At 34.0% G+C, this 119,947-nt stretch overlaps 8 protein-coding genes, 1 long non-coding RNA gene and 1 other non-coding gene across 15 annotated transcripts; 5 read left to right on the plus strand and 5 right to left on the minus strand.

Annotated features, from left to right (window-relative positions):
- Positions 1–3,607: 3,607 nt before the first annotated feature.
- Positions 3,608–6,147, plus strand: DCTN4-p62 (dynactin subunit 4). 2 transcript variants are annotated; one of them, XM_029319372.2, is made up of 9 exons: positions 3,608–3,867; positions 4,004–4,074; positions 4,149–4,348; positions 4,466–4,608; positions 4,678–4,846; positions 4,926–5,109; positions 5,211–5,397; positions 5,479–5,669; positions 5,757–6,147. In XM_029319372.2, exons 1-9 carry the CDS (start codon positions 3,739–3,741, stop codon positions 5,971–5,973), a joined length of 1,491 nt encoding a protein of 496 aa, XP_029175205.2. In that variant the 5' UTR covers positions 3,608–3,738; the 3' UTR covers positions 5,974–6,147. The 2 variants fall into 2 exon arrangements, with proteins under 2 accessions (XP_029175205.2, XP_029175206.2); XM_029319373.2 differs by having other exon boundaries at positions 4,681–4,846.
- A 197-nt stretch (positions 6,148–6,344) lies between these two features.
- Positions 6,345–7,715, minus strand: Rps14 (ribosomal protein S14). The gene is made up of 4 exons (XM_029319374.2): positions 7,631–7,715; positions 7,188–7,339; positions 6,917–7,004; positions 6,345–6,623 (listed from the first exon to the last, which is right to left on the minus strand). The coding sequence occupies exons 2-4, from the start codon at positions 7,334–7,336 to the stop codon at positions 6,405–6,407; spliced, it is 456 nt and encodes a 151-aa protein (XP_029175207.2). The 5' UTR covers positions 7,337–7,339; positions 7,631–7,715; the 3' UTR covers positions 6,345–6,404.
- A 146-nt stretch (positions 7,716–7,861) lies between these two features.
- Positions 7,862–11,070, minus strand: mre11 (double strand break repair nuclease mre11). The gene is made up of 12 exons (XM_029319350.2): positions 10,842–11,070; positions 10,557–10,728; positions 10,332–10,468; positions 10,050–10,240; positions 9,774–9,975; positions 9,410–9,667; positions 9,259–9,340; positions 9,030–9,171; positions 8,790–8,953; positions 8,577–8,703; positions 8,274–8,501; positions 7,862–8,202 (listed from the first exon to the last, which is right to left on the minus strand). The coding sequence occupies exons 1-12, from the start codon at positions 10,939–10,941 to the stop codon at positions 8,140–8,142; spliced, it is 1,866 nt and encodes a 621-aa protein (XP_029175183.1). The 5' UTR covers positions 10,942–11,070; the 3' UTR covers positions 7,862–8,139.
- A 164-nt stretch (positions 11,071–11,234) lies between these two features.
- On the plus strand, positions 11,235–68,003 carry Dora (zinc finger SWIM domain-containing dorado). 2 transcript variants are annotated; one of them, XM_085487772.1, is made up of 23 exons: positions 11,235–11,360; positions 11,591–12,224; positions 13,565–14,067; positions 53,993–54,247; positions 54,652–54,821; positions 55,072–55,382; positions 55,452–55,878; positions 55,967–56,215; positions 56,302–56,592; positions 56,690–57,304; positions 57,385–57,561; positions 57,654–57,840; positions 57,936–58,062; positions 58,157–58,313; positions 58,393–58,592; positions 58,680–59,172; positions 59,254–59,382; positions 59,455–59,665; positions 59,742–60,025; positions 60,100–60,204; positions 60,281–60,648; positions 60,770–60,919; positions 60,995–68,003. In XM_085487772.1, exons 4-23 carry the CDS (start codon positions 54,004–54,006, stop codon positions 61,059–61,061), a joined length of 4,962 nt encoding a protein of 1,653 aa, XP_085343898.1. In that variant the 5' UTR covers positions 11,235–11,360; positions 11,591–12,224; positions 13,565–14,067; positions 53,993–54,003; the 3' UTR covers positions 61,062–68,003. The 2 variants fall into 2 exon arrangements, with proteins under 2 accessions (XP_085343898.1, XP_029175182.2); XM_029319349.2 differs by lacking the exons at positions 11,235–11,360; positions 11,591–12,224 and adding an exon at positions 12,926–13,132.
- Positions 15,055–78,265, minus strand: LOC114943679 (uncharacterized). 4 transcript variants are annotated; one of them, XR_014925901.1, is made up of 4 exons: positions 78,051–78,265; positions 74,235–74,394; positions 39,920–40,078; positions 38,791–39,188 (listed from the first exon to the last, which is right to left on the minus strand). It is a non-coding gene; the product is annotated as an uncharacterized LOC114943679 (long non-coding RNA). The 4 variants fall into 4 exon arrangements; XR_014925902.1 differs by lacking the exons at positions 38,791–39,188; positions 39,920–40,078 and adding an exon at positions 15,055–15,199; XR_014925898.1 differs by lacking the exons at positions 38,791–39,188; positions 39,920–40,078 and adding an exon at positions 35,838–36,935.
- On the plus strand, positions 74,271–74,352 carry TRNAS-AGA (transfer RNA serine (anticodon AGA)). The gene has a single exon. It is a non-coding gene; the product is annotated as a tRNA-Ser (tRNA).
- A 2,491-nt stretch (positions 78,266–80,756) lies between the features above and the next one.
- LOC114943690 (alanine--glyoxylate aminotransferase 2-like) lies at positions 80,757–88,076 on the plus strand. Its single transcript, XM_029319362.2, has 9 exons — positions 80,757–80,841; positions 83,165–83,258; positions 83,353–83,471; positions 83,593–83,827; positions 85,051–85,144; positions 85,430–85,638; positions 85,766–85,991; positions 86,100–86,498; positions 86,684–88,076. Exons 2-9 carry the CDS (start codon positions 83,197–83,199, stop codon positions 86,792–86,794), a joined length of 1,455 nt encoding a protein of 484 aa, XP_029175195.2. The 5' UTR covers positions 80,757–80,841; positions 83,165–83,196; the 3' UTR covers positions 86,795–88,076.
- A 1,846-nt stretch (positions 88,077–89,922) lies between these two features.
- Positions 89,923–97,260, plus strand: Vgn (vitellogenin). Its single transcript, XM_029319397.2, has 7 exons — positions 89,923–89,965; positions 90,266–91,023; positions 91,222–92,328; positions 92,471–93,494; positions 93,571–95,361; positions 95,990–96,408; positions 96,506–97,260. The coding sequence occupies exons 1-7, from the start codon at positions 89,938–89,940 to the stop codon at positions 97,112–97,114; spliced, it is 5,736 nt and encodes a 1,911-aa protein (XP_029175230.2). The 5' UTR covers positions 89,923–89,937; the 3' UTR covers positions 97,115–97,260.
- Positions 97,261–98,523: 1,263 nt separating this feature from the next.
- On the minus strand, positions 98,524–99,825 carry LOC146724975 (spermatogenesis-associated protein 17). The gene is given in 4 exon segments (XM_085487789.1): positions 98,524–98,899; positions 99,004–99,111; positions 99,113–99,430; positions 99,520–99,825. Coding segments are annotated over 4 exon segments (819 nt in total). The 5' UTR covers positions 99,640–99,825; the 3' UTR covers positions 98,524–98,626.
- A 1,010-nt stretch (positions 99,826–100,835) lies between these two features.
- On the minus strand, positions 100,836–103,673 carry LOC114943709 (uncharacterized). Its single transcript, XM_029319398.2, is given in 5 exon segments — positions 100,836–101,078; positions 102,308–102,472; positions 102,821–103,037; positions 103,441–103,526; positions 103,528–103,673. Coding segments are annotated over 5 exon segments (687 nt in total). The 5' UTR covers positions 103,612–103,673; the 3' UTR covers positions 100,836–100,943.
- Between the last annotated feature and the right edge of the window lie 16,274 nt (positions 103,674–119,947).

Genomic DNA, 119,947 nt, shown 5'->3' on the forward strand with positions numbered 1-119,947 from the left:
ATATGCTGTTAATAAATTTCAGTCGTCGATGCGCAGCAGCAAATATATTCAATACATTTTTATACTTTATAATCAGATTTAATATCTTTCATCGAGTCCTACAAACTCAATTTTTTTTTTTAGAATAATATTGGCGTTATAATTAAGCGATTAAAAATATAATTCTTTTATCATTTCTTGTATTAGTAAATTCCTTTTTATAGAATTCTAGTTTGTGAAGCTTACAAAGATACATGTCCAACTTTGAAAAGTTAATAATAATTTTCTTCGAGATATTTTTCGTCATACATACTGTCCCCGATTTTTTAAATCAATTTTTCTTTTAGAAAAATATTATAATTAAACAATTAAAAATATAATTTTTTTCATTTAAATAAAATCTTTAAATTATTTTCTTACATTAGTATAAATCCCTTTTTATAGAATTATAATTTGTGAAGCTTACAAAGATATGTGTCCAACTTTGAAAAGTTAATAATAATTTTCTTCGAGATATTTTTTGTTACAGAAAAAAGAATCGATATCAAAGCAAGAGAAAAAAGAAAAAGTGCGTTCAGCGCGCACTAAGTAAAATCTTATCGTTCAGCGAAATACCGACTTCATTCAGAATAATGCATCGCCAATTATCGAATACCTTGATGTTACCTTGGTGTTCCAAATAACATCAAGTTCCAAGGATGCCGAGGAGAATCGGATCGCAATTACGGGGCGTTATGATGGTTCCACCGTTAGGCTTGGCTATGCACTATCGCGGCGACGTCGACTAATATTATGTTTACTGGCGTAAAACATCTGCCATTACTGTCCACCGGCTATCGACTAGCCTTGCATAATCTCAATACGGTTATGTATACTGTTAGTTCGCGCAGATGTTCGTTCGCAAGATTATCCTTGCAATGAAGATCAGATTGCAGTTTGCAGAGATAGCTAAAGGCAATTTAAGGAATCTCAGGGAAAGCATTTTGATCGCGCGAAAATTCTTTCAACAATTGTCCAAAAACGTTCAGAAATGTGTTACTGAAGAGACGGAAAGTTTAGTAGCGAAATAAATAATTTAGAGATTGTTTTTAATAAATAAGTTTAAGATTTAAATAATACAGATTTGAGAATAAAATCTATGATTTTTTTTAAGATTTTATATGAAAGAAATGGAGAAAAGTTAAACCTTTTTCTCGATTACCACTTCGTGTACAGTTAGACCGATCTTAGGGAAACGAAGATGGATTTGTGTGTTCTCCAGTTATTAACCTTACGGTCAAGCGTGATTAGAAGATATGATGAGATTGCATAGTATGCGATTAGCAATTTTAATTTATGCACTCCCCCACGTGATCATCATATTATATCGAAATATTCGACATAGACGAAAATTGTTTTTCAAATACAACACATAACATTTTGAAATAAATTTTATAAAGATTGAAACACTACACAGAGAGAATTTTTTCTTAAAATTTATCCTGAAAATCATGTAAATCGTGGAATAATATAGTATTGGAAGAATTTTAGTGAGTTGAGTTTCTCTGATTAATATTTAGATTAATATTAATAGAAAATATTAATATTTGCAACAATAAGATATAAAATATGTACATAGTAAAATTAATCAAACGTAGGTATTTTATATCTTATTGTGATAGATACTAATATTTTTTATTGTAGTAAATATTAATTAGAGAAACTTATAAAATTCTTTTATTGTAATACCATATTGTTTTTCGATCACCATGATTTTCAGGATAAATTCTAATAGAAAATTCTCCCTCTGAGTATATATACCTATATATTTGATAATTATTTATTTGACGATGGATTCGACTGATTAGCAAGATGAATGAATAAGCTCTATTTTTATTGGAACATATACGTGTTAATTAAGAATCGATCGTCTTCTATACGAAGAGTATACGGGACACAAGTTTCAACTTTCACTCTTCACTCACGTGATCGCCGCCCTTCTCTCTTTACGCCAGAATGATCCGCGGTTGTCCAGAGAAATTTTTTGCGACTGCAACTGCCGTAGCTGCGTAACGCACAGGAAGTCGTCGTCAGTTGGATTCCTTTGATTTCTCGATTGGAGCATCTGCAAAGATAACAGGAAAATATTTTGCAATCAATGTTGTTTGCCTTCGACAGATTTTCTATTCTCTTATTAATACATCTTCGTGCTCTTCCTAGAAGTATACACATTGTAATTATCAGCTGTTCTATACGCTTGGTTGGGTTTATATACGTACTCGACATACCATCGCGTGATGGTACTCCATGATTGTACACTCACGAATCCTTCTACTTTCATCCGCATGAGTACTTCCGAAGTAATAAGATTAAAATAGACAGAAATACGGGAGCGAGAAAGTAATAATATGTACAAAATCTATGCGCAGTGGAAAATTATAATTATATAATTTTAAGAGAAAATTATAATTAATTTATAGGTTTTATTAGAAATAATATTCGAGAAATAATCTTTCTCTCCGTCATGATAAGATGTGAGCATATGAGCATATGTATACGTAATTTGTAAAAATATTTTGACACTTTACACGTGATAGTATTTATATATATATATATATATATATATATATATATATATATATATATATAATAACTGTCCCTATTATGATTAAAGAAATTATGAAAAATCAAATTCGCACTACGCTATATGAATAATACATATTTTATATATGTTACATATAATTGAAATTAAATTTAAATAATTTTATTCTTTTAAATAATTGGACTCAAAAATATTTGATATATATATTATATATTACCTTTATAGAAATTTATCACTAGTAATGACGCCAATTTATCACTTATTTCGAGTACTTATATGGTAATGACTTATTTCGAGTACTTAAATTACTGTATATCAATATTTCAAGTGCTCGAAATAAGTGATTAATTGGCGTTACTAGTGATAAATTTCTACAAGGGTAATAGGTGAAATAAATATGATTAATATATGTATATATATACAATGATAAAAATATATATATATATATTTATCCTATGTTTATTGTATTTAATATATGACTATATATGTGTAATTCTTCGCATTACGCTATAAATATTACATATAATTAATTGAGATTACATTTAATTAGTTTTATTCTTTTTCATCGTTGATCTCAAAAATATTTAATAGATATATTAATAGGCGCGAAGTAATGTGATCAATATAATTATAAAAATATATATAATTTATATTCTATGTCATTGTATTTAATACATGTATATGAATGGCTTATTCTAACACATTGAGCGTTACTTATATATATATATGTTTCAAGCTATGATAAAATTACTTGATAAAAGAAATATATGTACTCTCATCTTTCCGCCATCACCAACTTTTCGTAAAAGGCTTCGACTGACGTTTCATAAACGTCATCGTTACGTCACGTAACACGTGACTAAGCACATTCATATATAGATGGGATTACATTGATACGACAAAATGATGTCGGACGCATTGATTGGCTATTGGCTAGAGAATTTCTCGAGTTTCCATCAGGTGCTAAAAATTCCCTATTCGATAACCAATCGTATATTCAGATACTTGTCAAATATTTTGTCGTATTAAATGTAAATTCACCCCAAATATCTGCCATCGGATTGACGTTTTGGAAAGAAAATGGTTGAGAATTGTGAGGTTATCAAAGTATAGATTAAAAGAGAAACGTTCACGTTTCTGTTTTTTACCCTGTAAATTTTTAAATTAATTATTCCAGTATGACTTATTTAAACCAACCCGATTATGTACGCTACGTATGCAATTGTGGTTCATTAAAGTCCATATCAAAGATATATTTTTGTCGACATTGCTTGATGATACGATGCGGCTATTGTGTCTGTCAAGAGGTGTGTTTTTTAAAATTTATAAGCAAATTCAAAATAAAATATAAATATATATATATTTTATAAAATGGATATTTATTATAAACATTTCCTGCACAAAGCTCGTGCTCCATAAAAACAAAGTGTTTATTATTCATAGGTTGACTCTCATTACTGTCCAAACTGTATGGAAAATTTACCTTCATCAGAAGTACGTCTTAAAAAGAACAAGTACGTTTGTATATTTTAGATTTCATACATTAGAGAGAAAGAGTATTATGATAATAATTATAATATGTTGATAGATGTTCCAATTGCTTCGATTGCCCTTGTTGCTTTCAAACATTGTCTACAAGAGCAGGATTAGCTACAACTGCAAAACCAGCAGTAGCAGAAGGAGAAGAAAATAAGGATGTCAAAGCTACTCCTAAAAAAGTATATTATTTATTTTGTTCATTATGTCGATGGAGTTCTCGAGATGCAGGGATACCTGACCAATTTGTAGGTAAGAAAAATTTAATATAAAAAAAATATGTAGACAATTTTATAATTATATAATTTAAGAGCTTTGTAATATATATATCTTGAACAAGTTATTTCAATATTTTAAATTTCTATTTAGCAACTGGAGGATGGCCTGAGCAGGAAAATCCACACACAACACGCATTAATGCTCTCATTGATTATCACAAGATATTAGCTTCTATAGAGAAACAACAATGCGAAAGGAAGAAATTTCATCCAAAACGTTCTTATATGCCAGCTGTGAGTTTAACAAAAGCTCTAGTTATACATTTGTTTAAAGATATTTTTCTAAACATCTCTTATCCATAGCAGACAATGTTCAGTTTTACATCTGCATTGCTTCGTAAACGTATTGGGCGTCCTTTGAAACCACCAATGCAATCTCAATCTACTGCTCAACCAGCACCATCTGTTGCAACTGAGGAAATAGAAGACTTACTAGATGAAATATTTACAGAACCTGTAGATATAACTAAAGGTAGAAAAATTTGCAATTTCTATAAAATAATAGTCTAAGTACATAAAGATATTGCTCTAATTATAAATTTATGAAATAGTTACAACATTGGAACAAAGATTACAATATCCAGAAGTGCAAGCTGAAAAGATAAACGAATTGCGTCCTCAACACAGACAATTTTTAGTCAAAAGATCACAACGTTGCAGAGTGTGCGAACATAATGTCAGCAAATCAGATCTCTGTCCTCAATCTACAAAATTCAAAATTTTACTAGCTGCATTGTAAGAATTATGTTAAAAAAATAAGTTATTAATGTTATAAAATAATTTTGATTTATATGATACATTCATATACATATAATCAAAATATTGCATTTTTTTAGTTATCATATTCCAGAAGTGAAGATTGTTACTTGTGAACCACTTCGGCCAGGAAAATCAAGTGAATTGCTTTTAAAATTCTGCAATCCAACACAGCATCAGACTCAAATAACTATATTGTCATTAGATACTTCGTTATCTACTTCGTTTATTAAAGAAAAAGATGTTAAACAGGAAGATGCACAACAAGTAATATCAGACTAACATAAGATTTTATCACGTGAGATATACATATAAGTGCATTTTATTAAATTGAGATTACGTTAATAGGGAAGTGAATCTCCAAATTTATTGCCGTCTACTGTACGGCAGGCACCTGTAATAGAGGATCCTAAGCCAATAAACGTTATACCAAATGCAGATTTAATACTGCCTCAGAGTGCATTGATTCTTCCGCCAAGGGATGATGCTGCTGAATATGATGACACAAGTGATAATCATAATTTTCAAGATGATCCAAAGTATGTAAAGTATAAAAATATTGTAGAAATATTCTATAAAAGAATAATTTTAGTTTTATATATAATTTATATGACTTTTCTTTTTAGACTTGTAGTATGGCGAAAAGGAAACAAAGCTGTGATTCGGTTACATGTAATTCCACACGATACTGATGAAAATAATGAAGAACCAGTTATAGTCGGATTTGTCATGCAACATGGATATGTAAATACTATTGCAGCACTGGAACATAAATCTCCACAAAAAGTAGATGTAAAAGTTAAATTGTATCTTAATATTGGTCAGTTAGTTGACAAAGCATAATTTTTTTTCATTATATGACACCATACATATAAATGCTTTATACATATATACTTTTGTCAGTAGTCAAACTATTGTAATATTAAAGGTGCCTAAATATTTATATTTTATTGTATTGTTTTATTGTATTTAAACTTAATATATATTCACAGTAATAAAAGTTCAATGTCAATTTTATATATTACTGTTTTATAATTTCTGTTACAACATCCTAAGAGAATGATTTTCTTATATTTATCTGCACAATTGCATCTACGATTTTATTGTAATGCAATGATAAAGAATATATATGTAATTTTTCAACTTTTTAAAGACTGTGTGCATGTGTGTATATTAAGTGTATAGGAATTAGAAAAAGACTGTTTCATAAAATGTATTATATATTTTTTTTATATTTATTGAAAGATAAAAGAAATATATAAAGCCATAATGACCTAAAGTCTGCGTCCGCGGCGACCACCTTTCCTACGGGTAGAATCTGAAGGAATAGGAGTGACATCTTCGATACGTCCAATTTTCATGCTTGAACGGGCTAAAGCACGCAAAGCAGATTGTGCACCAGGACCTGGAGTCTTAGTCTTATTACCTCCTGTAGCTCTTAGTTTGATGTGCAGCGCTGTGATACCTAGTGATTTACACTTCTCTGCAACATCCTGCAAATTATATGTATTGTGATTAAATCATACTTTTTAATATCATGCTACATATATTTGAATCTCCTCATATATAATATTTAATGTTTATGAATGTTTTCTTTTCTTTTTTTAGAGAAAAATGTAATATATACACATGTTCTCAATTATCAAAAAGAATTTATTTTTCCACAGACATGAACGCAACTTAGATAACATTTATTATCTAAATGCTGCCTGAATGTGGATAATATAATATGATATACTAATTTTTTGCCTTAATTTAAATACAATAATCAAATCAAGTAACATACCTGAGCTGCAAGCATAGCAGCATAAGGGGAAGCTTCATCACGATCTGCTTTCACCTTCATACCACCAGTAACTCTGGCGATTGTTTCCCTGAATAAATCAAAGATCTAATTATATGTTATACAATTGTTACATTAATATTAAAAATAAATTAAATTTAGTAATTAAATAGTAAACTTAATATAGTAATAGAGAGTAATTAAACAGAGTAAATTTAATAAATTAAATTTAGACTTATAGTTATACTTGAATATAATTTTACACAATACAAACCTGCCCGATAAATCAGTTACATGTACAAATGTATCTTTGAAGCTAGCAAAGATATGAGCCACTCCAAAAACTACCTCTCCTTCACGAAGTTGCGGTCCAAGAGAAACTTGAACCTCTTCCTTCTGTACCTTACCTCGTTTTGGCGGCATTTTCTAAAGAAATGACATATATTCAATTATTAATCATTTGCTTTGCTATTCTGTTTACTACAAAAACATTTGTATAAATATCTGAGACATATTTAAGCTTGTCGTCATGTGCATAAAATTAAGTATACTTTTGATCACAAAAATTCATCCAGCTACATCCAAGCGTTGTGTCAAATGCAAAGCAATTTTAAAGTTGTAATTTATTTATAAATATTTTTTTAACAAATTCAACTTAATATTTTTGCTAAATGAATGCTTATTATTAAATATTTACAAATAATTACGTGATCTTACAATTTCCCGTTAGGTAGGGTTAACACAGGAACGATAAAAGAACACGTTTCCAGCATTAACTGTAGCATATAGAGAAGCGCAATTCGCCTGATTTGTTCGAGCAGAGTGCGCATGCGCGAAACAATGGAGCATTTAGGAAATGGATGAGAAAAATATTCGATAATAAAAGATATTTCATAGAAAGATAATATTCATTATACCTCAATTATAATGAACTATTTTATTGAACATTGAATCCCGCATTAAAGTTTAAATTCCTTATAGAAGACATTTTTTTTTCTTAACAATGCTATAGTTTTAAAATTTATATATCAAGAGAACATTTTTTTTTAAATATATCCAATACACATATGCAACTTTCAAACTTTATAAATATAAAAAAAAACTATTATAAAAATATAGAAAAACGCAAGCGCGTGATACGCATTTAAATGAAAATATTCATTTTTTGTTTAAAAAAATACCTGTTCTTATATATATCTTCTCTTATATGCATATATATTTAATAATTAATTGGAATCGGAATCTATAATAATGCAGCCACGAGTTTGTTTTGATGCACTTTTGGAACCCTTAAAAAAAATTCATTATATTACATAAATAAATATAATAGTTAATAATATATTTCTATAATATTTATTACCAGCATTTTCGCAATGGAAGTATTTTTTTCATTAGTTTTTCCTCCACCACGACCTCCTCTGGATCCTCTACCACCTCTAGAACCTCTACCTCTTCCTCTAGTTTTAGTCAATGGTATTGCATTTAAATCTTGATCACTATCATCACTATCATTTATAACATTGACATTATGAGACGATCTAACATTTTTGAGACTCGTTTGCGTTGGATTGTTTAATGCTTTAAAAATCTATTAAAAAACTTAGTAAATAAAACTCTGACATATACGTTACATTGTAAATGAAGAACATATAAATGTTATTACATTACTCTTCTCCTGTTGTTCTTCTGAAAGTCTCTTATCGCGAAAATTTTTAATTTCTTCACGAATGTCTTCTGGTTTCTCATTGTTATGTATTTTTACATATTCAATGGTTCTTTTCATTTGATCTCTAGCAAGTAAAATTATAAAACAATTTAGCTATAGGTAAGATATATAGTTCATTCTACGAACACAAAAATTATTAAATATTATTACCTTACAATATTTTTAAAGGCATCTATGTCGCTTCGATCAACATATCGATTCAATGCTTCGTTTAATCCTGTTACAGTCAATACTGTTAATTTATCCTTGTTTTCTTCAAGATCAAAATATTTCTGAATTCCTCCTCGTACTGTGCTAGTCCAATCTTGCCCTATCTATAAAAATAAAAATCTAAACATGTTAAAATATGAACCAAAATCCGTTCAATATTAAACTAAAATATTTTTTTACATCAGCTTGGAATAATTCTGTAATATCATCCATATCATCATCATCATTAAAAGCACGTTTTGCTTTTTCTGCAGCTTTTATTTTACGAAATATAATCATCTCCATTGGATTAGCAACTTCATCACAATATTTTTGTGCCAAACTGAAAGTATATTTTTTTTCTTTGAAAATGCAAGTAAAAGAAAAATTGAATCCCAATATACATAATATTATTATAATATTCTCAAACCTTAATGTATCAAATTGTTCATTGTCATCATTATAAAATATTCTTAACCGAATTAAAGGTTGATTTGGTTGATTAGGATATCCTAAAAGAACACATTTTTAATATTAAATAGTAAAAATATATACGACATTCAACAAAGTGATTAACATACCTGTGAGTTGTTCAGCAACTTTAGGCATGAGCTCATTTTCGATATATCGATCTACATATTGACGTATAGAGTCAGATAATGAAATACAATCTTGTATTTTAATATCGTGATCGCTAAGAATCATATTATCAAAGACGTATGGTCGAACGCTGTTCAATTTTAAACTTTTCATTTTGAAATTACTCTTATTTACTTTTAAAAGGCCCACGTGCTTAGGTTTTGATTCGCCTTCACACAAAGAAGTGGCAATAGAGCTTCCTAGAATTTTAGAAATTAACTTAAATAATTTTATATAATTTTTAAATTATATTTCAAATACATAAATATATAAGTTAAAAGAAAAATGTATATATAATTTTACTACCTGGTTGGGAAATGTAGTATCCGCCTTCTGTGTTAAATTCAGGAGTGATGCGACATTCATGTTCATGACCCCAAATAACTAAATTAAGAAAGTTATGCAATTTACTCTCTGGTACATATGCATAATCACTATGTTTGGCACGATTTTGATGTAAAACAAATATGTTAAAAGTGTCTATGTCTTTTGCACGTAACAATTCCACCTGTTTTCACAAAATTGTCATCAATATTAGACATTAATTGGACAAAAAATATAATATATATGAAGTAAACATACCTTCTCATCTCTATATAATCTAGATAATCTCTGATCATTAATATAACTCAAACCATAAAGTGCAACATGCGTATTACGTTTCTTTAGAATTATAGGGGGTATAACTACACGAGTAAGATCAGTCCATTTCCCAAAGTAATTGACAAATCCAGTAGCTGAGAGTATATCTATTGAGCCAACAGTACCAAAACCTAACAGATTGCAAAACATATCATGTATAAATATTTATCCTGAAGAAATTTACATGTATAAATAGAAATTAAACACAAGCTGTATATATACTTGGATCATCGTGATTTCCATGAATGGTAAATATTGGCATTGAGACATTTAAATTGGGATCCTCATAGTTCACATGTTTTTGTGCACAGTGTCGAAATACCAATTCTGAATCACTCAAAAATTCCAAGTTGCATTCTCTGTAACATGATACATGTATATGTAACATCATCTTGTAATATATTTTTCATTCTTTATTATTAAAGCTATTTTAAATATGCTACTAACCTAGTACCTAAGCAATATTTCCTCAGCAATTCTACACACTTGAGTAATGTAGTTTGCGTTGGTTTAGTATCATGAAAGAGATCTCCACCCAACAAAATAAAATCGACTTCGTTATCTTTGCCATACTTCAATATTTCTTCAAATGTAATAAAACTGTCTTCGCAGTGTCCTCCTTTTCAAAGAAAAATAATGAATATTAATTTCAAACGCACTTCTTATCAGTTTTCTTTATTTGATATAAAGTTTTGTTTATCGATGTTGAAATTTTGCGTAGTAAAAACAAACCTCTCTTTTTACTGTGCTCGAAACCAAGGTGAATATCGGTAGCTACTAAAATGTTAATAGTATCTTCCGGATCCACGTGTACGCTGGAAGATTCTGACATCTTTTAAACTCGTTAGACGAAATGACACTTAATAATTACTCAATATTCAACGATATTCTTATCAATGTTTATCTCTTCGCCGGCTGGAATTCATAATGGCGCGAAACGAGCGACTTGGCCAGCAAGAAACACGTAAAACGATGTCACGCTATTGGCTGTCGATTGGACAAATTTTCGGAACTAAAAAATTCCCTAGTTGACAGCCAATCGCGTGACACTATGTATCCACCTAATTTTTTTCTCGTTGGAGTCTTCTCTTGACATCGCAGTTAGTTCGTGGCGCTTCTCTGATGTGCATCCATTTTGACGAAGATCTCTACTGGTTTATATAAGAGAGAGCGTAATAATTTATATTCCCGAAAGAAATATTGCAGTCTTCAGTCGCAAATTGTTCCTACGCGCGTCATATTGGAATTAAGGTAATTGCAATCGCACTAACGTTAATTAATCAATGCTGATTAGCGACACGAACGGAGCCAATTCATGAAATAGAAAATAAAAAATTTTACATTATTATTAACATTATTATTATTATTATTATTATTATTGTTACAGTATTCTCCTTGTTTGGCTATATAAAGGGAAAGAAAAGATGCATCTTTTATCAAGAGTTTCGAAACGGGCAATAACGATTTATAATTTGTTTCAGGTGAAGAAAACTTGAAAGGAGCAAACGCGGCAGTTTCGGAGGCCGCGAAAACGCGGGAGAAGGAGACTTCGTGGAGACTCGCGAAGATGGCCGAAGACGGCCGAGTCGTGGAATGGGGGGAGAAAGTCGCGGACCCGCCGTCACTGGACCCGCAGCGCCATCTGCCGCTCAGTCGGCAGTCGCAGCAGCGAACGTGCGGGAGGTGGTGTACGCTCTCGCCATATTTGTTGTTGTCGTCGATGGGGTAGGCTAGCTCAGGAGTTTTCGTGCTCTCTGGCTTGACGACTATCGCGGATGCGGATGCGGGAGACTCGGGCGCGAGAGAGAATCCCTGGTTCCTTGCCGAACCGGAGTGCGGCGAGTGCGCGCGCGGCGATGCCTCGAAAGTAGTAAGCACGGAGTTAGGAGAAACATCGATGGGGCACTTGACGGCTCCTCAGCTGTCTTACCTACCTACTCGAACGCGCCGTCGCCGTGTGTGTGTATGTTTGTGTCGCGCTGCCCAGCAGTTCACGGCGATTACCACGTACAGTCTTCTCGACGATGCTCCGAATAGTGCCGATAACAAACGGGGTGTGAGGTGGTGCACCGCCTGCTGACGGACATTTGGACGCGTTCGCACCCGGGGGTGGAGGTAAGCAAATAGGGTTGGAGGTCCCGCGCGCGCGCGACCGCGCTCGCGTCATACACATATGTGCGTTTACGTACATACATATGTGTACAAAGAGCGCGCGCGTGCGTCCGCGCGTTCCTATAAATATATTTGTGTATATGGAGAGAGTCGCGCGAGCTCCTCGCGGGATGATAGACTGTAAGAAAGAGAGAGTCGGACGAGAGGGGGGATGAAGGACGGAGGGGTTGCACGGGGTCGGGGTCGTTGCACGTTCTTGGCGCGGGTCTGTCGACCTGCCAAGGTCCTTGCGGTTCATCGCTTCGTCGCGACATCGATAAATCGCGATCTCTCTCGCATCTGTCAATCTCCCCCCCTTTTTCTCTCTCCCTCTTTTTCTCTTTCTCGTCCGAATTTATTATACATGTCAGTGCTGTATCGCCTTAACCTAGTCTAACGATTCGTCTCTTGACGTATATACGTTCCTCTCGCGAGTTTGACGTTTGACGTTTGACGTTTCGAGATTCGCGACGTCGTTCCAAGTTCGCGTTCCTTGCTCGTTCCCAGGACTCGTCGGAATTGCGGCGACGAGTATTCGCGCGTAACGAGGGGCTCGCGTTCGTGGGTGAAAAATCAATACGTATCTATGAGGTAACGTGAATCAGCTGTTCCCGCTTTGCTTTCGCGAGATGCGCTCCGCGACGCGTTTCACGGCGTGCGTAAGTCCTGTGCGCGCGCACGCTCCGAACGATTAGCGATCGCGAGCGCCGAAGGTTTCGCGAAAAACTTGTTGATTTCCGTGACCTTATTTTGAAATTATACACCTCGTATATCGTAACACATATAAAACGGATGATCGGTATCGCGCTGCTCACCTTTCGTGTTTTGATCACATCGCGAAGACATCGCTTCGGGAAAACAACCAGCGTTTCGTAAGTGCTCCGGTTTTCAAAATTATTTTCAACTTCGAATTTTTCCTTAGGAAATTATATCATTATATCTGTGTGTCGGGGATATTAGAATTCATTTCTATTTTATTTTGATTTATACATTGAGTAATTAAAGTTGATTAGTTATTTGATTTTATGTCGTATATTGGAAATATCCTGTACGTACTTAATAACCGACTCCGATTTTGTTCGCAATTATGAGAAATAATTAATTGGAATAGAATTGAGCAATATTCGCGAATCTCTTTTTAATTATATCGGAGCAATGGTTTTCGAAATTAATTTATATTTCTCTCTTTCTCGAAAAATGTTTGGAAAAATATTCGAAAGAAATGTTTTCTCGCGGACGTGATAGGAGAACCGTTCTGGAAGCACATTCGAACATTGAAATTAATTGTTTTGGATTTTTTGTAGCCTTCCCCGGAACACGGTGGTGGAGTCTACGCCGCTAGGTGATCTTGCAGGCGAGACTCGTCGTGGCGGTGGCGGAAGGTGACCGTCGAAGACGCGCTCGTGGTGTCGCGTGTGCTGATTCGCACGGCAATTAAAACTGGCGGGCAACCTGGCTCGGTCTTCCGGCAGCGGCGGCGGCGGCGGAGGCGGCAGAACTGGCGGCGGTAGAACCGGCGGCAGCGGAAGTGGCGGCGGAGCCGCTGGCGGAAGCAGCGGCGCGGCTTCTAGGAACGCGACCGGGGCCGCCGCCGAATCCGGAACCGTCGCGGATGAGGCTGCCGGACCAGCCGGCGGACATCTGATCGAGTGGGAAGAGAACGATCGCTTTTCCTTCGACGACTCGGACCGCTTCGAGGAGGACTCCTTGTGCAGTTTCAGCAGCGAGCCGGAATCTCTTTGCAACAATTGGCGAGGATGGAGACGACCAACGGCGACCTTCGGGATCTCCAGGAGGTTCGGCGAGGGTGAGTGAGAGACTTTTCTTTTTCTCGTGATTTTTCTCTTCACCGTTTGACTCTCGAATTTTATATATTTCTCATCTTCGAGATACCAATTTTTTATTCGTATATCGATTTAACCTAAATTAATTTTATATAATAATTACAAGAATGAAAGTTTATATTTAATGGAAATATATATGTCTGTGGTAAAATTAATATAATTATTTTGGTCGTCGCATATTTTAAATAGATTTATTAAATTTTTGTTAACAAATGTAGCAATAAAGCGATAAGAATATCAAATTGAGATATGTTAAATCCTAAAAAAAAATGTTTTCAAATATGGAACAAGTGACGCTTAGTTAGACGGTCAATAGAAAAAACACTGTATATTCTTTCGTCTGAGTATGTCTCTTTGTATTCTCTGGTATATGTTCAATATTTATGATTATTTTCACACAATGTGAATGTCACATAAACATATATAAACGACGTTCGCAACATTCGCAAAGGAAATGTAATATTTAGAGCAGTTACTTTGACCGACAATATTTAAGTCTCCCTGATAGATAAGCATACATAATTATTTCAAATATGAAAAGGTGACACTTAGATAGTCAATAAAAAAACCAAAATATATTTGTTTCGTCCGTATATCTCGATGAAGGTCTTTCTTATTTATATTTTCGATATTCAAAATTATTTTCACAATCTGAATATCACATAAACGTACATATATAAAACGATGTTTGCAAGTTTTGAAAATTTAACGTATAGAGTAGTTTTACCTTGACCGACAATGTATAATAAATTCTAGTGAAGGTCATCCGTCATACACAGAGTCGGATGAGTAATACGAAAGAGTTTTCGAAATAATTTTCTTTTACAAAACACACTTTCGAATTAAGTTTTATTAGGCAAGATAGTCATATACATAGTTGCAACATATATTTCCGCTTGAACAAGCAAGTGAAAAATATCTAAATTATATAGTTATGATATAGTTGCTTTTTATTCTCGATATCTTCGCAATATATTCATGACACAAACATTTTATTTCGTTTTCTATCCTCGTAGCCACGATTGGCTCCTGTATTATTTTTCCTCTCGGTCCTTGCTCCATGCTGGAACGATCAAGGTCGAAAATAAGACCAAACTGAAACCAGAAGGAGAGAGACAGAGAGAAAGTAAACGAAAGTTATTACTCGCTCTCGATCAAGTGGTACAGTCACTCGGTTTCTGCTTCGAGATTTCGTGCACGTTGCGTTCTGCATTAACTGAGACATAATCTTGACGAATGCGAGTACTTTCGGAGGATGTCATCGTGAGTTTAAAATCGGATTTAAGTATTGAGTTTTTGTCTCGACGGTATATATGCTGGAAGATATTTTTGGTCTCTCAATACAAACAACTTTGCAAATTTACATATATATTTTTTGCGTCATCATTATCGCACTTTTTCGTGTTGATCAAGTTTATTTACAGATGAATTAATAACAAGATTGATGCATCCGCAATGAAAGTATTCGAATCCACTTTCTCGTTTGAAGACATCGCACGTAATATAGAAAGCGGTAGTGCATACTTGAAGTGCTTGAGAAAAGCACACATTTATATCTTTCTTCGCGTGATTTATTATTTCTGATTAGATGTAGACATTTATATATGAAAATATATATTTAATAATATTTAATAATTTTTTAAATATTTATATATGTATAATATAAATATAAAAATATATATACATAAAAAATATATCAAATATATAAAAAATATATATATTTTTTTGTGTTGGGTATTTTTAAATATATAAAGCCATAAGTATATTTTTTATATATTTTTTATATGTGAAGTAAATATATATTTTTTATATAATATTATTTTTATATGAATCTATATTTATATGCAAACAATTATTGATACAGGTTAAAAGATTTAAAATACGATGTTGTAGTGATCGTATTATCAGTCAAATGTATACTTTAGTAGCATCGACTAATACACCGTTCATGTAAATCGCAGTTTGAAATATCGGTCACGCGTGTAATATCGTCGTTTGAATTTCAATTAGACTAATGTAGGATAAAGCTTAAGCCTGAATTTACAGTCCGCTTGCGGTAATTATCATGATTGAATCATGATGATAAAAAAATTAAAAAGAGCGCGTTGTATTTTCTACTTTTTCTCTTTTTTCTCTTTTATTCTTGACCCGAAAGCTTTTGGTTTTTCTCATTTTGAGAAATAGCGTAATATTGAAATTTAAATGGAACAGCATAGAATTGGGAATATTATTAATTTTGTACGATCAAGTATATTATATTGCACGCTGGGAGGAGTTAATTAACGTGAATCCAACTTGCATGGCAAGTAGGCAAGGCTCGACCGCGATAAAATAGACAAGATTAGATTCGCTGAACTAGTATGAGTGATTGATTAGCAGATTTGTTGTACTATATCGGTGCGTCATTGTCGTGGTTTGATAAAGTCTTCTCTGTCAAACTGACAAATACACATACGATATTTTACATATGTTGCGGTAGCTCTTGAAATCGTCATTCGTCACTGTGGCTGATGCTTTTCATACAATTACATTGTTCCTCGCAGAAAAATGATGATAGATGTGATAAATGATTTTGATAAATTTTATAATTATATATTATATAAATGACATTGACTGTCATTTTGAATAAGTTAGTTTTATATAATTATTTTAAAATTATCTAAAAATAATATATAATTTTAAAATAATTATATAAAATGAATAATGATATAATAATTATATAAAATGAATAATAATATATAATTTTAAAATAATTACATAAAATTAATAATGATTTTATTCAAAACATCAATCAATCACTTTTATCGTAATTTTTAAATTTAAAATGTTTGCACCTAAGATAAGTGTATTGTTAAAAATACTTTCTTTGCGCAAAAGAAATGAAACGCTCGATAGGTAGCTGCAGATAAAAATATTATTTTGACTCGATAAAAGTCTTTTTTCTTTCTTTTTTCAACGGTGATGAATACGTCGATTTTTTTTGTAAAAAGAATTATTTGCGGATATACAATCATGCAAATTACTCGCACAGTTCGCAAACAGTTTTCACAGTTTGTTTGCGCGCCGAATGCATTAATGCAATTTTAACTTTCTCACACGAGCGTCCCGCGTTCGTTGTTCGTTCCCTTCGAGGATAAATGCAAATCTCCATTGCTCTTTTCTACATTTCTCCGGGCTGTAAAATTGTCGAATGGTGGAAGGCACGAGCAATTTCAACAGACTGCTTCGCGTGTTTATTTCTTTTTTTTTCGATATAAAACTTCTTTCATAAAAGTGGTATGGCCAGAGCCAGAGCGCGTATTTTGCAAAAACGCTTCAACGTTGACGACTAAAACTTTTTCTACAACGGGTGTTGTTATTCCTGTCGGTATTCAGTGGGAAATTATGGTCGTAGCTTCATTAAGAATTAAACAGGATTTCTGGAAAGTTTAATAAAGACAGAACGCGCGATATTGAGAACTTTTATGAAACTTCTGTTGTTCGCCTTTAAAAACGGAGACACAGAAGGAGAACGCGACGTTTGTTCGTATAGATAAGAAACTTTTCGCAAAAACTTGAAAAACTAAATTAATGATATTTTCGCGCACACATAATACATATGTACATTTATACATATATGTGTTGTTTACGTTCGTTTTTGTGTGTTATTTAATCATTCTTTCTCTAATGAACTCACTGCAAACTATGCAATTATTTGTGTTTACGCTGATATTTTTGCTGATATTTGTGAAAATAAATGCAAAACTCGATACGCGTGCGCTGAATTTATTTTTTTTGCTCGTGTCAAGGATAAATATCTTGCAAACGAGGTATTTGTTAGTTCAGTATATTAATCTCACTACGTCGACAACTTAATGAATTAACGTGAATAATCCTTAGGCGTTCCTTTCGGAATTTCGCGTAGGGCATAAATTTCCGTTAGGTTCCATGGTTGGAGGCGCATTTCCAGAGGGTTGCGAGAGATGTACGTCCACACACGTCTACGTAGATATATAGGCACATAAGTTTCGCCTCTGTATAGGACGGTTTTCACATGCGGGCGGTTATATTCTATCCGTCATCCTGTTCAACGCTCTTGCTCTCTTATTTTTCCTTTTTCGCTGACAATATTTCGCGCTTGAATCGCGTCAATCGACAAGACATATTTTGCGAGGGGCGTTTTTACGCTGCGTTACATGACGTTATGTTCAAGCGTGCGTTCACGTACATAATTATATTTTTGGAGCTTCTACGAAATATTGACAATTAATCTGATAGATTTTATTTCTGTAAAAAATTTAATCGCGCATACAATTTAAAATAGATAATATAAATAAAGAAACATGTTTTTTGCTTCGTAAATTGCACGAACTATTAATATTTGAGAAAACGCGCTACTACTAATTCTAGAATCTTATTAACAGACTAGAACAAGCGTTGTGTAGCAGCAAGTATCTTGTAGCAGCTTCGTCAAACTTGGCGAAGCTGCACGGAATTCGATAGCTGATGATTGAAACATTGTCATCAAAATAGCAAACTTATCCTATTATAAGATTGCAAATCTAATGGTATTACATCGCATAACCGTACAATATTACATGTTACACGGGTATAGCAGATTCGGGTGGATCAACCGTATATATGGTATACATATACATATATATATTCTTTGCATTCGAACGCATGTTGACGTCGAGTGATGCTCGAGATTGATCCCGCGCAATGAATTGCCGGTGCTTATCGAGTGCTTTTTAACGCTAAAGAGCGACGTGTACGCGCGCAGTTATGTATAATATAAATCACGCGCGTACGTGCGTATCCCGTTTCGAAGGACCCAGCCTGACAGTGATCGATGAGCCAGGCGCGAATCAACGTTGGTTGTGTGCGCAAGCATTAGCATTGAAGTCATCGGGCGATTCGCATAACGAGATTGCAGGCGTGTATGAGGAACTTCAACGCACATATTATAGATATACTTTTCCTTCTTATTTGGAGAACCGATTCGTGCGTATGGATTATAACATTTTAACTCACGTTGTTTCGGTCCTACAGCTCGGAATCTGTACACAGAATTCTCTTAGAATTTATTACTTTATTCCCAAAAATTATGATAATCGTGAGACAATGTGGTATTGGAAGAATTTTATAAGAGTTTCTCTTATTAAATATTTACCACAATAAAAAAAAAGATTAATATCTATCACAATAAGATATAAAATATGTACATAATAAAATTATAATGGAACATATTTTATATCTTATACGGTAGATATTTAATATTTTTTATCGTGGTAAATATTCATCAGAGAAACTCATAAAATTTTTCCCATGCCATATTGTCTCACGATTACCATGATTTTCAGAATAAATTCTAAGAGAAAATCCTCTCTGTGTATATGCATCATACATAAAAACAAAGATCGTAGCTAAATTTTAGGCTAAATATTTTCAACTATATAATTTGACTGAGATAGTTAATAATTTTTTACGACTGTGTTTATTAGCACTGCCTCTTCGAGGGCGCGATTTTATTCTTTCTGACACGTTTGTTGCACCCGAATCTGTATATATAGGACTAAGGAGGAGAATGAAGTCGCGAGATATACGTATACCGAATTATCTTATCTCTCCTCTCCGGTAACGCGGAGTAATCGATATAACGTCGTATCTCGCGGGAGATATATCGCCGAAGAGAGTATTACCGCTGATATATCGGCGCCTGACAGGATTGCCGTGCAATAATATCGATCGGAACGTATGTAGAGCTCGCCTAGAGAATTCTCCCGCAACGACGTAAAGTCCGTGCGCGCTACCTCGCGAAAGCTGCCGGCATATAAGTACCCATTACCTGCTACAGAACTAACGTAGAACAATGGAGCGCGTCTCCCCTACGTAATTACTGCCGTGGCTCGAGGGTGAGGGTCTTTCTCCGTGTAACGTTCACTTAGACCAGGGGTGCGTAACTCCCGATATTAACCCATGTAAATTGCAACGGTACCCCTTGAGTCGGATCCGAATCTACAAAGAAACGAACAGGGTAATATCTTTAATATATACATTGTCTCGGTTTTATTAAGATTGATCTTGCTCATCGTACACATGTACAGTAATAAATTGATTAATTAAAAAAAAATTGTGCTTTCGAATGTGCATAAAAAAAGAGGAAGAGGACAAAATATATATCTAATATTGTTAATTGTGGAAGCACGCGTGAGATTGATCTTTTGTAGTTGAATTTATATCAAGAGAAAATAATTGGGTTTTTTTCCACGCACACGTATTTTAATATAATTAAAGTAGAATTCAAGGAATAATTATCCGTGACATATAATTTGACAGTTTGAGAATTATTCCGATCCTTTTATATCGTATGTCGTGCATCGTTCTGGCGTATTATTACTACTTAGGGACTATGCACACGTGGAGATGAGAGTGTGCAGTTTGCCGCACACGTGCGTGCATCGTCGTACTTATCCAGCTTGCGACCACAATTACTGTTCCGGTAACAGATGCGCGCATTCTCGTCCGTGTGTTACATGTTCTTGAACTGCGTTAAGTGCGTTCTTGAGATATTGCGTCTTCTAGATGATCGTTCTTTTTGCGCGAAGATTTGTCGTTCGATTCATCATTCTTTGACGTGAGATAGGAAAGGTTTATTTCGATAATATAAAAAATCGTGTGCCAATTTTTCAATCCTCAAGCATTAATAAATTCCGCGCACCAATTTACAAAGTTACTGCACGATTCGATTTTTTCATTCCCTCGAAATATAATGCGATGCGCTGCCTTTTCACTCGAACGCAGCAAATACTTGTAAATGGGAATTCGCGCGCGAAAAAAGAGTGATAATGTTAAAATTAATAAATTTCGGCGATGTCTCCCTCGCGCGCGTGTCGGACGTTCAATTTCCTGAAAATTACGTTTTTGTTATTATCGCAATCCTGCCATTTCCCCCAGCGGCGCGTATCGATTTTTACTTTTCCCGGGTCAGCGGCTTCGTTAGCACATTGCGAATGCGTTCGGCGTGTACGTATCGAGAGATATTGACGTGTAGGAAATTGAAATAAATTATTCCTCGTTATGCGGCAGAACGCGCGTTGCAGATAGCCGTGCTAATGGATCAATCGATCATTCTCGCATAGGCTAATAACGGTTGGACGATTCGCAAGAAGATCGGAATTGAGTTCGCAATCTCGAATCTGTATCTCGAATGTATATTGCAAGTACCTAACCATATCTGTTGTAAATGCAGGTCACGATTATTTATATACGAAGTGCCAAAAAAAGTGTCCTATAACGCGTTTGTCAGACGCGTTTTTTTTTGTACTACGTAGAGACATTTAATTATATGAAAGATACGGATTGTATATATGGATCTATAGCGGTTTTCGGTTCTTTTATATTTCCTCGTTTGACTAAAACTCCTGCGAAACGGAGCGAGATAATCACTTGGAGAAAATGAGAAATTGGAGTATCTCCCTACACAGAAATGTAAATGCCAGAGGAGCAAAACTACCGCCTGCCACGCGAAGATCGTCTTCCTTCGAAATCCTTAAGGGCTCGTCAGGTCGGATGAGAATGAAGCGCTCGACGTGAATTTCTCGATGCAAACAAACTACTTAATAGCTATTGTTACACAGAGCTTACCGGCGAGCTCTGTCGTCGTTCGCGAGAAAATTTCAGTCGCGATAAGAGAGAGAGAGAGAGAGAGAGAGAGAGAGACAGAGATTCTCTCGCGTATTCGCCTCGCGGCACAATTTCCTTGTGTCGTCCGAAAGTCTCGGGAAAGTCGGATAAAATGGCTGTGTAGAGAGAAGGATCCAAGAGTACTTTTGTCGTACTTTCGTTAAAATGCACGATTCGAATAGCAGATGACGCGTTTCCCAACCAAAAACTTTTTTCTTGTGTATTATCCAAGTTTTATGTATAATAGACGAACACGTATACATAACATGAATGTATACAAGTTTGATTAAATAATAATTAGTGTATGGTTTTTCAACGAGATTTTTTTAAACAAAAATTCGCTCTTCCCTTTCGCTACTTTATAATTTTTATTCTTATATATTCTAATTAAGCCTGAAGTTAAAAGAAGACGTCTACTTGAAATTGAACGAAAAAGATTTTATGATCCATTTGCATCGTTGAGCTCAATTAAAAGAGCTAGTAGCTTTCGGTGGTTTGTAATTGAAAAAGAAATTTCCTCCGGTACTTTTCTTCAAGACAAAATTAATCTGCACGAGAAATTTGAGACGAGCGGGAGAGTAATACAGCCTTCAAGCTCAAACGATCGGGACGAAACGGGCGCTAATGACGGCCGCAAATTCGATTCGCCGGCAAACTTCGTCTTCGAATTCTCACCTCAGCTCGCCGATGAAACATCGCCCGCACTCCGCATGCTATACGTGTTACGTCCTACCGCGAACAAATAGCCCCTGTCGCCTTGAAAGGGCAGAACCGAGAGGGTCCGCACACAGTGCGGCACTCCCGGGCGTTTGGCATCGCTCGCATTTAATTACCGGAGTCGCATGACGATACAGCCGTCGGTGAAAAGGTACGATATCGGACTTGGTCTTTGTGTTCGTTATTATATGAGCGCGGGTCAACTTTGAGGTTCGTAAGGGCCTCTCTTTCCTTCTCTCTCGTTGCACTCTTATATTCTTTCGCAGAGACGAGAGAATGAAATCCGCCGCAGCTGCGCATTTCTTTTCGATTTTTTCGATATCGGTGTTATAATTGCGCACCTGCACAACATACTCGAGTTAATGATCTAATTTCTTGTAATAAAGTCACGCCTGCTCTCTTTCTCTCTCTTGCAATTGCGCGCGTGCTATAACGTTGGCTATTATAGCTCGTACATATGTAACTACAAGATTCAGCAAACACGATGTTATCATGTCGTCACGATGGTTATTTGGCTCGTTGTGCTTGCTTTTACGAGGAGAAGAAACGAGACGAGTCTTGTGTGTTTGATTGTATTGTCACTCATTTCTGGTTTTCTCGAAGGGTAGATACTGATCGATGTAAATCGGGTGGGAATAACGATTACTTTTTTTTACATATATACAATACATGTCATAATTTAAAGTGACGTTACTTTACATGTTGTTTTCTCATGGAAAGAATTCTTTTAATAACAATCGCAATAACGTCTCAAGAGATTCCTTTTATCGCTTCATCCTTCTTGTTTTTTATCTTTCTTCTGTTCAAAGTTGATGTTTCTTCTTTTTAGTAGATTCGAGTTATAACTTAGATATTATTCTTTTTTTTGTGAATATCTCAGATCACCGGTCGGTCTCATCGGAAAAAAATTAAGATTTTAGACTGTATTTATGAACTTTATGTTTACGGATTTTATTAAATAAAATAAAACATATAAACCAACTAAACAAGCTGCTTATGATTGGATGTTAAATGGTTAAAAACTTTAATATAGTCTTGAAAAATTCATATATTCATTAAAAAGTAAAGAAACGTTTCGACTACTCAGTCTTTTTCAATGTAATAATTTACAAAAAATATATAATTGTGAATATTTCTAAATAAAAAATTTTAAAATTAATAATTCTTTCGAAAATATATATATATTGTAGTTTGTTTAGTTGGCTTATTTATTCTTAGTTTAATTGTTTTAAATTTATACAAGCCTAACATTGAATATTTTAAAACGTATAAGTCTAAATTACATGATGCAATGATTATTAATATTTGCACAAATTAAAGATATATGAAAGATTATTTGTATGAAAAGTTTGATTAAAGAATTTTAGGACAGAATTATTTTAGAAATTTGAAAGTGTTTCACTTTACAATAAAATGACAGGAGTGATCTTCCAAGTGTCAGACCAAAATTATGCAGACTCAATCTTCGGGCTTCCAGACTTTTAAACCCTCTGAATCATCCTGAAGAAAGACATTTTCTTCGTACGCGTCGTTCGCAGCGTACTTTAAACGAGGTGCACTAGGGTTAAGCTGAGAACGAGACAATAACGAATCGCTTGCCTGTTTTGTCGATGACTCTGGTTCAGGGTCGGTCGTTGCACTTCGTGGTCCGAGTATAACAAAGAGAGTCCCGCGAGCCGCGGGACACAACACACACACACACACACACACACACACACATATATATAAAGCGCGTTATTCGTTAGGCTCACGACTTTCGGTATTAGTATTTATGCCCGTCTCGGGGCTCGTGCGATAAGTATCTTTATACTGCACATGAAGGGCGGCCACAGAGCGAGCACCGTCGTTCGATAAGCGAAGCTGTGTCGCGTATTTTTCTCGCAAACACGTTTACCGCGATTGGAGCAACTTTGCGATGGAGTGGTTTGAGGAGAAAAAATTATGCCGGATAAAAAAATGTCTGGCTTTACTTGTATATCGTGTAATCCGACATGTTTATTCTCGAGACAAATAAGTATTTTATCTGAAAATCTGTACTCTATTTCAAAATGCTTCATATTTTTCATACGATCAATTTTATATTATAAATTATGTAAAAAAAAAAAAATAAAATAAAATTTACATATATAACAAGCTGTCGGAAAATATTCGTGACGATCGTGTCGATATATTTTATACTCGTGTTAGATGCGAGAGCACGAATGCAATAAGCGGTACTGCTTTGTGTACCGAGAAACAAATAACCACAACAAAGCGCCCACCAATGCGTCTGTAATCCGAAGAAAAGCGCAGCGAGATAGGGCAGGTAGTCGACTCAGACATCCGGTTTGCCGCGGAACGGAGTCAATGCACCTGGCTCGCAGCATCGGGCCGATCCCCGAGAGCTGTCTCCTTCTTACGCAAGTGCCGTGCGAGCACTCCTTTTCGTTCCCTTTCTTTCTCTCTGTCTCTCGCTTTTTTTTTCTCTCTCTCTACTGGAACCGAGAAAAACACTCTTCAACGGAACGGTTAAATCGCCCGAAAGTGACATTATGTGCAAGTATAATTTCGAAAATAAATTTCTCTAAAATATCGAGTCCTATAGATACGTCACAATTATCATTGCTCTCGATTAGCTCGATCGATGGAATTTACGGATAAATTCCGGCATTTCTTGCGAGCGATTTAACGCGGTTCACTTGCATCGACTCGAAAGTAAACACCTTTTCACACGTGGTATATCGGTGGTTCGGTAAAAACGATGCAGGACGAGCGCTTTGGATGTATGTACATGTCTATCTTGAAGACTCGCGGGGAGGCCACAGCTTCCAAGCTCGAAATCGTCGATCACGATCGGTAGGACGGGAAAAAGAGACAGAATTGAGAGGATAAAAAGACATTACGAGTCGAAGAAGGCGGCAGAATGATGCACCGAAGTGAGGAGGAGCAGGCGACTTTGTGTCTCTTTGTGAGGTTCATGGCCGTCTCCTTTCAGGGACCGCAGGATCAATGCTGCGACGAGATTCCGGTGGGAAGAGGGAGACACGGCCCTTTCGTTCCCTCGTGTGTGTGTGTGTTCCTCCCATTCTTTTTTCGCTCAGGTCAGGAGCGGTGAGCCACAATAACAAGCTGAAGAAAGGGAAGAGCGGGAGACAAGACGGATAACGATGACAGAAAGAACGATGACTGTACGGGAAAGTTCTAATTGTGCGAGTCCTATATCTACTTTTCGTCCTATAAACGCCGGTGTCCTCGTCGAGTCATTGCACCAGTATTTCAACCGAGACTCTCGTCAACAACTCTCCGTTGACTCTCTCTCTTCTTGCGCGTTTACGATTAATGCGATTCTTCTCCTTCACGTCGTCTTCTCGGCAAGGCGTGTGCACTCGCGTTACATTTTGTGCACCGCCGCGATAGAAGGACCGGGTTTGTTCGCCTCTTAATCGCGCGAGAAACCAATTGTGGAACTGCTTAAAATTTAATTGACTTTGTTCGATCCAAGTATAGCTGTCAAGTTTCGCGAAATAAACATTTAACACGTATGAGATAAAATTTTCTGCCGCGACAAGATTCTGTCATACATTTGTCGACGGCTTCGAATTAATCCTCCGTATGACATCGCGAGATTAATAACGACTTGTCTGTTTTCGTCTCGCTTGGTTTGAGAAACTCCGAAAATAGCGCGAGACGAAAGGAAAGAAGGTTGGGGACCAGTGAGTAAAATAGATTAAAATGTATCTCGATGCAGATACAGATACACAAATTAAAATGTATATAGATGTAGATATTCAGATATTTTCAAAGTATCTCACAATCAGATATATATCAGATTTTTTAATTATATTTTATCATAATGTAATATACATAAAATATACTGAATAATTCTTTATTAATATTTTTGTTTATATCACAACTTTATTAGTCTTAACACGTGAAAAATGCCTCAAAGATATCGTCACTCAAACTATTTGATCATGCTTAATAATCAACTGGTGTTGATGACGATATGTTGATAACTTGCAGTCTTGATCTTTTACAAATTTAAAGAATTGGGCTGTTCAAAAAAATATGTGAAAATATATATGCAAATGTATCTGAAAAAAACAATTCAGATGCGTTTTGTATCTAGATACAGATATAGATACTTCAATTCGAATATATCTTAGATACAGAGACTCAGATACACAAAATGTATCTCACGGAGAGAATTTTCTCTTAGAATTTACCCTGAAAATTATGGTAATCGTAGGATAATATGGCGTTAGAAGAATTTTATAATAGTTTCTCTGATTAATATTTACCACAGTAAAAAATATTAATAGGTACATAGTAAATTTTATTACGTGCGTAGTAAAATTAATCTAGTATATTTTATATCTTATTGTGGTATATATTAGTATTTTTATTGTGGTAAATATTAATCAGAAAAACTCTTATAAAATTCTTCCAATACCACATTGTCCCACGGTTACCATGATTTTCAGTGTAAATTAGAGAACATTTTCTCTGTGTAGATACTATTCAATGTTGATGGGGACCTATGGAAATTTAAAAGCACACACACGCGAGACTATACACACTCTTCTCGAATTTGTTTTGTCATTTGCTCCATTTTTTTCCTTTTCTTTCGTCATAGACGTAGATTGCGGAAGACGAATGTCGGCACCGACTGTACGCACGAGCCCCGTTTTGATTCATCGCCGACGCGAATTGATTTACCGGCTAAAATATTGAAAAATGTTTCTGCCTCATCCTTCCTCTCCTTCTGTCTCTCTCTCTCTCTCTCTCTCGCCGCACACGCCCTCTCGCAAATGATTAAATGCCGCAATTCTTACGATGTTTTGCGCGCACGCGAGGGTTGTATCGATCGGACACCCGCGGTGTCGCGCGTTTTCAAGCTAGTCCCACAGGCTTACAAAACGCGTTCGTATATCCCCCCAGCATTGAAGTCCATGTTAAATCGCACAATTTTATTCAATGGAATTTAATTTCATCGCACATTCGTGCGTGAAAAATTATCGAATTTTTTTATATGAAAAATATATAGGTATCTATTTAATATAAAAATGTTACGTATAATAATGTGAATTTGCGAATTATGCGAATTGCATACCTACTGCTTTCGGAATATTTTATTTTGCGAGATACCGAAGGTAATAGTATTTTCTCTTGCAATTATGCTAATTCCACATAATTTCTACTCGCTCGCTCGCTTGTAACATGCTAATAGCAGTGGCAGTTTGCACAAATGCATTAGTTTCCTTAAAATAATTCTACAACCTCGCCATAGAGGGAGGGTGAATTTTACGTGTCTGCAAATTGCGATTAGCATGAAACCGCTAATCGCAAACGAGAAATTGCCGAGGTGTTAATTCATGACATATGTCACGACGATCGAAACTCACTTCGCAAGTTATCGCTGTTACCGTTATTGTAATTGTGCTCTCTCTTGGTTGAACTCTTTCTCTCTCTCTCTCTCTCTCTCTTCGTTTTTAATAAATAAAAAATTTATATAGATATAAAAAAATTTTCACACGTGCAGACACATACATATATAAAAATGGATATATCATAAAAATTCATAAAAAAATGATTGAGATAAATTCAACTGAATATATCCTTTGTCATATATATATATATATATATATATATATATATATATATATATATATATGCTAGTAAATATTCCCCTTTTCTCCTTCCATTTTCTCGAGAACAAATCGATATCGACCGGTTATCGTCGCGTCGGCGGCAGAAATTTGCTCGCGTGCTCACGCTATGAATAAGTGATTGCTCCTTCGAACTTAAACGCGAAAAGTCTTGGCTGTCTGAGTCGCGCACGTGTAGCGTTTCTCACGACGAGCAGAAAATTCGCCGTTGTTGCTTTGTTCAACGCGCGTGAAGATTTGTGAAGGCATATCGCGTGCAATTTTACTCAAGATACATATATACGTATATATGTACAATATGTGTGTCTATATATATATATATATATATATATATATATATACGTACATATATGCGTATAGAAAAATAATTTTCAAATAATTTCTAGTAATGTTACGAGGAAGGAACATGTTTTACTTTCTGAATGAGCAAGAGCTCTCTCTTTGTCTCCTCGAATAATGCAATTGCATCGTTCGTGTTCTTGCGAGCGTCTCCACAGTGGCTGTCCATATTGTGGCCGTTTTCACTGGCTTCCATACCGTGCTTACGTCGTTATGTAAATTCGTGCGCTTAGGCACGCGTGAAAACGGCATCGCTTATTCACGAAGTCTCGCCGAATGCGAGGAATAAAAGGCACCAGCTTACGATAATAAATAACGGGGTCGAGGTCCGACGTGTTGAATTTACTTCTCTCTTCTTGGATTCCTTGCTTGCGCGCTGACATGCGAGAGGACAATAGATCGTTTCCTATTTTCCTTTGATATCGATACCGGATATTCACGTGTGAATAATATTATATGGTTTGTACGTATTGATTGCAAAATATTAATTTTGATAGAGGACGTCGATGCTTTCATATTTATTAAAGAAAAATTATTTGTTCGGTCGTTTGACATATCGATCATGTTTTGCGATATGCGTGAAATTATTCTCTTCATTCTTTTCAAAGTAATATATATACATATATTAGGACAATATATATATATATATATATATATATATATATGTATATATGATGATACACGAGTTAGATATTTCACGAGTAACTGCAGTTATATCGAATTTTCATCAGTGTATAAAGATATTATGACCTCCCTAATATAATAACTTTTCATTGTATCGGATATCCATCACGCGAATAATATGGCATTGTTTCTCGGATAAATTCCACGCCCAGGGGAATACGAAAAAACAGAGTATTTACAGTAAGTGGCATTACGCGATCTTAGCCCTTTCAGGGTCGGCTAATTGCGCGGGCGATTTAGTCCAATGAAGGACTGAATTGCAGTTTACTTCTCAGAAAACATCAGGCACTAAAGGATATATACGAGCGGCTGATGGCGCTCGCAAGAAAACATTTAATCTATCTAGATAGTCCTGTTTGGTGCAGCTCTTTGCACTCATACACACACATATATGTATATACGGACGTACACGCACATACATGCTACTATCAACTGACAAGTTGGTTAATCATTAACTTATTTTATGCATAATGACATACGTATGAGATGCAATGTAATTATTATTAATTTAACTTGATGATAATAATTACAAAATATCAATTACATATATCTTTTGATCTGCGAATTCTTTAGCCAACTTCTTTGACGAAAATGTCGATTATTAAATTTTGAATTGCTTAAGTAATTATTCCAAATGAGGATTTTCTTTCAAATTTTTGCTGATAAAAAAAAGACTTGAAATTGGTCAAGTAATCCAAAAATGCGAGGAGATATTCTATTTGAAACCTTGCCTATCAACTAGCGGACGAATAACGTAATTAAAGGAGTATATAAATTGTTAATAGAATAAGAATATAAAAATACAGAGTTGAATTTCAAATAAAACGCGTGTCTCGTTAAGAGCAGTTTTGCTTCATTTCGTATGTCTAGTCCTCTCCGACTCGATGCACTAAAAATACACTAACGTTTAACGCGGCGATGCGTTAATGCGAACGGAATCAGTTGCAACGACGACACAACGATCCCTTTTTACACGCGGTTGCTATCAGTGTTTTAGTATCGTTTTCTCATGTTTACAAAGAGGAAGAAATTTCAGCTTCCTCATCAAATTAAAGAATTTATTAATCAATCAAACAAATAAATTAGACTCGTGTAAATTTAAAATCTACCAATCAACTTAACGAGCTAGATTGTTTAGGATGTTAAATAATTTTTTATTAAAACGCAACATAACTTACCTACTGCGGATTTATCTATTTTACTTAAAACACTCTATGGTTTTTTAATACAAAATTATTTAACATGCTAAACAATCTAGCTCGTTAAGTTGCCTTATTATTGATTAGTTGATTTTAAGAATTTATCACCAAGAATTATTTTTGATTGCCAGATTTCTCGCCAAATTCAATTGAATTAAGTCTTCCCCGAATTAGATTCGAAGTTAATGAATGAAGAAAAAGGGAACAGAGAGACAAAATATCGAGATTCTGAATGATTTCGAAATACGTATGTGAAACATCGATCTGACGATGTTGCACACCGCGTAAAATACACGCTAAAATGTGCGTAGGGCGAAAATCCATTCCGACCTACTACAATAACGGTGGCAACGACCGGCTGGGGCGGATCAACGTCGTTCGATAAGATTATAGTGCGGCCGACAGCGGCAGGTGCAGGTCGTCGAGTACGGCGCGACGCAGGCTCTGGCATAAATTTTAATCTCGCGAGAACGAGGTCACTGGCCGTCCAGGTGTTTCGTCGACGCTGAAAATAAAATGCGTTAACGAGCGGGAAAATGTCGCGCCGCGTCTCGCGATCGCGCGTATCCAATTTGCAGGGTTCAACGAATCCCGAAACCATGACTCGTTTATTATTTCGTCGCTATTATATTTTTCACATTTTTTTCATCGAGCATCTTCAACGAGATTCACGTCACTCTTTGAAATAATTTATTCGGCTTTATTCTCCATGCAAATTGTAATATCTTTCGACATATGCGAGACTCGTTTTCGATAAAAAAGGTTAGTTACAATTGTAAATCGATATCCCGTATTTTTTTCCCTTGCATGATGACTATTAACATCTGCCATGACCACGGACAAAATCAATTTCTATACCGTATTTCTATATGAATTTATTTTATCTGTAAAGTTAGCGTTTGTGTAAGTTTCAGAATTTTTATATGATAAAGTTAGTTTAGTTTTTCTAAAAAATATTTTTATATAGGATTATATAGAAATATATTTTATATAGGAATTGTGATTACGGTAAGTGATTGCGATAAGTGATTACGCCTTTTGTATAGCGAACAAATATCTATAATAGGTTCGATGGGGAAAAGAAAAGCATAGCCCGGCGCGAACATGCGGGTCGATCGAGGGTATATTTTCACGATGTGCTAGCGACGATGTGGATATAGGATTGTGCGAACGTTGCAACGAGAAAATTGGTATTGACACAGACTGGTGGGATCTCGTAAATTTGGCTGGAGAGACGAGTGTATAGTCTTTCTTGACACTTTGATACTTTTTCGAAAAAGCATGTGCACAGAGTCCGTATATTGTATTACTTTATTGCATTTTATTATATCATTCAACAGTCATAAAACGTGTCGCTATTTGTGATATTAGAAATTATATATGAAGAAAAACGTAAATCGATAAAATATTCTACATTCTCTTTCCGTGTCTCGCTATACATATTCTATTAATTTATTATATGGAAATAAAAAGATTCAAGATGTAATGACATTTACACGCACATGTATACACATACACGCTCCCTTTTTTCTCTTGTAAATTAACTACTTTGACCGAGAATATATCTACTACGGTAAACTGAACGGAGTCGAGGTCGTTATAACTAAAACTATGACGCTCGGAATTTCCATTTGTACGAGATGCAACTACGTTGATTCATAAGTAATTCTTTGCCAGAGGATAGAATAGATTTTCAAGGAGTTTTCTGAATCACCACGTCTTCCTAAAGATTGTTTTGTGTAAGTCTCACGCATGAGTCACGTAATAGATTCTTGTTGTAGTATTAGTCATATATGATTCTCTCTATAATAAAGATAATTGAAGATAATTAAGGAAGACAATTATGAGAAATGAAACAAAATATATGAAGAATATATACATGAAAACAAGCAATTCAATTAAATTCGCATTTAAATTATAATTTTCGAAATAATAGCGTGTATTTTTAGACAAATTATTGTGAAATTTCAACAATCAACAGACACATACACGCTCCTTTTCCTATTAAATTTCTCCATTTTATCTTAGGATCATTTCGTATTAGGGCGTTTTAACGCCCTATTATTTTCATCCCGGACACCCGCTGTTTTCTCTTTTAAGACGAGTCTTTTAATTTCCAAATGTTTCCTTCCCACCGCTCACAGTCAGGGCGATTCGGATTTCTCGTGAGTCATTGCCTCCTACATTTTCGAGCAGCTGCGCGCCTCAACTTCCTACTCGCTGCATTTAAATTTTATGGTCCTAGCCAGGCCTGGCTGCGATATAAAGACTCTCTATGCGCGATGGGAGAGTTCAATTTGAAAGAATTAATTTACGGCTTAATAAAAGGACGGCGAGCATGTGGGCTACGGTGCGAGATAAGTTATTAGAGAAACGTTGTGGTCGGGGACAACAACGAATCGTATACGCTTATAAGGCGTCGCCTTGCTCGCGTTATATGGTGAAAGCGGGAATAGTTCCTTAAATCTTTCCGGTACACACGTGGGAAATTTACATTTTACTTCCGTCGTTTGCACTCTTGGGCTCGTATTATACGTCACATTTTTTCTCGAAAGCAACATAGCAAAAGTCGTCTACATAATGACACGATATACATTTTAATATAAAGACGTTATTATAAATAATATCGTATAACTTCTTTTTGGATTACGAAACTGTTTTTACTCCGATACTCATGCTTTATTTGAATTGTCAAAATGAAAAATTTATAAGATCTCTTATACAAGCATCTATATTTCATTCAACACTAAAGTTATCATATCTTGAGACAATATTGAATTTTATTAGAATCATGTGGTTATCGATAAAACCGATGACATTCTCTAAATTATTTTCATATCTTTTCTGACAGCGTACTTTTTTTTTTATTTATCGTCTACTCGAATCATCGATAATAGGACGCGAGCAATTGCAAGAGTGTCGTCGAGATCGGGAGGAAACGGCCCATTCGGTCGAGCTGAAAAGAATTCGATCGTGTCGGAACAATGCGGTTCCTACTCGTGAAACGATCGTTATCTGTATGAGCGCAGAAGCATTGTCTCGTCGTTCCTCACTAGTTCGCAACATACCGGATGTATGATGCGAGAGGACCGCGTATTTTTTCTACCTCATTATACCAACGAACGCAAACGTTCTTTGATACGTTCTAAATTGGCAGACCGGAGGAAAGTCTTGCGGAGAATTGACGAAAAAGAGATGCACTCGCTCGGGAAAATTTAATCAGTTACGAAATATTAACCGTGTTCCCCTTTTTAGCTAAAGTAAGAGCCTTTTTGTGGGAGTTGTAGGACGAGTGAAAGTTTCCTTTGAACGGGATTGACAAACTACATTTCTTCAGTTTACCGACTTACTTAATTGGGATAAATTTAATTAAAAAATATATATTTAATTAATGTTTTCTTATACAATTTTCTTCACTAATGATTAATATGATTAATCGGTTCCTTAATAAATTCACACGCACACTCGCCGGTGGAGAATTCTCATTATCATCAAATCTCGCCGGAATAAATTCGCGATAAATTGGCTAGGTTTGACGGAAGATGGAGGAAACGAACTGGATCTCATTTGGAGCAAAGCTCGTTGAGCGATGCCTGGTCTCATCGTTTTCCTTCTTCCTCCCGTTCACCCCGAGTTTCCATCACCGTTACTGCGCGATCGTTCAAGTACAAATTGCTGAGATGAGCTTTTCTTCGATTATCGACACGCGATCAGATTTCGAATTCGTAATACAGAAAATAATATTCTCGTAATGAGAAAATAATTCTCAACAATAAGAATTTAATTTCTGCGTCACATTACACAATTATAGCTCGCGCAACCGACGTCAATTATTTTCAAATATCGCGATATAATTAATAATTCTCGCATGTATTTTCGCACAAAGTAGCCGGAACGTCGGAGGTAGACGCTTGTTAACGATCGAGCGTCGCGCATGCTTCGCCGGCCCGTGAATTTAATTTAATATGAAAACTGTTAATTAAGTCGGGACAATATGAAAGAGAGCGGACAACCTCTCATATCTGAATATATATTATGCGCGTGTATACGACATGCACACATATATGCATATCGCCAGTCGCCTGCGGGTTTTATGGCTCACGAAGTTAATAAGATTGTGCAATACGAGTATCGGCAAACTGGAGAACTTTATATATAGAGATAACACCCTCCTACGTTCATCTATACAATGCTTAGATTATATATTCCGAATTGATGGACTATTCCCGGCGGGTTTCGTACGAGACCATTTGCACAAAAAATCGATGCGTCAGCTGATCTCTCGAATACCTTGAACAAGCAATCGTTTGCGCAACGCACGATTCGTATATTTCCGTCCCGGAAAACATTCTTCAAATTCATCATAATCCCCCTTTTTGCAATCTCAATAATTACAACTCGCGAGAAGAGGAAAAAATACAATCGCGCAAACTGAGTCAGGTAAAAAGTTAGCGAGGGGACCAAGATGCAGAGCCGAAAAAGGAACGAAGTAGCGGTTGCAGCTAGGGCTTTTCGAGGGAGAAAGAAAGAGAATATACACTCGTATTGAGATGTATTCCTGTATCTGTATCCCTACTGAGGGAAACAGAAAGAGAGAGAGAGAGAGGAGTCCGCGTTGTCATGGCGACCGTATCGATCCCTACGGACCGCGGAGATATGTACGAAACGATTCGCAGTTAGCGAATTCTATCCTGGCGCGTTAATACGAGTAGGCTTTGCCGGAGTTGCGAGTTGTGCCACATTGAACCTCGCGCGTGTAGCCACACGCGATAGTTGGCCGAGAGTTAGGCGAGCGAGTGCTCGGGCTTGGCCGCAAATTAATTCTCACGTCCCCATCCCTCTCCCTCCCCCTTCTTCATCCCCCTTCTACCCCCGGCAGAGTCGTCGCTCGGTCTCGCGAGGATTCATTCTCGGAAATTCGATGCGAATATCCTAGTTCGGACTTGGAACGTCATATCATATGGAAATTCGACACATTGTTACGTTTGTCGATATAGTAGAAGTTTTCTCATGAGATATTAAAGGAAACAAAATGGAGTGCTTTACATGCATTGTAACGCTACCTCTTTTCCTATATTTGGCACGGAAAGTGCCCGTCAAATTTTCCATTTTACGCCGACATGGAGAATGATTCTCTCTCGTGCTATATAAATAAATCAACGTTATACATATATATGCGCTTTCGCGGCTGGGAATTTTGCTGTTATGGCGAAAACAATCGTCGCACGGTGAAACTGGAACGGTGGAATTAAATTACAAATTTTGACAGGTGCAACAGCTGATTCTTCACCTCGGCCGGCTGGTAAGCTAAGGTCGTCATTAATGCACCAGGTGCAAAATGCTTCTCTTTCATGCTAAACAATGGTCGCGTTTCTTTCTTTCGGGATCAATTTTAGCCTGTCAATTCCACGAGGTCATTAAAGAAATTGCACTCAGCGTCCGAGTTTTTTCTCCGTCAAGGTTCTTTTTTATCCACTCTTTTATTCATTCTCAATAGTGTTCTCCACAAAAAAATATAATTGTAACCATCATAATAATTACTACACGCAATAATACGCTTTTTTATTTATTTATTTATTATCATAGCAATCGGGATTGTTAAGCTTTTATTAGTACCTTAATATTCACGTGAATAGTGTCGTTTCGTTGAAGGATCGTTATCTCTCCTGTCGCGGAACTCGCAAAATTTCATATCTAAATTGCTGACAGAAAAGATAATATCCATGACTCGCAAAAAGAGCCGCTAGCTCAAAGGACTAAACTTCCCGTGAGATATGCGAGTCGTGCTTTGCTATCGCGACCAAAAGAGTCGAAAGAAAGCAAAGATATGCTTGCCAGTGAAAAGTCCGCTGGTCTCCCATTGATATTTTTCCCGGAAAAACTTTTTCGGCGTTACACCGTGAACCATAATCGCGCATAATCAGATTTATGTAAAACGATCGTTGCGCGCTGCCAGACTTTTTCCGATTCAAAAACTCCGTTCGAGTTCATAGAGTAGTAATAATGGACCAGATATAGCGAGAGAGAAAAGTCCCCCGTCGTGAGAAAACCTGAATAACCCGCCGTGCATAATTAATACGGTCGATTTATTATCGACATAACAATTGGACACGTAACCGAACGTGTGAAGGCATAGACAGAATTTTATTTTCCACGATTACACGCAATGTCATTTAAATGCCGTCTACTCGGTCCCTTCCATTTCTTTCTTTCATTCATCGTCGGTTGTTCGCACAAGGTGCAATTATTCCCCGAAGAATGTTCCCCGGTCTGGCGAATGTCTTTTTCCAGTTTGACTAGTCATAGTCGTCACAACAAAGGAGTTCCAGCGACAGACGGTGGATGACCTGCTGGCGGAGACCTGCCCGGTATTTCCACAAACGTCAGCACGCACAGACGGTTCCTGCTCGCCGGTCCTTTTAAAGGTTCTCGGTGGTAGGGAAAAGAAAGACAGTCGTGTACCAAACAGCGACTCTTTCTTGCGTATACGATGCATCTCAGACTTTTGCAGGCCAGACTTTTAAAGTTTTCGTTCCTCCGACATTGATATTGTCCACTGCCAGATGCAATCAGTTGGACCTGACATTTGAAAAAGAAAAGAAATTACAAAAAAAGAAAAATATATATATATTTATATACGATTTATGCAATTTGCCTCTTGCTCGAGATAATTTGCAAGTGCATTTATTCGTCGACAGTAACGAGAACTTTAACAAGATTGCAAAGGTAGCTAAGGTAGACGCGTCTCTCGGTTCGTCGCCGCATTAAAGGTTCTTTGACCTCTTCGCCAGCTTTTGGACCTGTGAAAGCTTAAGAGTGTAAATGCAACGCGTTTTCTCCGGTTTGACTACACCGGGCTTTCGCTGAAAAAGCTCGGCTTTACATAAAATGCATAGGCGTAGGAGAGAGAGAGAGATCGTTATGTAGCGACGGATGTAAAAAAAAAAAAAAATCGGCGAGTTAATCCCGTAGTTTTTCTCCAAGTTTTCAACGAGAGCGACAGCTGCTCGTTTAAAAGCAGCTTTGCGAAGCTTTTCACTAATGCTATATATTTGTTCGTATTCTACTTATTTCAGACGAATATTCCAATTATCCACTTTATTTGCAATTATAATAACGTAAAACTGCTAGGTATAAACTTATGCAATTTGTTTCGCGATATGCTTTTTGCTTGAAACAATCATTATTTCGGTTTGAGCAATTATAGATCCTTGTCGATCGGTGAGAATGTGAAGTCATCTCTCGATTAATTGCATCAAGTATCCCGTTGCGAATGCAGATTACACCGATGTTTCCGAAAATGTTTTCATTAGATCGATAATGAACGTGACTCGGCTCTTTTGCCGTTACTTCGTAATCCAATTTCAGCCAGTTTATATCTTGATCCGCGACTTCTTTGCGTTTAACGGAGGCGATTCTTCGGCGAGCCGATAGAACTCGCAAGATTTTCTCTTCAGATTACCCGGACAGGTAATCCCGCCGGAAATAGCAGCTACTTTTCGCGCAAACGAGCCCTTATTCAGGCTTGCGTGTAAGCTCTTCATATTTAAGTCGCTCGTTTTCCTATTCAAAATGGCCCGGAATCGGTCCTGCGCATCGCGTTCGCTTCTTCGTGCGCGAAGAATATATACGGAAAACTTTTGTTGTTTTGGAAATTTTCTTATTAAGCTGTTATATCATTTTACGCGTATAAGGTAATATATCTTTCGAACACCTACATATTAATTTTGCAACATTCATCCCCATTGTAAAAGTGATGAAAATTTTTCTTTTACGTTCTACGTATGCATATATAGATTCGAGCTGTATTCTCGATTTATCTTGTGGCAATATCGGCGGTTTGTATGAAAGTTACCTCTTCCGGGTCTTCGTTTCGCCGCGGCATCAGCGACGAGAAGTTTTGTTCCCGCTGCGGAAACACGGTCGAGTTTCTCGTGTGGCTGACTGTTTGTTGAGAGACGACACTTCCTGTTGACACACGACTGCATCGTATCTCCGGCAATACGATCGCCGAGCGGCGTATTGCATCGGGTATCGAATAGGAAATATCGATTCGCGTCCGCCAGGCTCGGACTCGCACCTTTTTATTCGACAGAAAGGGCTTGTAAAAGGGATACGACGGTCGGACGAAATCTTCGATATTTTTGTTTTCTGTTTCTTTGGAATACCTATATCGGCGCACGATTTGCGCAAAATAACACAGAGACACGCGAGTCAACGTGATGTCGCTTGCGGTCGTGAAGTTCGCAGCTTGCTGCCGGAAACTGCACGCGATGTGTAATTAAAGTCGGGAATTTCGCGCTTAAACTGCACCGCGTTTCGCTCAAACGGTTCTCCGCGCTAGCAAAACGCGACCGTGTCTCTAATTACGCGCTTAGCTGCGTAAATTCGCGCGAATCACAACAGGGTTTGGATTAAAAGGCAATATATAGAGGCGTGATACTGCAAAAAAAAAGATATTTAATGTGACGATTGTTCACAATGTGCAAAAATTCAATTTCAAGTTTCTATTTGTGGAAGAGATACTTTGGAATGTAATTCCATACTTTTGGATTATGTTTTTGTCAATGAGGAAGTCCTTCGCTTCATTATTCGACGAAGGATTCGAAAAGATAATGATGAGAAAAAATCGAGCTTGACGTGGGTCGGCCAAAGGAGATCAAATGAAGAAAGTGTAGATGAGAGAAAAAGAATCCGTCAGCACTCCAAGTATTCTATCTTCTTTTTTTCTTCCCTTTTCTATTACGTAGACTGAAATGAAGCATCCAGTATTTCCGTTATCCAGTAATCTTGAATTTAGTTCTTTTAAACCATATGTGCCAGGGAAGTAGTCTGCGTTCAAAAAAAGCAAACTCAACATTTATAAGATTTACGAAAGAATTTTGTGTTTTGAAATAATATCGAGTTAGGTTTTATATATTTTCACATTTATTATAAAATTTATCCAATTACATTGAAAGGATTGTGCTGAATGTTTAAATAATAATATATTTCAATTTTTGATAATAAAGCAATTATTAGCATCATTATATTTTAATGCTGAAAGTTTTTTGGAATTTGCTATAAAATTTCCACGGAATAAATTTGGTTCGACTTCCGGGAGCATTTCCGGTTCACTCAAGCGCGCGGTGAAAGTGCATACTTATTCGTGACATTATTATTATTTTTATAAACTTCTTTTAACATGAAAAGAACAATTTGGTGGTCATATCTGTGAGAGCAGATATCATACAATTTATCAGAATTTTAATAAAACTTTCGTGATTTTGACATTTTTGCACAAGGCCTTCTTCGGTTTTAAAAATTAACTTTGCAAAAGTGCACAGTTTTACATACATATAAATATAATATTAAAATTTTATATATTTAAATTTAAAAATAGAGATTTATCTTTATCTGAATAGATTTGTTTGTGTGCAATAAATATATATCTAAATTTAAATACTGTATTTTAATATAGTATCTGCATAATGCAAGCCGTACATCAAGATTGAAGAATCTTTCTCTGTTTTCCGATATCCTTCTGCTTCTTCAACGGCTCCCAACCACGCGTAACTACTTACGTATTATCGGCTCCCAAAGTCGATCGAAAGCACCCTTAAGCTCCTTCCAGGAAGAGTCAGATGGATGCGTTCGGGTCTTCGATCGTGTAGCTATCCTCGTCCTCCGAGGAGCGTCCTCGCGGTACAATATAATAGGACGTGCTCGTCGGGATTAATGGCCTGTGAACACATACACTAACCCACAATGTCTTGGAGTGAATCCTCCAACTGATCAGCTCATTCTTTGTAAAGGGCATAACGTATATGTAGAGAGAAAATCCATACCGATAATTTTGTGCAAAGTTATCGTTTGAAATAAACACGTAAACATTTTTGAAGACTGAATTTGTTGCGAGATTACATCTTGGAAACAGCTAAAGAAATATTATACGAAACAAAAAATTATAAGTAAAAAATTTATTATTCTATTATTGCATATTTATGCGGATGCATGTATCTGCAAAGTGCATATTTTTCCATGATACATTTCTATAGTTTTTCATGCTTGTTTTTCAACGTTAAATTGTATAAAAAATGTCTCAAGATGTTTCTAAAAATAATTCTTTTATTTTTTATTGTTTCTCTTATATTAAAATTACCACTATAATTTTTATTCTTTTATTTAAAAAAAAATCTAACTTAAAAACCGGGACCTTAATTTTCTTTCTTTAATACGGTAATTAGCCGGTGGGGAAAAGAATGGCGTTCTCGCAATTAAATGAGAAACCCTCTTCGATCCATGCGAGATACTCGTTTCGTTCGTTTCGCTGGTAATAGCCAGACTGAAAAACCGTCTCTGACGAAGACAAATGTCAAGCAATGGTAATAATGCATCGTGCTCCGTCCACCCCAGAGTATCTCTGGTACGTGTATCTCGGACGTATACATTACTGCGAACCATATTTCATATCCGTGGCTCCACCGTCGGCCAGAGAATCGTCCATTCCGTCGCAGGGTGTGGACGTGAATTTCACTTCCGTAGCACGATGTTCCTCGGGTCTTTTAACGTCTATCGGTCGACGAAGATGTCGGAATATTTTCAAACTGACCTAATCCCGATAGAGAGAGAGATTTAATACTGCGTTTACGATAATACGCGCTCTCTCGGACAAAATTGATTAGATCGTCATTGAGAGATTTGCGTACGTTAAAGAGGCTTTTGTACGGTATGTAACGACCTAAATGTAGAAGTCGACGTGGTAATGTTCACGGCAACGGATATGAAAGGAGTCGCATTGGCGTAAGAAGATTAATGAAATCGGTTATTCGAGCGCAAGCGAGTCCGGTCCGACGAGGTATGATTTTACGGGAGCTTCTCCATACGCGAATACCGACATTGTACGGTTTGATTAATGCGACAGATATGATCGATAAATCTCGCGATCACACGATCGGTAGATGGCTTCTGAAAGCATTCGCGGAAAATATTCTTTCTTTCTTTTTTTTTTTAAATAATGATGCTACGTTGCAGTGTACGTTCATCACAACTTTGATCGACTCTTGCTGCCTGCTTGGAAATTAAATGTTGAAAATATTGGGATGTTTCGGGACGTTTTGAGAAATCGAAAAAAAATTATACGAAAAATTTTTCGGGAATCTTTGAGTCTCTTTAGAATCGATTTCCTTTCGTACGAGCCTTCATGGGCGCGGGTTTTCGACGAGAAATTCATCTCGCCGTTTTTACGCGTCGCTCATCAAGGCGAACGACGCTGAGGAATCTTCACGCGAGATTAAATCAGCTACACAGAACGGCCTTCGTACGGCAACGTGACATATCGCATTACGGCAAAATGGCTCTTTGTCCTCGTTTTCGCGCCGCGAGGGTGGGCGACCTCTTTCAGGGTGCAACGGCAGAAAGGGATTCTGAAATATGAGCGGGAGCTGCTCGAGAAAGGTCCTGTGTACATACACATACACACACGTTTCGATCCTTCGTCGCTGCACAATCGCCGCCCGATTATACGTCATTCTTCTTTTTTATCCCGAACGACGACTATAGGCACGAAGCTTGACTTTGACATTTTAATAGACGAGTCGAAATATTTTGCGTGAAATCTTGCGTGAAATTAATAGCAGTTACGGAGCGCGGTGACATTGTCAGATTTCATCTATTAGTTTGTCGATTATTTAAATGAACGCTTGATATATAAATTTCTCTCTTCAAATTAGGGATTTTAAATCACGGTCTTATATAAAAAATGTAACCAATATGGCGGCCAACTCAGGCCTGTTATATAATAATATATTTATTATAATATATTTCACTGTTGTGAAGAGTTTTTAACCGCGTTTATTTTTAACATTTTTCAATTGTGCACAAGATCTAACACAAAACTGTCAAAATAAAAAAAATCTGCGCTGGCGCATTGAATTTAATGAATCGGCCTAAATTGGCAGCCATATTAGTTAAATTTTGTTACGTTTAACAGCATATAGTCGATATAGAAGTGTCTTGACCTGTATATAAGACCGTGTTTTAAATCATTAACATCCGATTTCTCGGAATGGAAATTTTGAAAATTAATTTCGCCGACAACTGTTCGTCTTACTTTCGAAAACGCTCCCTTTCTCTCTCTCTCTCTCTCATGTTTTATTTCCATAATGCTTGGTGAATCTACCTCCGACCCGGAAGAGCCATCTCGCTCGACCGCAAATTCAATACCGTCGTCACCGAAGCCTCGATAAAAATCGACGAGAATGTTCCGGCCGATAGAAAGGACAGGGTTTGTCGCCGATGGTATTAGAGTCGAAGGAACGTCGTTTCCTTGCCGGAAAGATCCATCGAGACAAACCGCGAAAGATCCGAGGAATATGAAACGTCCTGTTAAGGAAGAATTTATTTCAATTGTACGTCAAAGTCTATAATAGGATGTATTGAAAAGATATACCTATTCTCATCACAATCGCGCATTAATGATTTCTCAATTATTTATGAGACGATTGATGAAGTATTATTCTGATATCTATAGATACTCATGAAATACCAACATTTTATGTATACGCACGTTTAATATCGCAGAATTTCGATGCTTCGATAAACTTATATAGATTTCACGGACAACGATAAATTCGGTCGATTTCTCTTCTTCTTCTCGAATTTAAAGCATCATGATAGTCCTCGTTGATCTCTCCGATTGCCATCAGAAAAGAAAGATGTGAAAATAAAGATGTAAAAAAATTGATGTCTACTATAACGTCGCTCTATTGTGCGCAAAATTTCATTATCGGACAATGAAAACTTTCGCATCGATCAACACGATCCGCTCGACAATATTCACGTATATATGATATATGTATTTTCGAAAATATGCTTGATAAAAATCAGCCAGAGCCGCAAGGGAAGGTCCGAAAAAATTCGCTCGCCGGCGACAAACGGTCCATGCGGGACGTACAGAAGACGAATAAACAATTTTTATGGGATGAAGATAAAAATTGAAATCTCACGGGTGCCTCTTCTCATCTCTCTCTCTCTCTCTTTCTCTCGCTCTCTCCCCGCTTTTCGAGCTGCCGGCAGATATCGATCGTCGGAGGTCGATGCACTACCGACGTTGCGCTACGTGAAATTCATTTTTAGGGGCCCCGGGGGAGGTGTTCTGAAATTCACGGCTGGAAGTAAAATGGAATAGAACAAAAATGTCAATCGCGATTGCGGAAAGAAAAATGTAAAAAAGTGGAATAAAAAAAATCCCTTTCGATGCTTTGAAAAGCGCACCGATGTCTCGCGAATCTCCGTCCAAAACCCACATGCCATTGCTGCGCTGCGTTTCGTCTCATATAGGTGTGTGTGTGTGTGTGTGTGTGTGTGTGTGTGTGTGTGTGTGTGTGTGTGCACTCGATTTCCCTTTCTATCGTATTTTATTCTAGGCTGCTATGTCGCAGAGAATTCCGGACAACTGTTAAATTTGCATCCTACGTCTATTTTAGCAGATCGCTGCATTATACATATATTCCCTTGTTATGTTCCCGCAGGTGTAGTTTAAAATACATTTTATCGTAATGTTTTTCGCGAGAGACACAATTCCTTGTCCGGTCTTAATCGTTAGTTGCGCGATTACAATCGTTTACAATTGCGAGGGGGCAACGCGATATTTTATTTGCGCTAAATGCCGCTTTTAATTAAGCCACTCTTGATGCTTCCTGAAATTTCTGGCATTCGTAAGGTATTTCATTAGCGTCGCTCGAGGGTTGCGAAGACTCGAGCAGTTTAGCAGAGAGCTTGTTTCCTATAAGGATCCTTTGTAATAATAGCTCGTGCATGGTATCGTCATCCACGAATAGCGTAAAGGCTGTTTCTCTTACAGGGAGGTATTCCTTATTGTAATACCTGGTTTCTCTAACAATATACAACAATCGCGTTACGAAACGATTCAACTTTGCGCATATTTTCGCCAAGTTCCTTCAATTTGTCTCTCCCTTCCAATATATTATTTTACTTTATCTAAAGTATCATTTGAATCATTAAGGGGATTCGAACCGTTCTTGAGAAGTCTGTTGTTTCTTTCCTGTTACGTTTACATAAAATCAGAGAGAATTTATATTCTGGAACAGAGTGTAAAAGGGAATATAAATTACTCCAAAGTGCGATAGAGCAGATTACGCATTTCGTTCCATATATGTACCTTTTGTATTAATAGTATATTGTGTATCAAGTGCGGAAAGTTGACAATTGTCAATCCGCACGTGATACACATACTATTTTGTATTACAAGTGCAGGCAAAGTGGCTTTGTGCGCGTTTTCTGCGCGCGAGGTGGCCGATCGCACGCCGCCATCTTGCGGCGTGGGAAATCGGCCGCTTTCCGCACAGAAAACACGTACACAAAGTGCCACTTTGCCTGCACATGTAATACAAAATAATTTAATGTTTCTTGATATAACTTCTTAATAAATAAGCTCTTAATATAACTTCTGCGGTAGCTACGCGCGTGTCGGAGTTTTTGACTTTTATGGCAACTATACTAACTTTCATGATACATCTCGCGGGAGAGTTCTTCTAAAAGAAGGACGTACGTGGTTGCCACGCGTTGGGAAAACGTTGACGCGAGTCTACTGCGAAGAGGCATTGTAAACTACGAAACAAAGCGTGAGAGCGCCGTTATTTTAGGTGGAAATTAACGGGACGGTTCCCTCGGGAAGTAGCGCATATAAACGCGGTGTGTATTGTATATATGTAATATTTGACGATATTTCAAACCTTTCTAAACTACTCGCTCTGTTGTACTTTAAATCTGTATATAGATATATATTCTGAATATCGATCTCGCGATTTTTTTTATCCTTTTTATTTAAAAAAATGGAATTGTTACATTTCCCGACAACTGCTTCCAAAATGAAACGCCTGAAATTTCGGCGAAATTGCATACTCGGATCAAGTGTACAAATTGAATAATTAAATGTCGCAACGTGGAATCTCTCGCGCTCTCTCTCTCTCTCTTCGCGTTTAGAAAGCAAATATTAGTGGAGGTGTTTCTCCAAGTCCTCTCGACCCGTCTTGTAGCTTGTCGTGGTTTGCATTATGCCGCGCAGCTCTCTGATTTTGTAAACGCGATGGTTCGCGAGAGCAGCTCGCGAAAAGCGACCCTCTGGGCGTAAAATGCGACGCGTCCACGACGGATCGGGCCCATGCAGAGTTTAACATGTCCCCGCTAAATGCACGTCCGTTGAATAATGCACGGTTCTTTTATCCCCGACGAGACGTAACGTTCTCCGACGAGAGAGCGAGGACTCGCTGGATTTTATCGTTTCTCATATACGTGAAAAGGGCCGCTGTTCCCGCCCGACAAATCCCGGTCACACGTGGATAGATAAATCCCTTTTTCCATGTCGGCGCAAAATACGGCATTCACCGAATAAACTGCGAGTTAATCCGCTGATAAATTGCCTTTGAAAAAGACTCGGTCCTTTATTAGGAAAAGACGAATATCTCTATCTTATTATTGTTACTAAACGTAAGAAACGCGAAATTGATAAATAACACTTTTTATTATATCGTACACAAATAATTAAATATGTGCTGGACTTTTGTGAGTTTCTATACTTTCTATTTCGTTCGTAATTTTTGTCGAGTATTTTTCGGCGAGAATTAATTCCGGCAAAGAAAGGTAAAAGTAGCTAGCGCCATAAAAAGCAGCAAGAAATGGGCCTCATTGCCGAAAGAGCGGAAATGCGAGGGATGAAAACGCTCGCGCGATTCGCGAAAATGAGCGAGAACAAGGGGCATTATGCAAATGAAGGGGAGCTCGATGGAAGGGAGAGGCCGAGGCTCACGTTGGGAACGGAAAACAATGGTTAATGCCCGCGGTTGTAATCGGAAAAATGTCTCCTCTCTGCCGTGGAATTCGAAAAAAGGATTAAAGTCGGAATCTAAAAATAGGACGAGGCTGAGGAATAATGTTTGTTAACCCTCGGGGTACTTAGATTCTTTCCGGATAATAAATGCAATCTTTTACATTCATCTTATTATTAAATTATATTATTTGAAAACATACAGAAGATCAATATTTTTACAATAATATTATACTTTGCTTAACCGCGAAAATAAATTAATTGCGCAAAGTATTTGTTAATAAAGTTTGTCGAACCATGTGTCGTGAATATTTTGTAATTTATTTCCCAGGTCGAAATATCTAATAAAGTATGCACGTCGAGAATAAGAGAAAGATAAACGTTTAGTCTGTCGCAGATAAAATTTATTTTTTTTCTTATTTTTGAATAGTAAATTTTTTAGCAGATTTCTTCGAGATTTTAATAAACTGCAATACAAACGAAATATAATATATTTGACGATATGTTAATAATTATGAGACATTGAACGATAAAATATTAAATTCAGTATGTTTAAACTTAGTGATCCAAGCGAAAAAATTTGTCTATGACCTCCGAGGGTGAACTTCAACTTTTAGTGATTTAGGGTAGTTTGCGGAAAGACTTTTCCATCCGATCTCTGTCTCATCCGAGTAAAGAAGAAAGTTTGTAATACGTTGACTGTGCCCCATGAATCATATTTAATTCATGATACAGTCCCGTGAAAGTTCGCGTTAAGGGAAACTTTTAATTCGGAGAAATTCGGCTGCACTTCGGAGCAAACAGTTTCTGGAATTCAGCAATTTGTTATTTCGATCGACGGCAAAATTAACGCGAGGAACGCGACGATTCAATTCCGATTCAAACGCAAAGAGTTGATTAATGATCGAAATTGACGAGTCGCAGTTTGACGATGAAAAAAAAAAAAAAAAGTCGCAACACATACGGACGTAACGAGAGAGATTACGAAATAGGACTTTCGTTAGTCGTAGCGTCACTTTCCTCTCATTCCACTTCGTCCGAAAGCGTGACGAGAGACGCGAACTTAAGCAGTTGTTTGTATCAAGACGGAAAGTTGAGTAATCCACTTACACGATGCATCCGAACGAGTTCTGACGAGGAAACGCGTATCGCCGAGCGAATGAAAAGTTCCTTCCCAATCTGTACGTCGAAATCCACGACCGGGTTCGATTTTCTCGGAAAAATCCGCGCGGTCCACTTTTCTCGGATTACTTCTTTGCGCAAACAAGCTGATCTAAATATATTTTACGAACCACTCTGTGATCATGCACTTTTATGAAAAATTCGATAAAATTCAATCAGAAAATTTATTTCAGCCTCTTTACACGTTTAAAAAAGTCACTTCTACAGGGAAAAAATATTTAGCTACCACAACTAAATTTTTCAAGTCCCTATATTATACACCTGAAATTTAATTACCATGTCTAAATTTGGTAATTGATATTTTCTAATTTAATAAAATGGAGAATTCTTTATTAATATTTTTTCCGTACAAATCATCTGGAGGTAGAGATATTCGTTTATGAGATAAATTTTAATTCCGTAGGGTTCTTCAATATTGCAGAATTGGAATAATTTCTTTGTCTCTTTCTGTATTCAATATATCCAGAATGACTTTTGAAGAAAGCCGTGTGCGTAAAAGCTAAGTAATAGAGTCACGTTGTAAACTATCATATTAAAACAAAGTTCAAGCATTCGCACTGAGTTACAGACTCCTTATATTCTCGCCATTTGGCAAGAATGCAATTTCATTTCGCGAAGAAGCGAGACAAGACGAACGTCCCTTTATTACGTTAAAAGTTCTTACGATTTCTTTGGCCCTGAGACGTGCTCTCCCGGTGTGGGCGTATTTAAAGCTTCTGTTGGTTCCTCATCTGGATTAAGCCCGTCTCTGTGAAACGAAATTCCTCTGAGCTCAAAAGCTTCAATTCATTATCGATTGATTTTGAATAATGCACGCTTTTAATCACGGATGGACCGATTCTCCTTTATATTCAAGTATAAATAGTATGCCTAGAGATTCCCGTATTTTTTTTTAATTAATAATTCTTTCTCTCTCTTTGACAGGACATTTTTTGACGTTTTCTGCTAAATAACGAGAACGTCCCTGTTTTCTGACAAAACCAACCGCTTACAAGTCAATTTAATCACCCGTTCTTTTTATACTATGTGTTTTATCGCGAGGTTCGCGGTGCATAACGACGACATCGATCCTTTATCGAGGGTCGACCGCGAAGAGCTCAGCGGAGAACGAGCTGAAAATTTGCAGTAAACGTGCAATAGTTAACGAACCGTTACTCGGTTCCTATCGGTCAACACATCGACGGAGGCGCTTTGATGTTCCATGATTGCACAACGATTGTCGGCAACAATCACTCTTTCGCTTACTGCTCGCTGTAAGAAACAGAAATAACGGCGGAGATCTCTTTCGGAGATCGCTCTTTTTCCCGAATGAAACGCGAAAAGCGTACAGAATTACGGAAAATACAAATCGTTTCCTCTCTCGCGGCGAAAAAATCCTTTTTAATCTTTTGAAACGTGATACACAAGCGTGATTTTTTTTTTTTTCGACGCAACCTGCTCACATTCACTGTTCATCGTCGGAGATTCAACGCTTCGCCAAAAGTCGCGTCTATATATACGCATGGAGAAATTTATTTCGGCGGTACAATTGGAACGTATCACTACTCCGACAACGTGACGACCATTCGCGATTTCGGGGTGAACGGTTAGATTTTATTCTTCGTAAGTTTTGACATAATACGAAATTTAGCGGCGAAACGTGTGGAATCTCCGTCGCAACTTCTCTCTCTCTTTCGGCGAGATAAGGGAACGTGCTACGTAAAGAAAATCATATACTTGGTAGTCCACCGGTGAACTTTGTCAGAATTTACCTTCGAGATTACGGTACGATTCTAATTTAGAGACGAAGCAAAAAAAAGTTCTCTCGTCGATTTAATAAAAAAATATATTATTTAGCGCAGTCCTGAAATTGGGGCGATTCAATTTTAATTCTTTACATGAATATTTGAAGAAATCGTTATTTCTGTCCCGATTTCGACGGTGAGGGCGTGGATATGTGCGTTAAGAGATGCGGAATCACGGCGCGATTCTTTTATATAAATTTGCGCAACATGATTTTGCGTTCAACTAAAACGAACACGAATACCGTCATTGGAGATAAAATGAAAGTTATACCTCGCTCTCTCAGAACGTTGCGAATCTGTATAAACACTGTGCCGTGTAATAAGCGAGCCGGATAAGACGAATTAGATGCAAATTTTATTCTTTCCTCGTCGAGATTGTATTTCAAGGAATTTAGAAAAGATAATCCTGGTTAGGTATACTTTACGTTCTATATTTACGCGAAAATGAGTTTCGGCCGGTGCTCGTTTATGAAAATTCTCAAATCTTCAATTATAATCCTCTCGTATTATTGTTGCGAAGACAAATATATCACATGTCATAATTGTGTGTTTTAAAAATAATATAATATATATTATTATGTTATATTATTTTATATTTAATATATATGAGAAATTTCTTCCGTTCATTTTTATTCATGATTTTTTTCGACAGATTATCGTAAGTGCTTTATGATAATCTGATAAAAAAATCTATGAATAAAAATTTATCGGAAGTCATCAACCGAATACTTGCATTTTACAGTACACGATGTCTCAGAAAAATAAAATAAAATAATATAATCTAATAATATGTATATATATATTACGTTGTTTAATTTATATTACGCGATATCGTCACATCGCAGAGCTATTCTCGAACTATTGGTATCCGCTAATGAGCAGAATACGCGCGACGTGATTAAATCCAGCGATTCGCCGCAATTGTAAGTATATGGCAGCGATTGTTCACAGCAGGCGGCTTAATGCGACTGCTAAGCTCGACAGTTCGATTATCCTATCGCCGCCGATCGTATTTGCCGTATCCGTGAAATGCAGCCGAGAGTACCAAGAGAGTTTCTCGCGGGCTTTCGAGAGCCCGAGCGGAAATAACGTTACCGTGCTGCGGCCTATTATTAATGGAAATTCAATTTCTATTGATTCAATTTCAGTTTGATTGCCGAGTATCCGGATCGCGGAAACTGAACATCGCGCTATACGCGGACTCGTAGAAATATTTGCTCCGCCGCTCTTCTCGTAAATACGATTTAATAGCGCATAGATATTTCGATCAGACAGATCCTAGAGCTATTGTTTCAGTCTGCGCGTGTGCGATTCCCCTGCGGGATATTTGCAATTCCACTCTTTAATTAATCGCGAGGATGAGCTTCTGAAAAATAATAAAAGATCTGACAAAATATATCGAACGCTTTTCGATGGGATCCAAGTATATTTTCAACACATTAATTTTTTGTCCTATTCCGCGAAGAGCGAAATATCTTTTCCCCTATTTTTTTTCGCCCTTTTTTCGATTTTAACGGAAGAGGGATTTTAATACCCGTAGCGAGCAATAACATTTCGCGAAATTAAATCATGATCCAAATCGAGAGGCGCCAATTCGATAGCGCCGCGTTCTTTCTCGTTCGATCGAGCAAATTCTGCGTATATATAACGCGGCCACGACGAAGTAATGGAAATTTTTGCAAATTGTCGGTACTCGGCAAGCTAGATTGGACGCACGATCGCCCGAGAGAATTTTCCGCGACCGCAGCTTTCGCTGAAACTGAAGGAAATTGCATCGCGCGGCAAAACCGCGACCGCGGAGCTCGTTACGGTTCCTATATACGTGAAAGACCCGAGAGAAGTAGAAGGCGAGAGGAGAAATAACGTGAGCTTTTTATTCATTTAACGGTGCTCCACTCTCTCTCTTTCTTACTCGCTCAATGCATGTGTCATAACTGCATTGTCGCGATAATTTGATAGAAATTCCGCGTCAATGTCGTTGAATACGCGTGCAAACGCGTGCATATAAATATATAGTATTTCAAGATAGTCACCGTGTGTAAATTCGCGAACGAGGACTCATTCATTAATCCGACTGACTATTTTCAGAACGGCGCGAGCTATTTTCTTCTCGCTCGTTTCGTCGTTGTTTAAGGTTTAATATGCAGAGAGTGTATATATACAGAGTATCCTAGACTTGCTGTACCACACGTTAACGGGAGATTCTTCAGGCGATTTGGAGACGATTTTTCCTCAGCGAAAGTGTCCAGGCACCAGTAATTTTTGAGTTATAAACGATTGAAAATAAAAGCTTTTTTGTAAACTAAGCTCTGTGAAAATAAATTATTAATAAAACTACTATTTTTTAGTTAATTTCAGGTAAAGTTTACTTTGATAGAATTTTAATTTAAGGTTTAGCTACAAAGATATATGATTTCAAAAATTGAGAACATCTTAATCTTTCCGCACAAGTATAATCTTTATTTTATGTTTTTTTCTTTTTTCTATTAATCCTTATATATTTGTATATGTATATGTATTTTTTCTTTTTTTTTTTACTTTTCTTTATAAGCTATTGTTTGTACTAGAGGGACTTTTTCCGTTTACATGAATAAATAAATAAATAAATAAATAAATAAATAAATAAATAAATAAATAAATAATTAAATAAATAAATAAATAAATAAATTTAAAAAAAATGATGACCCTTTCTCGACATTTTCGCTGAGAAAAAATTGTCTCCAAATAACCTCAGGAGTCTCCCATAAACAGATGGTGCGGTGAGGAACACCATGTATACTTTTGAGAGAAATACGCTTTTCCGATTCACGGCGGGGTCTTACTTCTCGAGAAAATATTCGCGATGTCACATTCCTTTGTTTGAAACTCAAAGTTGCGTCTCTGCCGGCCGTCCTAGAAGATCGATAAAGTGCTGAGTAACATTCTGTGGAAACCCTCGCATATGTCGCTTGCGTTGGAAAAATAAAATTACCCCTGCAGTTTAATTTAATCACGAACAGGGAAAATTTTTCGACGATAACTGATCGTCGATGCAATGGGGTGAACGGAACGAGTAAATTTTTTTCTACAGAAAAATTATACACATCTTATAATTTTTCTTCAGTGCATATTATCTATATTTATTTATTTTTTTGTAATGCATCATGAAAGTCATGTAAATAAAAAGATCATAAAATATAATTTATATAATTTAATTTTTGTGAAATTTTACATTTTTTTAATTTCGAGCAACATCCTATTGAACTATTTTACTTTCTCTATTCTAAATAATTTTCGGAATAAATCATACAATAATACATATATGCGCAGTCATACACGGAAAAAAAATTAGCTACCATAACTAAATTTTAGCTGTCCATATATTACACATGAAATTTAGTTATCATGCTTAAATTTTAGCTATGACAACTAATATTTTTTAGCTATAACATTCTCCGTTAAACTATGGCTAAAAAATATTAGTTACCATAGCTCAAATTTAGGCACGATAACTAAATTTCCGTTTGTAATATATGGACAGCTAAAATAAAATAAAATTTTGATTAAATTCTTTCGTGTGGATTAATTGATATTGATGGTAATTTGATGAACAGTTGCGAGCGTGGTTAGTCATCGAATTATTTTTTGTATTATTCGAATTATTCTTAATGATTTTCTCTATACTCAATTAAGTGTAGACTTATAGATGAAACTCCCTCTTGAGCCCGCATTGTGAGAGACGAATTCACTTATTTCCATCGATTGTTCTAGTTGTAAGCTCCCCTTTGTAGATAATATAGGGGAAGAAGTATATGGACGGATATTGTATATACGTCATGCTGTGCGATATAATTTTTATGTATGTTTAACAACTTGATATGTTCGATAATTCTATATAATACATAAAACATCTCCATAACTATTGCAATATTTTTAATATCTCGATATCTGATAGATAAAAAATATATCAATATATAAATAATTAAATATAGGAAAAATATGAAATAATTTGACATATGAAAGTGTATGATATGCCTACATGTATTTTTAACATAATTTTTCATCGAAAAGTGTCTTCGTCTTAAAAAAAACCATTTCACACACATATATATTCTTTACTTTTTAGAATAATTGGTATACTTTTTTACATTATGTGTGCATTAACGGTATTTGCAACAATTATAGATAAAACTACAATTAAAAATACCTAAAAGTACTTAAAAATAATTGGACACATTTATTCAAGTAACATTGCTCGAGTAAAGAGACTGCGTGAAAAGTTTCACGGATGACGTATACTTTAATAATGTCCCCGGATGATTTTTATTCTTTCTCGAGTACTGGTTATCAAGTTTATCTTTCGAAAAAATCGAGCACGCTAGACACGCTAACTTGCGAGCGGTGAACTCGCTCGGTTGTTATTGCATACATTAAAAAAAAATTCCCGGTGGTTGCTAAGTCACAAGACTTAAAATACCGCTGTCGCATTTGACTCGCGACAAACTATTTTTCTGCACGAGTCTGTACGTAATTATAGAAGGAGGAGAGGAACGGAGAGCAATTATATATTGCTTAGCTGTGCAATAAATATGCGAATGTATATGCGCGCATATACAAAAAAAAATTGCACATGTGTCACAATGTATTGTGAAGTTAAAGAATTTTAATTTCCGAATTTTTATTATGTACGTAATTTGAATTCCTGAATTTCTTCATGTGCAAAATTTTGATTCCCGGATTTTTTATGCACATAATAAAAATTAAGGAATTAAATTCCAAAAAGTTCTGATAATTATAGATAAGTTTTCTAATATTTAATCGCTCATATTTTTATCATCATCGGTATTATTGTAATTCTATTACAGATGGGCAACAAATGGTGCCGACTCTCTGCGAACTTTCGGCGCGATGTGTCGCGTCCCATATTCCCTTCGAGTTGGTGGAGCACTTCTATCCTCCTGTTCCGGAACAGCTCCAGCTGAGAATAGCCTTCTGGAGCTTTCCCGACAACGAAGAGGACATACGGCTGTACTCGTGTCTCGCGAATGGCAGCGCCGACGAATTTCTTCGTGGCGAACATCTCTATCGTGCCAAAACCGTCAAGGAGCCATTGCAAATCGGTAAGACACTCTGCACTTCATTCATTCTCACTTTGCGATTTTTTTATCGAAGAAAAAGGAGTATTGTTACATATGAAGAAGAGTCCTGCTTTGCTTTTAATATTCCATGAGCTTTCAATATCGATAAATATAATGGTACATTAATCAGTAGAGTGTATTATAAATTTAATAGCTTACAACGTTTATTAATTTACGAATATAATCTAGCGTGAAGAGAAAATATAGACACAGAAGTGAAGAGTTGAAAAATGTTATATTTATCAGAAAATACTGCATGCAAAATATGTTAAAAATATGTTAAAAATAATATATTAAGATAACATTAAATTTCGGTAGGATTTCCGCATTTTCTCTTGTAATCTTTCCATCTTAAATAATTTTCTCACCCGCGTTATATCAAACAGGATTTCATCTGAGCGCTAGCGTGAACCCGCAAACGAATGGGGTCAGATCGCAGTTCAACGTCGCTGTTACCTTTGACCGACGCAGGATTACATCATGTAACTGTACCTGCTCCTCAACGGCCTATTGGTGCGCGCACGTGGTAGCCGTTTGCCTGCACAGAATACACATGGTACGTGCATCTTAAATTTAGAAGGATGCGCGATGAGCTAGAAGAATGGAGCAGAAGATCGGGGATGACTTTCAGTAAATTTTTTTATTTTATTTTTTCAAGCATTTTTTTTATATATTTTCCGTGTATATTATCGCACCGTGTATATTACGTGCGTGTATGTGTATGCAGTCGGAAATAAAATTGATTTATCATTGAATCCTTTGACGTAGAAGACCGATTCCTTCAATATTACGCAACGTTCTTTCAGCCGACACAGGTATGCCTGAGGGCGCCAGTTAGCGAATCCTTATCTCGCCTGCATCGGGAACAACTACAAAAATTCGCTCAATACCTCATTAGCGAGTTGCCGCAGCAGATTTTACCTACCGCTCAACGGCTTCTAGATGAGTTGCTCTCGACCCAACCGAGCGCCATTAATAGTTACTGCGGAGCACCGGATCCGACCGCCGGTGCTTCCGCTCATGATCAGACTTCCTGGTACTTAGATGAGAAGACCCTGCACGATAACATCAAGAAGATCCTCATCAAGTTCTGCGTTCCAGCTCCCATAGTCTTCAGGTGAATAGCGGCTTCGGAAGCAAGAAACCTATTTACCTATATAATGACTTGTTCCGTCATCCCTTTCAGTGATGTTAATTATCTGAGCACTACCGCGCCGCCGGCCGCTTCAGAATGGGCGTCGTTGCTGCGACCGCTGAGGGGTCGCGAACCGGAGGGCATGTGGAACCTACTTTCCATTGTGCGTGAGATGTTCAAGAGAAATGATCGCAACGCTATTCCTTTACTGGAGATCATCACGGAGGAATGCATGGCATGCGAGCAGATTCTCGTTTGGTGGTTCAACACCAAGGTTGCGTTACTGAACGGTACTGGATACGGCAGCAAGCATAACATGAACAGCAACGTTCACGCCTCTCAACACGCCTGCTCGTCTCTGTGCGACGAGATCGTCGTTCTCTGGCGACTGGCCGCTCTCAATCCCGGTCTCTCGCCGGCGGAGCGTGAGATGTTACATGCTCAATTTATGGCTTGGCACTTGAAGATTATAGATAAAGTGAGTATCGCGTGTCTCAAATCTTATTTGCTTGCTCCCTTTCTTCGAGTAATCCGGCAAATTTAACGAATTAATTATGTGTTTACAGGTCGCCAAGTGCCGTGGCAGTTCTGTCTCGCATAACTCGCATAATAGAAGCAACAGTTCACAAAAGGATTCCCTGAAACATGATCTCGCAGTCTTTACTGGTTTCAAGTCGGCACTTGAGGCTTGCTACTTAGATTGGGATGAATACGTCTTGCCGGGAATAACATATACCGCTGAGAACAATCCAATGTATCACTGTCCCTTTACCTGTTTTCGGCACGCCGGCGACACAAGGACGGAAGTTAATCAGGTGGGCAGCCGTTTGAACAATAAATTATTGCTGTATTAACAAGTAATTATAATTAATAATGGAAATTATAAACGCGCCTATTTCAGATAAATTCCAGTTCGGCGGTATTGAATTATCAACCACCGATTTCGCATCATCATGGTCGACGGCCGTTGAATGTCGGTCTTGTCGAATATGGCTACTTGGACAGACGGCGATTGAATCCGCGCGAATTCCCAATGTGTTCGAGAAGCGGCGGCGGTGACGGAAATCGCAGCAGCGTTAGCTCCGAAGGTTTCTGCGAAAATGATACCGACATTCCCGATATATCTGAGTCTCAGGTTGTTCTCAGACAAGGTTGTGCTCAATTAAATAATTGTGGCGACACTGATTCACAGGTTATTATTATTCTCTCATTTTCTATTCAAATCTATTTTATGTCATTAATGTTATTTATATTTTTTCTAATAATTATTTTACGATGCATCGTTTTAGGAAGGGGCTGGTAGCGAGTCATCTTCCAACAGTAACGTTAGTATGAAGAACGCTCAAGGCTCGGACAAGCATCGCTCAAACGCCTCGTCCGAGACACATAGTGATAGTAGTGATAGTAGTAATAACAAACCTGCTTGCGAGAACGGAAAGTGTAGTAGGACGAATCTCGCGGAGTGTCGTGACAAGTCGCGCGCGGCTGTGTCCAAAGGGGTTGGGGTTAAAACCGAACAAGAATCTGATCAGGAAAAAGAAACCAGTAGACCATTTAAGGATGAGAGTTCTTCGTCCAGTAGTGACAGTCCTTCTGGCGATGAGTATAACGTTTATTATTACGATCCGAAAGCTGTGACTAACAATAGCGGTCTGCCGAGTAAATATGTTAAAAGCAATATGCATGCCGCCACCACTCCGGATGCTAGTATAGTTCTGAATAATTTGAAGAAGACGGAAGATCCATGGGATATTCTGTTCGCGCGGGCAGAAGGACTTTATGCTCATGGTCATACGAGGGAAGCCTGTATTATTGGAGTACAGCTGGCTGAGGAACTTTTGGCGAATCCTCCTGATCTTATGATCGAAGGACCGCCAGTGCCGGTAAAAAATAAGCGAAAAAGGGTAAGAAAATATTTTGAAAATAAAAATATTTGTAGATTTGAACCATGCAATATTAAACTAACGAAACGAATATGTCACAGCAACACGTAAATCCGGCATCTCATCAAGTAACGTGTCTCGCATCGGCAACTTTAGCAAAATGTGGATTTCTGTGCACGGTACTTGCCGAAAATCCAGAATATCACAATTTAGCGTTTCGTGTAGGCCTTTTCGGCTTGGAGATGGCTAGACCACCGGCTAACACGAAACCTTTGGAGGTAAAACCATACTTCAAATGACTAAAAAAGCAAATGTCATTTCTTATTATTTATTATATTAAGATTAATGGTCTTACTTTCGATTTAACTAGGTCAAACTTGCTCATCAAGAAAGCGAGTTGGTAGGTTTGCTGAAAAGAATTCCCTTGGGCCCGACAGAATTAGCCATGATAAAGCAAAGAGCTGAACAACTGAGAGATGGTGTTATGAGATCAAGAGGACACGCACTTTTGCCCATAATGTTAGCTAGCTTCATCTATGACGCGCTTGACGTACCAAGTACGAATTATTTTGTATTTAATAATATACATACATATTTTGATATAATTTTATAAATAGAGAATAGAGAAAAATAAATTGAATGTTTTATATAGGAGTAAAACTACCTGCAGAAATTGAGTCAAATCTTGGATTTGACGCCGCTGTGGCTGATTTGGGATTGAAGGCGAATGTGAGTGAAGCAGATCATCCACTTCTTTGCGAAGGAACTCGCAGACAGAGGTAATTTTCGCGCTATTAATACATTACATATGTATGTATATTGTGTATGTTAATGCAAATAACACGTGTACAATTTTTTATCTTTTTGTTTCAGAGGAGATTTGGCTATTACTTTGCTCGTTCATTACAAAGATGATCCCGTAAAATTGGCCAGAATCATGGACAAATTATTGGATCGAGACGTTCATCAACTCATTAAATCACCTATCCTCAGTAGTTATTACACTTCGAATCCACCTACTAAAAGCGAAGTAAAATCCTGAAATATTTCATGTGACATTACAATTTAAAATTAGCGTGTATATTTAATAATGTTTTGTCAAATTTTAGATGGCACGATTTGTTCATGACGAAGAACGCTCGTCGCCACTTAACGGAACAGACAATGGCGGAAATGGTGATAACATCATCGGCACTAGTAGTAGACCTCATAGCAGTACGAGTGCGGAATTGGAGAGTGGTATCAGTGCACTAACCATACAACCGCAGATTGTTCAGCCACCTGTGCCTATTAGAACTAAAGAAACGCGGTATGTTTTTTGTAGAAATATGTACAATATAATATATATCGTACATCATGTTATATACCTGTGTGATATATCTTCTGTTTTTTACAGATATAAAAGTAAAAGGCTTTATCCATCTATTCCCAATCAACCGTCGGAAGCGAGTGCGCACTTTATGTGCGAATTAGCAAAGACCGTGTTATCAAAGGCCGGTGGTACCAGCTCAACTTCTTTATTCACTCAACCATCTACCAGTCAAAATCATCATGGTCCGCATAGAGCGCTTCACATGTGCGCCTTTCAACTTGGCTTGTACGCCCTTGGACTGCATAACTGCGTCAGTCCGAATTGGCTCAGTCGTACATATTCAAGTCACGTTTCGTGGATAACGGGCCAAGCGATGGAAATCGGTGCGCCAGCTATTTGGTTCCTCATCGATAGCTGGGAAGGACACCTAACACCACCGGAAGCTGTCAGTATAGCCGACAAGTCTTCGAGAGGTAGCGATCCAAATATGGTCAGAGCGGCAGCGGAGCTTGCTTTATCTTGCTTACCGCACGCACATGCGCTCAATCCCAATGAGATTCAAAGAGCCATATCTCAAGTATGTATAATGCGATCAAATATATGTTATGCACAATCAGAAATTATTTATGTTATTGGATTATCTATTTTGCTGCCACAGTGTAAGGAACAAAGCGAGGCCATGCTGGAGAAAGCTTGTATCACAGTGGAAAATACCGCAAAAGGTGGTGGTGTCTATCCAGAGGTACTTTTCCAAGTGGCAAAGTATTGGTACGAATTATATATTCAGGTAAGTTCAAGTAAGGTAAATAAATTAATTTATGACATAGACTCTCTTTATAATTTTTTTTTACTTGCTTAGCAAACTCCTGGTGGAGATCAACAGGACGAGATTTCTCATGATCCTCTGCAATTGGATCTCAACGGGGTATTATTAGTTGAACCAGGACCGTCCGTAGATCTATCAAGTACTCAGATGATGCAGGGACCGGCGCAGACAGTTGTCGTTACCAGCACGCAACCACCTCCTCAACCTTATACTCACCCCACAATTACAACTTTGGCGCCTTTAGGTAGAATAGTAATTCTCTTTGTTTCTTCAAAGTATCATTCTGAAAACATTCTCAATTTCATTATATTCTATTCTAGGAGTCGGTATGCCGTATGCTGTAGGCCCGTACAGCTTTGTACATCCTCATCATTCTATCGCGACATTCAGCAGTCCGATGCCTTCGCATCGAGTTACCCTACCGCCTGCACCGCACATGCAAATGTATCATCCGTTTCCGCATCATCCCGGACATCCTCAACATCCACCGCATCCACATCATCCATCTCCGGTCGCCCCACCTCCACCTGGACCGTATTACACGCCGCAACCTCCACCGACACCGGGAACGCGTCATTTATATACGATGCAACAACCTTTGCCGGTAAGCATTATTCTATTACGTGGTTTTTAGTCTCAATATGTAGTCAGATTTATAATTCTATGTATTTTATTCAGGTCCAAGCAGGAGTAGCAGGTCCTCTTCCCGGGCAAAATAGCTTGCCTGGCCCTGCGCTAGTCCAGACACAGCCCATAATATCGACTGTGAGAGCTCAACCTCAGGTAATTCCCAACATTGCAATATACACATGATAATATAATACGACATGTAAATAAAAAAAATATCATTTTGCTTTAGGTTCATAGACAAAGTCAGACGTTTAGTCAACAACAATTACGGACTCTTGTTTCTGCATACCGTGTAGGTATGTTAGCGTTGGAAACTTTGGCTCGCAGAGTGCATGATGATCGGCCTCAAGCCAAATACGCACGTAATCCGCCTTATGGAGAGGATGTTAAGTTTTTACTCAGAGTTGCGAAACGACTTGGCACGCAATACATGCATCAACTCTGCATTTGTGCTGTAAACAGCATTGTTAGTCCTTTTGTTCTTCATCATGTCGCTGTGGAAGCGGCCCATTATCTCGCTAGAAACAATACGGCACTCTCCCTACAGCATCTGAGATCTGCCTTGTTGGCACCTCTAGTGCACAAATGCCAACAGATGTTAGTATTGATATTTATTTATATAACAATTAAAAAGAAATTAAAAACCGTAGTTTGAAGAATTAAGTTTATATTCGACCAATGATTTTTAAATTAATAATTTCACATCTCAATTTTTCAGGTATATTCAGTGTATGCATCAAAAGCTGTATCATTTGACAGCTGGTGATTACGAAGAGTTTGCGAGTATTGTTTGCGCAGCAAGATCTGCTTTCCAAATTAATCCCGAAGGAAATACTCAATTCAAGGAGTGGCTACAATCGATCAAAAGGTGAGTGCTCCAAGCGCAAACATTTCACAGGAAATAATTATGAAGAATGTGAGAAGCTAACAACGATCTTTTCAGATCTCAGTCGTGTAATAAGGATCTATGGGCGCAGATCAATGCAGCGTTACAACAGACCGGCAAATGACACAGAGCGGAGCCAGGCGTGACGTGGCTCACTTCCCTTCCTCACCATCCTCAACCTCCGCCGCCACCACCACCACCACCACCACCACCGACAACGACAACTCTCGTTCTACAGCATCAACATCCCTGTCACCCCCATCCACAGAGCGTCGTATGCGTTCACGGGCTGGCTGCAGTCAACAAGCTCGCTTGGGATAAGATCTCTATACCGTGTATCATTGAGGAACCGACCACCCATCAACTACCGCCACCTCATCAACATCAGATGATCGCCGGTTTACCGGGACCATCCGCGTGGCAAGAATCAGCCGATGGCCGTGGTTCTCAGAGGATCAATATCAGAGACGAGCGAGATTTATCTTAAATTTAGTTAACGTATTTAGAAACGCATAAGTACTCTAGAGTTGATGAAGATCAAGATGTTGGTGAGAACGGATATGAGTTAGATTTATTTAAATAAAATAACATATATAAAGTCTTTATAACAAAAAAATCAAATATATTTAAATATATATATAAACTTAAATTAGTTATTTTTTTATATTGATTTAATAGCTATTAAAAATTGTGTTCTTTTTAACACATAATATCACGATAATAAAATGAGATAAAAACAATAGATTTGACTTCAAATAATATATTAAATATATAAATCTGAAAAAGTTAGTGTTACAATATATACTACATTTTCTAAGAGATAAAAAAAAAGGAATAAGACAAATTATAAAAAAAAAATATAAAATTCTATGTAGATAGATTATAATTTATTTATTTATTTTCTAAGTAAGTAACTTTTAATTTTTAAATTTAAAGAAATTTGGAGAAATTAAAATTTAAAGAAATATATTGCCTATAATATCTCATAACTTACTCTCGCATTTTATAGCTCAAAGTCAGAACATAATAAAATTGGATTCTATAATACATACATATCACTTTACGCAGAAGATACTTCCATGTGATTAAATTTACCTAATTGATTCATCTTTTCTTATACATATAAATCTCATTATGAGAACAGCATATATGTAAAACTTATTGTTAGCATACATACTTATACTAAACTTTTTCACTTACTCATATTTAAATGTGAAATAATGAACAAGGTATTGTATTGTACAAGATGTGTGAATTAGGTTAATTTAATAGAATATGAGCAACACATTTCTTTAGATTAAGTTATGTTACTTATAAATAATTAAATAAACTTTAGTAAATCTACTTTGAGTTTTTTATATGATTTTTTTGAGAGGTGCAGTATGTGATTCTCACATTAATTTTTTAAACTCAGATATTTGAAGAAATTATAGCCAAATTTATATTAGAAAAAACATTTTATTTCATTCTGTTACTCTTTTTTATTATTATATTTTATATCTATTTATCATTTTGACATACACATAAAATCAAAATGGATATATAGAGTGATGATTACGGAAATATCTTACGACTTTAATATGACTCTACAAAAGTATCTTTTGCATAAAGTAATGTATTTTATATTAAATGATGATTTGATACTTATTAAATCAATATAATATATAGATATAATAATTTTATATATAACATATACCTGATTTTTTTGTTACAAAAACTTTATAATATGATATATTATGTGCTGTGCTAATTAACATTTGTATAAATTATATAACATTCTGCAGTAATATAATATCTATGAAATTACAAATATCATAATGCTGCAATTGTTGCAGGATAGTGCGGTATTACACATTATTACTCGAACAATAAGATACATAACGACGTAAAGATAACGAAGCATTGAATGCATTAATTTATTTCAAACGAAAAAATAATCGCATAAAATAATATATATAAAATTGTATATTAATATATATATTTAATAATTGTATATTTATAAAAACATATAATTATATATGTAGAAAATATATAATTATATATACATAATATATACAATTATAAATATAAATATTTATTGATATATAATTAATATATATTAAAAATTTGCACTCTCTTTGGTCTAGTTTTAACCGCGATTAAAATATTCTACCTAATTGGAATTAAAATTATTAAGTTGCCTGAAGGAATGATTCTATACATTCTACATATATTCGATGATCCCATTGCATATAATTTTTTTTCTTCTCTTCTTCCCTTTTACTGTTTTTTCTTTCTCTTTCTTTTCTTCTTTTAAACAAATTACAATCATATAAAATTATATAAAGCATAAAATATCCATTAATGATTCTTTTATCTGATATGAATTAGCTTATTCATTTATTATAATTAGGAAATTTGACAAATTCATGATATAAATCAACAGTCTATAAGTATTTTATTAGTCTATATTTTGATATATAAAAAAAGGTGTATATGAAGAATGATGAGTAGTTTGACTTATATATAATAATTTATATATTGTAATGAAAAAAAATAATGCTGACTTCTAATGACACCTTTTGCATAAAGTAAATACATTAATATATTTTAACTCTACATTTTGATATACGAAAATATGTACGTAGAATGATGACTAAATTATTCCATTTGATTTAATGATATAAAATGATTAGCTGATCTCTACGAAAGCATCTTTTGCATAAAGTCAATACATTAATATATTTTATTATTTCTCCATTTTGGCAATAAAAAAAGATAATTAATTTTTTTATAATTTAATTAAATCAAATTTATTCTATGATTCTAAATGATTAAGTTGTTCTACGAAATATAAACCAACAGTCTACAAGTATTTTGTTATTTCTATATTTTGATACATAAAAAGATGTATATGAAGAATGATGCTATTTGAGAAGTTTTAACTTATCTAAATAATAATTTATATAATGTAATGACAAAAAAAATATGCTGACTTCTAATGACACCTTTTGCATAAAGTAAATACATTAATATATTTTAACTCTACATTTTGATATACGAAAATATGTACGTAGAATGATGACTACATTATTCCATTTGATTTAATGATATAAAATGATTAGCTGATCTCTACGAAAGCATCTTTTGCATAAAGTCAATACATTAATATATTTTATTATTTCTCCATTTTGGCAATAAAAAAAGATGATTAATTTTTTTATAATTTAATTAAATCAAATTTATTCTATGATTCTAAATGATTAAGCTGTTCTACGAAATATAAACCAACAGTCTACAAGTATTTTGTTATTTCTATATTTTGATACATAAAAAGATGTATATGAAGAATGATGATACAGCGTCACATTTCTATGTTATATAAATAATAATTTATATAATGTAATGAAAAAAAAAATAATGCTGATTTCTAATGACACCTTTTGCATAAAGTAAATACATTAATATATTTTAACTCTACATTTTGATATACGAAAATATGTACGTAGAATGATGACTACATTATTCCATTTTGATTTAATGATATAAAATGATTAGCTGATCTCTACGAAAGCATCTTTTGCATAAAGTCAATACATTAATATATTTTATTATTTCTCCATTTTGGCAATAAAAAAAGATGATTAATTTTTTTATAATTTAATTAAATCAAATTTATTCTATGATTCTAAATGATTAAGCTGTTCTACGAAATATAAACCAACAGTCTACAAGTATTTTGTTATTTCTATATTTTGATACATAAAAAGATGTATATGAAGAATGATGATACAGCGTCACATTTCTATGTTATATAAATAATAATTTATATAATGTAATGAAAAAAAAAATAATGCTGACTTCTAATGACACCTTTTGCATAAAGTAAATACATTAATATATTTTAACTCTACATTTTGATATACGAAAATATGTACGTAGAATGATGACTACATTATTCCATTTTGATTTAATGATATAAAATGATTAGCTGATCTCTACGAAAGCATCTTTTGCATAAAGTCAATACATTAATATATTTTATTATTTCTCCATTTTGGCAATAAAAAAAGATGATTAATTTTTTTATAATTTAATTAAATCAAATTTATTCTATGATTCTAAATGATTAAGCTGTTCTACGAAATATAAACCAACAGTCTACAAGTATTTTGTTATTTCTATATTTTGATACATAAAAAGATGTATATGAAGAATGATGATACAGCGTCACATTTCTATGTTATATAAATAATAATTTATATAATGTAATGAAAAAAAAAATAATGCTGATTTCTAATGACACCTTTTGCATAAAGTAAATACATTAATATATTTTAACTCTACATTTTGATATACGAAAATATGTACGTAGAATGATGACTACATTATTCCATTTGATTTAATGATATAAAATGATTAGCTGATCTCTACGAAAGCATCTTTTGCATAAAGTCAATACATTAATATATTTTATTATTTCTCCATTTTGGCAATAAAAAAGATGATTAATTTTTTTATAATTTAATTAAATCAAATTTATTCTATGATTCTAAATGATTAAGCTGTTCTACGAAATATAAACCAACAGTCTACAAGTATTTTGTTATTTCTATATTTTGATACATAAAAAGATGTATATGAAGAATGATAATATTTGACAAATTTTAACTTATCTAAATAATAATTTATATAATGTAATGACAAAAAAAATAATGCTGATTTCTAATGACACCTTTTGCATAAAGTAAATACATTAATATATTTTAACTCTACATTTTGATATACGAAAATATGTACGTAGAATGATGACTACATTATTCCATTTTGATTTAATGATATAAAATGATTAGCTGATCTCTACGAAAGCATCTTTTGCATAAAGTCAATACATTAATATATTTTATTATTTCTCCATTTTGGCAATAAAAAAAGATGATTAATTTTTTTATAATTTAATTAAATCAAATTTATTCTATGATTCTAAATGATTAAGCTGTTATACGAAATATAAACCAACAGTCTACAAGTATTTTGTTATTTCTATATTTTGATACATAAAAAGATGTATATGAAGAATGATAATATTTGACAAATTTTAACTTATCTAAATAATAATTTATATATTGTAATGAAAAAAAATAATGCTGACTTCTAATGACACCTTTTGCATAAAGTAAATACATTAATATATTTTAACTCTACATTTTGATATACGAAAATATGTACGTAGAATGATGACTAAATTATTCCATTTGATTTAATGATATAAAATGATTAGCTGATCTCTACGAAAGCATCTTTTGCATAAAGTCAATACATTAATATATTTTAACTCTACATTTTGATATACGAAAATATGTACGTAGAATGATGACTAAGTTGTTCGGATCTAATTTGATTTAATGATATAAAATGATTAGCTGATCTCTACAAAAGCATATTTTGCATAAAGGAATACATATATACATATATTACATTAATCTAATTCATTATAGATAAAAGAAGCTAATTTATGTCTACAAGTAAGTCATTTAACATGCAGAATTATTTTAGGCTGTGTAACTATTTCACAATTAAGTAGATCACAATTCATTGCAATTATTAAAAATAGAATAAAAAAGATATTATTTTTGGATTTAGTTCATATATGCTTTTAAGTATAAAAAATTATATGAATTTTAAAAAATTAATATTATATTTTTATATAATTATAATTTTTTTCCAAAAATAGAAAAAAACAAAGAAGGAAAGAAAAAATCAAGCAGAAAGATAAAAGGGAATAAGAGAAGAATAATTATATAACTAAAGAATCAATAAATTAATAAATAATATAAATGAAAAACTATATATATATAATTTATTAAATTTATAATATAACCATTTTTTAAATACATATAATTCGAAAAAAGTATTATACTGCTAAGTTTTTTACCGAAAAAAACATAAGATTTATAAATTAAGTAAAATTAGATTGGATATATGAATAAGTTTAATGCTCTAGCAAATAAAAATTTGTATGAGAACTCTGTTGTATGCATTAGTACGTATTAACGCATATCGAAATGTACTATGATTTAGACACAATTTATGTAAAGACATTGTAGTATATAACTGATTGTATCAGAAATGTCCAAATTATATTTACTTAAAACTTTTTCATTATATCGCTTCATATGAGTGATTAAAGAATAAGCAGGATAAGATTAAGATCCGATTTGTCTGTCACTGCTTGTCATTCGTTATTAGTTGGCTTGATATATACTCATTTTTATGCATTATTTTTTTGCATTGCAGCAAATTAAATATAACAAAGCTTTAGAGCGGACTAGTGCACTCTAAAGTGGATTTACATTATTATTTTAAGTTTTACACATATATATATATATATATATATATATATATATAATTTACTTTGTGATTCCGCATGATCAATCATAAATTATGGACAATGCGTGCAAATGTTTTAATCAAATGATAACCAAGATATATTGATCATCGAGGATTCTTATATACATGTCTTATATATATGTCTTTATGTAAATTTATATACGTCTAAGTATACGATCCAGTTGTCGTACATTTCCACGTATGCGAATTAATATTATATAAAATTCGTATAAAAATTTATTTGCTAAAAGCAAATAAATTAATTCATATGTTAAATTTAATTTTGTTTACTCGTGCGAGTCACAAAGTAAATTCTATATATATACAATATAATTTAAAATACTGTGAATTCGTTTAGATGTATTAATACGCAGCTTTAAAGCTTGTTACATTTATGTGCTTAAAAATGAACATATTAAGCTATATTATTGGACTATCCGATTGTTTTAAATAAGAATATGCGATGTATTATATTAACAGTCAAAAATCAAAATTTATGTTTGGACTTTATAATTCATATTGAACGAGTAAAATATCGTCGAATTATACCGTGGAATCGATTTCCTTAGTTAATTTCATGTTTCTGGCTGCGCCATTAGATAGGAAATTTTATTTTCGTCGATAGATAGAATTAATTCTTCTCTTGTTTTATTTTTGTAAACAAAAATGACAGTAAAGTAAAAGTTGATAAAGCTTTCTTTCCTATTTTTTTTGTTTTTATCCTATTATGCACTATATCAATATGTACTTCATTTTCTATTGTATCGTAGATTTACATTATTCTATATCTAATCGTAACATATATTTTTGTTTATCATTATATTGACAATCCGAAAAATGATCTCTGTAATTTTTAAATTAAAATAATTTGAAATATCAATAAAGCACAAAAACTTACAGCCGACATATACACATATTATATATAACACTTTCAGATTTGAGCCATCTATCCATGCAACATGTACCAGTCTTGTGTCCCTAAAAATATTAATTAAGATTTGTTTTTTTTTTTTGCACGTGTTACATTTCTTGGTCCTTTTTTTTAAAGAAAAGTATAGACGAGAATGTTATCATACTAATATTGTTCTCTTTTTATTAAAATATTGGTGGCTCAATGATAATTGTAAATTCATCGATATATATATCGTACATTCATTATAAATTATTCTTAAAACACTCGTTAAGCTATAGGAAAAATGAAAGAAGAATTTTTCATTGTGCTTACATTAAATCTGCGTGATAGCCTAAGTGAATTATAAAGATTAAATTATCTAAGTACCGCGACATAAACGATAAGAAGGAGAAAGATTTATTTTCACTATGTAATTAAAAGCTCTAGCACACGAGTGACACGCCGCGCGAAGTGTATTACGTATAAAGATAAATAATTGTTATTGTTTCTAGTATGTGAACTCTCTGAACAGTGCCTCGTCAAAATCTATGTGAAGCCCTTTCCGCAAGTCGAGAGATGTTCTGCATAAGGTCTAGTGTCTATATAATTCGTCTCTACGATATTGTTTACTGTCTGTTATTCTGTATTATTCGTCAACGCTGCATGTAGCATTGTATTATTCGAGATAGAGCAAAAAAGAAGCTAACCGAAGTTTCATTCTAGAAGTAACATCGATGTGAGTAATTATCGAACGATTATAATTAGTGCATAAATCCGTGGTTAAGGTATATCAATTAATATAAATTTATAATCACTCTTCTCTCTTGTCACAGTAAGATAGATTTAACGAAACGTGTATCCCACTCTAGTTTGTACTAAAACAAGTGACTAATCTGACTTTATTTAATCTTAATTAATCGATATGCTCGAAAAGAAACAGGAACAGCAGTTCGTTTTCATTTCAACACGATATAACACACATCGATGATGCAGCTTTTGTATTTTTTCATGTTTTTTCCTCTAACATCACAACATATCTGAAATACGTCCAGAGAATATGGAACATCCTGGATGTTCTCTGAACATTTTTCGGATACCTGTGCTGTTAGGCACGTAATGTCATTTGAAATAATGTTAAACGAGATTTAGTGTGATTAAATTTTAATAGAGATACGTCGTCGTGTAGGCTCAACGTACACGTGAAAAACAAATCTTTTAAATGGCATTGCCACTAATTAACAATACACCTTGACAGCGATTGCAATTAGCAATACTAAGCGTTAATGACATTGCGACGTTGAGACTGCAGACGGCAGACAGATGTATCTTCTTGATGATGTTTGCGTTTATGAAATCGAGGCTCCGCTTCAGCACTTTCAAGCAGGATAAAATTATAATCCTTCCTCATCTCTCTCTTTATTTTTAACTTTCCTTTAACATTAAAAAAATCACGCTTTAAAAGATTGATGCTAGTTGCCCATAGAATATATCGATAGCATAAAAAGTTAATTCTGAGACTATAATTTTAACTTGAACGATTTGTGCTAACGATTTGTGTGATTTCTGAAAATGTTTTTTAATCGATTGATCGAATATTTTATAAATGAAAACAAAAACATGTTTTCAAACGCTATCGGTTTCATTCATTGTTATTAAGCTGTTATCGATTCGATTAATCGAAAGATAAAACAAATATATAGAAGAAGATTGATGACGCCAATTTTGTGACGCAAAACGGCAATTAAGCTTCAATATCGGATTAGCGAAAAATAAATTCATCAATTTTAGCTATCGATGATGATAGTTTATTGGATACCACCGATATTATTTTTACAAACACGTCACATCTTAATTGCCGTGATTTTAATTCGTTACGCAGACAGTCGACAATGTTGTACAAATACTTCGCGTCGTGATCAATAAGCGGGGATTTTACTTGGATACAAAAAAAAAACATACGTTTTGTTCTCTCATAGATTTCTTACGTATTGAACAATGAATAAATCTCCAGTAAATGATCCACGAAAAAAGAGAGGAAACGCGTCATTGTAGTATTTGCATCTGTATTAGATATGACATTTGCGTGTTGCACATATAATCAATAATGATATCGTAGTCGTAGACTAGTGTCATTAGCCTATTTATGATTAGATAATTCTTAGCAGTAGAAATAATAGTCCACATTATCTCGTGGAGAGAGGACATGTAGAATGAGGGAAATGTCGTTCTTCAGCGCGATGATTATATATATACTAGATATATTTATAGATGCGATTATATATAGGCTGCTAGAATCTATTGTTTACGTATCGCAAGCTAAGACGATATTGCACCGGTGTATTTTATTTCGATAAGTCCCATATATAATAAAAGGAGAAATAGCTAGAGAAAAATAGTAACAATTTCTCTTTTGGAATTAAATGTACGTAATACAATATAGATAAAAAGAAAAAGAGAGATTGTATTTCTCGTATATAAAATTTTTTTGTCTGTGATGTCCATTGACATTGAAGCAATTTTACTTCAATTTACAACACGTGCTTATAAAATATTTATTTGTGTACATGCTTGTACATGAAAAAAATTGCGCTAACATAAATGGGGTAAACTTTGGTGTAAAACACGTTTCTACTGAGAGAAGGAAAAATAATCGCTATAATGATTCTATACGATTATTGTGAATTAATCATTTAGATGACTTTTTGAATAAAAAGAGTAGAAATTTAAATCAATATTATTATGTTAAATTGAAAATATCGAAACTAATTATTTAGGAAATAGAAGGAGGATCATAAATGAAAACGCGAGTTTCTCGAATAAAGAGTTTCGATAATAATTTAATATCGAAACGTAACATTTTATCATATGTGATATTTTAATTTTGTCACTTTATTTTTATTGTATATTTAGATACGTCGCGGATGTTATTATAAAAAAATATACTCTTGAGAAGTCTCTGATGACGATTTGTAATAAGAAAAGTAACTTGCAACACAAATGCATGATAATTTTTCTATTGCATGCACCGATAGAAATATATGCAATAGTACTTAAATTGCAGCGGCTTTTGGCAACTATATTTTTTCTCGAATATTTTTCTTATCAGTTCTGTCATCATTTTTCCAATTACTTGCTCAATTTTTCTTCATCAATTTGATAGACGTGCCGATAAATAACGTATATCTTTGGAATCAATATATTGACGTACTTTTATGTAGCTTAGATCATATGACAAGAAAAATGCGAAATGATATGTGTGATATTAAAAAGAGAATATTTGACATGAAATAAGAATGATCGATATTCTATATCTGATATTAGCGTATGGATTGCAAATGAACGAAAAGCGTATCCTTTTTTTTTTTAGTAGCATTAGAAGCGAAACTAGATATGTGGACATTTCTAATGATATAAATGATAATTAAGGACATGCAAGTGCGCTAAGATGTTGCAGTGTGCGTGAATAACACCTGTTTAGTAAATTGATATACGTATCCTTTTATATTTCTACACTATTTTAAAAATATTCACGACACGTTCCAATAGTGACATATAAAATATGATATAATATTATTTTCCATAATTTTGAAATAATTAATTGTAATAATTTCTACTTTTATTATTAATAATTTATTTGCTTAAATTGCGCGCAATCTTCTTTCTCGAAAGAATCTAAAATTAATTTTTAACGTTAAAATACACATATGTATGCGATAATGAAAAGTTGTAAACAGGCTTAATTCACATTCATCGCTTGAAACAATGATTTTGATTCCCCAAACACACAGTTGATTTTCAAATTGGCCCTACTATTTTAATCTGCGTCTTTATTACGTAACCCAGAGACATTTATCGTTCAGAGATATTTCTATATTGTAAATAGAAACAGACACAGGCCGTATTGCCGCTCGATCGCAATTACGAGGGACACGACATTTCTCTCTAATTGTAAGCGGTATAGAAAATAACGAAGATTGAGCGAAATCGCGAAATTCGATTGCGCCAAGTATATTTTTCGAGAATGACGAGTTTTCAGAGATTTAACGAAATTCCCCCCTGTTTGAAAAGTCGAGTCCTTGTCGTGGTACGATCCTGCGACATCGTAGTATCGATCGATTACTTATTGAGGTACGCGATTTCTCAGATATATCAAAAGAACAGAGCAGTTTTGCGGAGCACAAACGATTTTACGTCAAATGATATACGTGTATTATTTATTAAAGCATCAGCCGAAGAAATATATCGATTAGCCAAATTACTAACACGAGACAACTAGAATTCATCTAAAGATCGATCGAGTCTGAAAATTTTGAGAGAAAAGCGATTTCTTTGCTCTCCGCATCGCTGCGCTGATCTATAATATAAATATACACATATACGCGTTGATTGTGTAAAAATTGATCACGTCGTTGATTGACAAATGGAAGGAAATTTTGCGATTATTTTTGTATCTCGAAGAAAACTTCCTCGAGGTTTTCAATCTGAAATATCTTATTCGTTCGCAGGAAAAATGTTGACGAAACAATATTTTCAAGAATATTAATTTTGTGCATATATATACATCAAGGCTTCTAACTTTATTACATTTAGACACCGATAGTTTATAGAATTTTCAACTTGTTCCGATTATATGTGCGATGTGGGATAGGTCTAACATTTCTCCCTTCTTCATTCCCCGATAATAATAATAAATATACGATGGCGAGAAGGAAAAGGAATAATTTGTCTATTTATCTCGGCAAGTTTCGGATTTGTTATAATCCGCTATTGGCATTAATTTAAGATCGTTAAATGATGATGTACGCTTTTCATGTTACATCTCGCACGTATAAGTTGTTAGGCCTATCTTGCTCTCGATCAACGACACTGTTATCTGACATATATACATATATATAATTCGTCATGACTATCGTATAATATATCAGGTTTCTTCAGGTCATTGAGTAGAGTGTAGCATTTTTCATCTTCTAAGTGTTAAATGACGAGAACAATATTTTATAAGTATACATATATGATATAAATATATATCTATAGATACGTATATATTATATCACATAAGGGCACATTATACATATATACGCGTGTGTGTGTGTGTGTGTGTGTGTAATATATACTATAAATATATATCCAAATGTACAATTTCACATCGTCGTGGATATATTGTTATAGATTAATTGCGTAAAGAGAGGTAGCCTCCTTCGTCGTGCTCTCTATATAATTGGAAAAAAAACGGGGCTATTCTCGCTTATTCCTTTATGGAACACGCGCATAAGAGTATATATATAAATATATATATATATATATAAATATATATAAATCTGTCATTATATTCCCGCTAAGATACTTACTATTATGGCTATTATACGGCATGATAATCGTGAATGTTGTGGAGTGGATCTATTTATGAATCCGTCGATCGTTAATGTAATCAAACGTGTTCTGTGCGTGACTTTTAATAGAACACTTTAAAATTGATTATTGCATTTATTCCTCCTCTTCTTCTGACTCTCAACATTATTTAGAAAATACAATGGAAAATATCGGCTTTTGAATCTATCGCAAGCATAATTATTGAGAATAAAATAATTAAGAATTATTTTCTTCTTTATATAATCATTTAAATTTAATATATTAATGATTTAATAATTTAAATAAAATTTCTTAATGTTATATAATAAATAATGTATAAGTTTTACTGAAATTTTTTATTTCAAGATAAAATTATTATAATAAGTTTTACTTATTCATATATTTTTTAATATTGTGAACCAAATATAAGTTTTGCTCTTAAAAATTATATAATTAAAACAAGTCATGTATGCATGTATTTCTCGAAATTCATTTAATTTGTTATTTCAAGATATAAGTTTTATTGATTTTTTTTTTTAAATATCGTGAACGAAATATAAGTTGAGTTCGTAAAAATAATGTGTATAAAACAAGACAAGATACGAGTCAGGAAATGAGCATATTATTTATAAAAATAAAAAAATGCATAAATTATATAGCTTATTAAAAAATATGTTTATGGCTTACCATGAAATGACGAAAATGGCGGGAATCGATCATCTAGCAGTCGTGGCCGAGTGGTTAAGGCGTCTGACTAGAAATCAGATTCCCTCTGGGAGCGTAGGTTCGAGTCCTACCGACTGCGAAGGTGCGTTTGCCTCTTTATTTTTTATGCTTTTGCCGATATCTATAAGCAATTGTCAATACTGTAAATAATCACGATTGATATACTTTATTTTTGCATTACAATAACATATGTGTGTAATGCGACGATACAATTTATTTCGTAATAATGATATCTGGTGTCAATGCATGACATTAAAAAAATGTTTGCGTTACGAAAGATTAGTCGTTGCGTCAATATGCCTTGTTTATCATATTGTCGTGTTTTATCTATGTTTTTTTATATCGAAATTCTATGTTCAAATCGATTAATCGATGGAAATGCGGGATTTGCAACGATACGGTTGATCAATCATTAAACGAGCAGAAAATGATAATGAATGAATTATAAAGGAGAGTAAAATATACATGTAAATCTCTATAAATCGAGGGGTAATGGAACGATTTCGTATAAATTTTGCCCCAATTTGTTTGCAATTATAGATAAAATCGGGATATATTATTCGCCATAGTATTCTATATTAAAACGTTACAGAAAGCTATTACGCAACTATATTTCTATTACAGCAGAGTCAATTGAATGATGTAGATTGCATAATAATATCTCAGAGTACACGTGTACTTTGAAGTGATAGCCCGTTCTATCTTTCGTTCCAACTTCATATATCTAATCGAAACATGAAGCTTGCGAGAGCTATTTTATATTTTTTCGCCGCAAATAATGTCGTTGGCTTCAACTTTTATCAAGAAAATTATGTAGAGGATCAGTCGATCGAAAAGTTTTTAAAGTCGATCGGGAATCATCAGAGTGACGTAATCATCAAATTTCAGAAGGGCGATACTTATTCGCAACGTATGCTCGATCTCGTCGTCCAGAGTGTCGTCCCCATCTGGCCGTCGCAAATTTTCGATTTCGGATCTAAAATTCAACCGTGGGACCTGGCTTCTTCCCGCACTCTATTGATTTATATTTATCCATGGAACGACGACGTCACTTATGGAAAATTGGACGCCACGATGCAGGATGTCTATTCGATATCCTATTCGAGGTACATGCCGAAACTCTTGCTTGTAATAAATTCGAACGAGAACATGTCGAACGCGCAAGCACAACTCGAGTACTTGTGGGAATTGAAGTTCCTCGACGTGATCATCTTGGAAGTGTCCTCTCGCTCAATGAACTCGAAGCCGGTCTTCGTGGCTGCGCATCGTTACAATGGATTCGGGAAAAATTATGCGAGACTGACCACGTACGAGGACGGGATCAATTGGTATTCGAAGACCCGGAATATCTACGGGAATACGTTCAAAGTAAAATTCGAGGAGATATGGACTCCTTACGGTAGCTTAGAGCCAGGTAACAATACGGTCGGCGGTCTGGCTAAAGCGTTTTCAGACGCATTGTCTGTTACTTTAAATGGTTCAGTGGTACACACGAATTTTCAGAACGAAAGCAACATGATATACAAAGCTAAAGGACTCGTGTACACGGAAAAACTGCACACGGATGACGATCACAGCGTCGCTGTGGGTGGCGAAAAATATTGCCTCTTAATCCCGATTCTGCCGACAGAAACTCTTTTTGACTTTTTGGCCGATTATCCTCACGATACTAATAGGGATCTTCCTAGCAGGAGTCATGTGGTGTGTCTCAATGGTTCTAAGAGTCAGCAAAAAAGCTCGTGATCCCTTGAATACTATTAGCCTAATCCTCGGATTTTCGGCTTTTTATGGTCCCCGTACCTTTCTGGAGAAGATGTTGTTCGCGATCACGGTGATGACAGCGGCGGAATATGCGACCATGTTTCAAGCGGAGCTGTTTAAATTCGTGATAGAATTCTCAGCCGAGATTCGCGTGTCCAATTTCGAGGATTTGTTCGCCACCGGTCTTGGGGTGGTGGTCCCGAAGAAGATGTACGACGAACTCGCGGCGAGCGAGAATATACCTTCGGAATTAATGAGAAGATTCACGTCCGTCGAGGAGAAGGATAGGATCTCCTTCAACGTGTCCACGGCGTATTTCACGACGGAAATGGACGGTAAACAGATAGCGAAATCGATTGTGGACCATAGGAAAAACCACCTCTTCAAAGTCTCCGATCTGTGCATTGTGTCGTACTATCGCGTGCATGAGATCCCGTTGAAGTCGGCCTTCAAGAATGAAATTAATTTTGCGCTACTGATGCTAGTGGAAAACGGTTTCGTGAAGAAGCATTTCGAGGATTTCTGGAATAGTGCGACGAGAAACAACAACGAAAGAATTCTTAGCGATCATTCTATGTACGTCGCTTACCTCGTTATTCTCGTGGGTTACGCGATATCACTCGTCGCATTTGTAGGGGAATTAATCTCCAACCGAGAGAACTCGAAACGTCCAACGTTTCGCATTAAATGTCTACGAATCATTGCTCGTTAATAATAATGTTGATGCAGCTAAAAATTAGCTGTATAAATAGAATAGCACATTAATTTTATACGCTTTCAGCAAATAAATATGCTAGTAAGTCGCGAAGGAGTTTGAAACATTAATCATTTTTTTGTTTTTTAATATTTTTATTTGTTCTTATAGAATAAAATTTATAAAATAAAATTGTATTTTTAATGTGAAATATTATGCCAGGTGACAATCATTTTCAGTTTAACAAAGTTAGATTCTTTCAAGTGCATTTTCTATATAATAACTTTTGACATTTCAATAGTCGGATCCTTTTCGAAATCATTTTTTTTACTTAAATGGACATATGTTAAACATTTATAAATCCGTTCTTTTAAATAGCCCTTTTAAAGCGGAAAATTGGAGACACCTACATTTAGGGCACATGTCATGTTTGAAATGCATCACGAAAATTCTTTAATTTTTTGCTCTAAAATTCAAAAGAAATCATTCAAAAACTCTTGACTTTAATGACTTGGGTTGTATGAATTACGGTTTTTCTTCTTGACACATCTATATAAACAGTCTTTAACAGCTAACTTTTGTAGTATAAATTATACGGTATGGTATATTTTTTGCAGGATTTATTTATAGTATGTCTTTATTTTCAAAGAAATGGCCTATGACCTTTTCGGAGGTATAATGCCGCACTAAACTGTACACTTAAGTAAATGCAATTGTTACCGATGAATCGTCCTCGAATTCAATTGCTCATATTCTGTAAACTCTGCTTATTTATAAACTCATTGAACTGAAAACAAGTTTTATTACTGGTAATAGAATTATAAATAAATTTATTATTTTCTTCTGTCAGTTGACAGAAAGAGATTATAATTTTCATAATTAATTTTCCAAGTATTTTTTATGAAGTATTAAAAAAAAAATCTAAAAAAGAATGATTAATGTTTCAAATTGCTTCACTTATATGCATTATCTGTATTTAAAAAATCTTAGAAAAGTATTTCAGAAATAATAATGCACACCATCATATAAAGAAATATTTACTAAACATTTTCGAAAGATATATATATATCTAAGTTCTTAGATACCCTACTTACAATAGATATATAATCTTATCGTTTATCTTATGTCACATTATTTATTATATTCCACAAAGTCGATAAGTAGCTTAAAATAATACATTAGTGGCTTCGAGAAAAGCATAAATTCAAAAAAAAAAACTTACTTTTAAAAATATTTCCTAATAAAAAATCTAATTTCTTAAACAAATTTTTGTGGAGAAAAAAATTGATCTAAATTTGATGAAAGTATCGGAAGGTTTTTACCTTCTTTTCTGTAGAAAACTAGATATAGCTTGTTAGATATCTAATATATATAAACTTGTGCGTGTCACGCAATGGAAGTTCTTTACTTCGATGATGATAATACTTTGATAAGAGTTTTTTCAACGGACACACAGAGTAGATCATCGGCTGTAAGCTCAGTGGTTAACTAAAAGAGGCAAGTCCCGCTTCAAGAATATTATCTCATGAAGAATATATATAGTACGACTTGTGACGCAAGCATAACAAATAAGAGCACGTCGGATCGACGTTGCGCTTCATTCGCGCCAATAAAATCTTGCAAAACAATTTGCAATTTGCATTTCGCTTAAGATTTGACATCAATAAGACAGTAGAAATATACCGGGCAACTGGCACGGCGCCAGTCTGCGATATCATATGATAAACATTTGGCCTTTTTGTCTTTTTGTTTTTTTTTTTTTCGAAACGTTGCTACAATCTTGCGATTATTTTATTTTCACTACTTATAATTAATGATCGATTTACGCACCGACGTAAACAATCGATAGAGTACAATTGTGCAATAAATATCTAATTTAAATATTACAGAGATGAATTGAAAAAAAGGAAGAGAAAGAGAAAGAAATAAAAAATCAAATATACAAATCTAACAATAAGTTAACAGAAACTGTCTCAGAAAAATATGATATCGCAAGTAAATTCTCAAAAGTTATTTTAATTATTGAAATAATAATTATACAGTTTTTTAAAGCGACTCATTATATACGCATTAATTGATTCGAACCATTTGAATATTATCAGGCTATTAACAGAATGACGTATCTTCGATTTCTTTTTGTTGACATTTCCCTTAAAATAAATAGCAACTTTCTAAATTTCTTGGAGTGAAAACCGAACAATCTCATTCCAAAAGAATGGAATTTTACTTCGAAAGAGTGAGATTCCACTCTTTTGGAGTAAAATTCTACTCTTTTGGAATGAGATTGTTCAGTTTTCGCGCTCCCAGAAATTTAGAGAGAAGGATTGTTGGCTCTATGGTCACAGTGGAAGTGGGTTTTTAATTAAACGTGACTCATGTTCATCACGCTCGCTATAATAGTCGTATCGCGAGATCGCGGTGTCATCTAAATAGCCCGATAGCGCGTATCACGTGTCGTATATTGCTATCATCGTCGAAACTTACATACTGCACGTGAACGCCTTCATCATGGCCACGATACTTGACGATGGCTATGCCAATAGCTTTTATGATATTAATACACTCCTACTTATACAGATCATCTCAAATAACTGGGAGCTCCGCTTATAATGATCTGTCAAATATCAAAGTTAAAAGTTTCGAAAGAGAGAAAGCGAGACAAATCAGAAATTTATCCAAAATTTGTAACGCAAAAAAATACTGTAACAAAAAATATGGCAGTCATTTAGGCGTGACAAGTGACAATTTTCAAACCTAAAGATCGTTTGTGTTTATTTGAAAAATCTTTTCTTAGAAGATTTATAACGGTTCAAAGTTTGCTGACGTGCGGAACATCTTTTAAGAAAAGGTCCTTCAAATATATCAAATGTTACTTGCTACCTTTAGCAAGCTGAAATTTATATCTTTATTGTATCTTGTAGAATTTATATCTTTCTTTTATCTTGTAGTATTCTTTATCTGGTAATTTCTGTTTCGTTTGCGAGTTTTGAATTGCGAACAAAACACATTCAAAGATCTATTCTGTCAAATCTTGTTTTCAATAGCGTCAGTGTGTTAGCAAAGTCGTTCTCCTTAAAATAGCATTTAGACATGACAATTTTCAAGCCATACTTAGAGATTATTTATTTAAAAAATGTTTGTGATATTAAAAAAAAATGTTTTTAAAGTTTCCTGAATTACGGAAAACATCTTTTAAGAAAAGATTCTTCAAATATACAAGGCTATCTATAGGTGTGGGTGAAAAATTGTAATTTATTACTACACAACTACAATTGTAATTTTTTATTACACTTAATTTATATTTTTATTGCATCTTGTAATAATCTTTATCTGATAATTTATGTTTCGTTTGCGAGTTTTGAATTGCAAACACATTCAAAGATCTATTCTGTCAAATCTTGTTTTCAATAGCGTCAGTGTGTTAGCAAGGTCGTCCTCCTTAAAATAGCACACGGAAGCTTGCCATGAAACCGACTCTCTGTCAAGTTTTATTTTTATATTTATAAGACAATCTATATAATATAAATATAACATAATAATGATATAATAAATTTAGGCAAAATTAACTGATATCTTCAATAAGTTATTCAATCTCAATTTAATTTCCCACTGTTAAAATATACGTGTATATGTGTAGTATGTAAGTATAGGATACACTGTAAAAAAATTTTGTAAAATTACATTAAAAATATGTAAAATTACATAAATAATAAATGTAAAATTACATGATAAATAATGAAAAGGTAATCATTTCTATTATTTAACGTGTAATTTTACACTTATTTATGTAATTTTACATATTTTTGTGTAATATATTACATATTTTTTTACAGTGTATTTATTGATGTTGAATTATGTAATTACTATACATATAATAAATTCTATTGAAATATATGAACAATCGGCGATCAAATGACGCATTTTGCGTGGGAAGTGGAATGTCGATTCTGGAGGGAGTGTCATTGCTCTGACACGCGTGCGCATCCCCAGTTTTTTTACCCCCGCCGATTCATTTTCTCTCTATATATGACGTCACTACTATAGGGTCGCGGCACTGCTTTCGGCTGCACTCGCAGTAATCACAGCGACTGTGACGTCGGACCACGAATTCAGGTATGAAATGCACAGACATATAATTTCTTTTATATTATTAATTAATATCTTCATTTTTCATTGAAATAATATACGTTTTTAATTGATAGAACAATTATTTTGCGTATGCGCAATACTTGATTTACAAATTTATTTAAATTATTGTTTTTTTTTCTTTCGTGAAAGAAAAAATGCAGTAAAATCACTTTCTTAATTTTTATATTAATATTTTGCCTTAAAAGAATACTGTATACACGGAATGTCTCACTTTTTGAAATTTATTTATTTGTCTTTCTAATCGATCAATTGTTAAAAAATTTCAAGCTACTTTCACTACAGATAAAAATATTATCTACTTATTACATAATTGTCGTAGTATTAATTATATAAGTAAAACATAGTAAAAATAATTTTCCAATGAAAGATTAAGATAAAGCTTTCTTATTTGCAGAGAGCAATAATTCAAATTTTGAAAATTAATAAAATTTTACATTACATTACATTTTACAATATTACTTTACACAGATCCCGACACATACATGTATACACCCTTACGAAAAAAAACTACAAGAATATGAAAGAATTACTGAGATAACAATAATATATTATTAAAAAACTCTATTATTATATTAGTAATTTTTTCTTATTCTTATAAGTTTTTTCGTTTTTTCGGGAATGGTTCTTTAAAATATCATTAATAATTATTAAAAATATTTCTTTTCTTTCTACATTTTTATATACATATATGTTCATATGTTATATATATATATACACAACATATATATATATATATCATTTTCATGTATACAATATTATATTGTGCTTATGTATCATTAAATCTGCTTTATCATTAAATTTATAAAATACTTAGGAGATTTTCTAATGTCGAGGAGTTTGCGTTATCAAGACATTTGATTAATTTATGATATTTTATTTAAACAGTGATAAAGGATATTATAAATAACTAACATTCTAATTTCCTCAACCAAATTTGTTAAAAAATGAAGTTTTGGTTTAATTTATCATTAAATTTATCATTAGATTATCATTAAATTATTATTAAATTATTATCATTAAATTTATGAAATACTTCGGAGATTTTGTAATGCCAAGGAGTTTGATATATATGTAAATATATATATATATATCAAATTTATATATATATATATATATATATTTTGTATTGCAAAATAAACTTCGAGAGAGAAGAGAGAAATACTTTATATATATATATAAAGTATTTCTCTCTTCTCTCTTGAAGTTTATTTTGCAATACGAAATACGAGGTCACGCGCGAGACCGCGTACGGAAGCACTACATGTAATAATCACGTGCACTTATCAGCGATCGGAAAATTACTCTTTGAATCTCCTATCTTATTTATATGCACTTACTTATTGTTTTAGATCTTCAGTTTTGTTATCGCATATAGGTATATATTTCATCATAACAAAACTTGTTATATCTGTATATAGAGTCAATTATTTCTCAGCGGAAATATCTAAATATTACAATAATAACTTTCAATTGCAAATAATTGAGAAAGAAGAGTTTTTTTTATGAACATTATGGAAAGTCTAAAAATTAAACCGAAACTTCATTTTTTAACTAATTTGATTGAAGAAATTAAAAAGTTAATAATTTATAATATCCTTTATCATCGTTTAAAAAAATATCATAAATTAATCAAATGTCTTGATAACACAAACTCCTCGGCATTACAAAATCTCCGAAGTATTTTATAAATTTAATGATAATAATTTAATGATAATCTAATGATAAATTTAATAATAAATTAAACCAAAACTTCATTTTTTAATTATATAATTTGGTTGAGGAAATTAGAAAGTTAGTAATTTATAATATCCTTTATCACCGTTTAAAAAAAACATCATAAATTAATCAAATGTCTTTATAACACAAACTCCTCGGCATTACAAAAAATCTCCAAAGTATTTCATAAATTTAATGATACATAAGCACATTTAATGATACATAAGCACAATATAATATTGTATACGTGAAAATGATACCACTTGAGATATCAGGGAAGCCAAAAGATGTTTTATGTAAATATCGATAAAAGTTTTTATTATCCCCGGTCTTTATCATTAAACTTTGTTTAAGTATCGGAAAAATGTGATAATCTGTGTATCGCTCTTTTAATATACTTAATCTGATAATATCATAATTGACTCAGAAAAGAGTAGACGAGATTACACATTAGAGAGCACATTAAATATTGTACAATCATCAATTACTGATATGATAGGCTAAATTACTAATTCCTTCAAAAGGCTCGTGAAAATCGCAATGCTTATTATATTTTGATAAATATTGACAGCATCTGAGGAATTTGGGGCGTAAAATTCTACTATGGAGTCATTAGAACAAATGCCAAAATCCGATACTATAAGGCTTCGCGATCGTCATATCGGGTAAGTAACATTAAGATTTATAACAAAATATTTCACGGCTGATTGAAAATAAAAAACAATATTTTAACCATTTATTTATTTATCTTAATTTCAGACAATCGTGTAAGCTGTTCTACAACTCGAATCCATTAAAAATCGTAAAGGCCGAAGGACAATACATGTACGATGAAAGGGGCAATCGATACTTGGACTGCATAAATAACGTCGCGCATGGTATATTTCAAATTAATATACTAAAGTAATGTTGCATAGTGCATTAATCTTGATTGTGCGAATATTTACGAATTTGGAATATACCCCTAATAACTCTTTGAATGAATTGACCTGCTTACAGTTGGCCACTGCCATCCGGACGTCGTACGAGCCGGGCAGGAACAAATGGCCCTGCTGTACACAAACAATCGTTTCCTTCACGACAACCTGGTGATATGCGCGAGCCGATTGGCTTCACTCTTACCGGAACCTTTGTCCGTTTGCTTCCTGGTGAATTCCGGGAGCGAGGCTAACGATCTCGCTCTCCGTCTCGCTCGGACGCACACGAAGTGCAAGGATGTCATTACGTTGGACCAGTAAGTTCATCCTTCGCTGTCAGGGCTGCTCTACATGCGATATATTTCTGTAACATTATTCTACATTGGAGCTCTACGCGCTCCACGTTCCACGTCTGAAATGAAAGTTCGTCGAAAGTTAACGAGACAAATATGAAAGAACTTTCATTGTTCGTGCCTACTTCGGATCGGACTTCGGTCTTCTTGGCGCAAGCAATTCCGCATTGTTGGCTCGAATATATGTTGGATATTTCAGGCTGTGAACAAACTCGAGCGAGAAAATTCACTGCTGAACTAATGAAATCGATCTGTCTTTTTTGCAGCGTCTTTCCACTCTAAATCGACAGGGATGTCGAAATCGATCATCGATGAGCATTGATGAGATTGAACTCTAATCCGGCAGATTCGGACAAATCGGATGGGGCCATTCGATTCTTTTCGCCGCGGAAATAGAGTTCACCGCCATAAAGATCTTGTCGCTGTTTTAGGTGGCGTAAGTCTCACGATGACGTATACGTGCCATTGTATGATACAATCTATATTTATTTTCTCCTTCTATCGGTGAAGACGATGTCGCTGAATATTGGACTGGACTTATCTGAGAGAGTGAGAGAGAGAGAAAGAAAGAAGGAAAGAATATGATCTAATCGTTAATTAGACAAAGCGAAGTCACATCGCACAAAGCGAAATCGACCGGAAGGTTTTCATTAGATAAATTCGCATTAGAAACATAAAATCATGAAATGAATAATGACAAACCCATTGTCGTGAATATATTATACGAAACTAGAAAACTGATAATACTCCGTTTGCATTTCTATTATCGCAACAGTTGTGTTGTGAACAGTTGCGCTTTGTCTTATTATCGATATTAATGGGTCATCCAGAATCCGCACGAATTAATAAAATTATTTCATCTCGTTGATCGAGTTTATCAAGTTTATGAGTAGTCTCATAACTTTTAGATATCGTAACCATGGTGGGGTCGTTGGCCATCTTCGGCAACAATGGGAAAAATTTTTTTAAAGTTATATTTTCAGGAACTGTGCTCTTTTACTAAACAAAATAATATTTATCAAAAATATATATTATATATTATATATATGAGAAAATTATATATATATAATTAATAATCTTTAGAAAGAAAGTTGTGTTGTAGCTTTGGAAGGCTTCGAAGAATATTTATAGTTACGGTAAAATGGAAAAAAGAGGAAATTTGTTTACGTTTGTCTTTCTGCTTTTAGTGCTTATCATGGACATCTCACCACAATAATCGATATTTCACTGTACAAATTCAACAAGCCTAGCGGCACCGGCAAAAAAGATTGGGTGCACGTGGTAAAGTATCTACAATGCATTCTCATAAATATTTATAAGATAATGAAATTGCGTATAAAAAAGTTAAATCATTAGCGATAGACGGATTAAAATACCTTACAATTAAAAATAAAATTGCAACGCTAATTCAATAATTTGACTTTTAAATATCGAAATTTGAAAAACAATCTTTAAGCAAGAAGAAATTTTTATTGTTCGAAAATTAATATTTTCGCAAAAATTATTTTAATATTAATATCATTTTATATAAAAAAAGTGATTTTATACTGTTTCTCTTTCTCTCAGGCTCCCTGTCCGGATGTGTACCGCGGAAAATATCGTTCCATTGATTACGTCGACGAAGATCTCGGCGTTAAATACGCCGAGGATGTAAAGCAAATTTGCGATGACGTCAAAGCCAAAGGACGCGGAGTTTGCGCTTACATCGCGGAAAGTCTCATGTCAGTCGGTGGACAGATTTTACCGCCACATAATTATTTCCGGAATGTATATAAGTAAGGGACTATTTAATATTTTGTTATATAAACACACACATATACACATACGCAATTTTGAAGCAACAAAGATAGTAAAAAAGGCCGAAAAGGCAAGGAATAAAAAAGACATTACTGATTTTTATAGGCACGTACGTGAAGCAGGAGGTGTCTGCATCGCGGATGAGGTTCAAGTCGGTTTCGGAAGAGTCGGCACTCACATGTGGGCATTTCAATTATATGGCGAGGACGTTGTTCCAGATATAGTGACGTTGGGCAAGCCCATGGGTAATGGTCATCCTGTCGCGGCTGTCATTACTACGCCTGAAATCGCGCGCAGCTTCCGCGACACAGGAATCGAATACTTTAACACGGTGAGTCTGTAAAAAAAAAAAAAAATATTGATTAGTTGATAGAAATTTGGAAATCGAGAAAAGAAAAATGTTTTTTTATATAATAACAGTATATCTCGCTAATTTCAGTACGGCGGTAATCCCGTATCCTGCGCGATGGCGAACGCTGTGATGGAGGTGATGGAACGCGAGAATCTTCAGGAAAACGCTTTGAAAGTAGGCAATCATCTGATTGCGGAGTTGGAGAAAGTAGCAAAGCGACGGAAGATCATCGGCGATGTGCGCGGGGTTGGACTATTTGTAGGAATTGAGTTAGTTCGCGACAGAATTAAGAGGATACCGGCGACGGCTGAGGCGAAGCACGTTGTATCCAGGATGAAGGAGAAGAAGATCCTCATCAGTAGCGACGGACCTGATAACAATGTTCTGAAACTGAAGCCACCGATGGTCTTCTCTATTGAAAATGTTAACCATTTCGTATCCGTTTTCGACGAAGTACTCGAAGAAGTCGACATCGATTTCAACGAGGTGATTTACATCTTACATTTACTTCAAAATATATATCAATGATTATCATTATCATCATTAAGACACAACGTGTGTTTTTTATCATAACAAAAAAATTATTTAAACTAAAATTAATTTTTCAAACTGAATGTGCGCGGTTTAAAAATAACATATTGGTAATAATTGTTTAATAATAATTGTTCCAGGAGCCGGAAATCACTACAACTATTATCAAAGCAACGATCTCCTCTATAGAAGTCAATAGAAACACTTCCGCAGTGAACAACGGAAATTCACTATTCGTTCGCGCTAATTAATAATATAATTTGTAAATATTACAAATACTAAATTTTTAGTAATTTTATATATATAAAGTATTATTATTTTTAAGATAATTAAGATAAATGTCGTAATTATCGCTTATCACACATATGCACATATATTTTTACAGCTTCATCGAAAACATGTAGGATAAATAAAAATTACAATTAGTTTATTGAAATAAGACAATATTGTATACCCTTCTCTTTCTGTTAAAATCTTATAATAGATACCTATATTTAGATATATATATGTATATATATATATATATTTTTTTTTTTTTTAATAAATAATTTTAAATAGAGTTCTTTAAATTAGTCTCATCCTTCTCTAAAATAAGGTTTATTTTTGTCATCAATATAATAAATATGAATGTATATACACAATTTTTTAAAATATTTAATTGCACTTTAGAATATTTATTAATTGTATTGATAAAAGAAATTGTATAAAAATAGTAAATTCTTTCTTGTCAAATTATATAGTTCTTCAATTTTTAAATGCAGATATAAACTTTTAATAAAAGTTTACATTAAACTTTGCCAAACTATTAAGAATTGTTTGTTAAAATTAAAACAAATATAGAGATAAAAATAACAAAAAGGGACAAGATCCGCTTTTAATAAAGAAAACTATAGAAGCATGATGCACAATATGAGAGATATAAAAGTGAATGTTACATTTTATCATTATTCAATAAAATTAGTAAAGAAATAAAGTACGATTGTTTTAATTTATTAATAACATTTTGTCACAGTGATATGTTATCCGTAATTTATTCAATAATTTAATAATAGATACTTGAGAGTCAATGTTAAATATATAATATCTCTATTGTAGATACATATATCTAGATCTTCAAATTGGAATATATGTATCTGTATTCAGATTCAAAACATACTACCTGAATTTCTGATACATTTTCACATATTTCTTTAAATTGACCAATTCTTAAAATTTTTAAAAGATTAAGATCTCGTAAAAATAACTAACTGACACTGCTATGAAAGTTCTCTTTTATTTGTCAGACAAGCAAAAAATATCGCATCAATAGCACGGTTTCTTTATATGAAACATTTATTTTTAATATTCAACACAATTATATTGTCAGCATTGGTAGAGTGATTATTTAGCATTGGTAACCAAATTTTAATATCATGGCGACATAGAGATTATTATTGAGTAACGATATCTTAAAGATATTTTTGATGTGTAAAGCTAACTAATAAAATCCTAATGTAAATAAAAAAACATTAATAAATAAAAGATTTATTCATTATATTTTGTGCACATTATTACTATTATTATGATAAATTATTTAAAAATATTCGAGATATTTTTAAAATATCTGAGTATCCTGTATCTGTATATATTTTAATTTGTGTATTTGTATCTGTATTTTAGATACATTTTAAATGTTTTACTCATCACATTGTTCACTTGTAAATATTAATTTTTTTTATTAATTTACAATTCTCTCAAATGTCTATACACAAAAAAATACATTTATAGATCTATGTTTGTTAATAAAATTTCTTCACCAATATTATGCATATGTATATGCATACACACATCTACATAATTTATAAAACACATTTATATAACATTTGATTATAAGCATTTCAAAGATATTTAAGCGCACCAACTATCCGCGTATAGCTAATTTATTTCCAAAATATATGTATATTTAATATAGAGAGCTTTTAAAATTCTTGATCAAAGATATTTTATATTTTACATATCTAATATTTTTTGAATATATTCAATATTTTCTCCTAGATTACGTAATATTTTCCATTTAATAAAAAAATTGATTCCATGTTCCTTTCAATCTTGGACTTTGTTAATAATTTGACATTGTGATAATTTGACTTTGTGATAATTTGACTTTGTGATAATCAAATATAAGAAACACATATGTTTAAATACTACATTGTATATTAAGAAACTGAAAACGCATAAAATATTGAAGACCTGTATATGCTTCTTACACGTGTAGAAGTTTATCAATAGTTTGGAAAAAGACAGTCACAAAAATGCATTAACGGAAATGTTATTCACATACAGATTTTTTCTGATCACGTAATCACGTTAGAAAACATCTCTTGACACCGATATCTCGCGACCTGGATCAAAGTTTAATATTTTTAATTTTTGCTTTCCGTTGTAAATATACTACTTTTACATTACATCCGCAAATATATCTCCTGCTGCACGTCATTCACTGTCGTTTTAATCTATGTTAAAAATATAATATAAAAAGGAATAAAATTAAACAACATCTGATGACATAGCAGTGTCTGTGATCGTTATATGAATGGTCCCCTCTCAGATATAGAAAATTCAACACTTACAGAAAATTATCAGTGACGTGTCGCAAATTTCTAAGTTGCTTTTCTGTTTATTCGACTAAATTGGGTATAAAGCGATTATAAAAAATTGCTATTTCTATCGAACGTTACGATTAGAATTAGATAAAAACTAGCAAAATATACATGCGCGCGTAAACATAATCTTTTAAATTTTCATATTTAAAATATAAAATATTGATTAATTCATTTTTACATTAAATTTAAGATATGAATTAATAACTTTTCATATTAAAGATATTAATTATTTTGTCTCGTCTTTAATCAAAAATATATGATATATAAAAGTATATTTGTTATATATAAGTATATTATTTTGTATAAGATTTAGATTTTTATATTATTATGTTATATATATATAGCTCACGATAAAGAGAATTTTTCGAATACAATTTCCAATTACATTAAACGCGCATTCTGATAAATTTTAACATAATAAAAACAACTATCAAGTAGCAGTTATCAATATATTTTAATCGGCTAGCAAAGTAAATAATATTTACAGACGAAGTCAAAGTTCTCTCCGGAAGTCCGATGTCACGACTGCATCTCTACTTTCTTAACTATGTTGCGGATGTCATAAGTAATCTATTCGCGGGCGAGGTTAAAAAAAGTTTGTCACGCGTTTGTGAATGATATAGTTTCAAGTTCGTGCAGACACGGAATCTGTAATCATCGGAAGGTCAAGCTGAGTTGGCACACTCCTGGATATAAATTCAATCAATGAGACGAAGCTTTCATTTCGCATTGGGTATTGGCCACACAACACCATGTGGTCTCCTCTGATATTCTTATTCGGTAAGTAGACATTAACTTTATACATAAGAATGATATAGCTTGATGAAAATTGTGAATAATGTCACTTTCAATATTTTAATGAAAGTATGCAAAAAGAACAGTAAAACATTTTTTAGAATTGTAAAATTATTATTATAAAGTCTCCGACTCTCATGAATATTTCATGCATCATAGGATATGCACACATATAAAAGCAAATCAAATATTTTACGATATAATGCAAGAAAATGTTATATTATTTTACAACAAAATATACGAGTGTTCCAAATATTGAAACATGACTCTTTTTTCTTTCAACAGTTAGCGTGTCCCTAGGCTATTGTTCCGAACATGAACATGCCTGGGACTCGGGAAATGAGTATAAATACCTTGTACAAACTCAAACGGTGACGACCATGGACAAGATAAACCGACAACAGGCTTCCGGAATTAAAATGGATGGTGTTCTCATCGTTCAGGCGCAAACACCAAATAAATTGCAAGCGATGGTTCCCTCGCTGCAGTATGCTCACATGAACGATCTAACATTGCTTGAAGACGATTACAATAATAGATATGAACAAAAAAGAAATGTTCGTAATGTTCCGCTATCCGGAAAACCGTTCGAAATTACGATGAAGCACGGAGTGATTCGGGATATGTCATTCGAAAAGGATGTACCTATTTGGGAAGTAAACATCCTGAAGGGTATCGTGGGCCAACTGCAGGTCGACACGCAGGGCGAAAATAGTAAGTCAAGCAGGCGAGATCAAATACCCGACAATGAGGAACAGCCATTTGCTTCATATAAAGTCGTGGAGGACTCCGTCGGTGGCAACTGCGAGGTTTATTACGATATTGCGCCAATGTCCGAAGAAACTGTCGACGAGAGGCCAGAATTAGTACCTATGCCGCAGCTTGACCAGAGACAGAATAAACCAAATTATATTGAAATTAGGAAAACAAAGGATTATGAAAAATGTAAGCAGCGACGGTCCTATCGTTATAATCAAGCTAATTGGCCAAGTTCGCCGAATTATTCGCCAAAATTGAACCGGCAACATGATCAACTTGTTTCGGTAAGTTAGATATCAATTTATGTCTAAGTTTTAAATATTATAATATTTCTGATTGCTAAAGTCACAGCTTGGGAATATTTTTAAAAAATTTTTTGCGCGATATTTTAAATATCTCTATTTTTCTATGCTTTAAAATACAAATCCTGTAAACAATAAAAAATAAAATAATAAGACTTTGTCATAATATGATTATTACAGCAATTATCTACAAATCGCATGATTATCACGGGTGATCTGAAACGTTTCACTATTCAATCATCGGTGATGCACAGCGACATATCTGTCAAACCTAAAGACCAAGAATCTACGATCGGCACTGTTTCTACTAAAATGAATGTAACGTTAATTCAAAAACGAAAGATCTCGCAAAAGATGCAACCGAACGAACATCAACTCGTATCGACCGGAAACCTAGTTTACATGTACAACAACCCGTCCACTGATGGACTCAAAACACATCGACCGAGCGTCAGTGAAATGTCTCAAGAATCATCCGAAAGTTCAAGCTCCAGTTCAGACTCTAGTTCAGACTCTAGTTCAAGCTCTAGCTCAAGCTCCAGTTCCAGCGAAGAGACTCATGGTAATCATGGTAAATCAAAAAAGTTAAAGGCACACAATAATCATCAAGACAATACCAGGAGCAGCAGCAGTAGCAGTAGCAGCAGCAGCAGCCCGAGCAGCAGTAGCAGCAGCAGTAGCAGCAGCCCGAGCAGCAGTAGTAGCAGCAGCAGCAGCGATAGCAGCAGCAGCAGCAGCAGCAGCAGCGATAGCAGCAGCAGCAGCGAGAGCAGTTCCTCAAGTAGCTCAAGTTCCAGCGAAGAAGATTATGAATACTGGGACTACTATAAGTCGGAAATGAACCAGGGTCCGCACTATCCATTCTTGCCTTTCTTTGTCGGCATAAATGGCAATAACATCCAAATGGCTGACAAGTTTGATGCAATGCAAGTAGCCGCAGATATGGCCGTCCAAATAGCCAAAGACGTACAGGATCCTGATGTCAAAGAACCCGGTGTAACGCTAGAGAATATTACGATCTTACAAAATCTGCTTCGTACCATGAATACCGAACAACTACAGCAAGTACAGCAACATGCACGCCAAATGGCCAAAGGGGATGTTTTAGAATCTTTAAAGAGTGTCCTTTACAAGATTATAACAGAGATCGGAACAAAACCTACTCTCGAAGTCGTCAAAAAATGGATCGAGAATAAAGTACTCGAGGGCTTAGATGCGGCATTGGCTGTTAGGAGACTTCCCAGAACCATTCGCGCACCTACATCGGATTATGTCAGAACATTTTACGTAAGTATTATGCACGATAAAGACGTAACCAATGAATTCCAATATTTTCAATTTGCAAAAAGTAACATCAATAATTAATAAATCGCATCTTTGTAAAATGTTAATTTTAATATCTATACAATCTTTTTCTCTTTCTATACAGAAAATGATTTCCTCACCAGAAGTGCAAAATCAAGATTACGTGAAAGTATCTGGGCCCTTAGCATTAGCCGAATTGATGCGTAAAGTGCAACACAACAAAAAATACAATCCAGTACAGACCGACCGTAAGCCTATTCATGAGATTGAAAAGGAAGTTTTCTCTTATTTCTCTAAAAAATTGGAACAAGCCACCGACGAACGTGATAGCCAGCAAATACAGACGTTCATAGTATCATTGGGAAAAACCGCTCATCCAGCGATTCTCGAAATTTTTGAGCCATATTTGGAAGGGAAACGTCCGTTGACTACATATCAACGTGCGCTACTGGTCACCATGTTGGCTCCATTAGCTAAAACCAATCCGGATGCCGCTAAATCTGTTCTCTACAAAATCTACGCGAACGTAGAGGAAGATGATGAGCTTCGTGTCGCTGCATTTTACAATATTATTAAGACCAATCCATCTCTGCCAACGTTGCTGCGCATAGCACAATATACTAAATACGATCAGAGCAATCAGGTAAACTCTGCTGTTGTGAGCACCATAAGGAGTCTTGCTCGTTTACAACAATGGCAGTCGCAGGGTATCGCTGTCAAGGCTCGTCTCGCTAAAAAATTGTTAACTAATCAGCGTTTCAATGTCGCGGATTCTCAAGGCTTTTACGGGGACACAATTGACAGTACCAATCCCATTCAAAAGTATCTAGTCGAAACAATTCAAAACCCGGCCACCTCATCGAAGTTTGTACGTGTTGAAGCAGATGTTGTACACAATTTCTTACAAAGGATAGCTGCACAATTCGGATTTGGAGTATCAGATTTTAATGAGCTTGTAGAGCACGTTTTCCAAGATCCTTCACAGAACAAACAAAAGCCGAACAAACCGATCGCTGAAAAGATCGCACGCGCAATTGGTGTTGAGTCTGAAGTTCCAGAAGAATTAGAAGGATATATTTTGTTTGGCCAAACCAACAATGTGCAATTCTATCCCTTCGACAAGCCTACTCTTCAAAAATATATCGAGGGTGAGTATAAATTTCGTTTTAGAGAGTTTTACTTTTAAACATAAAATAAATCTAATTATCTCATATTGTTTTACAGATGCAAAGAAGTACGTTAAAAAACATCAACAACTAAATATTAATCATGTACACACTTACGATGCCGTAATCGGATTGGCAACAGAAAGCGGCCTGCCTTTTACTTATACTGTACAAGCACCAGTTTTACAGCGAGTTAACATGAAAAATTCAGAGATGGAAAGTGATAAACGTTCCAACGCCATGCAAGGCACGATCAATATGTTATTGGCCACTAGAGTACAAAATAGATACGGTTTCACGACACCTTTCGAGCATCAACAATACGTCGCCGGTGTCGATAGAAATTATCATGTACATCTACCAACAGAATTTAAGATTGAACAAGAATCCCAAAAGAACAAAGACAAGGTCAGCTTGGAGATGAAAATGACTCAAAAATCGCAAAATTCGCAAGGCCAGCGCATAGTACACACAAGCACTACTCCCTTCGTTACGCAACACAACATTGTTGATTGTCAACCAATACGTCACGACACAAAGATGCAATTAGTTGTCTCTAACGCGCGACCAGATGTCTCGAAGAACACCTTCTCGGTCGGACCAATCAATGTTGTTGCGGAATTTGATAAAGCAAAGCGCACACAGGTGAATGCAAATATGATGATGGACATACTAAAATGTACGAATGAGCAAGATATCCGTCACATGAAGGCTGATCTATATTTGAATAACGATGCGGCAAAAACTGGAATAAGTATGAACGTAGTACATGTTCAAACCTCTAACAATAAAGGAAATGTGAAATCCAACTCACAGACGTTGCCAGATATGACGGTTGCTGACAGACAACCGAACAGCGAAGCGAGAAGAAAGCAATTCATGTCATATCTTAACGACGTTTTAACACATTCCACCAATCATGTATGGGATATAGATATAAAATATCCGACAGCAAATAAACAGAACCATCAAGTTTGCACCATCGCCGTTGGACAAAGCAACGTAGACCAGAAATATAAATCTATTTTCTACTGGAATACCCAATCAGCGAAGAATGGAAATGTTGAGCAAGAAATGTTAGCTACTGGAAACTTGAGATTATCGCTCAACACTCCTCTAAGTTTAGAAAATATGTTGAATCGTGAACAACAAAATAATTTCGAGTTAAATTTGCAATATGGCCAGCCTAACGCTGACACAAAAACCTTGAGTATCCAAGGAAATGCAATGCAAAGTAACGATATCAAAAATCTAATAAAGTCTTCTAAGGCAGTACAGCAATGTCAAGAAGATCATAAGCACGATCAGAAAGGAACACGAGCCTGTCAGAAGGCCGTTGAGCTTGCCGGTATGAAGGATCGACTCAAAATCTCAATGCGTGTTAACACTAAGTATCACCACGAAATTGTGGATAAAATTGTTGAACTTATTAATAAAATCTTTGGCGGAAAAGTGGAATCTATGGAAGAAAAATCCTCTGGAAAGAACAACATCGACATAGAAATAAAATTATCCCCCGATCGTGATGGAACGAACATCTTTATATCTAGTTCTAAAATGGAGCTTTCCTATTCCATACCCTTCGATTCTTTCCTTGATCAACAATCGTCACCGCAGCAGTTGGCACCACAAATATTATTTAGAGCACAGCAATTAGAAGAGGAATTGTCATCGCAATTGTTATTGGGATCTTCATGGCAATCAGCATTGAATTTGTTATCGCAATTCTCATGGCAATTGCCATCGCAGTGGTCAAGTGGATCACTATTGCAATTAGCATCGGAATTGATCTCGCAATTGTCACCGGAATCGCTTCACCAGCAACTCCAATCAACGCAACCAACGCCGAGTGAGTAGATGTAGATTTTTTAAAAAGACAGAAACATTTGTTAGTATTATATATAAGAGAAATAAATAGAGTTAATATAAGCGCGTGATAATAAGCGCAAATAAAAATCAATTAAAAAAATTCATATAATATTCATTATATACATATGTTTCGATCTACTTCGGGTTATATTTAGTTAAAATTGTCGAATATATAAAAATACAAATAAAAAAGTGCAATATAATAGATACGCGCATAAAGTGTGGAAGTTACGTAATAAAAAGAAGATATATACATTTTAATATATATTAATAGCATGTATTTCATAATTTGAAAATAACATAACGCTCGAATGATAACATAGAAATTGATGATTTCGTATTTTCTATTAGTAAGTTCACATTTGATCTCTTAATGTTTTCTTAATTATTCCACAAGTGTATATTTTTATGATAATTATAATATTATATTAGTAAAAGAAATTATTGCGCTGTTATTTGTCTTGTCACGCTGTTGTATCATAATTAATTGAATATAAAAGTATATTATGCCACGTGTATATGTAAACATGTATTCTTCATATGTACAAGTATATTATTTATAAAATTTCATAATACAATATTACTTAATGTATCTTAATCTTTTGCAGACTCGTGTTTCGCCGATCAAGAACAGATTCGTACTTTTGACGATAAAAATTATCTCTTGAAACAAGGAAAGAATTTGTGGCAAGTGCTCCTTATTGCTAATCCGCATAAAAACCAAGAAGAACCATCGAAATTCGCAGAAGTGGCTGTTTTGCAACGAGATAAGGGCAACGTGAAACAAATCCGCTTGTTCTTTGGTGACAAAGAAGTTCAGCTGGATCAACAGAATGGTGAACCCTACATCACAATTAACGGAATGGAAGCCTACAAAAATGGATATCCAAGTTTGGTTGACACAAACAACAATCCGGAAGCTGACGATTACATCCAAATGTACGTACTACCGGACAAATCGGTCCACGTTGAGTCTAACCTGTATGGAATTAGTGCCACATATAACGGACAACGCCTTCGACTTCAGGTGAGTAAAATGGAAAAGAAAAAAAGAAAAATTAATCGCATTAGAGATTAGTTATGATAATACAAGAAATATAAATCGATGTAATTTTTGTTAACAGGTTGCCCCCGGTTATCGCGATATCGTACGCGGTCTTTGCGGCAACTTCAACGGTTCTCCCGATGACGATTTCGTGTCTCCTAATAACTGTCTCATACAACAATTGGCACAATTTTCTGATTTGTATACTTTGATGGAGAATGGCCAGCAAGAATTTACTGCGAAGAACGCTGATTTACAGCAACCATGCACTCGAAACGAGCATCGTCTGAGCAATGTTATTAACGACTTCGAAGCGGGAAGAAAACACTTGGCTGCTAAAAGTAATTGGGGCTACCATGATAACAAAAATGGAGGAAATAGAAAGCAGGCTAAGAACAAGAACCAAAATAAGACTAACCAAAATGTGAAAACATTGAATTATCGCACACAAGTCTGGGAAAAAGATGATGAGGTCTGTTTCTCTGTCAGACCTATACCTGAATGTCCCAAGCATAGCAAGCCTGTCGATACGAAGGAGAAAAATTATGCATATCACTGCAGGCAGAAGGACGAAAACACTAAACAATTGCAGAATAGAATCAAGAACGGAGCTAATCCGGATCTGTCCCAAAAGCATGTCTCTCAATATCGCTCAGAATTAGTTCCTCTTGCTTGCCAAGCTGCGTAATCATACTCAGATATACCGAACGTGCATATTTAATCGAAAGAAATGACCCTTTTATGTTTTCTTTCTTTTTTTAGAAACTTATAAATATATTATTTTAGTAATTGAAGAAATGTAAGCAATAATAAAGTTGAATCTTTTCAACGTGATTATCAGTGGTCTTTTTCATTTTCACACTATACTCTATTAAATAAATTACAAGCACATTAATAATACACGCGATATGCATTTATGTCGACTGTGACAGTAATAATGAAGACAAAAGTACATATAAAAACGCAAATATAATTATTTGTATTTTTAGATTTTTCCATTTAAATTGCAATAGAACATTTAAATATTTAACATAACAAAATGTGTGAATTAAGCATAAATAGTTTGATCTAGGTGAAAAATCATTTTATCGATAGAAAAAGTTTATACATATACATATACATATGTATATAAGCTTATACGAATATGAATATAAGTTTGATATTTTTATACATATATAAAAAACTGTTACATTTCTTATTACACGTAGATTTTGGTTCAAACATTTACAAGAACATTCATGTAATTGTGAAAATAGAACGCTTTAATTATAGTAATAATTGCAATAGTAGCAAGTAATATTTGCAATAATGAATAATATTATTTTTTTAAGAAAAAATTTGATTTATTAAAAAAAAGACAAATTTTTACAATAATTTTAAAAAATAGGATATAATTTATTTATAAAGTCAAAAAAATAAAATCCTTAGAACATTCTTATATTCTTCAAATGCAAATAAAGAGAAAAAGAGAAAAAATAAACAAAATTATCTAATCAATCTTTATGCAAACAGTCTTTAATACAATATAGAAGTTTAATATTGGAATTATCAATGCAAAGAATTACCGATGACCCGTTACCAACCTATGCTCTCTATCTTTTTATTTATCGATAAAACAACAAATGCATTAAATAACATTGTGAAAACACAGCTGTGGAAGATTGCAAAATTTATCAAAAGTTGCAACTATATAGAATTATATAAAAGAAAGATGAGATGTAAATAACTGTAATTAAATAGATTACATAAATTTATTTTAAAATATAAGAGATTATATACATAATAAATTTATACTAAAATATAAATCAAAAATATAAATCTTTTAAACGAATTAGAGTACTTTCTTGATGGAAGTTTCTGTTTTTGTCTCAATGCAGATTTTTAAAAGATAAGATTATGGATTGGACAGTTTAAACAAAGTCGATGCATATGACAATCCATTTTATTAATAGCTTCATACAATTTACTTGGTTGAATCTGTGTGAAATTTTGCAAGCACCTTCTGGAATATTTCCGTTTTTGCCGACCGTTTAAGATTTTATTTTCAATGTTATTTCTATTATTTTCTTTGAAAGATTGATCTAAAGAAAATATAGAGAAAAAGATAATTATTATTTCTAAAACAATAGAGGGTATATTTAATTCTATTTATATAATCAAAATTTTAAGAGATTAGCACATATAATCATGATTTAATTTATTAATCAAATATACTTTTAAAAATGAATAGATTCCCAGTTTGTAAACTCTTTTCAAATTTTCGAATCTCTTTTTCGCATCTTTTAAAATAAGTGCCACGAAATATTAAAGAAGATTTAGGACTGATTTGACAATCTCTGCAAATAGATTTCGCTTTCGAAATATATTGATTGTATTCGAGACATTTCAACATTTCTTCGATGTATGTAAAACGAGTTTTGTCAATTCTTGTGATGACACCTGGACAGCACTTGATCCTCAACAAATGATGTAGCTTCAAAAAGACATTGTACGAGTAACAATTAGACAATAAATTTTAAAAAATATTGTAATGCACAAGTCGCAAAAGTTTAGTAAGAATTTTAATCATGGCTTTACTTTAAATAAGATGAATAAAATTCCGAGCATCGCTTCTTGTTCAGTCATGTTTTCCGCGTACTCGAGTTCTCCCTGTCTAAATCTATAAAATGACAATGTATGCAACAGTGAACAATAATGGATGCCTGCGAACGTACTTCTTCATGTTCTCTAAAGTTTCATTGTTCTTCGCATAGACATTTCTCAACCATTGTCGTAATTGTAGAAAGTTTATCTGTGTTTTTCTAGTCCAGTAGCCTCTCCAAACAGCTTGAATCCTTGTTGCCATTCTATTATAATAATCCTGCCACATTTGCTGAACACGTTGAATTAAATATCGCTTAGCGAACATCCTGGCGCGATAACCGCGCCAATAACGTTGTAAAACCGTCGCGTTTTCGTGAAGCTTGCAAAGATGATTGCGAGTGACGATGCCACGAAACCAAGCCTAAAATTTAGAAATTTAGAAATTTAGAAATTGTATATTTATTAATGCTACTGATATATAATTAATGTTCTCAGATTATTATAACTAACCTGAATTTTACGAGCCGCGATAAAATGTAGGCGTCTCGATGATTCGGTCAAATCATGTTTCATTTTAATCGCGTTTTGTAATTCAACAGGATTAACTACAAATCTCAACAGCGACGCCATTCTTAAATTATTTAATTATGTGCAAAGCACTCTTTGATAATAATTAATATATAAAGACCATAATTTTTTATAATCAATGCGAATATAGCTCAATTAGAGCATGTAAAATACATATGTGAAAAATATACATATTAATATATATATACACTTATATATGTATATAATAGCATAAATATTTTTGTAAATGTTTGCACCAAAATCTGCGTGCAATAGAAAATGTAAGTTTTATATATGTATAAAAAATATAAAACTTATATACATATATGTATATAAGCTTATATATATTATATAATATTATTAATATATTTCTTTATATTATACTCTTTTAAAAATATTAATATATTAAGATCAATCAAAATTAATATTGGCCGCTAGTGGTGAAAATAAACTTGGCAAACTTGATTTCGACGTAACTAGCAATTTTATTCAATACTTTCACGACGTTTCGACTATTTGTCGTTGACGAAACATCATAGCGATGGGACGTGTTCCTCTTTTAACTATTAATTTTAAATAAGACCGATGTTATGTTGCGTTAATCTCATTTTAATTGATGGAATTTTCACTTGATAAGGATCACAACCAAATGATCGAAACGTCGTGAAAGTATTGAATAAAATTGCTAGTTACGTCGAAATCAAGTTTGCCAAGTTTATTAATATATTAATATAAAAATTTAAAAATATTAATATATTTTAAAAAAACATATTGTAAAGAATCGTATATTTCGTCAATGGCTACGTTTATACCAGGTACCTGGGACCACGGTCTGAACTAAAAAAGATTTAGTCATCAATTGTTTAGAGTGTACAAAGAGGCTTAAAAATCTTAAGAAATGAAAATTATTTTCCCTTTTTTGTGTATAGATGTCACTATGGATTAGCTTTTAACTTTTTTTTGACAACAAAACAGCAATAACTGGACCTGTATACGCGTGACTAACCGGATGTCCTGTTTCTGGCTATTAAAATGTCAAACAAAGTTTGACGAGGGATTACTTTCACCATATGTTTACGCAGCACATATTTTAGATCTCAATTAAGATATAAGCCAAAATGTTAGTGTAAACCAATCAACTTGTAAATACAGTCCGCTTATAATATTGATACTATTCTCAAATAAGAAGAAATAATTCTACTTATCTAGCTGCTTATTCTATCAAAAGAATACTAATTAATAGAATTTTAAAAGACACATTTCAAATAATTACATTTGTTTAATAAATATTTTAATCGTACATCCTGAAGCATTTTATCTCAGAAATATCTTGATCGTTGGTTTCAAAAATCTTTAATAAGAAGTGATTACAATATTCCTGTATGTATCAAAATCATCAAGAGCGAAGTCGATGTAAGCATCAAGAATGCCCCTCCTGCTGCTAAAAGAACGCTTTTTTTGTTCTTCTTCGGAATCCTTGAAACTACGTGGAAGTCCCGGGACTATAACAGAAATATTCGTAAATGTTATCATATCAAATGGCGATTGCCATAATCTTCTCGAGGTCAATGATTCGTGGCTTCTTAATCGGTATGCAAGATTACTATAATTAATTTTTGCATACTGTTTATATAGTCATTTATAAATGAAGCCGTATATAAAAATTGCATTGCTTATAATCGCAATTATTTAGTGCGTAACGATTCTCATTTTAAATGCGTAAGCGCGTGGAAGATCGTATAAGGTAGTTGACTCGGGACAATATAATTCAAAAAAGGTCAGCATTAAAATCCGAATATTTACGGTTATAACCTGGAGAAAATAATGCCTGAAAATTCTTAAACACTTTTGTTCCTCACGTTCTTCTTCTTTTGTTACACGTAAAGAATAAATATCTATACTATTGCTATGAAGCGATCACCGCTCATTTCCTTTTCAGTCGCTTCTCCATATCAAATAATTGTGAAAATTAAAGAGGCTTAAAAATCTTAAGAAATGAACATTATTTTCCCTTTTTTATGTATAGAAGTCACTATGGATTAGCTTTTAACTTTTTTTGACAGGTTAACAAAACAGCAATAACTGGACCTGTATAGGCGTGACTTATCGGATGTCCTGTTTTCGGCTATTAAAATGTCAAACAAGGGATTACTTTCACCATATGCTTACGCAGCGCATATTTTATAGATCGCATTTAAGATATAGGCCAAATTAGCATTTAAGATATAGGTCATGTGTTAGCGTAAACATAACTTATCACCCTCTTTATTATCATGTTTCTAAAAATCTAAATAATATCTACTTTTTTACTAATATTTCTAAAAAAATGTCATTTTACTGTCTATTCATTTTTCATTACTTTCTTTTTCGTTCTAATTATTAAAATAAAAATTATACGAGATTTTCGTATGCTTCGTGTATACAATATATGGAAAAAGTGAATATTTGATAATAATTATCTCGCGTTCGGGTCGGTCAATTGTTTTTAAATTATACAAATGCATAGATATATCATATTTATTAACGTATAGTTAAATTGTCTTTAAGTGAATTTAACAAATTGATTTAGAAATTGTCATGAATCATTGGCAGGAATCGGCAATTTTTAATCAAATTTATAATAATAGGATTTTATGACGTAATTGTTACAATTTATGTGCAATTAACAGTTAATAACAAGAAAGGAGATTGGAAAGAAGCGAATATTATTCGCTTATTTTCAGTTATTTACCGAAATTTCGAGACATTGCGTCTTTCGGACAAGTTCATCCAATTTCTCGCCTCTATCGATCAGCTTTTGAACCCCATCCATCAACAGACGACGTACCTCGGCCAATTCTTCCTCTAACCTCGGGATCAAATTTTTGGAATCGACATCTTGATTGTTATACTCTTCCTAAAATAATGTGAATTCAATTTTTCATGTTGACATATTTCTTTTATATCTTATTTATTTTTTTATCTGTGTAAAATATAGAATCCTTTATTTGAGAAGAAAAGTTAATATAAATTTCTTAAATAAAATTTAAGAAGTTTATAAATTATTATATTCTTTATTCGACGCGCGTGTAACTAGGTATCGGCCGGATATGATTATATATATACATATATATATATATAATCATATATATATACATAATTACATTTTCTCAGATACGAATTTTAAGAAATGTTGAAAACAATACTTACTTTCATGTTATTGTGTTATTTCTACTTCATGCCATACAATTATTTTATTACTTACAATTATTTTCTTCAAAGGTTTCGAGAAATCCACCACCGCGGGATTGGTCAGATCTCTTGATAAGTCCGCCAATATTGGTAATTCTCTATAAACACTCCGCAGCCTCTGTAGAAATATTTGAGAGCAAGATTCTAATCGTACTGCCGACGAAGGGCAGTTCGATCTCGATGTCAAACAGGCGTAATGAAGTTCCCCGATCAACACATGTACCGTATATCTACAGAAAAATTCAGTTTCATGCTCGTTATAGCATAAATATAAAAGTAAAGCAATCTTATCCCGCGTTCATTAATCAATTGCGACTCTATTATATAATTTATATAATTATTATATAATACTTGTTTAGCGCGAGTATATAATCATAATAAGAGAAACTGCTGACTCCCGTATGATATATCTCGCAATATATATTTAACGCTTCTCACTCTCTCTCTCTCTCTCTCTCTCTCTCTCTCTGTAAGTGGAAAACAACTATAGATATATGCGAAATCTCCCGTTATTATAAATATCAATCTAATTGTCGCGGCGCAATGCGTGTCCTTCTCGAATTCACGTATGACATTTCAAGCATGTTTCGTACGAGGTCGAATACACAAGAGCGATAATGAAGAAGATCTTACTTGCCCCGATCGACGCTGATTTTATCGTCTTCGATCGTTTTCAGGCTGTCAACCGTACTAAGAGTGAGAGTACGATAGGTCGGGTCCCTGATCCGCAGGATAATCCGCGACTATTTTGCAGCCGGATTTCTCCCACAGGGCCACCAGAGCATAATGCACGGTCCCGTTCATTTCAATTAAAATGGAGAAGGCACACTCTCGTCGCGGCCGAATGACAGGCAGACTGACTATCACGCGTTCACAAACACCAGAGACAACGAATACCGGCTGTTTATGCCAGCTCGGCTTGTATGAAGCCCAATGAGTAATGAAAGAGATTTGATAAAGTCGATAACAACACGCTCATATCATGTCGTATGCTACATAAACCATTGGTCGATTACAAATGTTGCTACAAGAGATGTTGCTACAGCCTCTCCGCATCGCTCCATTAATTGACCGTCATCATTTACTGAATTTTCGATTTTTGCTGATATTGCGAGAAGTTTATCTGTTACCTGATTAGACAATTTAATATATCAAAGACATGTCTCTCGCAACTTGATATTAAAGGTCAGATGAAGAGACCAATCCTTATTTTGAAAGAAATTATGCATATATGCAACTTCTCATCTTGAATCATTTTTAGTGAAATATTTATAAAAAAAAGCATTGTTATAAATATTCATATAAAGAAATTTATTTTATATTTTATTTTATTATATGTATAGTTTACATCTGTTTGTATACTTACGTGTTATTTTTTCTTAATTACTTTTTTTTATACAAATTGCTGTAATATATAATAAAATTTAAAATTGATAGTAATAATAATCTACTAAATCATAAAGATCTAGAGCACGAAACTGACTGCAACCGATTGCTCTTATTAATCGTTATTAATTATCGCTTAATATTTTTGCAAGATCGTCCTATCTGGATCTATAAATACGTGCGATAATTAATAATAAAAAGTAATAAAAGCGATCATTTTATAGAAAAACTTATACAAAAGCTAATTAATTTTAATTTTTAGGGTTCAAGCATGCCAAAAAACTGTCCAACACACAGATATGTATTGAGCATTTTTTTTTAACTATTTCATGTGACACGCAGATGTTACACATGTGTTGACCATATACTTTTTCTTAAAAAAAACAATCCTGAAATACAAAACATGCAGGTGCATAGAGAATGCAAATATGAATGACACGCAGAGAGAGCGTCTTTAAAAGCTTTGAAACACTTGCATTCGCGTCACTTTTTTGTTCACGAATAAACGCCCGGGTTTTAATTATCACAATTTTCATTGAATATATTTTACGACGAATTGCATATTTTAAGAACCAATATATAATTAAATCCCGATATGCAAGTACGTTAAACTTATGTAATAGAAGAACATCTATTTTATACTAAAATTCGAAGATAAAAAAGTGCAGCATAAAAACATATAAAAAATTAAATTACAAAAGGATATATTATTTTTTATTTCAAAATATAGTTTTTAATATATAAGGGTTTAAAGAGATAAAATATATTTTATGAATCTTGGTTTCTTTCAAGAATTGTTGGCAATAAAAATTCTCTCAGATATAGTTTAACGCCATTCGAGTACGTATAATATAAGAATTTATTGTTATTGTAAAGATTGAAAAAATTTACATCTATTCTAAAATGTAATTAATTTATTTTTTCTTATTCGACTTTGTTCCGACATTTTTCTCGCTCCATCAAGCGGATTAAGAAATTTATTAAAATACAATAAAATCTCAAATTAAGATTTATTTAATTACTTGGTGTCGCACAAAAAAAAATTTGTGCCCTTTCGTTACAAATACAATTTTCTCGGCTTGTTCTTGACAAGAGCAAGACAGTATTAGTGAGCGATGACACAAGCTGCATGCAGAATTATCGCGTGCAACTCTCTTAACACGTGATAGAAACAATTGACTTGACGTTGAGAGCATACGATGCAAAAATAAAATTCAGAACGATCACTAATCTGTTACCGAATAATTCACTAATATTGATATTTTAACCTCAGTCAGAACTTATTCAAAATTTGTTTGCATGAATAGAAACATCGATGACGCATTAGATTGTCACGTAATCAAAGTATCGTTAGAATAAATTATAAGTGTCTTATCTAATGCAAACATCTTAAATATTTCCCTGATAATACAAAAAAATGTGAAAGGAAATTAATGTTTGGAATATTTCTTTAGAAAAGGTGAATATTACAATAAGCAAAAAAATTCCATATAAAGTCTTCTTCTTCATAGAAATAAATCTTTCTTCTTAAAAGGAAATAAATCTTTCTTCTTCATTAATATTTCTGCATTTTTTCGACATTTGTAAATTTTCTTTGTATTTCTGTTCTTCTATTTTTTTTGTATGTATTTCTATTCTTTAATATAAAAGAATAAAATAAATATATAAAAAAAGATTTTAGTTTTCAAAAGAACCTCGAATTTTCAGGAAAAATAGCAGGTTTAATTTAAATGATATATGTATATGTATTATATTTTTTAATACTCATATATATATAAATCGAGGAATATAATGTATAGTTTCATTTTATATCTTTAGATTATAAACTGTATAAGTATTCTTAATGAGAAAAGTATGATTTTTCATACATTCGTCGCAATTTCTACGTACTTGCGCAAATATCTGGTCGCATTTCTTACTAGTCTCGAATTTCTATATTATAATAGTATGTAATTCTGAAATCTTTAGCCATAGAATTATCGGTGAATATATAAAGGATTTTTACATTTGTTAGAAATTTATTTTTTATATAAAAAAATTTCTAAAAATGAAGATATTATAAAAGAATCATAGAAATTATAATTTCTAGAAATTTCCATTTTAGTAATTATTTTTGCAGTTTTGCAAAATAATGTAACCTTTGTCACTGAGGCGATCAAATTCCAGCGTAGGGGCGTTTAAGATTGTCGTAACCGCTCCGTTTATGCGACAGGTATAGTACAATATATCTATGTGTTTAAGGTTTAGGTGGAGTTTAGGTACAAAGATTTTATAGAATTTTCAACAAAATTTGTAAGTGGGGATATAAGAGCCCTAACTAAATATTTGGATGTCTCTTATTGGCTTGTTGTCCCCACTTAATTCACATTTATTCGCTGTTTAGGGTTTAGGTGGAGTTTAGGTAAAGATTTTTGAAAACTTTCAAAAAAATTTGCAAGTGGGGATAAGAGGGGATAGTTCTTGCAAACTGTGAGCTGCATTTTCACTATGATTTTTCTCATCAGTGCCGTTCGAACATTTCAGTAGTGCATACAGCTTTGCTATAGTGTTCTTTCGAAAACGATTCCTTCAAGTGTTCACTTGTACGGACCAGCAGTCTTAGACGTCCCTACGTGTACGGATTCCATAAAGTATTCTTTTTGTAAAGAGGTAAGTCTTATTTAATAAATAACAACTGTTTCTAATTAACGAGAGGCGGTAATGTCTCGCGCCTAGTTAGGCGAAGCTGCGACCCTTTCGAAGCGACGCACCGTGTGCGCATCTTTACGTGAATCAGTTTAATTGTTACTTCCAATTAGTAATTTGTTTCTTTAATTTAATTTTTCATCCTTTAATAATAACTCTTAAATAATAATTTTGTTTTTTCTTCCCGGATAATATATCATCTTTCTTTTATAAATAAGTATGTTGATCATACTTTTCTCGTAACTTTTAAATCATAATTCTTAAATATGTAAATACTAAATAAATTCTATACTTTTAAAAATTCTTTTGAAAATATATTATTTAAAGAGTGATGGCAAAAGATCTGTTTTTTCGCCTGTTTTATAGAGAATTTTGGGATCTCGAATTTCAAACTTTTTATGTCAAATACTATTATATGATGATTAATCCCAGAGAAATTTCAAGATAAGCACAGTCACGGTTTCGGAGATAAGAGGTGAAAGTTTCTCATCCCTGACTATAGAAATCATTACTTTAATCCTCTTGCATCTCCGGAACCGTGCCTATGCACATCTTGAAATTTTACTGGGATTAATCATCATATAATACTATTTGTGACATAAAAAAAGGTTTGAAATTTGTAGTCCCAAAATTCGAATCTATAAAATGGGTGAAAAAAAACAGGTCTTTTGCTATCACTCTTTAAAATTTGAAGTTTGAAAATAACTTAATTTTTAAATCGAGAACTGAATCTGAGATTTTGCTTGTTCCCTAAACTAATAAATTATATATATAACTATTTCAGTGTTTCCAATTTTTATTGCATGTATGTAGGATAAAACATTTTAGCTCAATTTAGACTAGAAATACTAGTTTAATTATTTTTTGATTCTTTTTCTCTCTCTCTTTTCTTTTCTCCTCCTCCCCCCCCCACTTCTTTTTCTTATTTTTTCGCATTATTTTAATTTAACTCTATTATGTTATTTCAGACTATTAAAATGAAGACAAATAAAATTATTTATTATCAGATTGATGACTTAGGTACCGAGGTGATACCAATTTTGTTACACTATGGTCATATACCATTTACAGTGGAAGTTTTAAGCGATATTCATCCTGAATGGTATCACAGAAATCTGAGTATGTATATATATTATATTTATATTTATATATATAATTATATATAAATATACATAAAGAGAACGGCAGTGTGGCTCAGTGGTATAGCGCCAGACTTGTAACTCGCAGATCGCGGGTTCGAGTCCACTGAAGTCATGTATAAACATGGAAATATTTTTCCGCGCTGCGCTCACCACTGGGATCGGGGAGATCTCGGTGGGAAAACTGGGCTCACGTCTTTCGGAAGAGACGTTAAACAGTGGGTCCAAAAAGGTTAGAGAAGGGAGGAGGAAAGGATAAAATTAGAAGATTAAAAGATAGAGATAATTACGTCTCCTTATATCATATAGATATATTACATATTCTAAAACCAATGGTTTAATTTCCTCATTTCTTAATAAAAAAATTTCTTCTGCCAAATAACTTCCAATTTCTGTGGTATTTCTAATGATGATTCTACGATATGTATATATATACACTTACTCAGTTTTCTGTAACGTCAAACAGAATGCATATCGCTTAAAACTTCCACTGTATATGGAATATGACCATATTGTAATAAATATGGTATCACCTCGTTACCCCCGTCATCATACTGGAAATAAGTAATTCTAGGTCTCTGCATTTTAATATCTATATTAGGAATTAGGAATTTTTTTTGTGTCCCCTCGATGTTTACAAATTCTTTCTCCAATTTTATCCTTTCTTTCTCCCTTCTCTAATCTTTTTGGACCCACTGTTTAACGTCTCTTCCGAAAGACGTGAGCCCAGTTTTCCCACCGAGATCTCCCCGATCCCAGTGGTGAGCGCAGCGCGGAAAAATATTTCCATGTTTATACATGACTTCAGTGGACTCGAACCCGCGATCTGCGAGTTACAAGTCTGGCGCTCTACCACTGAGCCACACTGCCGCTCTTTATGTATATTTATATATAATTATATATATAAATATAAATATTTATATATATATATACATACTCAGAATTCTGTGATACCATTCAGGATGAATATCGCTTAAAACTTCCACTGTAAATGGTATATGACCATAGTGTAACAAAATTGGTATCACCTCGGTACCTAAGTCATCAATCTGATAATAAATAATTTTATTTGTCTCCATTTTAATAGTCTGAAATAACATAATAGAGTTAAATTAAAATAATGCGAAAAAATAAGAAAGAGAGAGGGGGGGAGGAGAAAAGGAAAGAGAGAGAGAAAAAGAATCAAAAAATAATTAAACTAGTATTTCTAGTCTAAATTGAGCTAAAATGTTTTATCCTACATACATGCAATAAAAATTGGAAACACTGAAATAGTTATATATATAATTTATTAGTTTAGGGAACAAGCAAAATCTCAGATTTAGTTCTCGATTTAGCGACTTTGTTCCGACATATTTTTACGCTATTTTAAAAGAAAGATATAGGGGTATATTAAAAAAATAATCTAAAAAAAAATCTTCAAAAAAATATTTTAAGTATTTGTATAATAAAATTGTATTATGAGCACAATCATTTAGTTTCAAAAAAATTAATCTTCCTTGAAATTAACATATCACTTGCTAGCTCTTAATATTTTGAAAAATATAAATCTTATATATTTCTATTCTTTTTTATCTTTCTTTTTATAAATTTTTATTATTAGAGAGATCCAATATTTATTTATCAAGTTAATTATATATTATCTACTTGTATATACAGGACGTTGATAATAAATTTACTATTTAGTGTGTGCAAGTAGAATGGTTTTAATTGAATAGGAAAGGCCTCTCTATTGTTTTACGATTGCAATAAATAAAGAGAAATTAATTAAAAGAGGCCAATCCGCGCAAACGCACAACAAGAAGAGACAGCCTAATGTTACGCGCTTATTAAGTACACGACAAAGCATTGGGATTAATAATCAATCTTTAATTACTTATCAAGTTTCATTATATATTGCGTCTAACAATTGTCTAACATTGCGATGTTTTTTCTCACGGCGCGCTTGTGTTCGAAAAATCATACTTTTCTCATTAAGAATACTTATACAGTTTATAATCTAAACATATAAAATGAAACTATACATTATATTCCTCGATTTATATATATATATCTATGAGCTTTGAAAAATATAATACATATACATATATCATTTAAATTAAACCTGCTATTTTTCCTGAAAATTCGAGGTTCTTTTGAAAACTAAAATCTTTTTTATTTATTTCCTTTGAAGAAGAAAGATTTATTTCTATAAAGAAGAAGGCTTTATATAGAAGTTTTTTGCTTATTGTAATATTCACCTCTTCTAAAGAAATATTCCAAACATTATTTTCCTTTCACATTTTTTTGTATCATCAGGGAAATATTTAAGATGTTTGTATTAGATAAGACACTTATTATTCATTCTAACGACACTTTGATTACGTGACAATCTAATGCGTTATCGATGTTTCTATTCATGCAAACAAATTTTGAATAAGTTCTGACTGAGGTTAAAATATCAATATTAGTGAATTATTCGGTAACAGATTAGTGATCGTTCTGAATTTTATTTTTGCATCGTATGCTCTCAACGTCAAGTCAATTGTTTCTATCACGTGTTAAGAGAGTTGCACGCGATAATTCTGCATGCAGCTTGTGTCATCGCTCACTAATACTGTCTTGCTCTTGTCAAGAACAAGCCGAGAAAATTGTATTTGTAACAAAAGGGCACAAATTTTCTTTTGTGCGGTATCAAGTAATTAAATAAATCTTAATTTGAGTTTTATTGTATTTTAATAAATTTCTTAATCCGCTTGAAGGAGCGAGAAAAATATCGGGACAAAGTCGAATAAGAAAAAATAAATTAATTACATTTTAGAATAGATGCAAATTTTTTCAATCTTTACAATAACAATAAACTCTGATATTATACGTACTCGAATGGCGTTAAACTATATCTGAGAGAATTTTTATTGCCAACAATTTGTGAAAGAAACCAAGATTCATAAAATATATTTTATTTCTTTAAACCCTTATATTTTAAAAACTATTTTTTGAAATGAAAAATAATATGTCCTTTTGTAATTTAATTTTTTATATGTTTTTATGCTGCACTTTTTTATCTTCGAATTTTAGTATAAAATAGACGTTCTTCTATTACATAAGTTTAACATACTTGCATACCGGGATTTAATATTTTATATAAAATTCATAGATTATGTATTGTTTCTTAAAATATGCAATTCGTCGTGAAGTATTCAGCGAAGTACGAAATATGCTAAAAGTGCGTAGTGGCCAGTTCGAAAATATCGGAGACTTCTGCGTTCGTCGCGGGGGAAGTCGCCGTTGTCCTTCGATAAATAGCCTTGAAAAAACGGCGACGCGCAAACGAAGGTTTTATGCAAAATTATTTTATATATATATATGCAAAAATAAAATTCAGAACGATCAAATTTGCATCTATTCTAAAATGTAATTAATTTATTTTTTCTTATTCGACTTTGTCCCGATATTTTTCTCGCTCCTTCAAGCGGATTAAGAAATTTATTAAAATACAATAAAACTCAAATTAAGATTTATTTAATTACTTGATACCGCACAAAAGAAAATTTGTGCCCTTTTGTTACAAATACAATTTTCTCGGCTTGTTCTTGACAAGAGCAAGACAGTATTAGTGAGCGATGACACAAGCTGCATGCAGAATTATCGCGTGCCTTATCTAATACAAACATCTTAAATATTTCCCTGATGATACAAAAAAATGTGAAAGGAAAATAATGTTTGGAATATTTCTTTAGAAGAGGTGAATATTACAATAAGCAAAAAACTTCTATATAAAGCCTTCTTCTTTATAGAAATAAATCTTTCTTCTTCAAAGGAAATAAATAAAAAAGATTTTAGTTTTCAAAAGAACCTCGAATTTTCAGGAAAAATAGCAGGTTTAATTTAAATGATATATGTATATGTATTATATTTTTCAAAGCTCATATATATATATAAATCGAGGAATATAATGTATAGTTTCATTTTATATGTTTAGATTATAAACTGTATAAGTATTCTTAATGAAAAAAGTATGATTTTTTGTACATCCGTCGCAATTTCTACGTACTTGCGCAAATATCTGGTCGCATTTCTTACTAGTCTCGAATTTCTATGTTATAATGGTATGTAATTCTGAAATCTTTAGCCATAGAATTATCGGTGAATATATAAAGAATTTTTACATTCGTAAGAAATTTATTTTTTGTAAAAATTTTTAAAAATGAAGATATTATAGAAGAATCATAGAAATTATAGTATCTAGGAATTTCTTTTTTAGTAATTATTTTTGCAGTTTTGCAAAATAATGTAATCTTTGTCACTGAGGCGATCAAATTCCAGCGTAAGGGCATTTAAGACTGTCGTAACCGCTCCGTTTATGCGACAGGTATAGTACATTTGTGTCTTTTTTTTTAGAACTTATTTAAAAAAATGAAAATAGGAGAAGGTGCAAGAAGGTGGAACACAATCGACTTTAACTAAATACTTCGATGTCTCTTTATCGGCTTTTCTGTCTCCATTTAAAAACAGGTTTCTCTATCTGATTCATTCGGTGTTTAGGATTTAGGTGGAGTTTAGGTATAAAGTTTTTATAGAATTTTCAACAAAATTTGTAAGTGGGGATATAGGAGCTCCAACTAAATATTTGGATGTCTCTTATTGGCTTTTTTGTCCCCACTTATTCGCTGTTTAGGGTGTAGGTGGAGTTTAGGTAAAGATTTTCTAAAACTATTCAAAAAAAATTTGCAAGTGGGGATAAGATAAGATAGGTCTTGCTAACTCTGAGCTGCATTTTTACTATGATATTTCTCATCAGTGCCTTTCGAACGTTTCAGTAGTGCATACAGCTTTGCTATAGTATTCTTTCGAAAACGATTTCTTCAAGTGTTCACTTGTACGGACCAGCAGTCTTAGACGCCCCTACGTGTACGGATTCCATAAAGTATTCTTTTTGTAAAGAGGTAAGTCTTATTTAATAAATAACAACTGTTTCTAATTAACGAGAGGCGGTAATATCTCGCGCGTAGTTAGGCGAAGCTGCGACCCTTTCGAAGCGACGCACCGTGTGCGCATCTTTACGCGAATCAGTTTAATTGTTACTTGCAACTAATAATTTGTTTCTTTAATTTAATTTTTTATCCTTTAATAATAACTCTTAAATAATAATTTTGTTTTTTCGTCCTGGATAATATATCATCTTTCTTTTATAAATGAGTATGTTGATCATACTTTTCTCATAACTTTTAAATCATAATTCTTAAATATGTAAATTCTAAATAAATTCTACACTTTTAAAAATTCTTTTAAAAATATATTATTTAAAGAGTGATGGCAAAAGATCTGTTTTTTCGCCTGTTTTGTAGAGAATTTTGGGATCTCGAATTTCAAACTTTTTATGTCAAATACTATTATATGATGATTAATCCCAGAGAAATTTCAAGATAAGCACAGTCACGGTTTCGGAGATAAGAGGTGAAAGTTTCTCATCCCTGACTATAGAAATCATTACTTTAATCCTCTTGCATCTCCGGAACCGTGCCTATGCACATCTTGAAATTTTACTGGGATTAATCATCATATAATACTATTTGACATAAAAAAAGGTTTGAAATTTGTGGTCCCAAAATTCGAATCTATAAAATGGGTGAAAAAAACAGGTCTTTTGCCATCACTTTTTAAAATTTGAATTTTGAAAAAATAACTTAATTTTTAAGATATAAAAAGTATTTCCTATTTTTTTTTAGTAATTATTATTCTTTATTTTATTTGATTAGAAATACTATTTTTATTACCTAAGTATTTGCAATAAGAATTGAATATATCGAAATATAATCAATTTCATAAGAATTATTTCCTTAACTCAAAGCATTGGTCAAATAGAACCAATAAATTTGGCAAGAAAAAACATTTAAAATAAATAATTCATAAACTTTTTATTATTCAACAATTCAAAGTTCAATTAATTTTTCAAGAATTTATTTTTAATCTTAAAAAATTCTAGAAAACTTCTTTTTACTCTAAAAAAATTCGACACATTCAGAGATTTATCAGTACACTGCACAATATTAGCAAATAAAGATTTTTATTAGTTATATATATAAAAATATATTATTTAAAAATATATTATTTAAAGAGTGATGGCAAAAGACCTGTTTTTTCGCCCATTTTATACAACCGAATTTTGGGACCTCAAATTTTAAACATTTTCTTATGTCAAATAGTATTATATGATGATTAATCCCCGGAAAAATTTCAAGATGTGCATAGGCACGGTTCCGAAGATGCAAGGGGGTGAAAGTGATGATTTCTATAGTCAGTCTTATCTCCAAAACCGTGACTATGCTTATCTTGAAATTTCTCTGGAATTAATCATCATATAATATTTGGCATAAAAAAAGTTTGAAATTCGAGGCCTCAAAAATGAGCAAAGTTTGCTATTACTCTTATTTGAAGTTTGAAAATAACTTAATTTTTAAGATGTAAAAAATATTTTCTATTTTTTTAGTAATTATTATTTTATATTTTATTTATTAAAAATACTATTTTTATTACCTAAGAATTTGCAATGAGAATTAAATATATCGAAACATAATTAATTTTGTAAGAATTATTTCTTTAAATCAAAGCTTTGGTCAAATAGAAATAATAAGTTTGGCAAGAAAAAACTTTTAAAATAAACAATTGATAAACTCTCTATTATTCAACAATTCAAAGTTCAACTAATTTTTCAAGAATTTATTTTTATTATACGTATTCAGAAATGTATCAACTACTTACACCATAACAGCAAGTACAATTTTTTTATTATTTATAAAGCAATATAGTAAAAATGTACTAATCGTATACAGGAAGATAACTACCTTGTTACGATCTTTGTAATAATTAACAAAAAATTAATTAAAGAAAATTCATGAACACAAGCGCGCCGTGAGAAAAAACATCGCAATGTTAAACGATTGTTAGACGCAATATATAATTAAACTTGATTAGTAATTAAAGATTCATTATTAATCCCAATGCTTTGTCGTGTACTTAATAAGCGCGTAACATTAGGCTGTCTCTTCTTGTTGTGCGTTTGCGCAGATTGGCCTCTTTTAATTAATTTCTCCTTAATTATTGCAATCGTAAAACAATAGAGAGGCCTTTCCTATTCAATTAAAACCATTCTACTTGCACACAATAAATAGTAAAATTATTATCAACGTCCTGTATATACAAGTAGATAATATATAATTAACTTGATAAATAAATATTTGATCTCTCTGATAATAAAAATTTATAAAAAGAAAGATAAAAAAGAATAGAAATATATAAGATTTATATTTTTTAAAATATTAAGAGCTAGCAAGTGGTATGTTAATTTCAAGGAAAATTAAGTTTTTTCAAATTAAATGATTGTGCTCATAATAAAATTTTTTTTATACAAATACTTAAAATAATTTTTCGAAGATTTATTTTTGAGATTATTTTTTAATATACCCCTATATCTTTCTTTTAAAGAAGCGTAAAAATATGTCAGAGCAAAGTCGCTAAGTCGAGAACTGAATCTGAGGTTTTTCTTGTCCCCCCCAAACTAATAAATTATATATATAACTATTTCAGTGTTTCCGATTTTTATTGCATGTATGTAGGATAAAACATTTTAGCTCAATTTAGACTAGGAATACTAGTTTAATTATTTTTTGGTTCTCTATCTCTCTTTCCTTTTCTCCTCTCCCCTCTCCCTTTTTTATTTTTTCGCATTATTTTAATTCAATTCTATTATATAATTTCAGACTATTAAAATGCAGAGACCTAGAATTACGTATTTCCAATATGATGACGGGGGTAACGAGGTGATACCATATTTATTACAATATGGTCATATTCCGTATACAGTGGAAGTTTTATACGATATGCATCCTGTTTGGCGTTACAAAAATCTAAGTATGTATATATGTGTATATATATATATATATATATATACACATATCGTTGTATGTAAATGAAGTACATATTTAACGCATTCAATTTATCTTTTCTCTACGCAGCTGACCCACGCTGCCAACTTCCCGTGATGGAAATCAATGATAATTCATTTAAAAACATCACAGAAATTGGAAAATATTTGGCGGAAGAATTTGGTTTATTAAAAAATGAGCAAGTAAAACCATACGTTTTACAATATGTAACATATCTTAATGATATAAGGAGACGTAATTATTTATCTTTTAATCTTCTAATCTTTTAATCTCTTTTGATAAATTTTAAATATAACTTTGTTTAATATTTAAGGTATCTCAATTAATTGCATGGAAAATGGTTACAACGGAGTATTGGGCCATTATTGTAGACCACTTCTCGGACGTCACGAAATATTTTTATTTAATGTATTAGAAAAGTACTTGGAGGAAAGCAATTACATTTTCTCACGTGTAAGCTGCTGAAAATAATTATCCTTTTAGAAATAATTTTGTTAAAAGTAAAAAAAATTTAATAAATATAAAAGAAAATTTCTGGCTTTTGTAAAAGGTTCTCACATATTTCTCTTTTCAGCTGACTTATTTAGATATTTTTTTTGCGGTCACGGCATACAACATTGAGCGCAATCACGGACTGGATATAACAATGGGACTGCCAAATTTAACGGCACTAAAAAACAGAATACTTTCGCGCTATCCAGCCCCACTACATGATCCAAGTATTATTAGTATACACATGTATAAATATTAATTTGCTGCAGGGTGGAGTTAGTTTACGTGGTTGGGTGGATAAGATCAGGATGATCAGGGGATGTCGCGGTGAGCCACCTGAGACATGATGCCTTCTCTGGAAGAGTCACCACATAACCCGTTGGGCCGGACATCGAGGGGGAGAGGAGTAATCGTGGTCCCCACTTCTCTCTACCCGATCTGGCCCCTTCTGGGTCAGGTCGAAGGATGAGGCACACTTTGAATCGGTGGGTGTCCTGTGCACATGCGAAGAGCAATTCCCAGGATACCCACAATAACGCCAGATAGAGGACTGCCGACGGGTTTAGTGGGTCGGAGGAAGGCCTTCAGCTTTCCTTTCGTTATTTAACGTTAACCATCCCCACATAATCCAAAGCTTCCCCCGAAGTGGCGGATATGTGTAAGCACATTCCCGTCGTAAAAAAAAAAAAAAAAAAAAAGGATCGCGGTGAGCCACCTGAGACATGATGCCTTCTCTGGAAGAGTCACCACATAACCCGTTGGAACCGGCCAACGTGATATCTGTATAAAGGATTCCTCTCGTCCTGCTCCGATCGCAGGAAAAAAAAAAAAAACATTCTCGTGTAATTTGTATTATTATATTATGTATTTACACTATATATATATATATATATATATATAGTAACCGACTAAAAACGTGGTAATTTATTAATTATTTATTATTACTATTTTTACTATTAAATTCAATGTAAATAATAATTGTATTTATATTTTACAGATCACAATTCTACTGCTGCGCATCGTACCGGTGAATCTCATCAATTTTTAATTAAATTTTGGGTAATAATTTTGTGAAAATTCTCTCGAATTCTGCCATATCTTTATTGTGTAAATACATAATATTTTCTTTAATATATATATATTATAAAGAATTTTATATATATATATACTATATATTGCGTAAATACATAATATAATAATACAAATATAAAATTCTTTATAATATATATATATATATATTAAAGAAAATATTATGTATTTACACAATAAAGTTATGGCAGAATTGGAGAGAATTTTCACAAAATTATTACCCAAATCGCGGATAATCGCGTGGAAATTCTCGCGATCCGCTCTCGGAACTTTCGCGCGCGCAAACTTTCGGCGGCTCGACTCGAAGGTCACGACGCGATCTTTCGGAGGGATGAACTTCGAGCGAGATTCACGGCCGACGAGGTCGGTCTCACGCGTGCAATTGCGATCACGATGTCGCGATCGGATTTATACGCTATAATTAACGGCGCACAAAGACACTAATTAATATTCACACTCGTGTATACTTTCGCGGAGCAGGGATGAACGCGGGAACATGGATAATTCAAACAATATATGAAAATAAATCAGAGGGCAGAAACATTCTAGATTGTGTTTGGAAATGTAATATTTATCGGTGCAAAATTTGATCGACCAATCGGAGCGCGAGAATCTCTCCGTCCTGATTGGTTAATCGAGCGCTTCACTTAGATGGAGTACATTTTCGAACGCAATCTAAAACATTGAGTGCACCTTCGCATTGTTCATAATTAACGGTCGCGCGCTTATCGCCGGCTCCGCGAAAGTACGTGCGTGAGAATTAATTAACATCTTTCGGCCGTTAATTGTCGTTCGAATCGGAGCGCGTCCCGACATCGCGATCGCGCTAGCACGGGCGAGCTCGACCTCGTCGACGGTGAATCTCGCTAAACGTTCGTCCTCCCGACCTTCGCAGCTCCGACAACTCGAGCCGCCGAAAGTTTGCGCGCGCGAATTTCCGAGGGCGGTTCGCGAGAATTTTCGGGCGCTTTCCACGCGATTTCCGCGAGTTCTTCGTCAGATATCCACTAAAGTATAAATCGTACCGAGGTGCAGTGCTCAATTTGGAATATCGGCGACTCCTGGTGCGTCGCCGTCGTCGAAAGTGTGACAGCTAAAACCCGGGCGTCGCCGCGCGTCGCGAACGAAAAAGAGTAACGCGAGTGCGAGTGCTTCGAAGTTCTCGCGAGAGGAGACCCGGGGTGCATCGGGCAACGGCGGAGCGACCGGAGGGTAATTTATTTATTATTTATTATTACTATTGTCCCTATGAAATTAAATGTACGTAATATTTATATTTTCCAGATTATATTAACTCTACAGCTGCGCATCGTACCGGTGAGTCTCATCAATTTTCAATTAAATTTCGAGTCTCATATCAAAAATGATTGTTGCATATTTAATATAAAAAAGGCATTAAAGTAATAGCGTTTTTTACTGGGAGAACTAGTGCGCACTGACAATGAGTGCACATAAAGGTTCTCGCACACAATTTTATAATGACATAAGTATAATTAAAAAAATAAAATAATTAATAGTAAGAACTATTATTATCATTATTCTTATTGAACAACAATAATAATAGCTCTTACTATTAATTATTTTACTTTTTTAATTACTTACGTCATTATAAAATTGTGTGCGAAAATCTTTATGAGCATTCAGTGCGCACTAGTTCTTCCAGTGAAAAACGCTATAAAATAAAAAACTGAAGAACAGGATCCCGCGTAAAAAATCCTACCCATGATGACAGCGCGACACAAAGCGTCGAAATACTTCGCGGCGCGAAGTACGAATCCACATCGCGGAGAGAGAGAGAGTCGCGCGGTCGGTAGCGCCTCCGCGGCACTCTCGACGCGCAATCGGCGGGTGGCGGCAGCTGGCGGCGGCGCGGTTAATCGACTCGCCGCCGCCGCGAATGATCGCTGCGCGCGGAGTGCTGCGCGTGTCCGTCCTCCTGTCCGCGGAGGAGCCGTCAGTGTGCGCGCCGCGGAGTAGCAGAGAGACAGACATCTTGTAGTTAAAATTTCGCGGCGTCGTGTCTCGACCGTGGGTGTCGGTGTCGCGGTTACGTGTCGCGGTGCTTCGTACGTCGTACACGGTGTCGTCCCGGTCCACGTCGTCGTCGTCGTTGCGACCACCACCGTCACCGTCGCCGCCGCCGTCATCGTCGTCGTGCTTCACGTCGTTCTCGCCGCCGCGGTCATTATTCCGATTTCGTCCTCGTCTTTTTCGAACTACTCCCGTCTGTAGCGGCGGCGCGTTTGTGTTCGTGTTTGAAAAACGGTCTTCGCCCGACTCCTCGTCGTCGTCGTCGTCGTCGTCCTCCTGTCAAATCGAGTTTGTCGCCGTCGCCATCTAAATCGGCCATCGTCGTCGTCGCGCGACTCGCGCGTGGTCCAGCGAACTCGAAGCGAGCGCAAGGGAATTCCCCGCCTCTGTCGA

This window comes from Nylanderia fulva, unplaced genomic scaffold, assembly GCF_048542155.1.
Source record: "Nylanderia fulva isolate GAGA-0341 unplaced genomic scaffold, ASM4854215v1 Scaffold11, whole genome shotgun sequence".
Classification (NCBI taxonomy): Eukaryota; Metazoa; Arthropoda; class Insecta; order Hymenoptera; family Formicidae; genus Nylanderia; species Nylanderia fulva.

Bases quoted from the DNA above. Each gene is read 5' to 3' on its own strand.
- LOC114943690 (XM_029319362.2), top strand. From the start codon at position 83,197: ATGGAGTCATTAGAACAAATGCCAAAATCCGATACTATAAGGCTTCGC. The intron at 83,472-83,592 runs GTATATTTCAAA...ACCTGCTTACAG, and splicing joins CATAAATAACGTCGCGCATG to TTGGCCACTGCCATCCGGAC. The intron at 83,828-85,050 runs GTAAGTTCATCC...TTCTGCTTTTAG, and splicing joins GATGTCATTACGTTGGACCA to TGCTTATCATGGACATCTCA.
- DCTN4-p62 (XM_029319372.2), top strand. From the start codon at position 3,739: ATGACTTATTTAAACCAACCCGATTATGTACGCTACGTATGCAATTGT. The intron at 4,349-4,465 runs GTAAGAAAAATT...ATTTCTATTTAG, and splicing joins GATACCTGACCAATTTGTAG to CAACTGGAGGATGGCCTGAG. The intron at 5,670-5,756 runs GTATGTAAAGTA...TTTTCTTTTTAG, and splicing joins AATTTTCAAGATGATCCAAA to ACTTGTAGTATGGCGAAAAG.
- Rps14 (XM_029319374.2), bottom strand. From the start codon at position 7,336: ATGCCGCCAAAACGAGGTAAGGTACAGAAGGAAGAGGTTCAAGTTTCT. The intron at 7,005-7,187 runs GTTTGTATTGTG...TGATTTATTCAG, and splicing joins GTAACTGATTTATCGGGCAG to GGAAACAATCGCCAGAGTTA. The intron at 6,624-6,916 runs GTATGTTACTTG...TATAATTTGCAG, and splicing joins CTGCTATGCTTGCAGCTCAG to GATGTTGCAGAGAAGTGTAA.
- mre11 (XM_029319350.2), bottom strand. From the start codon at position 10,941: ATGTCAGAATCTTCCAGCGTACACGTGGATCCGGAAGATACTATTAAC. The intron at 10,729-10,841 runs GTTTGTTTTTAC...TTCTTTGAAAAG, and splicing joins CGAGCACAGTAAAAAGAGAG to GAGGACACTGCGAAGACAGT. The intron at 9,976-10,049 runs GTATGTTTACTT...TTGTGAAAACAG, and splicing joins GATTATATAGAGATGAGAAG to GTGGAATTGTTACGTGCAAA.
- Vgn (XM_029319397.2), top strand. From the start codon at position 89,938: ATGTGGTCTCCTCTGATATTCTTATTCG. The intron at 93,495-93,570 runs GTGAGTATAAAT...ATTGTTTTACAG, and splicing joins TCTTCAAAAATATATCGAGG to ATGCAAAGAAGTACGTTAAA. The intron at 96,409-96,505 runs GTGAGTAAAATG...TTTTGTTAACAG, and splicing joins GACAACGCCTTCGACTTCAG to GTTGCCCCCGGTTATCGCGA.
- Dora (XM_085487772.1), top strand. From the start codon at position 54,004: ATGGTGCCGACTCTCTGCGAACTTTCGGCGCGATGTGTCGCGTCCCAT. The intron at 56,216-56,301 runs GTGGGCAGCCGT...CGCCTATTTCAG, and splicing joins CAAGGACGGAAGTTAATCAG to ATAAATTCCAGTTCGGCGGT. The intron at 59,173-59,253 runs GTATGTATAATG...TTGCTGCCACAG, and splicing joins TTCAAAGAGCCATATCTCAA to TGTAAGGAACAAAGCGAGGC.